Genomic DNA, 144,179 nt, shown 5'->3' on the forward strand with positions numbered 1-144,179 from the left:
CTACTTTTTAATGACATACCACAGCATACTTTAGTACATTTGTATGGTGTGTGTGTGTGTATTTTGAGTCAGGGTCTCACTGTGTAGTCTAGATTGACCTTTAAATCATTATGTAGCCCAGGCTGGACTTAAACTCACAGTGATCCTCCTTCCTCAGCCTCTCAAGCGCTGTGATTACAGGCATGTTCTTTGTGTTTTGATCAATTCTGGATACATAGGTCCTTGATCACTGCAAACATTTATTACTGCATAATGATGACCACATTTGCATCTTCTCTCTAGCTATGTTGATTTGTATGATACAAGATTGTTAACCATAATCCACATATGTGTGGTGTTACACAGCATTCTTTCCTCCCGTGGGCTGTGGATTTGCACTTGTTGAGCAATTTATTTTCTCATTCATCTCAGTCTCTCCCTCTCTGTCCTCCAGGAACCACTATTCTGCTCACTAGTTCTATGAGCTCAGCTTTGCTAGCTTCCCCATATGAGCTAAACTATATGTACCTTTCTATGTTTGGTTTATATCCTCTAGGAGGATCTCCAATTTCATCCACATTGTGGCACAGACAGAATGTAGCCTGCATAAGACTTCATAGATCCCACTGTGTGTATCTACCACATGGTCTTTATACACTCATCCAGAGATGAGTATCTTCATTGATTCCATATCTAACCCAGAATGGTGCTGAAATAAGACAAGAGTACAGACTTGCACTTGGATGTGCTGACTTAAATTCCTTTTGATAAATATGTAGTTGAGGGTAGTAGGATGATATGGTTCCTTTACTTTAATTTCCCAAGGAATCTTCACATTGTTTTCTTTTTTATTTTTTAAGGTTATTAAATTCTCTTATTGGTACATTGTAGGTATACAACAAAATTAATTTCTCATTGGGAATTGTACCTTTACATAATGCATCTTGGTTCTTATTTTTTCCCCATTCCTAACCCTCTCTTCACCCCCTCCACCCTTCCCTATTTACAAAGACTTTATTTCCATTTTTTTCATTTCTCATCTGTTTTCAATAATGGATGTACTGGTGCATATTCTTGTAGGTAGTGATAAGAGTTTTACTTTTGCTACATTTTTGCCAGGATCTGTAAGTTTTGACTTTGTATTATGGCCATTCTGGGTTAAGATTACATCTCTTTGTAATCTTTATTTGCATATTCCAGGATACACACATACTACTGAGATATAGTAGCAAAACAAGCACAGTATTGGTATAAAAACAGGCACATAGTTCAATGGATCAGAACAGAAATCCTAGAAACAAATGCACACATTTACAGTCAAGTGTTTTGACAAATTGAAAAGCACACATACAGGCAACAAAACAATCTTCAATAAATAGTCCCTGAGTAACTGGATGTCCATCTGTAAAGAATGGAAGTGGACTCAAATTGAACACATAAAAATAAAGTAAAAAATAATTGAAGACTTAATTGTAAAATAAGAATCAATAAAAATGGTAGGAGAAAACAGAGGGGAAACAAATGATATCAGTCTGTGCAAGTATATTTTAGACAAGGGTGTAAGTGCACAGGAAAAAATAAGATAAGTGGGACTACATCAAACTAAAATTCTCTGCACAGCAAAAGGAAAAGTTAGCAGAGTGAAAAGGCAAACTATAAAATGGGAGAAAATATTACTGAATCATTTATCTTACAGTGCATGATATCTGGAATATATAAGGCACTCAAAAATTAATAGCAAGATATAAAATATATTTGAAAATCAAACCATTTGCTTAAACTGTCATATTAAAAATAAAATACACAAATGGCCACATGGATATGAAAAAAATCCTCAATATTACTTTTACAAGTTCTCCCCAGCTTTTTAGAGTTACAACTGAATACAAATTATTGTATATATTTAATGTGCACAATGTGGTGTTGTAAAGCATCTCTACACTGTGAACTGATTATCATCATAAAGAATATTTAGATAGCCATCATTTCATATAGTTATCTTTTTTGTAATGAAAGCACTGATACTCTTGCTTAGCAAAATTTAAGTATGAAATAGAGTATTAATTACATTCTCCATACAGTGCATTAGATATCCAGAAGCTATTTCTCATGTATACAAAAAAATTTGTGGTGTTAAAAGCAAGCTCTTCCCATGTGGACTTCTCCATCTATGGCAGTGACCATTCTACTGTTTCTGTGATCTGATGTTTTTAGACTACAAGTATTGTGAGAGCATGCATTTTAAAAATCTTGCACTTGGGAATTATTTAACTTAATATAATGTTTACAGGTCCATCTATGTAGTCACAAAGGACACCATTTCATTCATTTTAAGCCCTTATTAATGTCTCCTTATCTGTATCTATATCTTTATATAACATTTCTCAGTTCATTTTTCCATCTTAAAGGCTCTTAAAAGGTTTCAATAGTTTGATATTTGGACTTTTACTAATATATGTTTGCAGTACATAAAGATTATAATCACTGTAGGAAATTTAAAAGTGTACATAACACATTTAAATTCTATTTCCCCCATCCCTGCACTTGTAATGATATTGCAGGGATGATGGAGTACAAGGCTATTCATGAGTTCTTCACTTATTTCATATATCCAGAAGTGGTATAGGTGGATATGACATTTCTGTGTTTACATTTTTGAGGCAACTACATTGTTTTCTCTAGTGGCTGTGCTAATTGACATCCCTACCAGCACTGGGGAGGGTTTTACTCTTCTCCACACCACTCCCAACAGTTTCTATATTTTGTCTTTTCAGTAGTAGCCATTTTAACAGGCATGATGTATGTGTCATGGAGGGTTTAGTTTGCTTTCTCTTATAAGTAATGATATTGAGTATATTTTTAAATAACTGTTTGCCATTTGAATGTCTGCCTTTGAGAACTATGAAACATCTTTGCTCTTTCTTAGTGAGGTCGTCATTTTTGGATATTAACCAATTATCAAATATACAGTATGCAAGAGTTTTCTTCTTAGAAAAAGTGTATGAGTTCATCTTAATTGTGAGCTTGACTGGATTAACAGATTTCTGGAGAAGTGGTTGAATCATTGGTGTGCTGGACTCATTGGTGAATTAGCCAAATAATTTTCAGATCTGAATGTGTTTTTAGGAGGTGTGGCTCCCTTGGGAGAAATGGGTCACTATGTTTATGCCTATGCAGAGTATATCTCTCACAAGTGCTCTTGCCCTGGGATCTGCTTTCCAGTCCCCATTAAGTGAGCAAAAGTTCTCTACCATGATCTTCTCTCATGATATTTCTGCATTGGAGGCAGCCAACCATGGACTAAAACACCTGAAACTATAACCAAATCAAATCTCTCTTGCTTTAAATTGAGAATGTCAGGTATTTGGTCCTACCAATGGGACAGCTGAATGATACAGGAAGTTAATGCCAGAGAGGTAGAGACATTGCTTTGCCTATTCCTGACCAAGTGGTTCAGAAGTCGAGTCTGTTTGTTGGAGGAAGAATTTGGAAGCATTTGGAGATGACATTACAGTGGACTTTTAATGCCTTATGCAGAATCTGATAGGAAAACTTTTTCTATTTTCGTTCTGGGGATTGAATCCAGGGGTTTCATACTGATCTTCATCATTGCCATTTAAAATTTTTTATTATAAACACAGTCTGGCTAAGCTGCTGAATTCCCCATGCTGGGCTTAAAATTGTGATCCTCCTGGCTGGTATTACAGGTGTATGTCACAAAAGTTGGCCCAATAGGCAAGACGAGTCAGAGTCCAAAGACCAGAACACTGAAAGTAATGTTGTTAGCTAAAGCCAGGCTCATGAAGTTTTAGATGCAAATGGAGAGTCTATTTGGAATTTGACTAGAGACCATTAGTGTTACATTTTGGCAAAACATTTGTAGATATTTTTTTCATGTCCTAAGACTTTGTGTCAAGACTGAGGTTAAAGGTGATGGACTAAGTGATTTGGAAGAGGAAATTTCAAGGCAGTCAAATATTCAGGCTGAGTTATGTATATAGATGGCTGCTTTGTTCATAGTCAGGAGCACAATGGAGAGCAGAAAGATTTGAAAATTTGAAAATTTACTCCCTCCCCAAAATAGTCTAGGAGCCAAAGTAGGTGTGGTTGATGAAGAACTTAGCACCATTAAAAAGAAGCCAAGTACTTTAAACTTTAAAAAGAAAAAAGTGCCTTGAAAGCATCCTAGGAATCCATTTCCATTCATCCCAGGCTTAAGTGTGCAAAAGTATAATCTTTCACTACAGTAAAGAGCCTCTGGCACCACTGCTTGAGAAGAGACTTGTAGGGAATTTTTTCCTGTGATTCATTTTAGTGTGTTTTGGTTCCATCACTCATAAACCACTGCATAAATGTTCCAATATGGCCTAGCTTTTGCTCACATTGGATCATGGCACTGTCCACATGATGCTGTAGAATGCAAAATCTGAGGAGTCATGGAGACTTCCTCCCAGATTTCAATGGGAGGTATTGGAGGCCAAACAATTCATCCTTGAGATGGCTATGTGTGAAGCTGTGGGGTGACACTTATAGACCAGAGGAGACCTTAGGAAGTTGTCAGTGTTGTCAGAGGCATCAAGCAAAGACAGCCCAAAGAGAAGTCATGTAAGCTAAAACCAGAAAAGTCATGGAATGGAGCCTCAAAAGCCCTGTGCAGTTTACATTTCACTACCATGTGCACTGAATACTGGATATGGAGCTATTGAACTTAATGTTTGCTCTGGAATTTCTTGATTTTAAATCCTTTGTGTATTCCTGCTTCTATCTTCTGGTACTCTGGGATTTTTGGTAAATTTTTTGGTGGCAGACAGCTAAGAGTTTGCCTGGAGTCTCTAAGAATACTTTGGACATTGGCATCTCTCAAACTAATCAAATTCATAAAGCAGATTAACCATCAAAGAAAAGGTGTTCCAGTTCCTCCTGTAGTTTTTTGTGATGCATCTACCTAAAGGGCCAGGGACCAATTGACAGTGACTTCCACTTTACTCCCCTTCTTCTTCCACTATCCAATAAACAACTATTTTCCCAAATAGAGTATTACTAAAAATATTTCTTTGTGGTGAAAATAAATTTCCAAAAAGGAAAAATATAAAAGGTACCAATTATAGTAGAGAGCACTGAAAGAACAAAGGGACTTTAGGTGTAGATGCTAAAGGTGGCATGGCCTGGTTCCCTCTGGAGACAAACATGCTCAGATTCAGGATGCTTTCTTCTCATCCTTCCACATCCATCAAACTGGTGCCATCACCTTCACTGTATTTCTCATATCTTTGTTTATATCAGTGTTAGGATTAAAATCCAAATGTAATGTCATAGAAAGGTATTTAAAAATATTTTGATTGGTACTCTTTTAATATACATAATGATAACATTCATCATAAAGAATTTGTGCCCATACATAATATCTTATCTTTTTCTCCTTTCAACTCCCTTCAATCTTTCTTCCCTTCATTACTTACAAGAGCTTTGTTTCCATTTTGTTGTCTATTCCCTTTTTCTTTTTTCCTTCCTCCTCTTCTCTCTCACCACTCCCATGTTCTTTTCCATTTGAACATTTCCTATTTTGAACATTTCCATTTGAAAATTTAATCTATTTTGTCACTTTTGAACATTTTCCATTTGAACATTTCATCTACTTTGTCCCTTATCTATGTTTTTGGTTTCTCACACAGGAGAAAGAATGCAATATTTAAACATGTATGTCTGATTTATTTCACTTAAGAGTATGGTCTCAAGGTGTAACCATTTACCTAAAATGCAAATATCTCAAGTTTATTTATCTTTACAGCAGAGTAGTATTCCTTTATATATAAAAATATTTTCTTTATTCATCTGTTGATGGGCATCTGGGCTGTTTTCAAGATTCAACTGTTACAAATTATTCTGCTGTAAACATGGGTATACATATATCACTGTGGTGTGATGCTTTTAACTCTTTTGGGAAGATACCTAGGAGGGAAATGGTTGGTTCAAATGGGATCTCTTGTTTTAGTCTTTTGAGGAATCTTCATACTGATTTATCTCAATCTGGCAAAAACCATCTATGACAAACCGATGACTAATATCATATGAAATGGTCAAATACTGAAAACTTCCACTCTAAAATCAGGAACAAGACAAGGATGCCAACTATCATCACTCTTGTTCAATATATTTTTGGAAACATTAGCCACAGCAAATAGACAATTAGACAAGAGAATGTAATAAAAAGAGTAAGGATGAAAAAAGAAGTTAAATTATCATTATGTGCACTTAACATGATACTCTACATGGAAGAACACAAAAACCCCACCAAAAACTCTTAGATTTAATAACTAAATTCAGTAGAATAACAGGATAAAAAGTTAGCACTTATAAATCAATAGCCTTTCAGACACAAATAACAAGCCCACTGAGAGAGAAATTAGAGGAACAACACATTTCACAACAGCGTCAAGGAATATGAAACACATAGAAAGCAATCTAATGAAGGAAAACTGAAAGAATTGTACACTAAATCTATAGTACTCTTAAAAAGGAGGTCAAAGAGGGCATCAGAAAATGGAAAGATATTCCTAGTTCTTGGATAGACAGAACCAACATAGTGAAAATGGCTATGCTTCCAAAACTGTTGTACAAATTTAATGCAATCCGGATCAAAATACCAATAGCATACCTTACAAAACTAGAGAAAATTATCTTGAAATTTATATGGAAGAAGAAGTGACCTAGAATAGAAAAAGAAAATCTGGGCAAAAAAGACCAGGCAGGAAGTATCACAGTACTCCACTTGAAATTAGAATACAAATCTACTGTGACAAAAATACCATGGTATTGGAAAAACAAACAAACAAACCAGACCAAAGGATCAATGAAACGGAATAGAAGATACAGAAACAACTCCAAATGCACTCAGCCCCCTCATCTTTGAATAAGAGGCCAAACTTTCACTGGAGGAAAGATAGCCTCTTAAATAATGGTGCTGGGAAATTAAATTTAGACCCATATCATATCTCTCACAGTGCACTAAAATAAAATCAAAATGGATCAATGACATCAATATAAAAAGAGAAGCAATTTTCTGGAAGATAAAATAAGTACAACTCTGGAAGGCATAGATGTAGACGAAGGGTTTAGGAACAAAATGCTCATTGTACAGGAAATGTTACAAAGAATCAACAACTGGGATCAAATCTAATTAAAAGGCATTTGCACAGAAATAGAAACCACCAACAGAGAGAAGAAACAACACACAGAATATGAAAAAAATTTGCAAGGTATTCCTCAAAGGACTAAAATGTAGTGTATATTAATAACAAAAAATGAGACAACCCAAATTTAAAGGAATGCATTTTAATTTAATTTTGATTTAAAAATACAGAGCTCTCTCCCATACAAAAAGTATGCTGACCAGCTTGGTTCGTTGAAAACAAGAACTGCAGTTGCTCATGCAGTTAGATCGGAGCATTTGCCCAAAATTCCATTTAACTAACCTGCATTTCCAGATTTTCATAAAAATATATTAAAACAAACACATGGCGTGGCAAGGACATTATTCACTTTTTATCATTAAGTTTACTGGTACAATTAAGATATACATAAACACATTCATTGTATTAAATTTGTAGCTGTACATGATATATCTTGATTCATATTTTTCCCATCCCTGTCCTCTCCCTTGTACCTGTTTTCCCTTTCTTATTTATAGGAGCTTTGTTTTTTTTCTTTCTTTTTCTTTTTTTTTTTGGTACCAGGGATCGAACTTGGGTCTTTGTGCTTGCGCAGCAGATGACAAGAGCTTTGTTTTAATTTTATCATTCTTTTCTCCTTTTTTCTTTTCCCTTCATTTTCTTCTCTCTCCCCTCTCCCTGTGCTCCTTCCTATTTGAATATTTTCTTCCTATATTGCAATATCTATTATATAGTGTCCCCTATCTACACCTTCAGTTTCTTACAATAGATAAACAATGTGACATTTACATATGCGTCAGATTTATTTCATTTAAGAGTATGGTCTGTAGGTGTGGACCAGAGCTTCGTGGCTGAAGACAGATCTCACCCAGAGCTCTTTCTTGACCCACCCAAAAAAGAGCTCCAAAGATGCACAAGCTTCAGCCAGAGGCCCACCTCATATAATTGGTAAATACACACAGATCTCAGGGACCAGTGGTGTGGACCAGAGCAGTGTGGCTGCAGGCAGATTCCAGCCAGGGGCCTGGTCTGTGCCCTGAGGCTTGGGGACAAATGCCAAAGCCAAGGGCCTGCCTGGAAAACAGCTGCAAAAGCACACCAGCAACTGACAGAGACTGGCCCAATACCCTTGAGAAGTGCTCAAGACCCTAGCCAGAAGCATGCTCACACAACAGGAATTACGATTCACAGCCCCCAACCAAAGGTCCTCCCAGACAATAGGTACATAGGAGCCCTAGCCATAGGTACACCTAGATACCATCCCAAGTGCACACAGACCTCAGCCAGAAGCCTGCCCAGACAACTGCTCAGCTCAGGGATCCAGGAGGCCAAGATTCTGAAGCCTGGAATTAGTGTATTGGTGAGAAGCTTGGTGGTTTGCTGAGAAATGAAGACTACTGGGTGAGTAAAAAGTTGCCTCAACAAAGGCTCAAGAGGCTGCATCTGTTGAAATGAGAAGCCACGTAAAAAAAGACTCAAAACCAGACTTCCAGTTCACCTAAGGCAGCCCCAAAAGGAAACAAGATGGAACAATCTGATACTCAACCTCCTGGACTCCCTGAATTGCTAACAAAAGAGGATCTGGAAAAAATGAAATCAGAAATAATTTCTCAGATAACAGTAGAGATTGTGCCCATAGTGCGAGACATGATTAACAAATCTAGAGAGGGAACACAGGAAAAGAAAATAGAGGAGCTGAGAAACATGATGGAGTCCCAACATAGAAAACAAATAGAATCCATAAAACAGATGTAAAAAGATTTCCCAGAGGTAAAAAACTCCACTGAAAGTTTGCACAGCCAAATGGAGCCAATGTGAGTACAGAATTTCAGATATAGAAAACAGGATCACAATTAGTGACCAGGAAAAAGAAAATTTCTTTAAAATAGTAAGGGATCATGAGAAATCAATCCAGCAGCTGCCAAACAATGCAAAGAAGAATAACATAAGACTGATGGGAGTCAATGAAGAAACTGGAGAGATTGCAGATGACATAAAAAAAAAAAACTGTTCATAGAAGTGATGGCAGAAAACATCCCAAACAGGGGGAAAGAACTTGACATACAGATAAATGAGGCATATAGGACTCCAACTAGCCATGATCAATAAATACACATAGGCATATAATAATTAAGATTCCAGAAACCCAACAGAAGAAAAACATGCTACAAGCATTTAGAGAAAAGAAACAAATCACATACAAAGGAAAGCCCATCAGAATCACAGCACACTTCTCAACACAAATCGTAAAGGCAAGAAGAGCTTGGAGTGACACATTTCAAGCCCTAAAGGAAAACTGCCTCCAACCAATTGATGTACCCTGCAAAACTGTCTTTCTAAATTGATGGAGAAATAAGATACTTTAATGACAAAGATTACCTTAGAAACTTCATGAATACCAAACGAGCACTCCAAGAATTTTTTAACAATATTCTAGGAAAAGACAAAGAAGGCCACAACCCCATGAAGCCCAGCAGAATGAATCCATCAGGCATTACAAGAAATTAAATGCCAAGTGGGAGAATCCAACAGAAATAAAAAGTCATGATAATGATAAATCAAAACATATCAGTTATTACCATCAATGTTAATAGTATCAATTCAACAATCAAAAGAAGTAGACTGGCAGAATGGGTCAAGAAGCAATATCCAACAATATGCTGCATACAAGAAACACACTTAATTCAAAAAGAAACTCACCATCTGAAAGTTAAAGGGTGGAAAACAATACTCCATGTGAGAAGAACACAAAAAATACAGGACTGGTTATCCTCTTTGCAGATCAAGTGGATTTCAAACCAATGCTGATTAAGAGAGGCAAAGAAGGACACTATATCCTGGTAAAGAGAAAAATCCAAGAGGAAGACAAGACAATCACAAATATATATATGCATGAAACACTAGTGTGCCAAACTATATAAAACAAATACTAACAGACATGCAAAATGAAATAAGCACTAATACAATAGTAGTGTGGGGGAGGTGCTGAGCTTTGTGAGGGACATCTAGTAGTGTCACCTCTTCATTGCAGAGGAGCAGAGGTGCTGAGCCATGTGGGTGGCAATGCAGCCCCCCCCCAGCCACTGGGCCATGCCAGCACCTGGATCCATACCAGAAAGGGGAAGTCAATCAGAAAACCCATTGAGGTGAGCTCCAGAAGAGAGACCAGAAGAGAACAAGAGAAAGTAGGCTGCTCTGAGGCTCCTGGCTGAAAATTGAAGCCTACTGGAAAAGTGAAGAGAATCTCTCAATAAAGGCACACCAGACTACCATAGCTGGTAAGTTGAAGGGATCACTACCTCTGATCAGAACCTGGACTATCTTTAGGGGAAGAGCAGTTGGAGTCTGCAGTAGAACCTTTCAGAACTCAGCAGAAGGCCAGAGATTTCAAATTGTGCCTTGCGGCCAGAAATCAGCCTGAACCTCAGCAGACAGCTGCTGGCTTGCTGAGACTAATAGGCAGATCTGGACACTCATGCCCACGCAGTCTATTGTGACAGAAGTGACATACCCTGAAAGAGGCTCTTTATTTTTATTTTTTATTTTCTTTTTTTCGTACAAAGTTTTTAGGTACATTTTAGGTATAAAATACAGTTACATTTATCACTGGGATCTTGTACCATTACATGAGCATCTTGGTTCTTATTTTTCCCCTTCCCCTGCCCTCGCTTCATGCCCTCTACCCTTCCCTATTTGCAAGGACTTAGTTTCCATATTTTTCCTTTTCTCATATTTTTATTTTCCCTTCTTTTCTTTCCCCTACCCCTCCCATGTCCCCTGCTCCTTTTGACCTTTTCTTCCTATTATACAATATCAATTATACATTTTTAAAATTACAATATCAAGATCTAGGAGACATTGCCATGAGATTTTACAGAATTTAAAAGGATATAGAAAGCATATTACAAAAATCTTTTTTGAAATAAATTTGACAACTTTTAAGAAGTACCTTGGAATAAAAATTAATGAAAATAACTCTGGAGGAAATATAAAATTTGAATAGCATCTATTAAAGAAAGTATATTCCTAGCTTGAAAATCTACCTATATGACAAAAACAAACTCATATACATTTGAACTGATAAATTATATCAAACATTTAAAGGAGAAAAACGAAGGAACACTTCTCCCCTCATTTTAAGAAATCAACATTTTCCTAATACTAAAACTGGAGAAAGATAATAGAAGAAAAAAGTATGAAGATAGATAGAAATTTGCTTAACTAAGCAAACTATTAGAAGTCAGATCTGGCACTATATAGAAAGTGGTTTTATTATAGGAATGGCAGTGTTGATTTAGCATTGGAAGATCCACCCCCAAAAGTCATCATTTTATCAGGGGAAAGGAAAAAGTCATATGATCCTGTCACTAGTTGGAGAAAAAGTCTTGGACTAAATTCTACAGCTGTTCACGGTAAAAGCTATCAGGAGACTAGAAGTAGAACAGAACCCTCTCAGCAGATCCCAGACATGTACTCCATAATTCCAGCAGAAATGCCTTATATGAATGGAGAAGATACAATGTTTTTTCCCTAAGTGGGGAAACAAAGGCAGATATGCCTAATATTCATCAGTCCATTAAACTTTGAAACATAGGCCTAAACCAAAATAGTCTGGCAATAAATTGACACAATTAGGATAGGATTGGCAAGGTAGAAGTAAAATCTTTATATGTAGACGAAATGATCATCTACAGAGAAAATACTAAGAAATCTCTAGGAGCCCCTAGAACTTGTATTTGAATTTAGCACGATTAGAAAACACAAGGTATATACAAAAAATTCAGGTCTATGTATACTTCCTATAAAAGAAGAATTGGATATTGAAATTTAAAAGTTATGTAGGAGCACAAAGAACCTAGAAAAGGAAAAAAAAAGGAAAAATAACAATGTTGGAATATGTTTAGTACCTAATTTTAAGACTTTCTCTAAAGCTACAGAAATCAAGCCAGTGTTGATGTAAGGAAAAACATATAGATCATTGGAATAAAACAGAGAATCTACAAATAGAACCACAGATATATGGTCCACTTAGTTTTGAAAGATTATTTAATATTAACATTTTATAGAATATAAACTCAATTCAAGAGCTGAGGAAAAGATAGTGTTTTCAGCAAATGACACTACAACACCTGGTATCCATATATAAAAAAATCAACCTCAACCCTTTATTTCCATACATAAAAATAACTTGAAAGGATCTATGAACCTAAATATGAAAGACTAAAACTGTAAAACTGTAAGAAGAAATTATAAGGGAAAATGTTTATGAATTTATGGTAGCAAGAACTTGTTAGGTTACAAAAACATGATGTATAAAGGTAAAATTGATAAATGAGATTCCATCAAAATTTAGAACTTTAAATGACATTGTTAAAATGAAAAATTGTCCTTAAACAGACCATATTTACAATACATATAACCTATGACCAGAATATTTTAAAAAAATCTTACAGCTCATTAATAGACAACCCCATTACAAAGTAGATACAAGAAGATGATAAATAGCCAGTAGAGCACAAGCAAAGGTGTGCAACACTAGAATCAGAAAAATAATAGTACAATAACAAGATGGATTTACACACTCATTAGGGAGATGAAGTCAAAAGTTTTAAAAGCCTTGTCATGACATTTTCTTTTTGTTGGATTCTCTCCCTTTACATTTAATTTGTCAGGCCCAACAGATTCACTCTGCTGCACTTCCTGGGTGCATGATCCTCATTGTCTTTTCCTAGGATATTGTCAAAAAACTTTTGGAGTGCTGGTTTGGTATTCATGAAGTGTCTACGGTGCTTTTTATAATGAAAATATCTTATTTCTCCATCAACTTTGAAAGATAGTTTTGCATGGTACATCAATCTAGGTTGGAGGCTGTTTTCCTTTAGGGCTTGAAATATGTCACTCCAAGCTCTTCTTGCCTTGAGGGTTTGCATTGAGAAGTCTGCTGTGATTCTGATGAGCTTTCCTTAGTGTATGATTTGTTTCTTTTCTCTCATTCTTGTAGAATTTTGGGCTTCTGTTGGGTTTCTGGAATCCTAACTATTATATGCCTATGTGTAGATTTTTTTTATCAAGGCTACTTGGAGTCCTATAAGCCTCATTTATCTGTATGTCAAGTTCTTTTCCCCTGCTTGGGAAGTTTTCTGCCATCACTTCTGTGAAGAGTTTTTTTTATGTCATCTGCAATCTCCCCTGTTTCTTCATTTACTACAATCAGTCTTATGCTATTCTTTGCATCATTGAGCAGCTGCTGGATTGATTTCTCATGGTGCTTTAAAATTTTGAAGCAATTTTTCTTTTCCTATTCACTAATTGCAATCTTATCTTCTATATCTGAAATTCTGTCCTCACACTGGCTCATTCTGCTGTGTAGACTTTCAATGGCATTTTTAATCTCCTGGAAATCTGTTTGTATTTGTTTTATAGATTCCATTTGTTTCCTATGTTGGGATTCCATCATGTTCTTCAACTCCTCTATTTTTTTATCTGTGTCCTCTGTAGATTTATTAATCATGTCTTGCACTATGGGCACAATCTCTGTTGTCATATGAGAAATGATTTCTGATTCCATTTTTTCCAGATCCTCTTTTGTTGCCAGTTCTTCAGGGAGTCCAGGTGGTTCAGTATCACATTGTTCCTTCTCATTTCCCTTTGGGGTTGTTTTAGCGGATCTAGAAGTCTGGTTTTGAAATTTGTTTACATGTCTTCTCATTTCAACGTGGGGGGTGCTGCTGTTGCCCATGTCGCTCACCTCCTCTGTGCTGGTGGAGGGGTACAGCACCCTGGAAGCCTCTGTGCACTGGGAGTGGCTCACCTTCTCTGAGTTGGTGAGGGGGTAGACTGGCCCAGAAGCCTCCTCTTAGGTGCTGGGAGCAGCTCACCTCCTCTGTGCTGGAGGGATATGGTGGCCCAGAAGCTTCTTATGTGCTGGGAGTGGATCAACTCCTCCTTGTATTTTATTTTCAAAGTAATTTTTCTCTTATTGTTAATAATTTTCACAATTTTTGTCTATTTTTTCTTTTCTCTTTTCAAATTTTTTCCTTTTTCCTGTTCTCTCTCTCTCTCTCTCTCTCTCTCTCTCTCTCTCTCTCTCTCTCTCTCTCTGGATCCCACCTTGTTCTTTATTTCTCTCCCTTTTGATTTCTGTTCCTGTCCAAATTTGAATTTAATTTTTAATTTCTTTTCTTTTTCTTCACTTTTTCTTTCTCTTGATTGTAATTAGTTTTGAAGGAAAGTGAATAGTTTCTAGCCTCCCTATTGCTGTTAGGTTGTTCTGTTCTTGTGTTTGTTCTTTCATTCTGTCTTTTCCTCTTCTCTTCAACAGCTTCCCAGAGTTTGCATGATCTTCCTGTGCCCTCAGGCCTCACTTCTCACATTTTCCTCTCCTATGTATCTATCCCTCCCTCCTTAACTCTTTCTAAGTCCCCATCCTGAAGGTTAAATTTGGTATATTGGAGCATTTATTCATTATAAACATATTTTGGGCTGGTCCTCAATTTTTATTTAATTCACACTTTTAAAAGTGATAAACTAATAACTACCACAAATTGTCATTTTCTAAACTGTGCTTGATGCTACTGTTGTTGTTGATTGTATCTTGGCCAAAGGTGTTGTGATTGATCTAATCAGTTGTCCTTCCACATATATTGAAAACAAGATTGGCTAAGAGTCATTAAAGACTTAAAACCTAAAGACCAGATATATCTGGAAACACTTCTGAGAAACAATCATTCCATAAAAGTTCTAAATACAAGCAACAAAGATACTTTTACAATAAGTGATATTGAAGTATCAATCCAGGAATTGAACCAATAACAGTTCCAACAACAAAAATAGAAATGAAAGGACACCTAAGCATGGAAAAAAATCAGGCTACCACCTCACCATAGGCAAATTCTGGGTGAAATTAGATAGAAAGTCTGATAATCAATCACTTGGACATCCTGGACTGATGGCACATGAAGTAACAAAACAGATGAATGAGGTTCTAGAAAATTTCAAAACAGAAATAATTTCCCAGATAACCACAAAGATGGTGAGCAGAATGAAAGACATGATTATAGACTCTAGAAAAGAAACAGACAAAACAAATAGATGAGTTCAGGAAAATGATGAAAACCATGAATGCCCAACATAGGAAAATAATTTAATCCATGAAGACACAACACAGGAAAGAAATGGAATCCATGAAACAGATTCAAACATATCTGCAGGAGATTAAAAACTCTACTGAAAGAATTCACAGCACAGTAAGTAAATGTAAAGACAGAATATCAGATATGGAAGACAGGATTGTGGTCAGTCACTATGAAAAGGGAGATCTCTTAAAAATAGTAAGATACAGTGAGAAATCTATCCAGCAGCTCATAGATGATGCAAAGAAGAATAATACAAGTCTGATAGGAATCCATTAAAAATGAGGAGAAAGTACAAATGACATAGAAATAATGACAGAAAACTTCTCAAACAGAGCAAAAGAATTTGACATACAGATAAGTGAGGCATATAGGACTCCGACTAGCCACAATCAGAAAAATCTACACCTAGGCTTATAATAATCAAGATTCTGGAAACTCAACAGAAGAACAAAATACTATAAGCAGCTAGAGAAAAGAAACAAATCGCATACAAAGGGAAACCCATCAGAATCACAGCAGACTTTTCAACCCAATTCCTCAAGTCAAGGAGATCCTGGAGTGAGGTATTTCAAGCCCTAAAAGAAAACAAACTCCAACCTAGACTGTTGTATCTTGCAAAACTATCTTTCAAAATTGATGGAGAAATGAGATACTTCCATGACAAAGAACACCCAAGAAATTTCATGAATACCAAGCCAGCACTCTAAACAATTCTAAATAATATCCTGGAAAAAGACAATGAAGGTCATAATTCCATAAAGCCCAACAGAGCAAATCCATTAGGCAAGGCAAGGAATTAAATGGAGAGGGTAGAAAAAAATAAGAGCCAACAAAAGGAAAATAACATGACACAGCTAAGACAATAGATATCAGTTATAGCCATCAATGTTAATGTCCTCAATTCACCAATAAAAAAATATGATAGCAAAATGGATTAAATAGCAAAATCCAACAATATGCTGTATACAAGAAACGCACCTAGTTCAAAAAGAAATTCATAGACTGAAATTAAAATGATGAAAAACAGTTCCCCATGTGACAGGAACCCAGAAAAAAAGTGGGGGTAGGTATCTTATTTGCAAACAAGTTTGATTTCACACCAAAACTAATTAAGAGAGACAAAGAAGGCCACTACATTCTTGTAAAGGGAACAATCCAAGAGGAAGTGATGACAATCATAAATATATATACACCAAATACTAATGCCCCCAACTATACAAAAAAAAATTATTAATGAACGTGAAAAACCAAATAAGCACTAATACAATTGCAGTGGGGTACCTCAATACCCCACTGTTACAATTAGACCATCTAGACAAAAAAAATCAACAATGAAATACTTGAACTGCACAAAGCTTTTCCAGAAATGGACCTAGTAGATGTCTACAGAGTGTTCCACCCCACAAAATAGAAAATACACATTCTTTTTGGCTGCACATGGGTTATTCTCCAAAATGTATCATATGCTAACTCATAGAACATGTTTAAGCAAAGGTAAAGGAATTGAAGTTATCCCATGTATATTATCAAACCACAGTGCAATTAAACTGGAGATCAATAGCAAAAGAAACTGTAAGAACTTCACAAACACATTAAATTGAATATCACCCCCCTGAACAACCAATGGGTCACAGAGGAAATTAAAGAAGAAATTAGACAGTTTTTATAATTTAATGATAATGCCAATACAACATGCAAGAATCTATGGGACACCATGAAAACACTTCTTCGAGGAAAATTCATAGCAGCGAATATTCCTACCAGGAAAACAGAGCAAGCTCAAATAAATAGCCTATTACTAAACCTTCAGCTCCTAGGAAAAGAAGAGCAAGACAAACCCAAAGCTCATACAAGGGAGAAATCATAAAGATCAGAGCAGAAATCAGAACAATGGAGAGTAAGACAACGATACAAAAAATCAACAAATTGAAGAGTTGGTTTTTTGAAAGAATAAATAAAATTGATTAATCCTTAGCCAATCTTATCAAAAAAGGAAAGAAAATGCTCAAATTCATGCAATTAAGAGTGAAAAAGTTTAGCTGCCTGCTGCGAAAGCTCAAGGACCCAAGTTCAATCCCCGGTACAAAAAAAAAAAAAAAGAACGAAAAAGTTGAAGTCACAATAGATCCAGAAGAAAGCCCTAGGATCATCAACACCTACTTCAAGAACCTGTGGTCTAATCAAATAGAAAACACAGAAAAAATGGACAGATTCCTAGATACATATGAATTATCAAAGTTGAATGAAAAAGATATAAAAAGTCTAAACACAACAATTACAATAAGTGAAATTGAAAATATAATTAAAAGTGTATAAACAAAGAAAAACCCAGATCCTCATGGCATCACTGCTCAATTCTACAAGAAATTTAGAGAAGATCTATTCCTGTTACTCTTTACACACATCAATAGAATTGAAAGGGAAACAATACTTACAAATTCATTCCTGGAAGCAAGTGTTATTTTGATTCCAAAACCAGGGAAAGACCCCACCCAAAAAGAGAACTACAGGTCAATCTCCCTAATGAATGTAGATGCAAAAATCCTCAACAAGATACTGGAAAGCAGAATAGAGAGGGTCATCAAGGGGAAAGGGAAGAAAAGAAAGGAAAAAGTATGAGAAAGAAAAAAATGGAAACAAAGTTTATGTAAATAGGGAAAGGTGGTGGGGGTGAAGGGCACATAGGTAACCGGGAAAAATAAGAACTAAGATACATGATGTTCAGGTACAAACACCCAATGATAAATGTAAATGTATTGTATACCTAAAAGGTACCAATTAATATATAAATAAAAAAGATTGTACACTCTGAAAAAGTCAAATTCATCCCAGGGATGCAGGGATGCTTCAATATATGCAAATCAATCAATGTAATACACTCTATTAATAGAGTCAATGAAAAAACCCATATGATCATCACAATAGATGCAGAAAAAGCACTTTACAAACTCCAACAAGATTTATGATAAAAACCCTGAAAAAATTGGAATTGACAGTCTCTACCTCAATGTGATAAAAGCCATCTATGAAAAACCAACAGCCAATATCATACTAAATGGTCCAAACCTGAAATTCTTCATGCTAAAATCAGGAACAAGACAAGGATGTCTACTATTATACACTCCTGTTCAATGTAGCTTTGGAAACAATAGGCACAGTAACTAGACAAGAGAAAGAAATAAAAGAAATAAGGGTAGGAAATGAAGAAGACAAATTGTCATTATTTGTAGATGGCATGATGCTCTATATACAAGACCCCAAGAACTGCACCAAAAGTCTTCTAGACATAAAAACCAAATTTAATAAAGTAGCTGGATATAAAGTCAACACACAAAAATCAATACCTTTTCTGTACACGAACAAGACTCCCTGAGAGAGAAATAAGGCAAACAATTCCTTTCATGATAGCATAAAAGAAATTATATACCTTGGAATCAACCTAACAAAAGAAATTAAAGACCTATACTCTAAAAGCTAAAACACTCTGAAAAAAGAGATTGAAGATAATATCAGAAAATGGAAAGACATCCCTTGCTCCTGGGTAGGAATAATCAACATAGTGAAAATGGACATACTTCCAAAACTGCTATATAGAATCAATGCAATCCCAACTGAAATTCCAGCAGCATACTTCAGACCATGAGAAAACAATCCAAAAATTCATTTGGAGCAACAAGAGACATAGAATAGCAAAAGGAATTCTAGACAAAAACACAAAGCAGGAGCTATCACAATCCCCAACTTGAAACTATACTAAATAGCTTCTGTGATAAAAAAAAAACAAAACATGGTAATGGCCAAGAAACAGAACTAAGAACCAGTGGAACAGATTAGAAGATGCAGAAACAACTCCAGACACACTCAGCCACCTCATCTTCGATAAAGGAGCCAAACACCCTCACTGGAGGAAAGGTAGCCTCTTTAATAAACGGTGCTGGCAAACTGGGTTTCAACTCACCAACAATTAAAACTAGACCCATATCTCTCAGCATGTACTAAACTAAAATCAAAAGGGATTAAAAAGATCTAAATATTAAAACAGAAACCTAAACCAGCTAGAAGAGGGGTTAGGTAGAACTCTTGAGGACACTGGTGTAGGAAAAGATTTTATGAACAAAACATCAGTTGCATGTGAATCAACAAGTGGGATCTCTTATTAAAAAGTTTTTGCACAGGAAGAGAAATACCAACAGTGTGAAGAGGCAACCCACAATGCAGGAAAAAATTTTCACCTGCTGTTCCTCAGACAAAGGTCTACTATCTAGAATATATAAAGGACTTTTAAAAATCAGACCTCTCAAATTTAAGGACCCAATCAAAAAATGGGTACCTTAAATGAGCAGACATTTCCCAGACAAAGAACTAGAAATAGAAAATAAACATATGAAAAAATGTTCAAGATCACTGGTCATTTCAGAGTTGCAAATGAAACAGTGCTAAGATTCCACCTCAACTCAGAAAGAATGGCTGCTTTCACGAAATCAACCAATAACAAATGCTGGGGGGCTGTGGGGAAAGAGGAACCCTTCTCCACTGCTCATGGGTGTGTAGACTGGTGCAACCACTGTGAAAATCAGTATGGAGATACCTCAAAGAACTAGGACTGGAAGTCCCATTTGACCCAGCTATTCCACTGCTGGGTATCTTCCCCAAAGAATTAAAAGAATCATACCACATCAGCATATGTTCTCCCATGGTCATGGCAGTACAATTTGTAATAGCTAAAACTTGGAAGCAGCCAAATTGCCCATCGACTGGAGATTGGAGAAAGAAAATGTGTGGGGTTTTTTTAGATAAAATGGAGTGCTACTCAGCCATAACAAATGAGAAATTAGAGACATTTGTAGCTAAATGGATGCACATTGAGGCAATACTCATAGTGAAATAAATAGGACATACATGTGTAAATACTGAATAGTTTCTCTAGTGTGAGAAACTGAAAGTGCAAAAAAGGACTAAAAGGTATAATAAATAATGTGAAATAGGAATAAATGGGGCAGATGGGAAGGGGAAGTGGGATGGGTAGAAGAAAGAAGAGAATGGAATTAATATGAGAAAATGAAAAAGTAGCAAAGTCTTTGTAGAAAGGGGTGGAGGGATTGAAGGGAGGGCAGAACAATGAGGAAAAAATAAGAACAAATAGTGATTATGTAAAGGTGAAAATTTCCAATGTTAAATGTCATTATATTTTATACCTAAAATATACCAATAAAATTAATTAAAACTAAAATAATGAGTATCATCTGTAGTTGCATACATTTAGCTACAAATGTCTCAAGTTTTTCTATGGCTGAGTAGTACTCCATTTTATAAAAAACACAATACACATTTTTTTTATCCAGTCTCCAGTTGATGGGCATTTGGGTTGTTTCCAAGTTTTAACTGTTACAAACTCTGCTGCTATGAACATGGCTTTGCATATGTCACTGTGGTGTGATGGTTTTAATTCTTTGGGGAAGATACTGAGAAGGGGGATAGCTGGGTCAAATGGAACATCTAATTTTAGTTTTTTGAGGAATCTCCACTCTGATGTCCAGAGCAGTTACACCAGTCTACAGTCTCAACAACAGTGAAGAAGAGTTTCTTTTTCACCACATCCCCTCCAGCATGTGATGTTGGATGATTTCTTGATAATAGACCTTCTTTAAGGAGTGAAATGAAATTTCAGCATTTTAAAAATTTGCATCTTTCAAATGACCGGTGATGTTAAACAGTTTTTCATATTTATTTGCTGTTTCTACTTCCTCACCTGAGAAGTCTGTATTCATCTTAGATCCCCATTTTTGTTTTGGGACTTTAAATTTGGGGTTATAATATTTTGTAGAATTCAGAATTGTACCCATCAGGTCCTGGGCTTTTTTTTGCTGGTAAGATATTAATTACCTCTTCAATTCTATTGACTGTTATTGCATTATTTAGAATTTTTATATCTTCTTGATTCAGCTTTGGTAATTCATAAGTATCTAGGAATGTGTCCATTTCTTTTGTGTTTTCCATCCTATTAGAATAAAGGTTCTGAACATAGGTGTTGTTGATCTTCTGGGTTTCTTCAGGATCTGTTGTGATTTCATTGTTTTCATTCCTGATTGCACTGATTTGAGTGTATCCTTTTTTAATGAAAGGTATGTCATCCTGGCTTAAGTAATACAATCAGCAATAACAGTACCATCAGGCACAGCTTAGAAACTGAAAAACTGTGGTAATTGCTTATCTGGTTACTTTAGCCATAGGAGTGAGATCTATAGTTATATAACAACACTCAACAGAGGCCAGGAACTTCTATGCAGTGAGTTTCACCTCGGTGGAGTGGTTTTACCCTGTGTGTGTTTGGTGGGTGGATAGGGGACAAAACAAAGTGATAACTGAAGAGAACTATAGTAGAAGGAAGGCTAAAGGCAAAGGGAAACAGAAGAGGACAGGAAAGAAAAAGTGAAGGAGAAAGCAAAAGAATATTGAAGTGAGCCAGAAAGACTAGTGACAATGTTCATTTACATGAAAGTATCAAAACATCAAGAGAGTTGAGGAAAGAGAGAAACAAGATCTGCAAAACAAAATAAACAATAAAAGTAAAAACCAAAGAACAAATCCATGAAGAAAACAGACAGAGAAAGGAAAGCAAAACAAATTTTGAAACAGAGAGAAAGAAGAAAAATATATTCCTCTGGAGCCCACAGTTCTGTGGTAGGGTCCAAGTCAGAGCCACAGTCTGTGCTGGGAAATCCTTCAAGTTTCCAGGAGGATTAGTGCTGGATGCTGCCTGGTCTTGGCCTGTGGATGTGGGGCTGGGCCAGTTTTCACCCAGCTCTCTAGATACCCCACTCACTTCTCCTTACCCTGCTTCTGTGTGGCTCTCCCAGTTGCTGTGGCCCGTCAGACAGAGACACCTGCAGGCTTCTCCCAGTCCCAGCTACAGTTGGCCCCTCCTGGACCTTGCACAGCCTCCTCTGTCCCACAGAGCTGCCCTCCTTGTCCAGCTGCTGCACTTGGAGGGAGTGTTTACTTCCTGTTCCAAGGCTGCTTGTGCTGCTGGTCACACCCAATTCTGTGTTCCAAGTCCTTCTCTTGCATTAGTCTTATGGCAAGAGGGTCATTCTGTTCCATGACCAATCCTCAACCCCACTGCTGGTCCCTGTCCTTGTTGTTGCTAGAGGTCTAGTTAGCTGCTATGGTCAGCAACAGAGAAAAAAATACCTGGCAGCCACTCTGGGAGCAAGCAGCTTCCTGATCACTTACCCCTGTGTGTAGCAGCAAAATTTGTTGCCAGGCTACAATTTTCTGTTTGCAGGAAAGCAAAAGATCCCAGTGGCCTTATATTTCAGATCTATCCTGTGTGGACTGAGTTTGCCACACATTTGCAGTCTCTGATTTTTTGGGGAACTCCCAGGAATGGTGGTTTTTGCTCCTCCCACAGGCAGTACACCCATGAACAGCCCTGTGGGGTAGATAATCATGTTATAAAGTCCTGTGTTTACATTTTGTTTGATCTGAAAGTCTCTTATTTCAGATTGATTTTGGTTTCAGGATATGTGTCCCTCCCTTCTTCTTTTAACCTGTGCTTTTAGTTGATTTTCTCTGGGTAACTCTAAGGTGGCTCCTCCTCCACTCAGCCCTCTTGACTCTTTCCCACATTACTCTAATGATCATCACTTCATCTTCCAAATCAGCAACTTCTGGTTACAAGACTCATTTTAAAGAGTTAATTGGTCATATTCTACATAGAAATGACAATATTTAATCTTCATAGTTCTGTACCTTATTTCAGTACCTTATTTATATTTATATTTATTTATTATACAGTACCTTATTTCAGGTACTGTAATTATAATGTTATCCTATATGGAAGAATTTGTTTTTGTAAGGTGAAATCATATTCCTTTGTGTATATACACAACACATTATTTACCCACTCACTCATTAATGCTTACTTATTTTTGGTCCACACCTTAGATATTGTGAATTCTGCAACAAACATGATGTGTAAGAGTCTCTTCCTATTGATGTGTGGACATACTGTGCATCGTGTCTGTGGAGAGAAAATATTTGGAAAGGATAAAAATAAAGCACAATAGCTCAATTTGATAATTCAGAAGACAGAATTTTCCACCCAAATTTTTCTTAATTTATCAGATTAATTAATATTCAGAGAAGGGAACTCCTTCATTGAAGACAAGGACTCTCATTTGGAAAAGCAGACAGCATGTGGCTGTTTCAGGAAAATGCAAGGTCATCTAGCATTTAAAGAACTCACCTCACTCTGGGATTGCAGGATCCTCTTCCATGCTATCTTCACATCCTTGTTTCTTAGGGTATAGATAAGTGGGTTGAGCAGTGGGGTGATACTGCAGTAGAATAAGGACATCAATTTAGCCTGAAACCTGTTGGTGGGAGGCTAGAGGTACATGTAGATGGCAGGACCAAAGTACATGGTGACCACCAGCAAGTGGGAACTGCAGGTGCTGAGTGCCTTGTGCCTGCCTTCAGCTGAAGGTAGCTTCAGTACATTCCTGGCAATGAAGCTATAGGAGATGACCACCACAAGGTGAGCAACCAGTGCAAATGTGATAGATCCTACTGATATCACCAGGTCATTAGCAGAGGTGTCACCACAGGCCAGCTTGATGAGAACAAGAACCTCACAGAAGTGGTCCAGGGTGTGGTGCCCACAGAGGGGGAGCTGGGGAGGGTGATTGTGGCTTTGAACAGAGAACTGGCCAGACCACTCAACCAGGAGGCAGCTCCCATCTGCACACACACCCAGGGATGCATGATGAGAATGTACTGGAGGGGTTGGCATGTGGCTGCATAGTGATCAGTGGTCATCATGGCCAACAGGATGAATTCGGTGCAGCCTGTCCAGCTGAAAAGATAGATCTATGTGATACAGCCCCAGGCAGCAATTGCCTTGTCTGGTCCCCACAGGTTGACCAGCAGCTGCGGCACAATGGTGCAGATCAGACTGAGGTCCAGCAGAGAGAGGTTGTCCAGGAAGAAGTACATGGGAATCTGGAGTCTGGGGTCCACCAGGGAGAGGATACAGAGACCAGGACCACTGCAAAGAGGGGTCTCTCCAGCCAGAGAAGCCCAGCAGGACAAAAGTGTTATGAAAACTCATGTTTTCCCTTTCCATGGCATCTGTTTTTAATGTATGGCTAGAAAGAAAGGAACAAGTATTGAGGATAAATATTATTGTTACAGCTCAATAACAATGGTAGCATCCTCAAATCTCCAACTCTATTTGTTGAATAATCCTCATAAGTGTTAGGAGAAGTTCTAGAATAAGTACATTGTTCTTACTCATCCCATTTCTTTCTAGTAAGGGTAAAGGAGGATAAGAACATGATAATAAATTCTACCTTGTACTGAGTACACTGGATCTTCAATCTGCTTATTGGAAGACATCTACCTGTAACTTTCTTCCTGTGTCCTACAAAGTCTCTCTTTTTCATCTGCTTTTTTTATGCTTTCTGTCTTCCAATGCATTCATTAGCTGTGTTCTGTGGTCATGGAGCAAGGGTCATGTGATAGTGTGCATTTAGGATACTACTTCAGGAATGTTGTGTACAAAACACTGCCTCCTACCTCCTCTAGTCCAGTAGAGTGATGCACACTGGGCTCAGTTTGACAGGCTGGAGGTTCAGAGAGCTAATGCAGTCAACTATGCTATGACCTTCTCTGGAGTGCAGACAGCCTGAAATGGAGATATCTGGGCAATTATTTACCTTCACACTCATGCTGAAATTCACCTAACATCCCTATTTTAACCACTCTTAAACACACAATGCAGTCACATTGTGTGTCATTGCACTTTAGTCCTATGAACACCACTTTACCTGTTACAAGACAAAAATCAGGCCTGAGAAACAATACCTCCTTCTTTAACTCTGGCATTCACCATTCCACCTACCATCTCTATAGCTTTGGCTTCTGTAAATACTTCAAAGAAACAAAATAGTATATAATTTGGCTTATTTAATGTATATCAGCAGTGTCCAATCTTTTTAGTACCAGGGCTTGGTTTCCTTGAGGACAGTTGTTCCAAGTAACACGGGTGGAGTTGTTTGGGACATATCAAGTATGTTATATTCATTGTACACTTTATATCTATTGTTTTATTTTAACAAAACAATTATGTAACTTACCAAAATGCAAAATCAGTGCAAGCCCTGATCTTGTTTGCCTGCAAGTGGATGATCCCATCTAGGCTAATTGAAGACAGTGAACCTGAAGCATGTTGGTTAAATATTATCACTCCAAATCTTGATTTGGTGGCTGTAATTGCAGAAAATGCTGCTTCACAAAGACAGGATGCTATAAATGGAAGCAGGAATTTCAGTGCTTTTGTAACAACCTCAGGATATTCCACCATAATTTTCATTCAAAATGTGTTAAGATTTGAAGTTGTTTCAGAAATAATTTTAAGGGCATTATCATTTGTGTAGTGAAGTAGTTACTCCTCTTCTGACACAGATAAAGTTGTATCACCTAGCTCCTTCACTAATGGGTAATATACCTGTTTATTGCCAGTTTAGGAGTCTTGTGGTTGAGAAGTAATGCCTAAACTCATTTGAAAGCTGAGATAGGTGTTCGTACATCAGCTTGGAGAAAGAAGGCACTGGCTCAATCTCTTCTTCTAAATCTTTGCTACTGTGTGAAACATATAGAAAAATCCATTTATTCATTGTTCCCATAATTCAAGTTTGGCTTTTAATGCAACCATATTTTCTGCTGACTTGAAAACAATTGTCATTCTTCCCTGAAGTGACAGATTCAGTTTATCAAGCAGGTTGAGTATATCACACAAGTAAGCAAGTTTTGGACCTCAATCATTGTCATGAAATGCACTGCCAGTGGTGACTGTTTTCTCAAAGAAATCTCTAGAGAAGTTTTTAATAATTCATAACCCCTGGCCAGTGATGTAACTATAGAAATTATGTCCCTCTGTGTATAAGAAAAGGCATGTGTATTCTGAGTCTATGTTCTCAGAAGGCTGTGAGCACAGGCATGAGGAAAGAGTATGAACTTTTTTTACTGGGTATTGAACTCAGGACCTTGCACCTGCAAGGTGTCATCACTGAGCTACATCCCCAGCCCAATATGGTTGTTGATTTCATCACATTGTTTAGTTCAGCTGACACTGTCAGGCTATCCAGCATTTCTCTGAGAATGACAAGAGGCACAGACTCACATGGAGAAGTGACTTCCTTGATACATATAGTGAACTAGAAATCTATCCAATCACAGTGGCCACTCTGTCCATGAATATACCAATACAGAACAGCCTCTTCAGTTTTCCTTATATGTATTCCCTGAAAGACTTGAATAGTTTTGGAGCTGTGGTATTGGTTGGCAACAAACGTACACATAACATATCCTCATGAACATCATCCTGAAAAGCCTTGTTCCTGTGTTAGCAACCTCAGTAGACCAGGGAAACTGGATTGGGTACCAAGTGACTCCCTAAGTATTGCACCTCAATATCCTCTGCTATTGCATCAATGTCCTCTGTTATTTCATCAATATCCTCTGATATTTCATCAATTTGTCCATGAATCAAGCTAACCAAATGAGGAATACATGCCACCTTTTGAGCTGCAGTCTGACCTAAAATTTCCTGACAAATGTCCTTAGCAGCAAAGGATCAATTTTTTTCCAATAGTGCAAGGCTTCTCAACTTTAGCAGTGTGGTCAGCCACTAAGAATGCTGCCCTCAGCACAGACACATTTTGTGAAGTGGTGCCTTCTGCCATTTCTCCTTTCTTCATGTTCACATTTTTTTCTTTTGCCGAAATCCAACACCTTGCTTTTTAATTCATGGGTTTGGTCTTCAGGGAGCAAAGCAGTTTTGAAGATTTTATAGCTTAGCTAGGTAGCTTGGCACCACATATTGTACAAAGTAGGTTTGGAGAATGCAAATCATTTGTTTCAGTGAATTTATAATTTAATTAAGACTCTTGCTACTCTCTTTTAAATGCATCTTAGTCTTTTTTGGTAGTCTTGAAATCTCCTGCTGTCTCATCAATAGATCTTTCCCTCTTTACAAAAACCTTTCTCATGACTTTACTTTTTATTTCTTTTTGCTAGGGTTAGTTTGTGAACTCACCAAAACTGTGACTGATACAAGGGCACAGATTGGGAAAGAAGCATAGATGAAGCAGTAAATAAGTGGGGGCCACACATAGACTGAAATAAGTGTCAGATTCAACTTAAAGCCTTCCTCAAATTGCAGTTGTACAACTGAAGGACATCAGCCACTTTAAAACCTGACACCACCTTCAGCTTAACTGTTACTTGCCAGTCATTGGTGGGTTTTGATAAGAGTCTGAAAGCAATTGATTTATCATGGTCCCTGTGCAGTCAAATGTCTCTGCTAATGTTCATCTGTATTTGCAGCTACTTCCCAGTGCTAGCTTCACCACCTCTGCTCTACCTCAGAGGTGTTAGATTCTCATAGGGAGCAGGCCACCCACACCCCTGGAATGCACAGTTCACAGTACTGTTCACTGTCCCAAAAAATCTAATGCCTCATTGATTTGACAGGAAGTAGAGTTCAGATAATCATTGCAGGGGTGGGGAGCACTGTAAATGTAGATAAATGTTCAATTTCTCACCTGCTGCTCATCTCTTTTTGTTCTAAGAAGGCCAAGAACTGGTACTGATCCATAACTTGCAGTGTGGGAACACTGACTTATATAATGTTTGGAAGATTCACCCATGTTGTCAGAATTTCCTATGTTTTAGAGGTACAATAAGTTTGCACTGTATCCAATTGCTACATTTTTATTAAACATTCATCTGTCTATGCAGCTTTTAATGCTTCTGTATGTTGGCTATTGTGAATAATGTTTATATGGGTGTACATGTACTTCTTCAGGACTCTGCTCTCAATACTTTTGAGTGCATAAGTGAAATCAGAGTTTCTGGATCATATGTTGTTTTATTTGTATATGTTTATCCTGTGTTCCAAAGCAGCTGCATCATTTTACCCTCCCACTGCAGTGTCTGAGAGCTCTTATTTTTGCCATCCTCATCAATGCTTGTTATTTCATGAAAACAAAGTTGATGATGAGAAATCTCCCCATGGTCATTAGTGAAGATTGCTTGCCTGTGAGGAGTCCCTTCATTCCTGCTGTGCTCACACTTCACTCTGTGTTTGTCTTCTCTAGAATGAATGTAATGTGTTTGTTATGAATCCCTTTGAGCTCATCCTTCTAGCAGGTTGCTGAATCTTTTGCATGTCTACATTCTCACCTTTCATCATCTTAGAAAGTTGAGTGCTATTATTTCCTCCAATGTTCCTCCTGTCTTTTTTCACATCTCCTATGCTATATTGGTCTGATAGTTGTGCCCTACATGTCCTGTAACTGTGTCTTTTTCTAAATCTTTATTTCACTGTTCTTCAGATTTGGCTGTTTCCATTGTTCTGTACTCAACTTTGCTGATTCTTTCCACTGTGTGCTCTGCCTTTCAATTTTTTGGAACAATATTATTTTTTTATGTAAGAAATTAAAATTAAATAGGTTTAATACCTGTAATCCCAGCATTGAGTAGGCTAAGGCATGATTTTGAGGCTAGCCTGGGCTACATGGCAAGTTAAAGTCCAGCCTAGCCTACATGGAAAGATCCTGTCTCAAAATCAAAACAAAAACAAACAGAACAAAGAAAAAAATAGACAATGAAATAATTATTGCAAAATCCAGTCTATCTTATTTAGGGACATGAAATCTAGAAGAACATTTTGGCTCCACATTTTTAAAGAGCTAAAAATAGGCACTGTAAATTGTGACGTGTTTAATTCTTTATACTCATAGATATTACAGCACAACATTTATGTTAAATTACAAATGTTTATAGTCATAAGAAATTATCAATAATTTCAAAAACTACCAATATAGATGATGGTTATGATATATCTCAGATAACCCTAAGAAGATGATTAAACACAGAGTTTGTAAGCATTCTGTGAAGTTGTGGGCACTGGTACAGAGGTCCTCAGAGAATACCATGAAGAGGAAGGCCAGGTGTACTCTTGGAACTTGAACCTGCTACCCATTAAAAGCATGGTTTATGTTTAGTTCTGAGGCAGTTGAAACTTAAAATTCTGATTTTAATAAAAAAACAGTAATTCTTCACTTGGGCCTATAGAGGCTTGATTGATAACTAAGATCTGAACAAAGCTTGACCTTCACTTTGTTTCTCTCTGCTTTATTCCCTTAAAACTTTGGGTCAGATCTCTTCTTACCACCCCAATGGGCATGTTTTTCATATAGGGAGTGCCTGTCCAAGAATCAGCAAGGAAATTGTAATTATCTCTAAATTTACATAACCCATCTCATCTTCCAACCCAGAACACCAAGATAAGAGATTTACCGGGACACTCAACTCCAAGGCATGCCCTGAAGTTTTCTGTCATTGTTCTAAGTCTTACTGTGGGTTCCAGAAAGGCCCCCCAAAAGCTGAGACTGTGCTGTGGGGAAACAATTATCACAGGTATCAAAGCTTCCTGGAGATGGAGCTGGAACTGCAAGTAGATTCTGTTCCACTGCCATTGCCCCGTACAGGAGAGGGGGACTTGGTTGGAGAATTAAACCTGTGAAAAAATTCTGAAGGTTTTCTTTGATCACACAGATAGGAACAATAGATGAGTGGGTAAGTGAGAAAACCTGAGGAATTTGCTCCATTACTGGAAGTACAGTAGAGACCATACACTTAAAGAAAACATCCACTCTGTATCTGGAAGCTGCACTAGATTTTTATTTATTTGTTCAGGTGACATTCAACATTGCTGTGCTGGAGTGTTTGGGAGGGGACAGAGTCAGGGTCCAGGGTGCACCACAAGAGGGTGGCTTTGAAGCCCTGATGCAACTGTCAGCATGACTGCCACACAGAGGTAGAACCCTTCTTGAAATGCACTCACATTAGGAAGGGAGGGATATGTAACTTGAAATGTTTTCACCAGGCAAAGTACATACAAAACCATGAAAGGGTCAATTTTGTGTAAAGATATACTTTTTTTCAAATTTTGTTATAACTTTACATGTAAAATTGTATGTATTTAATATGTGCCGAAAAATATATTGGAGCATATTTACACTGTAGAATGGTAAGTGTAATTAAATTATGTATTATCTCACATAGATGTTTTTCAGATGGGAACATTTAACATCCAATTTCTTAAACTGTCCAGTGTTATAATATGTCACCACCAACCGCACTCCCCATGCCATATCACAGATCTTCTCCACTCCTACTTCCTGGATGGCTGTGACTCTGCCTGTGTCCACTGTCAGCCCTACCACAAGGAAGCCACTGTGGGAGCCTTTGGCAACCCCCACCCTGCACTCTGCTTCTACAAGATTAACTATTTAGCTCCCATGAGTGACAGCATGGTGTGTGTATCAGTCTCAACTCCCTTCTGTTGGAGGGGCTGTTAGGAGCAAGGCAAAGTTTAAAAATATCAGGAAGAATGTAGAGAGCAGAGAATGCTGTTGGTGGGAAGGAAAGGAAGATCTTATGGAAACAGGATGAGAACTGCTCAAAAGATCAAACACAGAACTCTCATATGGCACAGCATCCCTCTCCTGGGGAATTATTCACAGGAGTGGAACCAGGATACCGTGGAGACAGCTCCACTCCCAAGGTCAGTGAAGCATCATGCACAACAGCCAAAGTGTGGACTACTTGGTTTCTATCTTTGGAAGAGTTGAAAGAAAATGTGGTGAATGAAACACAACACCATCCCTCTTAAAGAAGAAGTAAATTGGGCACTAATGGCAGCACAACTGAAGCTGAAGCTCATGCTGTTTGGTGAAATAAGCCAGGCTGAGGAAAGCAGAAGTTTTTTCAAGGGTTTTCACTGTGCAACATCACCATAACAACTGACTTGGTTCTACCTGGCTCCTCAACATTTGAGAATTAAACAAAAGGCATCTTCAGGAGGTTCATGACCAAGTTACAGGGCCAATGATCCCTCCCCAGGGGAATATTTGCTTAAAATTTTCACAGTTACTTATAGGTAAAAGATCAAGTTTTAAGGAGAAATATGTCATCTCTGTAGAAAAGGGTTTTTTAAGGTCAGAGATTTAGTTTCTTGTTGTGGGCCATTTTATGTTGGTGTGGTGGAATAATGTATGCCATGTTCCTCTTTTCTTCAAGTGTGCTTTGTTCCCCATGGAAAATTTCCCACACAGGGGCTGTCAATCTCACCAGATACATCGAGGCTTCCTGTTTCTAAAACAAGAAAATGACCAGGAGAAAGGAAAGTAGAAAGAATGGCAGAGATTTATTAAAGAAAGGTTCACTCTTTGGGTTGGTAATGACTGGTGAGAAAGTTGGAGAATAGGTTTGACTCAAAGTGGCCTCCTCTGCTCTTATGCTTTGTGGCATTTATTGAGATCTTTCATTGGTTCTTGAGTGGGAAAAGGTGCTCGTCCAATTGATTTAAAGTCTTCACCCACATATGCAGAGGGAGCATTTTTGACTTTGTATGGCCAGGGGAAAGCAGCATGGCTTCCATAGCCCATGGTGTGTATGTGACATGTGTGTGATAAGCAATGCTAATGAAGTTGTGATGATGCTGATTTAACCTCAATTACTTTGAAGCAGAGCTTTGCTACTTGGGTTCAAAACAGAGGTGAAAAAATGTGGTAGTGGCTGGGAATACTTCCCTGGCTCATGTGGAAGCTAAGGAGATGCAGTGAGAAGATGAGTCAACCATCTCCCAGAATCAAAAAGCATCCTGGTGTTGGGAGTATAAGACTTGGATGTCTCCCACACTATGTTCTCCTGCCTCAAACCCATTGCTTTGACCCATTCTTCCACTGTTGGTGTTTACTACCCTCTGAGAACTTGGAGAACGTAAAACTCCCATGCTTGGCACAGAATTTCTTGCTGACCTCAGTGACTTTGAACATCCCAGGCCTGGTGGTGAGCTTGTGCAAGCCTGGCATGGAAAGAGCCCTCACAAGGTGTCTGCAGCATAGGCTCAGCCCATGCCTACACTTTCTCACCTACCTCCTTCTGTGCCACACAGTTTCATGGGTGACAACGCAGGTGTGACCCATGGAAGAGGCCTTTCTGCCTCTGTGGTCTTAGGTCCCCTTCACCTGTCCAGCATCCAATGGACCAGGTCCAGCTGGTTGGCTATGGAGATGAAGATATTTCACTTGTACATGGAAAGGGGCCTGGGTCCCCAGGGACCATCAGCTGTGACAACTGTGGGGAAGGAAGAGTGGAGCAAGAGCAGAGGCCACAGGAAGGTTAGCTGAGGCCAGAGAAGGAGCAAGGGAGTGCTTGTTGTCTGTGAAAGGCATCCTCTCTGCTGGAGCCAGAATGCTTGCAACAACAAAATAATTCAATGATTTGCATTGTTCCCAGCAGTCTCCTGGACTTGATAATCATTTCTGTCTGTGGAGTTCCTTAGGTTTAGTATTAACTTTCTATACGATCATAACTCCTTTTTATCTTTAAACTGTGAATGTCCCTTGAGGGTCATATTACTGTGTTTCAGAAGGTGAATGTAGGCTTGCTTGGAGAGCTATCACAAATGCAGTAGAATCTTCTGCACAACAAAGAGAGGAGTCAACAGAGCAAAGACAACCTATAAAATGAGGGAAAATGTTAGTGCACTATTTATCTAGCTAGGCTGTAATACCCAGAATACACAGGGAACTGAAAATATTAATAGTAATTATAAATAACATTTAAAAATAAAATAATTTTATTGAATTAAGGGCAAGTAGTATGAACAGGAATTTTGCAAAATGAGGTAGACAAATGGCCAAAATGGATTTGAAAATAACTCAACATCACTTTTTCTTTTTAAATATTCCCCAAATTTTTAGAGATAAAATTAAATTAGTATTTTGGTACATATTTAAAATATACAAGGAAATGTTTTCATATATCTATGTATTTTATTTTTGGTACAGAGGAGGGAACTCTGGTCCTTGTGCTTTTGCAGCAGGTGGTGAAACCACTGAGCTAAATCCGCAGCCCTATCCATGTATTTTGAAATGATTGTTTCATAACTGTTATTAACATATCATTTCACACAGTTACGATTTTTGTAGTGAAAATATTGAACATCTTACCTATGACATTTCATGTATATGATAGAGTATATTAATTGTAGTAATTGTACAGTACATTAGATGTTCAGAACTTATTTTTATGTATAACTAAAACTATGAACTTTGATTTACCTTTGCCCATTGTCCACATTTTTTCTTCATGGCAGTGACTATTCTGCTCTGTACTTCTATGACCTGACTTGATTAGTGTCCAAATATAGGAGATCATGCAGATTTAATCTTTGTGCGTGTGAGTTAAGTAGGAGAATGTCTCCAGGTTCATCCAGATTGTCACAAAGTGCATTGTTTCCCTCATGTTTAAGAATTAGTTTTGTGTCCTTATGTGTACCTATATTTTTATATGACATTTCTGTATTCATTTGTCCATTTATACACATTTTAGTTGCTTCCATATTTTATTATTGCAAGTACTAGGCAGTACAGATTTCTCCTCAGGGTCCTGAAATAATGCATATATATAAATATATATATACAGAAGTGTTACAACTGTGACTGAAGACATTTCTAAATTTATGCTTTTGAGACAACTTTATTATATTTTCAATAGTGGCTGTACTAATTGACATTTCTAACAACATAGTGCAAGACCCTGTGTCATAAAAATAAATTTTAAAAGGGATGTGAATAAAGTTCAATGTGAAGGCCCTGGGTTCAATCCTTAACAACAGAAAAAATAATTTGCTCCCAGGCTGGGCCTACAACATTCAAGGTCCACTTGTGTCATCTCTGAAGTTTTCCAAACTCCTCCTCCATGGTTCATCAGCTTCCAAGCAGAAACATCATGCCCAAAAGGTATAGCAAAGCAATGCAAAGCTCATTGCTGCATAGTGGGGAGGAAGCAGAGCACAGAGGAAGAGTATTCACAAGAGTTATACCCTCCAAAGACAGAACTCTAGTGACCTTTATCTAGATGAGCCTGCCTTCTAACAACACATTCAGCTGTGAACACTGACTAAGTTGCTGAGTTTCCCAGGCTGGGGTTGAATTTGTAATGTTCTTGTCTCATAATTCCAGAGTCCTGGGAATACAGGTTTGTGCCAACATATCCAGTGTGACACCCAATTCTAGTCAAAGCCCAGAAGACTAAAATACATAAAGGAATGCAGACAGCAAAGGCCAGGCTCATGAAGTTTCAGATGAGAATGTAGACTTATTTTGGAATTTGACTAGATACCATTCATGTTACATTCTAACAAATCATTTGTTAACATCTTCTTCTCATCCTATGGCTTTGTGTGAAGGCAGAGATTAAAGGTAGTAACAAACTGATTTGCAGAATAAGTTACAAGGTACCCCAACCCTTAGTCATAGATAAGTGTTCCACTGATGTGCATACAGAGATGCAGGAGCTAAAAACAGAGCAGAAAAAATAGAAAAAAATCAAATTTTTCCCACCTCCACAACCACCTAGGAATGAAAGGGGATGCAGTTCATAGAAAGACAAACACCATTAAAAAGAGGCCAAGAATTTTGAATTGTATCAGAAGAAAGAAACCCTTGAGGGCATCTCAAAAATGAGACATGTCCTACCTATCACAGGTTCAAGGGTGCAAAAGGGTAACAGTTCACTTGAGTAAAGAGCCCCTGGCACTTGCTCCAGAAAGCTGACTCAGGTATTTTTTCCTGGGATTCATTTCACAGTCCTCAGGAACAATCAATCTGAAGCCACTGTACTTTTGTTCCCAGAGGCCCTGGCTACTGCTGGTATCTGAAATTGGCATTTTTTTCAGACATGCAGAAAGTAAGAGTTGTGGAGTCATGGAAACTTCCTCTGCAATTTAAAAAGGAGATGTTGGAGGTCAAATAAAGTGTCCTTGAGAGTCCAGTGTGTGAAGCTGTGGAAATGAACCTACTGATACATGGAGATGCCAGGAAGTTAGAAATGTCATGAATATGGAATTTATAGTTAGGAAAGCAACAGGAAGCAAGCAGAGCAGGCCAAATGTGACACCATGTGGGCTGCAAGAGAAAAGGCTACTGGATGAGGCTGCAAAAGTCTTCTGAAATTCACATCTCATTACCATGTGCATTGGATGCCACAAGTGGAACCACATAACTTAGTGCTTATTCTGCTGGGTTCTGGAATTTCTTTGGTTTAAATCCTTTTTATTTACCTGTCCCTGCCTTTTACAATTAGAGTGATTACACTGTGGAAAATTTCTTGTGACTTTGCAACTTCCTGTTTGAATTTTACAGATCATGGGTAAGAGATTGCCTTGAGTCTTTGGACCTGGGCATCTGTCAAGTCAATCAAGTTCACAGTCAATATTAAGCATCACAGAAAGTATGCCTCAGTTTTCATCTGTGCTTTTTTGTCATGCAACTACCTGAATTCCCAGGGGTAAAATGAAAGCCAGTTTTCTGCCCCAGGCCCTTTTCACAATATCTTATTTTACTTCAAAGTAAATAACTACTTTCCCAATCTAAGTATTACTAAAAAGCATTGCTGTGTGATGAAAAATCTCCTCCAATGGAAAGGAAACATTTTTGGAGAGCACTGAACAAGAGAGCACTGAGGTACATGATACTGAAGGCAACATGATCGTGTCCATCTAGAGACAAGAAACCTTCTGAGACTCAGGATGCCTCCCTGTCATCCTTCACATTCACCACCATGCAGCCCTCAACTCCCATTTATTTCTCATCCCTTTGTTAATATCAGTATTTTGGTTCCAATCAAAAATGAGAAAGATGTCACAGTTATTCACTGTTAAGACACACTTCATTAAAAAATACAGAGCTTTTTTCAGATGAAAGGTATGTTTGATTAACTTTGTTCCTTTGAATATGAGAACTAGAGTTGTTCATGTCATGAGCTGGCTGATGTTTTTCAAAGTTATTGAACTTTGCCTAACTTTTCAGTCCAGATTTTCTTAAAAATGTATTAAAGCAAAGCCATGGCAGCATAGATATTCTTTAATGGTCATCTCTTCACTATCTCAAAGAGTGACTTTTGCTATAATTCTTGTTTTAAGGAGTTAATTGTCCATATTGCACATAGAGTGAGGATAGGACATGTTTGTCTTTTTGCATTTAGTTTAGTTCAATTATTATTATAATGTTCTCCAATTTGATCCATAGTATCACCACTGTAAAAACTTCTTTTTGTAGGTTGAAATAATATTCCTTAGCATATACACACTACATTTTGTTTGCATTGATTTATTGATGATTACTTAGTTTTATTACACACTCTGACTATTGTGAATAATGACTATAGTGATCATGGATGAGCAGGTATCTCTTCCCATAGATGAATGTACTAGGAAGCCCATTGTGTCTATGGTGACCAAATATTTGAGAAGGATCAAGAAAAAGGAAAAGTGTTCTATATTAGATTTCAGTAGGAAGAATTTTCTAGCTTAACCTTTTTGTGGTTATTAGATTTGTTAATATTTGGAGAGGGGAAGTCTTTTCTTAGAAGTTATAGATGGTCATTTAGAAAAGCACACATGATATATCCGTGTTTATTGATGTGTTCATTTTGTTTCTCCAGGTGACAAGCCAAGATCATCTGGATTTTAAACACTTCATCCCACTTGGGGACTGTAGGATCCTCTTCAGTGCTGTCTTCACATCCTGGTTCTTCAGGGTGTAGATTATTGGGTTGAGCACTGTGGTGATAACAGAGTAAAATAATGACATGAGCTAGGCCTGAGAACTCTTGGCTGGAGCCTGGAGGTACATGTAGAGGCCTGGCCTAAAGTTCATGGTGACTACCAGCAAGTGGGAACTGTAGATGCTGAGTACTTTGTGTCTGCTTTCAGCTGAAGTTAGCTTCAGTATACCCCTGGCAATGAAGGTGTAGAAGATGACCACCCACATGGGAGTCACCATTCTAAATGGGATGGGTCCAATAGACAGGGCCATGTCATTAGCACTGGTGTCCCCACAGGCCAGCTTGATGAGCACAGGAACTTCACAAAGGAAGTGGTGCAGGGTGTGGTGCCACAGAGGGGGAGATGGAGGGTGAGACTGTCTTGGAGCAGAGCATTGCCAAGGCTGCTGGTCAAAGAGGAAGCTGCCATTTGTGCACACACCCATGTACACATGATGAAAATGTACTGGAGGGGCTGGCAGATGGCCACATAGCAATCAATGGCCATCATGGCCAGTAGGACGCATTCAGCAGAGGCAGTTCAGTTAAAAATATAGGCCTATGTGATGCAGCCCCAGGAAGCAATGGTCTTGTCTGGTCCCCAGAGATTGGTCAGCAGCTGGAGCACAATGGTGCAGGTCACACTGAGTTCCAGCAGAGATAGTCCAGGAAGAAGGACTTGTTTGTCTGGAGCCTGGTGTCCACCAAGGAGAGGAGGATGATGGAGCTGTTCCCCACCAAGGCGAGTATGAAGGAGAGCAAGACCACTGCAAAGAGGGGCCTCTACAGCCATGGAAACTATGAGAAGCCCAGCAACACAAAATCATTGGGAAATCTCATGTTTGCTCTTTCCATAGTATCAGTGTCTAATATATGGCTAGAAGGAAAAGGACAGATTTTGACAATTATGACTTTTGATTATAACTTTTACATTTCTTGTTTCCTTTTTTCATTAGTGTATATTTACAATACATAAAGTTCATTTGCAGCCACATGATGGAGACAACCCTGAGTGAGGGGTAATAAATTCATAAATTATCTTTTCATAGTAAAAGTCTGAGTCTGCCTATTATCTCACAATACTTTGCCTGAATAAGAATAAGATAACCCCTACACCACTGATTACAGCATAAATGTCAATATTCCTTGATTCTGTGATGTCTTGGATGGCAAGACAATAGCACAGCTAAGAGCAGCACGACTAGTGCATAAAACTCCTATGCAGGCAAAAATTAATCCATGGGAGAATCAAATTTCCCATTTGTCAATGGTCTGTTCATAGTAGAATATATAGTTTCCTTGTTGCTATGATCCAACTCATGTCAGTGCTCTCCATCTCACTCTTCCCTGCATTGCCCATTACCTCTTCTGAAAGCTGCATGATTGATAAATAGTGGCAACCTCCAGGAGATGTTGTGTTAGATAAGATCTCTGACTGTCCTGGGCCCCCAGTTGTGCTTTAAGATCTTGTCTTGTGTCTTTAAGTCTGTCTAACATATACTAGGTCAGGTGTTTGGCTCTCTGATCAGCCTTCAATAACTGGTGCTGGTACAGGGACTGATTGTCTTACCAAATGAAGACCACCCTCAGTGCATGACTAGAGAATAGATACAGTACAGTGTGAGGACTTCACAGTGCTAAACAGAGAGAGAGAGAGAGAGAGTGAGAGAGAGAGAGTCTGGACAACTGGAGCTACTCAAGGTTGGTGCTCACTGCCATGAAAAGGTGTTAGCCTGGCACTAAGACATGGAACAGAGCATGTTGGCCAACAAATAAGCATACACTCAATTCCTCTGAGGTCTCTTAAAGAAAGCAGGAGCTCCTTTTCTGGCCAGGAGCCTGTCAAGAATGTAATATAATTTTAACACCTTGTTTCCATAGACTGGAACATTAGACTGAAAACACTGGGAATGGGTAGGAAATAATTTTGAGACAGCTCAGAGTTGTGAAGAGAAAATATGGCCAGGAGAACCTCTCTACATGGGGGTTAGTGAGATCAGTTCATCTCCCCTTACATCAGTGTCTACATCAGAGAAACCAACAGTAACAGAAGTTGCAGAGCCTCTGGTCATGATTGCTGCACTTTTCTCTCAAAATAAGTTCAACAAAGAGGAGAGTTCCCTTCATGGGGAAAGACTTCCCCCCACCTGCTACAGACTTCACCAGATTTACGACCAAGTTCAGTCAGGAGCACTATGACTAAGTATCAACTTGTATGGTGAAGATTTCCTATTGTTCAAAATAAGAACCCTCCAATGCTTAGGGAGCTTCTAGCTGAGCCTCCCTCTCCTCATCTCTAGACCAAGTGTAGTCATGTCTCACATACAATTTGCACTTGATCAGTGTGGCAGCAACTGCACAGCAGTCTACTGAATGTAGAGGACAGTGGAGCAGAGACCCTAGGCCATACACCAGAGAGACCAGAGCATCAGCAGGACAGAGCTAGAGTTCCCTGAGGCCAGGACCTGGTCCTTCCTCACTGCCTCCCTAGGGTGCACCAATCATCAGGGAGGCAGAGCTGCAGAGACAGCTCTTCTAGGCTGTGTGGTGTCAGAGAGGACACTGCAGGAGGATTCTGCTTTACATGCAACTGCTCCCCAGAGGAGAGGGGCTTTGTTCTGGAATAAAGCCTGTGAAGAAATTCTGAAGATTTTCTTTTATCACACTCTTAAACAAATAGAACAAAGGGGTTAACATGTGAACATACATGCATTGATCTGCATAATGAAAATACTGTCCAAATTATGAAAATCTGAAGGAATCATTCATTTAATGCTGTCAAATTATGTCTGACTTTTGCATGCTTTTCTTTGTGCTTGTTTGTTTAGACAGAATTTGAGAGTCGGATTTTAAATAGATGCACTTGGGTGTGCAGAGCAGGTTGAGTTGGAGCCTGGGATTGGGACCCAGCAGTGCCTTGAAGGACCTGGAGCTATTGTAGAGATGCCGCTACACTGGCCTCATTTCCTTACATGGGCTCACATTGGGAGAAGAGGGAAATATGCTCTATACTAGTTTGTTAGTAGGAAAGTACATAAAAATGTACAGAGGTTCAGTTTGCATAAATAAAAATTGTATATTTAAAAATTATTGATTTTATGTTGACAGATATATTTGCTTACCATGAACTTTTCTGGTATATGCACATCATGGAGTGGCCAAATGTAGCTAATTATATATGTATTGCCCAACCATAATCATTCTGGTTGTGATAACATTTGACATCCAGTCACTTATTATTTTCAAGAATCTGGAATGGATCCCTTGACTTTTCCTCCTCTCTGCCTGTACAGGAGTGCCCTCTGTCCATCACCTCTCAACTCCACCCCTGCAGCACAGCTGATCACTACCACTCTGCTCTCCACTTCAAGCAGATCAACATTTTCAGACTCCAAATTTGAATGAGACCATTTGTAGTTCTCTCTCCTCTCCCCATTGTTAGAATGACTGAGGAAGAAAAGACAATGATAACAAATGTGAGCAGGGGCATGAGGAGGAAAGCCAGGCACATTCAGGTGGGGTGTGCTTGTGCTTCAGTGCAGCCACTGCAGAAAATAATATGTGGGCTCCTGCATAAACTCTCTGCGCAAAATACTGTTGGAAGAATTGGGTTTGTTCAGGTCACCTACTTTTGAGAATATTCTTAAAAGTTAGAAATGAATGAAACATTTCTCTGGCTTCCCTTGTTGACATCCTCTCAGAATTGTAATCCCTGGATGATCCAGTTGCAGAGATGCCCACCTCAAGCCATTCCTCGCCAGATATGCTTGAGTGATGGTGAGAAACTATGACCTTCATCCTCAAGCCCACAGTAGGCCTGACACTGCCATGTCACACCCAGGCCCATCCCTCATGTAAGCCTACCTGTCCCAGCTTCCTCTCCCTCAACCTCACCCTCTACACTCCTTGCTCTCAACTCCAGCCTGGTCCTCTGTACCTCTGCTTCTCCCCCTGGCTCCCACCTGACCTGTGGAGGATGCCTGCAATGTGACCCCTGCACCAGCCTGGGCTCCTCTGTGAATCCTCCCATGGCCTCAGCATCTCTATCTCTGTGTGTTACTCTGAATTATTACTCCACTGAAGTCATCTCTTCCCTGCCTTTCTGCTGAAAGCACTTTGGGAGTTTGATTGAGCTTTGGTTTCCTGCCTTCCCAGCACCAAGGTTTGGCCTGCAGCAGCTACTTAATAATTATGCAAATTAATGTCTAGAATCACGGGTGACATTTTTCCACTGGTCTCACAAACCTATTCTATTTCTCTTCTCCAATTTGACCTTACCCTCTAAACTTGGGTAAACATTTTACTTCTCTAGCAATTTTTCTCTACCATTAATTAAGACACTGGTGATCATTTTATATTTCTGTTTTGTTGTGTTTTGTCTAGCTTCAATTGAAATGTTTCACACACGCTCAGCCTCAGTGTGTGCTGGGATGATTATATTATTTATGTGATGACCTGACTGGGGTAGATGAGGTCAGAGAAGACCATCTCCCTAATGATATCATGTGGTTCACATAACTAACTCAGATGACCAGTAGTAGCCACCCTCACTAGGTAAATGAGAGGGTCTCCCAAATGCAACTCACTGGAAGACAGAACAGAGTTCACAACGTTTCCAACACCCTGGGCTGATCTTTAGGTGAAGAAGGAGGAGACACCCTAGTGAGAAGCCAGCAGGGGCAGTTGTAGTGATGCACGTTCTCTTCAGAATCTGGTTTCATGGAGAGCAAGATGAGAGTGAACAGAATCCAGGCAGGAGAGAGTGATGAGGAAGGGGCTCCTGAGGGCACCTGGCTTGGGTCCTCTGAGGCCTGAGGTCATGCAGGAAGATCATTAACTCAGGGGTCTCCTGTGTATAGACCAACACTGTACAGGAAATTTCCTTCCTGATTTACTTGAGTTTAGAATAATCTTTGCTCCAAGAAGTAGGCCTGAGTTAAATTCAGAAAAGATCCTGAAACAATAAAATAATGACACAAAAGAATTGAAATAGGGCCTATGGAATACGTAAGGATCCTAAAATTTCAACAGAGAAATATAAATCACATTTTAAAAATGAAATTTCTAGCCTAAATTGGGGAAATGTTGCCAATAGGCATTTCTCAAAATAAAATATATAAATGGCCAATATAGATAGTAAAAAAATGCTCAATACACTTTTTATTTCCAAGTTCCCCATCTTCTTAGAAGTATAATTGATTGAAAAGTCTTATACATATTTAAATTAAACAATGAGAAGTTTGACATACCTACTCATTGTGATATGATTACTATCACAAAGAATATTAAGACATTTTTCTTCTCTCATAGTTACCTTTTTGTAGTGAAATCACACACATGTTCTTGCAAGGCAAAATTTAAGTATATAGCTGAGCATACTAAGTACAGTTACCATACTGTCCATTGGGCATCCAGAAGCTATGCATATTGTATCATTAAAACTCTGTACCTTTGATCACCCTCTCTGCATCCCCCACCCCTGTCTATGGCAATTACCTTTCCACTCTGTTTCCATAAGCTGAATTTTTTGCACTACAAATAATAAGATTATGCATTTTTTAATCTTTTTGATCTGTCTTAGCATAAAGTCTCTAGATTCACACATGTAGCCATAAGACATAATTTTCTTCATTTTAATCCCCAGTAATTTCTCATTATTTGTATCTTCCATAATATTTACTACAATCATGCATACATCTATAGATGCTTAATTGCTTCCATATTTTGATTATAATTTTTATTATGAGACATGGACTTGCTATGTTCCTTAGTTGCTCAGGAAGTTCTTGAATTTACAATCCCTCTGCATCAGCCTGCCAGAGTGCTGAGATTACAGGAGTGTACCACCAGTCCTGGCCTGATAAGAAATCCTGGTGAGAGTCCAGAAAAACAGAATGCTCAAAGAAATGTGGAGAGTAATGCCAGGCTCAGGAATTTTCAGATGGGAATGAAGACTCTTGGACTAGAGGCCACATGTGTTAAACTCTGGCAAAATATTTGCCCAAATGTTGTGCAAGACTTGTGTGAAAGCTGAGATTATATTTGCTGGCCTAACTGATTTGGCAGGACAAATTTGAAACCCACTCAACATTTATGCTGTGGGATGCTTACTAGTGGCTGCTTTCCTCAGAGAGCCAGAAGCAAAATAAGAAAGAATTTTAAAAATTAAATTTTCCCTTCCCCCAAAAAAAACACCTATAAAAGTGATGGAGAAAAAGAGGTGTATTGATGAAGACATTTGCACCTAAAATGAAGCCAAGTATTCTGAGACAAGTAAAGAAGAAACACACATTGAGGGCATTGCTGGAATCAGAAAGTTCCCAATCATCCCAGACTACAAGGTTCAAAAGGCTAACATTTTACACAGGACCTGGTCCCTGGGATTCACTTCGCTGTGCTTAGGCCTTACCAACAGAAGCCACAGCACATGGTCTATGGGTTCTGGCTACTGCTAAACAGATCTTTGTACTGTACACATAATGCTAGTTGTTACGTCAAGCAAAATCCATGACTGTGGGTTTATGGAGGCTTCCAGAAAGATTTCAGAGCAGGGTGTGAGATGCCAAAGTGTGTATCCTTGAAAGTGCAGTGTGTGAAGCTGTGGGAAAGAATCTGTAGGTGCAGCAGAGACCTAGGTAAGGCAGAAGTACAGAAACATGGAATATTTGCCAAGAAAGCCACATGTAGTAAATGGAAGCCCATAAGAAACAACATATGTACTGAAACCAGAAAGCTTTTGAGGTGGAACCACACCAGCTCTCTAGAATTCAACTCACCATGGTGTCCCTTGTATCCCAGGCATGGTGTTATGGGATTTCATGATTATCTTACTTTGTTCTGGAGTGTCTATAGTCATATTTTATATAATTTCCCAATTTCTCTTTTTTGAAATGGGAATACATTCCATGTACCATTACATCTTGGGATTCTGTACTTTGTTTTATAAATTTCATAGTGGCTTTTCAATGAATATTTGCCTAGAGCTTTGGAGGAGACTTTGGACTTGGGTATCTCTGAAGCCAATCCACTTAACAGTAAGATTAGCCGTAATCTTCAGCTTTCACCTGTAGTCTTTTTATAGTGCATTTGCCTCAGGGTCCATGGACCAAATTCCAGTCAGCTCCCCTTTCACTCCCTTTTCCCAGCCCTTCTGCTCCTCCACAATAAACAAGTACTTTCACATCAGGAATATTAGTAAAAAACATTCTGTGCTGTAAAACGTGTTCACCAGAGTAAAGGAAACTATGAAACAGGGCTTGTGTATGGCAGAGAGCACTCCAAGAGAAAAGAGAGGTGATGGCAGCATGGCCACTTTCCCTCAAGAGATTAAATCTGTGGCTCAGGATACCTCCCTGTCACCCCACCTTTCACCAATTGTTAGCCATTACCTATCCTTTATTTCTCATCTTTTTGTTAATACCATTTATATGATTATCACACACATGTGAGAAAGATGCATTTTTAACACACATTTGATTAAAAATACAGCACCATTTTCTGATGAAAAGTATGTTCATTTAGCCTGGTTCCTTTGAAGATGAGGCCTGGAGTTGCTCATGTAGTTAGATAGGAGAATTTTTCCAAAGTTGAATTTACCTAACCTTCAGATACAGAATTTGATAAAAATATATTAAAGCAAACAAATGATATATTATGGAATTTATTTTTAAATGATTTTCCCTTCATTGGCTCAAATAACAAGCTCTGGTGATAATTCTTGATGGAAAGTGTTATTTGCTTTCCATGTATGAGAGAACAATGTAGTATTTGTCTTCTGTGCTTATCTTATTTCACTTACTGTAATTTTGCACATTTCCATTCATGTTTTCATAAATGGAAGATTTTGATTTTGTATTCTCTGATTAATATCCTTTCTGTACACATGCTATGCTGTATATACTCATTTGACTGTTGTAAATAATGGAGCAATGAATGCTGATGTAGAGTTCTCTCTTCCTATAATGATAAGGACCAGGCTGCACATTGTCTCTTGGAAAACAAGACATTTGGAAAAGATGAAGCAAAATTATAGTGTTTCTATTTGAAATTTCAGGATCAGAGCTTTCTAGCCAAAAAAGTTACTGTAGGTTTCAGATTTATTATCATGTAGAAAAGGAAATTAATTTCTTTCAAATCATAGGCATTCATTTGGAAAAGTGACCATGCCAGTATTCACTGATGTGTGTCCCTTTGGTTGCTCCAGGAGACAGGCAGAGATCATCTGGCATCTAAGTGCTTCACCCCATGCTGGGATTCCAGGATCCTCTTCCATCCTCTCTTCACATCCTTGTTTCTCAGGGTGAAGATGAGTGGCTTGAGCACAGGAGTGATAAGGCAGTAGAAGAAGCACATGAACTTTGCCTGAGTGTGATTTGCTGGAGCCTGGAGGTACATTTAGATGGCAGGACCAAAGTACAGGGTGACAACCACCAAGTTGTAACTGCAGGTGCTAAGTGCCTTGTGTCTTCCTTCAGCTGAAGGTAGCTTCAGTGCAGCCCTGACAATGAAGGTGGAAAAATGACCACCAGTAAAAGAACCACCCCTCTTCAGCTCATTAGCAGAGGTATCCCTACAGACCAGCTTGTTGACCACAGGCACCTTATAGATGTTGTCCAGGATGTGCTGCCCACAGAGGAGGAGCTGGAGGGTGAGTGTTGTTGGGAGCACAGAATTGGCCAGGCCACTCGACCAGGAGGCAGCTGCCATCTGCACACACACCCAGGGATGCATGATGAGAGTGTACTGGAGTGGCTGGCAGATGGCCAAATAGCGATCAATGGCCATCATGGCCAGTAGGATGCATTCAGTGCAGGCTGCCAAGCTGAAAATATAGACTTGTAGGATGCATCCCCAGGCTTCAGTGGTCTTGTCTGGGCCCCACAGGTTGGCCAGCAGGTGGGGCATAATGGCACAGGTTACACTGAGGTCCAGCAGAGCAAGGTTGTCCAGGAAGAAGTACATGGGTGTCTGGAGTCTGGAGTGTACCAGGGAGAAGAGGATGATGGAGATGTTCCCCACCAGAGTGAGTAGGTAGGAGAGCAGAGCCATTCCAAAGAGGGGCCTTTCCAGCCACTGAAACTCCAAGAAGCCCAACAACACAAAACCACTGGGAAAACATGTTTGCTCTTTCCATGGCATCTGCTTTATAGGTAATTAGAAGGAATGGGACAGATTTTGTTGAAATATCCCTCATAACTGTTAGGAAAAATTTTGTATATCTCTATAATAGTTTCCTACCCCTTCACTTTCTAGTCAGTAAAGAAGTACATAAAGACATGTCAAAAGTTTTTATATAGGGCCAGAATGCATACATGTGTGCCAGGGCACAGCAACTGCCTTGGAAGCATGAGGCCCTGAGTTCAATTCCTGGTACTCTCCCATCCCCCAAGTTTTTTTTCAAATAGAGATGAATCCAGTAGACTGGTAATCTCTTTATTTGAAAATATCAATCAGTCATGTTTTTATCATTCTTCTCAATTCTCCCATTTTTCATCTTCCCCTTTTATCCTTTGTGGATTTCCATAACTCACTGAATGTTATGTTCTCTAGTGGTGTGAAATGGGCTGTGTGGCCCATTCCATTTAGGACACTGCCTCCTGTTCCTTGTGAGTCCACATAGGTGAGGGATTTGGGGCTCAGTTGGACAGAGTAGAGCTTGATATAGCTCAAGTGGCTACATACTGCTTTGGAATTCTCAGATGTGAAGAGGCTATTAAGTAGAGTTATTCTGGATGCTCATCTATGCCCCTATTATTTTTTTTTTGGTACCAGGGATTGAACTTGGGACCTTGTGCTTGCAAGGCAGGCGGTGGAACCACTGAGCTAAATCCCCAGCCCTATGCCCCTATTTTTGTAACAGTAAAATGCACATGGTTTTCTCTTCTATGTTAAACACTTTCAAGCTCACGGTGGAGTGGTGTTGTGTGCATTCATATTTTTCTCCTCCCACTGTCACCTTCCTTCTGCGAAGACTCAGATCAGACCTGGGAATCAAACCTCTGTTTCCGCCCTGACTCTGGGAGTCACCACTCTACTACCTCTCTCTGGAGTTTTGGGTTCTTTGAATGTCTCAAAGAAATAAAATCTTATTTTGTTTGCAATACTGTGGTTGGTTTAGTTCACTTATTTCAGGGGTTTCCAACCATTTTCAGTTCAAGGACCAGTTTCATGAAAGATGATTTTTCCAAAGAAAGTGGGTGGGGATAGTTTTAGGATGATTCAAGCACATGTATTTATTGTGCCCTTTATATTTATGATTATTTCCTTGTACTATATAATGAACTACTTATGCAGCTCACCATAATGCAGGATCGGGGGGCTCTGACCTTGTTTTCCTGGCAATAGACTGTCCTGTGGGAGTGATGGGAGGGAGAGATATCTGAAGAGTTTTGCTGATGTCCAGTCTCCTCCAAAACATTTTTGTTTTGTTTTGTTTTCTGTCATTGCAGAAACTTTGTTTCACAAACACAGAACACTAGAAATAGAAGCAGGCTGTTCAATGCTTTTCTGGCCACTTCAGTATATTCTGCCTCAACTGCAGTTCAGAAATATAGGGATGTTTGAAGAGGTTTCCACCACTTTACACAGCACTATCATTTGAGGTCTCAAGCAGTTTAGCTGATCCTCTTCTAGCGTAGACAAAGTGAATTCTCTCACCTCATTCAAAAATAGTTGATAGCTAATGAAGACCAATTATACAAAGTGGGCACAGAGAGTGTGAATCTACTTTCCAAATGAATCCGGAGCTTAAGGAAGGCTCATATGTTCTTCTGAATGCAGCTTTCCTTTTGTCAGCAGTCTTAGAGACTTCCAATGTCAAATCTTTCAGTTGTTAACCATTTTCAAAGAAGCTCTTCAATTTCAATTTTAAAAATTATTTTAGCTAGGGTTAGCTCGTGGGCTTATCAAAACTGTGACTGATTCAAGCACACAGTGCAGGCAAGGGTCCCAGATGGATATGTTAAATAAAAATAGGTCAGCCATCCACAGGCTAAACTTATGTTGGATTCACCTTAAACCCCACCACCAAATGCAGCTGTACAATAGAAGGACATCAACTAACTTGGCATTATAAAGCTTCCAGTAGCTGCAAAAGGTAGACATTTGATTTAATTCTGCAAGCAATAAGTTTATCATGGTCTCTGTGCCGTCAAACCTCTCTGCTAATGTTCATCTGTGTTTGAAGCTATTCCCCAGTGCAAGCCTTTTTGTCTCAGCTCCACTTCAGATCATCAGGATTCATATCTTATAAAGAGTGTGCAATGTAGATTTCTCACACATGCATATGGTTCATGCTCCTATGAGAATCCAATGTTTTCTCTGATCCTACAGAATGCAGAGCTAAGGTGGTGATGGGAGAGGAGATTGAATGTGAGTACAGGTGGAGCTTTGCTTGGGCAGCCTCAACTCACCTCATTTTGTGAGACCTGGTTCCAATGATTTTAGGACACTTGACTTATACAATGTTGTTGAGATCAACCCATGCTCTGGTCAGCATTTCTTATGGTTTTGTAGGTAGAATAAGATTGGATTCTATGTGATTTCTACATTTTGCTTATATATTCACCTGCCAATGTACCCCTGGATGCTTGGATATTTTGGGTATTGTAAATAGTGCTTGCATGCACTTAGGTGCACAAATACCTATGTGGGATTTTGTTCCCAGTTCTTTGAGTACATACCTGGAAAACAGTTGCTTCATCATGTGTTGTTCTATTTGTATTTATTCACACAGGGTTTTGTAGCAGCTGTAGCATTCTACATATCCATCTAGTGCCCCAGGGCTCAAATTTTTATCATTCTCACCAGTGATTGCTGGTGATACAAAAATTTGTCATGTGAAACCCCCTAGCAGTTTTCACTGAAGCTTGCTTACATGTGAGAAGTCACCTCACTCTTGGTGCTTGCAAATTTCACTCTTTGTGTTCGGTCTGCTCTAGAGTGATTATGTCTGGTGAGGATCTCTTTGAGTGCATTCTCACTGTGCTTGACTTTCTGTATATTCTCATTCTTCATCATCTAGAAAGCTATATGACACTATTGTTTTCAAATTTCTCTGCCCCCTTTCTCTCTTTTTCAGTTCTCCCACAATGTCATGTTATTCCTGTTCATTGTGTTTCACATGCCCGTGAATCTTTCCTCTTTTTCTGTAGTTTTGTATCTCTCTGAACTCCAGATATATCAGTGTAAATTGTCCTGTCCTCTAGATTGCTGACTCTTTCCACTGTGGACTCTGCTCCTCTCCATCAGATCTGTGCCCCCTTTAGCTCCTCAATTTGAAGGCTTTTTTGAATGTTCTCTTATTTTCTAACTCTCCCTACTCACCCAGCCCAGGACCTTAGTGACACCTCTGAAATGTTTTTCTGCAATGAGACATCAATAACCTGCCCAGGATGGGAGTTTCCATCTCCTCTTTGATAAAACTAGGGAGGCCCTTGGTCTTTGTTCAGTGACAGTAAAATTTCAAGTTATATATAAACAAATATGCATGTAGGATGATTTGGAGAGTGAGGTTTGGCTGTCATAAATGGGCACTGTGTATGTGGTGGCACAGGTGGTATAGACAGTGGGCATAGTGATGATACCTGGAGTAAGCCTTTCTGAGTCTGTGGTCTGCCAGCAGGACACATGAGGAGTGACAGCTGAGGACTTAGTCCAAAGGATGTCACCATGTTCATCCTCAGCCTTATTACACTAAAATATCCACCTCTCTGGAGTCTAGAGAAGATTCAGTGGACAACAACATGCATGAGTATAGCAGCTATAGGGAAACTGAAGATTTTATTATTCTGGAAAGAATTGTCCTTGTGAATAAGAACTGAACAAACAAAATCAGTACAACCAGATACTGTGCCAGAAGAGAGCAGTTCTGTGGGTAGTATTTGAATATTATTGTCTTATCATAAGGTAAGAACCCTCTGCACTGCTGAGCCTCCAAATGAGCCTCCATCATCCTCATCTCTAGGCCAACATTTGGCACAGCTCCCAAATGATACATGCTTAATGAGGGGGTGATAAAAATGGCATACATGTGTATTAAATACAGAGATTTGCATTGGGTTGACAGTGGGACATCCGCAAGAGAGGGCAGAACATTGCCATGACAGAGGCAGGGTCTCCTGGTTCTTTTCCACGCTGCCCTTGAAGGACACACAAATCTGCCAGGACAAAGAGCTAACACTCCAGTAGGATGTTGCTTACATGTAATTGTCCCCTTACAGGATATGGGAACCTTGGCTGGAAAATTCTGAACATTTTCTTTGATCCCACAGGTAAGACCAATAGATCACTGGGGAAATGAGAAAATATTGGGAATTTGCCTGACTAGTGGAAATATGGTCTATGACAAGATATTCAAAGAAAATCAACACATTTCCAAGCTATATCTTGTTTTTGTTTCTTTGTTTAGGGAACATTCTAAGTTGCTCTACTGGAGTGTTTGCAAGCAGAATTGAGTAGGAGTATGGAGGTGTGCCTTAGAGAGACAGTTTTGAAAGTCTGAGCACTATGGCAACACCACTGTTACACAGAAATAGTATTACTTTAACAATGAGTTTGGACTTGGAAGAGAGTGAAATGTAATTAGTGATGTATTCACTAGGAAAAATTCATTAAAAATCTATGAAGCAATCAACTTTGCATAATGAAAATATATTTTTCCAAATGCTTTGTAAATAGAGATATAAAATTATATGCATTTTTATATGCAGGACAACATTTTGGAGAATATTTAAATTGTGAAAAGGTTAAATGTTAATTAAATTGTGTGTTTTCACCAGTAGTTCTTTTGTTGTGAGAACACTTAACATCCACTTTCCTAAACTGTCCAAGAGTACAATATATCACCACTAACCAAAGTCCCCATGCCACATCATAGACCTTCTCCATTCCTCCTTCCTGTGTGGCTGTGACTCTGCACCTGTGACCTCTGTCACCCCAACCCTGAGGAAGTCACTGCCTGAGACTGTGGCAATCATCACCCTGCACTCTGATTCTAGATTAATGATTTCACCTCCACAGTAGAGTGAAAGCAGGGAGTGTTTATCTTTCTCAACTGGTCCTGGAGGGGATGCTCTAGAAAGGCAAAGATAACAGAAGTTGAAAAGAATATGGAGTAAGGGGAATGCTGTTGATGGGAAGGTAATTTTAGTCTTTATGGGGAGAGATTTAGAACTTATCAAGAGATTAAGAATAGAACTACTCTATGAGATAGCAGTCTTACTCCTGGAAATGTTTGCAGAGGAAACTAGCCAGGCTGCTGTGGAAACATTTCCCTCCTAAGGTCACTGAGGCACTATTCACAACAGCCAAAATACAGAATCAACACTTTTTCAGCAGTGTATGAGTACAAGACAAAGTGTGGTAAATTATAAACACAGAATACCATTCTACCTTAAAGAAGTAAATACTATCATTAATGGCAGTATAGTTGAAGTTCATTGTCTTATGTGAAATAAACCTGGGGCCAAAAAGCAGAAGTTAACTTTTTTCAAGTGTTCTCATGGTGCATCAGCACCATGATAACTGATTGATTTTTATGTGGGTCACCATCATTTGAGAATTAAAGACACTAACTCCTAAATTCAGGAATGAGTTCCAGGCCAACTTGGGACCTCCTCATTGCCACATCTGACTCACTGCCAGCCACAGGGATTGTCCTGTTTTGAGATGCACCCAGCCTCACCCATTCTTCAGGGTTCCACAGTAGAGAATCACCAGGAATCACAGCCCTCATTTTGTCATTCATTGTTTTCTAGGCCACAGGGACCCATTAAATAGCCCCACTTTAGAGCAGGTTGTGCAACATCTGCAGGCCTGAGGGACAAGGGAGTCCAAAGTACAATATTATGCCTGCTACAAATAAAGGAGGAAACACAGACCTCAGGGAGTGACCCATTTCAATCACTTATTAGGTATCAAACCCAAGGACACAGGGTCTCCATGTTGAGAACCAGGCACACAGTGTCCTGCTGCGTAGCCTATGCCAAGTGACACCAGAAAGTAGACATTCTTTACACACCCTCCAGCCTGCCTGAGACCTCATTTAGGTTAGATTTTATACTTTGTTAATTTGTTCCTCTCTTTCTTCCATGCTTAATGCTACAGAAGGAACACAACCATCTGAAATGAGCAGGAGTACATCTGGCAGTTCCAGAGTCAACTCAAATACAATTGGTCAACAAGAAACTCTTCTGTGACTGAAACATACCAGCTTCACACCAGGTGGCACTGCCCACCTTTTTGTTTGAAGGCTGAAATCTCTGTATGTTAATTCTATGATAAATTCCACCTGTACTTCTGCAGGGATGCCTATGTGACTGGAATTCTTTCATCAAAGCAGAAAGAATAGAGGGGCAAGTGGTGGTCCCCACAGGTCATCAGTTCCTGCTTCTTGGTGACATACACGTGGCACCAGTCCCATCTCTGATGTAACCCCTGCACTTCCCCCGCTTCCTCCCCATCAGCCTCCTCCTCTGCACTGCTTGCCCCCACCCCCTATAGAAAGCCTTCAGCCAGACCCCCTGCACAGCTGGCTTCTGCCTCTCCTTCTGACCCTGCCTCCTGCTGGAGACAGCAACTTCTGCAACTCCTTCATCAGTGCCCTTTCCTCTGCACTGTTTCACCATCCCCTCTGCCTCCAAGTATTATTATCACTGCTGACACCACTATGTCACTCTCCCTGCCCTCCTGTGTGCCTGTGCTTTGGGAGTTGGACTCAAATTGAAGTTTTCTGCTTTCCCAGTACCTTGGTTAATTTTGTAGCAACTGTTTAATAAATGCCTAATCAGTATCTGGACTCACATGTGGTTAATATCTATAGTCACTGGGAAGTGACATTTCTTTCACTTGTCATACAAACTTCAATTTTTCTCCCCAAATTTTGCCAACATTCTAAACTTGTATAAAATTTAACTTTTCTCAAACTGTTTGTCTCTGTCATTATTCAGAACACAGAGTTACACATTTTGTTTTCCATTTTGTTGTTTTTTACCTAATGTCCAGTGCATTGCTTCATGCATGCTACATGCAGAGTGTATTCTGGTTGTCTATTAGTTTCTCTCTTCTTTGCTTATTGTGTTATTGGTTATTTTTTGCCACTAAAATTTACAGTCTGTAGTTTTTCAATCTTCATCTTTTATTGGACCTGAAAACTTGTGTGATGATAGGGGGTTGGCAGGAATAAGTAGGCTTGAGAAGATTTGTCCTTAATGATTCCATTTTGGTTCCTATTATCTTATCCTTCCATTACCAAGAACAACTCATGCTCATTAGGTGGGATTATGTCTACTATAATCCATGGTGTGATTAACTGAAAGAGAAAGAAATTATCACCCTGCTCAAGGACAAACTGGCCTCCACTCACCTTGAGGTGAAGAAAGAAGAGGCCTATGAGCTACAGTCCAGTCGTGGAGAGTCAGGCAGTTTCTGCCAAGTTAGGTTCTCTTCAGATACTGAGTTTCATGGAGAGTGAGGTGGCAGTGATCAGAATTCAGGCAGGAGAGAGAGTGATGAGTAGGGGGCACCTGAGGCTACCTGGCTCGGCTCCTCTGAGACCTGAGCCAGTGGAGGAAGACTATTAACTCAGGGCCTCATGTGTGGAGATGAACACTCTACAGAGAATTCCTTTCCTAATTTATATTCCTGTAGAATCATCTGGCTCTGAGTGATATGGTCCAGTGAGGTGCAAATAAGACCAAAAACAATAAAATTACCACACCAAACTCAAAATTATCTGTGGCAACACTGTCCTGTCCTCATGGCGCCCTATTAAATACTGCACAGGTGCAGACTGATGCCACCCCAGGGGAATATTTGTTTAAAAAAGTCACACTTAAGTACATGTGAAAAAACATGTTTTAAGGAGAAATACATCATTTTTCTAGAAAATTAAAATGTCCTTTTTGCTTTAAGGTCATTAGAGATTTAATTTCTTGTCAGGGCCTACTTTATGTCAGTGTGCTAGAACACTGTATGCCATGTTGTGTCTTTATTGATGTGTGCTTTCTTCCCCATTCAAAATTTCCTACACAGCGGGTGTCACTGTCACCTAATATATTCAGGCTTCCTGTTTCTCAAACAAGGAAATTATCAGGACACAGGATACTAGAAAGAATGGCAGAGATTTATTAAAGAAATGTTCACTCTTCAGGTAGGTAATGACTAGAGAGAGAACTAAAGAGCAGGTTTGACACAAAATGGCCCAATCTGCTTTTATGTTTTGTTGTGTTTATTGGGGTTTTTTTGTTGGATCTTTGGTGGGAAAATTCCCTCTGTGGAGGTGGGATCATCTGGAGGAGAACAGTCACTAGCTTTGTGTCTTTGGAGTGTATAACTCTCACTGGCACTCTTCCTCTGTTCTTTGTTTCCTCCACACCATGCAACAAGGAGCTTTGTTTTTGTTTTCTATAGATTTGGGGCATGATGCTTCTTCTCAGAAGCTGATCAATGATGGATTGAAACCACTGAAAATATGGTCAAAGTAAAACTGTTTTCCATTAATTTGAGAGTGTCAGATATTTGATCCAAAAAATGGAAAAGCTGAGCAATTTAGAAAATTAATACCAGAGAAGTTGTATCATTGTTATGACTATCCTTATCCATGTGGTTCAAAAGCTTTGTGACTGGTTTGTGGGGGGAGGAGTTTGGAAAATTTCAGAGATGACAAGAGTGGGCATTGAATATTGTAGGCCCAGTCTGGTAGTAAATAGTTTTCTCTGTTACTGAGGATTGAACCCAGGGCCTTCACATTGAGCTTTATTCACAACCCTTTTAAAATTTATTTTTATCAGCCAGGATCTTGCAATAAATTGCTCAGTTTCCCAGGCTGGGGTTGAATTTGTAATATCCTGTCTCATACTGCCAGAGTCCTGGGAATACAGGTTTGTGCCAACATATCCAGTATGACATGTGATTCTGATCAAAGCCCAGAAGACTAGAATACTTAAAGTAGTGTGGACAGCAAAAGCCAGGCTCATGAAATTTCAGATGGGAATGAAGAATTACTTTGGAATTTAACAAGAAGCCATTCATGTTACATTCTAACAAATCATTTGTTGGCATATTGTGCAAACCCTGGGGCTTTGTGTGAAGGCTGACATTAAAGTTGGTTACTAACTGATTTCCAGAATAAATTACAAAGCAGCTCAACACTTACTATGTGATAAGTGCTCCACTGACTTGTATACAGAGATTCAGAAGCTAAAAAAAGAGTAGAAAGTTTTAGGAAAAGTGAAATTTTGGCCACCAGCACAACCACCTAGGAAGCAAAGAGGGTGAAGTTGATGGAGAGACAACCACCATTAAAAAGAGGCCAAGAATTTTGAATAGTATCAGAAAAAAGAACCCTTGAGTGCATCTCAAGAATAAGAAATGTCCTACCCATCACAGGTTTAAGGTTGCAAAAGGGTAGCAATACACTTGAGTGAAAAGCCCCGGGCACTTGCTCCAGAAGGCTGACTCAGGTATTTTTTCCTGGGATTCATTTCACAATCCTCAGGAACAATCAATCTGAAATCACTGTAGCTTTGTTCCCGAGGCCCTGGTTACTGCTGGTATCTGAAATTGGCATTTTTTTCAGATATGCAGAAAATAAGAGTTGTGGAGTCATGGAATCTTTCTCTGATATTTAAAAAGGAGATGGTGGAGCTCAAACAAAGTACCCTTAAGAATGCAGTGTGTGAAACTGTGGAAATGAACCTACTGGTACATGGGGACTCTAGGAATTTAGAAATGTCAAGAACATCGAATTTCTAGTGAAGAAAGCTACATGCAGCAAGCAGATCAGACCAAATGTGACACCATGTGGGCTACAAGATGAAAAGCTACTGGATAGGGCCGCAAACACCTTATAAAACTCACATCTTCATCACCACATGTGTTGGATGCCACAAGTGGAACCACATGACTTATTACTTGATCTACTGGGTTCTGGAGTTTCTTTGGTTCCAATCCTTTTTATTTACCTATCCCAGCCTTTTACAATCGGAATGGTTACATGATAGAAATGTATCTTGTGACTCTGCAACTTCCTGTTTGAATTTTACAGATCATGGCTAAGAGTTTGCCTTGAGTCTGAGAGGATACTTTGGACCTGGGCATCTCTCAAGTCAACCAAGTCAATCACAGTCAAGACTAAGCATCATAGAAAATATGCTTCAACTTTGTTTTTTCCATTAAATTATTTTATTGATACACTTTAGGTATCCAATACATTTACATTTCTCATTAGGAACTTATAAATTTAAATGCTGTATGTTGGCTCTTATTTTTTGCTCATACCCAGCCCTCACTTAACCCCCTCCATGCGTCCCTGTTTACAAAAACTTTGTTTCCATTTTTTATTTTTCTCATGATTTTTGTTTTCCTTTCTTTCCTTTACCCTACCACTTCCACTTCACCTACATCTTTGGACTTTTTCTTCCTATTTTGCATTATCAATTATTCATTTTAATCATTGGTACATTTTAGGTATACAATATAATGACATTGATCATTGGAAATTTGCACCTTTACATAATGTCTCTAGGTTCTTATTTTTCCCCCTTCCCCTGCCCTCCCTTCAACCCCTCCATTCTTCCCTATTTACAAAGACTTTGTTTCCATTTTTCCATTTTCTCATATTAATTCCATTCCTTTATTTCCTTTCCCCTAACTCTCCCACTTCCCCTTCCCCTTTGTCCACTTTCTTCCTATTTCACATTATCTATTATAATTTTTAGTCCTTATTTACACTTTCAGCTTCTCACACTAGAAAAACTATTTGGTATTTACACATGTGTGTCTTATTTATTTCACTTAAGAGTATCACCTCAATGTGCATTCATTTAGCTATAAATGTCTCTAATTTCTCATTGGTTATGGCTGAGAAGTACTCCAATTTATAAAAAAACCCCACATTTTCTTTATCCATTCTCCATTTGACAGGCATTTGGGCTGCTTCCAAGTTTTAGCTATTATGAATTGTGCTGCTATGAACATGTGTGCACATATATCACTGTGGTTTCTTTTAATTCTTTGGGGAAGATACCTAGCAGGGAAATAGCTGGGTCAAAAGGAACTTCCATTCCTGGTTCTTTGAGGTATCTCCATAATGATTTCCATAGTACTTGCACCAGTCTACACTCCCAACATCAGTGGAGGAGGGTTCCTCTTTCCCCCACAGCCCTGCTAGCATTGGTTTTTGGTTGATTTCATGATAGCAGCCATTCTTTCTGAAGTAAGGTGGAATCGCAGGGTTGTTTTCATTTGCATCTCTCGAATAACCAGGGATGTTAAATATTTTTTCATATGTTTATTTGCTATTTCTACTTCTTTGTCTGAGAAATATATGTTCATTTCAAATGCCCATTTTCAGATTGGGTCTTTAAATTTGGGAGGTCTGATCTTTTTAAGTTCTTTATAGATACTAGATAGTAGTCCTTTCTCTGAGGAATGGCAGGTGACTATATTTTCCCACATTGTGGGTTGTCTCTTCACACTGCTGGTGGTTTCTCTTGCTGGGCAGAAGCTTTTTAATCAGAAGAGATCCCACTTGTTGATTGTTTGTGCTAGTTCATGGGCAACTTATGTTATGTTCATAAAATCTTTTCCTGCACCAATGTCTTCAAGAGTTTTACTGAAACTCTGTTCTAGGCGGTTCAGTGTTTCTATTTTAATATTTAGATCTTTAATCCATTTCAATTTTAGTTTAGTGCATGGTGAGAGATACAGGCTTAGTTTTAATTTTTGGCAAGTTGAAACTCAATTTTTCCAGCACCATTTATTAAAGAGTCTATCTTTCCTCCAGTGAGGATGTTTGGCTCCTTTATCAAAGATGAGATGGCTGAGTCTGTCTGTAGTTCTGTCTGCATCTTCTAATTTGCTCCAATGGTTCTCAGGCCTGTTTGTTTTTTTTTTTTTTGCCAGTACCATGCTGTTTATATCACAGTAGTTTTGTAGTATAATTTCAAGTTGGGGACTGTGATACCCCCTTCCATGTCTCTGTTACCTAGAATTGCTTTTGCTACTCTGGGTTTATTTTTCTTCCAAATGAATTTTTGTATTTTTCTCAAGGACCATGAAGTATGCTGCTGGGATTTCAATTGGGATTGTGTTGAATGTATACAGCAGTTTTGTCTCTATGGCCGTTTTCACCAGGATGATCCTTCCTACCCAGGAGCAGGGGATGTCTATCGATTTTCTGATATCATCTTCAATCTCTCTTTTCAGAATCCTATAGTTTTCAGAGCAGAGATCTTTGATATCTTTCATTAGGTTGATTCCTATGTATTTCAGTTTTTTGGATGCCACTGTGAAAGGAATTGTTTGCCCTATGTCTCTCTCAGTGAGTCTGTTGTTCATATAGAGGACAGCTATTGATTTTTTTGTGCTGACCTTGTATCTAGTAACTCTACTTCATTAAGTTATTAAGTCTAGAAGACTTTTGTTGGCGTGTTCTTGGGTTCTTCTATATAGAGTATCGTGTCATTTGCAAATAATGACAACTTGACTTCTTCATTTCCTATCTTTATTGCATTTATTTATTTCCTTTTGTCAAATTACCATGGCTAATGTTTCCAAAACTTTTTGAACAAGAGTAGTGATAGTGGACATTCTTGTTTTGTTCCTGATTTTAGTGTAAAGGATTTTGGTTTTTGACCATTCAGTATGATATTGACCATTGGTTTTTCATAGATGACTTTTATCAGATTGAAGTAGAGACCAACTATTCCACTTTTTTGTAGGGCTTTTATCATAAATGAATGTTGGATTTTGTTAAATACTTTTGCTGCATCTATGGAGATAAGCATGGTTTTTGCCCTTGGCTCTATTGATATAGTGTATTACATTGATTGATTTGATTTTGTCTAACCATCCCTGTATTCTTGGGATGAATCCCACTTGGTCAGGTTGTCTGATCTTCTTGATGATCTTCTGCATTCTATTTCCCAGTATCTTAGTAAGGATTTTTGGATCTAAGTTCATTTGTGAGGTTGACCTATAGTTCTCTTTTTCGATTGGCTCTTCCACTGCTTTGGGGATCAAGGTGATGCTTGCTTCCAGGTATGAATTTGGGAGTACTGCTTCCCTTTCAATTTTAATAAAGAGTTTAAACAATAGTGGCAGTAGTTCCTCTCTAAATGTCTTGTAGAATTCAGCAGTGAATTCAGGACCTGGGCTTTTCTTAGTTGGTAAGTTTTTAATTACATTTTCAATTTCATTGGTTGATATTGGGTTGTTTAGAAATTTTAGGTCTTCTTCATTCAACCTTGGTAATTCATATGTACCTAGGAATCTGTCCATTTCTTCTGTGTTTTCCATCTTATTGGCATATAGGTTCTTGAAGTAGGTATTGATGATCCTCTGGATTTCTGCTGGGTCTGTTGTAATTTCAACCTTTCCATTCCTAATTACATGAATTAGGGCCTTTTCTTTCCTTCTTCTGATAAGGTTGGCTAAAGGTTTGCCAATTTTGTTTATTCATTTGAAGAACAAACTCTTCTGTTCATTAATTTTTTGTATCTCTCTCTTAGTCTCCATTGCATTGATTTCTCCTCTGATCTTTATAATTCACTCTCTTGTATGAGCTTTAGGTTTGTCCTGCTCTTCTTTTTCCTAGAAGCTTGAAGTTTAGCATCAGGTTGTTTAATTGATCTCACTCTGTTTTCCTAATATGTGTATTTCCTGCTGTGAATTTCCCTCATAAGACTGCTTTCATTGTGTCCCATAGATTCCGATATGTTGTATTATCATTGTCATTTAATTGAAGGAACTGTCTGATTTCTTCTTCAATTTCCTCTGTGACCCATTGGTTTTTCAGAAGTGTGTCATTCATTTTGCAGGTGTTTATGAAATTTTTGCAGTTTCCTTTGCTATGGGTCTCCCATTTCATCACACTCTGGTCTGATAATATACAGGGGCTATCTTCTATTCCTTTGCAATTAGTTAAACATGTTCTATGAGCCAGTACATAACCTATTTTGGAATATGATCCGTTTGCAGCTGCAAAGAATGTGTATTCTGGTTTTGTGGTTTGGTACACTCTGTAAACATCTGTTAAGTTCATTTATTCAAGAGTTCAATTGAGTTCTAGTATTTAATTACTTATTTTTTGTCTGGTTGATCTATCTACTTGTGACAGTGAGGTATTGAGGTCCCCCACTACTATTGCATTAGTGTATATATTACTTTTCATGTCCATTATTACTTGGTGTATATAATTGGGTGCACTAGTGTTTGGTGCACAGATATTTATGATTGTTCTATCTTCCTGTTGGATTGTTCCATTTACAAGCAGGTAATGTCCTTCTTTGTGTATCTTAATCATTGTTGGTTTGAAATCTACTTGATCTGCCAAGAGGATAGCTACTCCTGCTTTTCTTCTTGACCCATTCTGCAGGTCTATGTCTTTTTATAACTGACACATATTGAGTTATCATTTTCATGACTTTTTTTGTTGTTGGATTCTCCCCCTTTGCATTTAATTTCTTATCGCACCTTTAGGGTTCATTCTGCTGTGCTTCCTGTGGTTGTGATCCTCATTGTCTGCTCCTAGGATATTGTCTAAATGTTTTTGAGTGCTGATTTGGTATTCATGAAGTTCCTAAGGTGCTCTTTGTCATGAAAGTATCTTATTTCTCCATCAAATTTGAAAGATAGTTCTGGAGGATACATCAATCTTGGTTGGAAGCCATTTTCCTGTAGGGCTTGGGATATGTCACTCCAAGCTCTTCTTGCCTTGAGGGTTTACACTGAGAAGTCTGCTATGATACTGATGGGCTTACCTTTGAATGTGATTTGTTCCTTTTCTCTAACTGCTTGTAGAACTTTGTTCTTCTGTTGATTTTCTGGAATCATAATAATTATATGCCTATGTGTATATTTTTTCGATCGAGGCTATTTGGAGTCCTATATGCCTCATTTATCTGTATATCAAGTTCTTTTCCCCTACTTGGGACATTTTCTGCCATTACTTCTGTGAATGATATTTTTATGTCATCTGCACTCTCTCCTATTTCTTTGTTGACTCCAGACCTTTTATGTTATTCTTCTTTGCATTGTCTAGCTGATGCTGGATTGATTTCTCATGGTCCCTTACAATTTTGAATCAATTTTTCTTTTCCTGGTCACTAATTGCAATCTTATCATGTATATCTGAAATTCTTTCCTCACATTGACTCATTCTGATGTGTACACTTTCAATGGAGTTTTTGACCTACTGGAAATCTGTTTGCATCTGTTTTATGGATTCCATGTGTTTTCTATGTTGGGATTCCATCATGTTCCTCAGCTCCTCTCTAGATTCATTAATCATGTTTTCAACTAATAGCACAATCTCTGCTGTTATCTGAGAAATTATTTCTGATTTCATTTTTTCCAGATCCTCTTTTGTTGCCAGTTCACGGAGTCCAGGTGGTTGAGTATCACAGTGTTCCATTTCTTTTCCCTTTGGGTTTGCTCTTGGTTATCAAGAAGTTTGGTTTTGAGACTTATTTATGTGTCTTCTCATTTGACTGGTGGAGGGGCACCTCACCTCCTCTGATCTGGCAGCGGTGGAATGGCCACCCAGAAGCCCCTACCTCTGGGCTGGGAGTTGTGGAATGGTGGCCTGTAAGCCCCTTCCTCTGGGCTGGGAGTACTGGAACAGCAGCCCAGAATCACCTTCCTCTAGGCTGGGAGTGGTGGAATAGAGGCCCTGAAGCCACTTCCTCTGTGCTGGGAGTGGTGGAAGTTTGGCCTGGAAGGGCCTGCCTCTGGGCTACTGCTTCAGTTTTCATCTGCAGTCTTTTGTCATTCACTTACGTGAAAGTCCAGGTGCCAATTGCCCCCCACTTTTCTGCCCCACTCCCATTTCTGAATCTCTAATTATACTTCAAATTAAACAACTACTTTTCCCATCTGAGTGTTACTCAAAATCATTGTTGTGTGGTGAAAAATGCCCTCAAAGACAATGAAACCTTTTGGTAGAGAGCATTTAACAAGCAGAGAGCAGTGATACTGAAGGCAACCTTGTGGAGTCCTTCTGGAGACAAGTAATCTGCTGAGACTCAGAATGCCTTCCTGTCATCTTTAACATTCATCAACCTGAAGCATTAACTCCCATTTATTTCTCATCCTTTTGTTAATGTCAGTATTTTAGTTCCAATAAGAAATGAGGAAAATGTCACAGTAATTCACTTTGAAGAGGACTAGAGTTGTTCATGTTGTTAGGTGGCTGAATTTTTTCAAAATTCAATTTGTCTAACTTTCTGGTCCAGATTTTCTTTAACATGTATTAAAGAAAAAGGCATGGAAGCCTAGATATTCTTTAATGGTTATCTCTTCACTATTTCAAAGAGTAACTTCTGCTATAATTCTTGTTTTAAGGAGTTAATTGTTCATATTGCACATAGAGTGAGCATAGGATATGTTTGTCTTTTTGCATTTAGTTTAGTCCAATTATTATTATAATGTTCTCCAATTTGATCCATGTTATCACAAATGGAAAAACTTAGTTTTGAACGTCCAAATCATATTCATTTGTGTACACACACTACATTTTATCTACATTTTTATTAATTTTGTTGGTACATTTTGGGTATACAATATAATGACATTTATCATTTGAAATTTGTAACTTTATGTAATCTATCTTGGTTCTTATATTTCCACATTCCCTTGCCCTCCTTTAAGTACTTAGTTTTGTTACACATCCTGGCTACTCTGAATAATTACTATAATGAACATGGATCTGCAGTTGTCTCTTCCCATAGATGAATGAACCATGAAGCCCATTGTGTCTATTGGGAGCAAATATTTGAGAAGGTTCAACAAAAAATAAAATGGCTCTCTATTAGATTTCAGAAGGAAGAATTTTTTGCCTAATCTTTTTTCTGGTTATTAGAGTACTTAATATTGGAGAGGGGAACTCTTTTCTTTGATGTTATAGATGCTCATTTGGAAAAGCAGAAATGATATATCAGTCTTCATTGATGTGTGCATTTGTTTCTCCAGGTGACAGACCAAGATCATTTGGCTTTTAAACACTCCATCCCACTCGGGAATTGCAGGATCCTCTTCAGTGCTGTTTTCACATCCTGGTTTCTCAGGGTATAGATGAGTGGGTTGAGCACTGGGGTAATAACACAGTAGAAGAAGGACATGAATTTAGTCTGAGAACTTTTTGCAGGAGGCTGGAAGTACACATATATGGCAGGGCCATAGTACATGGTGACCACCAGCAAGTGGGAACTGCAGGTGCTGAGTGCCTTGTGCCTGCCTTCAGCTGAAGGTAACTTCAGTATAGCTCTAGCAATGAAGATGTAGGAGACAACTACCAACAAGGGAGCCAGCATTCCAAATGGGATGGCTCCAATGGACAGGGCCAACTCATTAGCAGTGGTGTCCCCACAGGCCAGCTTGATGAGAACAGGAACCTCACAGAAGAAGTGGTCCAAGGTGTGAGGTCCACAGAGGGGGAGCTGGAGGGTGGATATGGTTTGTAGCAGGGAATTGGCCAGGCCGCTGGACCAGGAGGCAGCTGCCATCTGCACACACACCCGGGGATGCATGATGAGAGTGTACTGGAGGGGCTGGCAGATGGCCACATAGCGATCAATGGCCATCATGGCCAGTAGGATGCATTCAGCACAGGCAGTCCAGTTGAAAAAGTAGACCTGTGTGATACAGCCCCAGGAAGCAATGGTCTTATCTTGTCCCCAGAGATTGGTCAGAAGCTGGGGCACAATGGTGCAGGTGACACCAATGTCCAGCAGAGAAAGATTGTCCAGGAAGAAGTACATGGGCATCTGAAGTCTGGGGTCCAACAGGGAGAGGAGGATGATGGAGCTGTTCCCCACCAGGGTGAGTACATAGGAGAGCAGAACCATCCCAAAAAGAGGCCTCTCCAGCCATGGAAACTGTGAGAAGCCCAGCAGCAAAAAGGCATTGGGAAAGCTCAGGTTTACTCTTTCCATGGTATCAGTCTCTAATATATGGCTAGAAGGAAAAGGACAGATTTTGACAAATCTAGCTTTTGAATACAACTTTTACATTTTTCCTCTCTTGTTTCATTAGTTTATATTTGCAATACATAAGGTTCATTTGAAGCCACATGATGAAGACAGCCTTGAGCAAGGTACGCCTTCATAAATTGGCTTTTCATAGTAAAAGTCTGAGTCTGCCCATTAGCTCATAATGCCTTGCCTGAAGAACCAGCAGTTGGTGTGTGGGAATAAAGCAACCCCCTACACCACTGATTACAGCAGAAGCGTAAATAATCCTTCATGCTGTGACATCTTGGATGGCAAGATAATACCACAGTTAAGGGCAGTGTGACTTGTGCAGAAAACTCCTATAGAGGCAAAAATTTATACATGGGTAGAAACAAATTTCCCATTAATAAATGATCTGTTCATAGTAGAATATACAGTTTCCTTGTTGCTATGACCCTGCTCAAGTCAGTGCTCTCCATCTCACTGTTTCCTGTTTGGCCCCTTACTTCTTCTGGAAGCTGTATGATTAATAAATATTTACAACCTCCAGGAGATGATGACTTACCCAGATAAGAGCTCTGACTGTCCTGGGCCCCCCAGTTATGCATTAAGATCTTGTCTTGTTTCTTCATTTAAGTCTGCCCACTATACCCTTGTTCAGATGATTATATGTTGAATTAGCCTCCAATAACTGGTGCTGATACAAGGACTGACTGTCTTACCAAGTGAAGACCATCCTCAGTGCATGAGTAGAGAATAGACACATAAAGGTTTGAGGACTTCACAGTACTAAAAGGGGAAAAAATCTGGACAACAGCAGCTTCTCAAGGTTGAGCTCACTGCCATGAAAAGGTGTTACCCTAGGACTAAAACACTGGGCAGAACTAGTTTGTGATGAACAAAGTTACATCAAACTGCTCAGAGATCTCTTAAAGAAAGCAAGAGCTTATGTTCTGGCCAGGAGGCTGTCAAGAATGTTATATAAGTTTAACCCCTTGTTCCTACAGACAGGCATGTTAGACCAAAATCATTGGTAATGAGTAGGGAATAATCTTGGGACAGCTCAAAGCTGTGGAGAAAAAATATGGCGAGGAGACCCTCTCTACATGGGGGATAGTGAGATCAGTTCTTATTGCCTTAGAATCAGTATCTACACCAGAGAAGCCAAAAGTAACAGAAGTTGCGGAGCCTCTGGTCATGACTGATGCACTTTCCTCACAAAATAAGTTCAACAAAGAAGAGAGTACTCCTCAGGAGGAACAACATCCCCCCACCTGCTGCAACCTTCACCAGAACATCCATGACCAAGTTCAGTCAGGAGCACTATGACTAAATATCAATATGCATGGTGGCAGTGGTATCCTGGGGAAAGGCCTTTGCTACAATTACGTGCTTTCCAGTTGGTACAAAGCCAGATCCACTTGATAAGAATAGTGAAATGAATGTTCATACCTCTCTTAATTTTAAAATCCTAAAATATCTTAGACAGAATGTTTCTTATAATAAGATAACATTCCAAGCACAAGGACAACAATTGTGTTATTGCCCTAATGCCACTGGCTATAGACTGCATGCTTCAGGGAGAAAACCAAAGAAATATGGGCTGGCTCCAGACCAAAACAACTCCAGCCTGGTGTTAAATGCCAAAATCAAAAAAGCTACAACCAAATCTTGCCAGGCATAAGACAACTACAAGAAAAAAATTAAATTACAAATTTTAGCTAATTAATAAATATACTTTTGTTTTCCAATTTGAATTGATGTTTAATTGGTGTGCTTAAAACATTTTTATATATTGCAAGTTCTTAAACTGTAATTAGAGTGTTAAATTATTCTGTTAATTTAAATCAGAAGAATGAAAAGACTTTTACATCTTTAGACAAAAAAAATTTTTTAAATGTGACCTAAGGTAATGGCCTTTAGTTTTGTCTCACTATAAATCTTCTATAACAAATTAAGCTTTTAATTGTTACATTTCAAATTTGACTATCTGCCAATTGATCTCCAAACAACCCAATAACAAAGAATTAAATAAAAGATCTCTAATTGATCTAAAAAATGTTTTTTTTCTTTGTATTAAATTCTTTTATTGGTACATTGTAGGTATTCTTAAGTTCTTTTATTGGTATATTTTAGGTATACAATTGACTTACATTTTTCATTGGGCATTTGTACCTGCACTTGATGTATCTTGGTTCTTCTTTTTTCCCAATTACCTGTGTGCCCTTCACCTCATCAACCCTTCCCTATTTACATAGACATCATTTCCATTTTTTTCTTTTCTCATAATGTTTCCTTTCCCTCCTTTTCTTTCCCCTACTCCTCTCTTCACCCCTTCATCTTTGGACTTTTTTCCTATTTCATGCAACCACTGTGGAAATCAGTATGGAGAGACCTCAAAGAAGTAGGACTAGAGGTCCCATTTGACTCAGCTATTCCCCTGCTGGGTATCTTCACCAAAGAATTAAAAGAATCATACCATAGTGACATATGTGCACCCATGTTCATAGCAACACAGTTTGTAATAGCCAAAGCTTCGAAGCAGCCCAAGGGCCCATCAATTGGAAACTGGATATAAAATGTTTTGATTAATCTTCTTTACAGTTACTAATCTAAAAACTATAAAAGGGTTTTTATAATTTCACTTTGCCAAATACATTTGAGCACACTAGTTTTATAAGTAAATTGTCTTATATATCTGTCCAATCTTACACTGTTTTGTTTGAACTCAAAAAACTTTTTTACTTTTTGCCCTTCAAAAATTTTTTTGAAAAGATATCTGTCTACAATTTACATTGGCTTATAGATAACTATGACTCTCTTCAATTTTCTCCTCAAAGGTAAAGAAAAATAATAATGTCCATAACATTTTATAAAACTTCAAATCATGCTTTTGTTAGTCTTCATACAATTATGTTTCCAAGCTTTTGGCATCTGATTTTGAAGGGAGTTCATACACATTCCTCCTTTTTGTAAGAAAAGTGTCCTTCACGCTGTGGTATACCTTATACCATTTGCTTTGTAGGCATTTTTGTGTTTCATAATGAAAGATTTAGTAAACATCAAATGAAAATGACAAAAGTACAAGGAAGGGAGAGGCAGCATGGTGAAACAGAGGTCTCAAACAGCTTCGCTTCTACAATCAATCCTGTTCAGTAAAGTGAGCTTTAAGACAGCTTTCAGGGTCATACTAACAAGCACTCATGAAGGAGAACCCTGCCTTTTGAAATCTGGTAAATTCTTCAGATTCACAGATAGTACAGAACCATAGTTTGCATCTGCTTGTAGATGTGTGGTCAGAAAACATTATGGATACTGAAAAACTATCACCAGATACAAGGGATGAATATTACCCAAAGTTTCAGAAAGGGAGAAAGCAGAATCTTGGGATAAAATACTCATTAAGTGGGAAAGTAAACAATGGTACTGAATAAAGTCTTTGTAAGTATTTTAAGATAGTGTGGTCAGTAGTATCAAATGCAGGCTAAATCTAACCAAACAGGAAAACTACCTTATTTGAAGAATGAATTTTATATGTGAGGTGTGGACCATGTGCCTGGGTTGCCCTGTGGTATAGTACGATGGGCAGTGTTTGCATGTTCATTAAACCTCTATGAATCTGGGTCCTTCTGGCCAGAAACAGTGGCCCTGAGGATTGTGGGTAGGGGATGTCACCACCTTAATGCTCTTCATTAATGCACTGAAATGTAGAAATCATATTCATTGTTGAGCTTTGGAAGAGATGCAGTGGACTGAAACGAGTAATGTAATAGAAAGCTAGTGACCTCTTTTTATAAAAAATATTTTTCTAGTAAATAATAAACATTAAGAAACAAAAACCATGAAAACCCACAATAGCACATAAGAATCAATGTGACAGCAGAAAATGTGGCCAATGTGGCCCAAATATTGATTCCTATAGTTCAAAATAAGGAACCTGTGCCATGCTTAGGGAGCTTCATGCTGAGCTTCCCTCTCCTCATCTCTAGACCAAGGACAGTCACATCTCACACACAATTTGCACTTGATCAGTGGGAGTGAAGAATGGACACCTGTGTAGTGAATGCAGAGGATGGTGAAGGAGAGATCCTGGACCATGCAACAGAGAGAGTAGAGCATCAGCAGAACAGAGCTAGAGTCCCTTGAGGCCAGGACCTCCTCACTGTCTCCCCAAGGGCTTACCAATCTGTGTGGAGACAGAGCTGCAGGGACAATGCCTCCAGGTTGTGTGGAGTCAAAGAGAAAACTGCAGGAGAATTCTACTTCACATGAGATCTCTTGCAGAAGAGGGGAACTTAGTTCTAGAATTGGACTCATGAAAAAATTATGAAATCTTTCTTTGATCTCACACTTGAATCAAATAAAGTAAAAGGCAAGTTATGAGAAAAGCTATACATCATCTTTCTTAAAAGAGATACTGCCCTGATGATTTAAATCCAAAGAAACTATTTATTACATATTGTCAAGTCTTTTTTGGTGTGTATATTTCTTTGTGTTTGTTTGCTTAGACAGCTTTTTAACAAGTGCATTTGACATGAATGCTCTGGGGTGCACAGATGGACAAGGGAAGAGCCAGCATCCCCTGAGGCCAGGACCTGGCCCTTCCCCTGCTGCCTCTCCAGGGTCCACCAATCTGCAAGGAGCTGAAGGGAGATGCAGGGACAGTGTCACCAGGCTGTGGAGTGTCAGAGAGGACACTGCAGGAGGACTCTGCTTCACATGCATCTCTCCTCAGAGGACAGGGACTTAGCTCTGGAATGAAGCCAGGGAAGAAGTTCTGAAGGCTTTCTTTTATCACACTCTTAAACAAATAGAAGAAAGGGGTAACATGAGAAAATCCATGCATTGACTTGCTTAATGGAAATACTGCCCACATTATGAAAATCTGAAGAAATCATTCAATTAGTGCTGTCCAATTATGTCTGGCTTTTGCATGCTTTGATTTGTGCTTGTTTAGACAGCATATGAGTGTCGGATTTTAAATAGATGCACATGAGTGTGCAGAGCAGGTTGAGTTGGAGCCTGGAGATTGGGACCTAGCAGCACCTTCGAGTACCTGAAGCTGTTGTAGGGATGCTGCTACACTGGCCTCATTTCCTTACATGGGTTCACATTGGGGGAAGATGGAAATATGCTCTATACTATTTTATTAGAAGAAAAGTCCATAAAAATGTATGGAGGTTCAGTTTGCATAAATAAAAGTTGTATATTTTAAAAATAGTGATTTTATGTTGACAGATATATTTGGTTACCATGTGCAACACATTCTTTTCCAGTATATGCACATCATGGAGTGGCCAAATGTAGCTAATCATATAGGGATTACTCACACCATAATCATTCTGGTGATGATAACATTTGACATCCACTCATTTATTATTTTCAAGAATATAGAATGGATCCCTTGATTTTTCCTCCTCTCTGGATGTACATTATTGTGCTTTGTCCACCACCTCTCATCCCCACATCTGCACCACTGCTGGTCACCACCACTCTACTCTCCACTTCAATCAGATCAATGTTTCAGGCTCCAAATTTGAGTGAGGCCATGCTTAGTAGTCTCTCTCCTTCACATTGTTAAAATTACTGAGGAAGAAAAGACAAAGATAACATATGTGGGCAGGGGCATGGGGAGGAAACCCAAGTATATGCTGGTGGGGTGTGCTTCAGTGCAGCCACTGCAGAAAATAATATGTGGGCTCCTGCATAAACTCTCTGTGTGAAATATTGTCAGAATAATTTGGTTTGTTCAGGTCACCTACTTTTGAGAATAGTGAAAATTCTTCTTCTTAGAAATTAGATATAAATGAAATATTTCCCTGGCTTCCCTTGTTGTCATCATGTCAGACTTGTTATACCTGGATGACCCTGATTCCAGAGGTGCCCATTCCAACTCATTCCTCAAGTAGATCTGGTTGAGTGATGGTGAGAAACTGTGACCCTCATCCTCAAGCCCACAGTAGCCCTGACACCACCATGTCACACCCAGGCCCATCCCTCATGTGAGCCTACCTGTCCCAGCTTCCTCTCCCTCAACCTCACCCTCTCCACTGCTTCTTATCAACTCCCTCCTGGTCTTCTGTTCCTCTGCTTTTCCCTCTGGCTCCCACTTGACCCATGGAGGATGCCTGTATTGTGACTCCTGCACCAGCCTGGGCTCCTCTGTGAATCCTCCCATGGCCTCAGCATCTCTTTCTCTGTGTGTTACTCTGAATTATTACTCCACTGAAGTCATCTCTTCCCTGCCTTTCTGCTGAGAGTACTTGGGGAGTTTGATTGAGCTTTGGTTTCCTGCCTTCCCAGCACCAAGGTTTGGCCTGCAGCAGCTACTTAATAATTAAGCAAATTAATGTCTAGAATCACAGGTGACATTTTTTCCACTGGTCTCACAAACTTGTTATTTTTCTCTTCAATTTGTTCTAACCCTCTAAACCTGGGTAAACATTTTACTTCTCTAGCTATTTTTCTCTACCATTATTTAAGACATTGGTGACCATTTTATATTCTGTTTTGTTGTACTTTGTCTAGCTTCAATTCCAATGTTTCACACACACTCAGCCTCAGTGTGTGCTGGGATGATTATATTATTTATGTGGTGACCAGACTGGGGTAGATGAGGTCTGAGAAGCCTATCTCCCTAATGAAATCATGTAGTTGACATAACTAACTCAGATGACCAGGAGCAGTCACCCTCACTAGGTAAGTGAAAAGGTCCCCCCTATACAGCTTCCTGGAGGACAAAAGAGAGTTGGCAACCTGTCCAACATCCTGGGATGGCCCACCTTAGGTGAAGAAGAAGGAGACACCTTATTGAGAAGCCAGCAGAGGCAGCTGTAGTGATGCAGGTTCTCTTCAGAGTCTGGTTTCATGAAGAGTGAGGTAGGAGTGATCAGAATCCAGGAAGCAAAGAGAGTAATGAGTAGGGGGCTCCTGAGGGCAACTGGCTTAGCTCCTCTGAGATCTGAGCTAGTGCAGGGAGATGATTAATTCAGAGGCCTCCTGTGTAGAGACCAATGCTCTACAGGGAATTTCCCTCTTGATTTACTTGACTTTAGAATAATCTTTGCTCTAAGAAATAGGCCTGAGTTAAATTCAGAAAAGACCCTGAAACAATAAAATAATGACACAAAAGGATTAAAATGGGGACTATGGAATATATAAGGAACCTAAAATCTCAACAGCCAAATATAAATAATATTTTTAAAATGAAAGTACTAGGTGTAAAATGGGGAAATATTGTGAACAGGTATTTCTCATAATAAAATATACAAATGCCCAATAAAAATACTAAAAAAAATGCTCAATGCATTTTTTTATTTCCAACTTCCCACGATTCTTAAAAGTATAAATGAATGAAAATGATTGTACATATTTAAATAGTGCAATGTGATATTTGACATATCTAGGCATTGTGAAATGATTATTATCACAAAGAATATTAAGATATTTGTCTTTTCACACAGCTAGCTTTTTTTAATGAAGTCACAAACATGTTCTTGCAAGACAAATTTTATGTTTATAATGGAGCATACTAAGTACAATTAACATACTGCCCATTGGGCATCCAGAAGGTATGCATCCTTCATCATTAAAACTCTGTGTTCTTTAATCACCCTCGCCTCATCTCCCACCCCATCTATGGTAATGACCCTTCTACTCTCTGTTTCTGTGAGCTGAATTTTTTGTACTACAAATATGTGAGATTATGCATTTTAAAATCTTTTTCAATTTGACTTAGCATAATGTCTCTATATTCACACATGTAGTCACAAAAGACATGATTTTCTTCATTTTCAAGCCTTAGCAATAAATTATTATGTGTATCTTCCATAATATTTCCTGTATTCATTCATACATCTACAGATGCTTAATTGCTTCCATATTTTGGGCATTGCCATTGATACAGCAAGTATAAGGGAGTATAGAAATTTGTTCAAGACCCTGATTTATTTCTTTTGCACATATATCCAGATGTGGCATGGCTGGGAAAGAAGGCATGTCTTTATTTTTTAGGCATTTCTGTGCTGTTACCCACATATATCAGAGTCCTCTCCAGTGGGTTCTGATCTCCTGGTCAGTGCTATGATGCATGGTGAGGAGAAAGACAGAGAGACAGAGTTAAAGAAACAGAGACACTGTCAGCCAGGATGACCAATGCTCATGGAAGCAAAGCTGAGCAAGTAAAGTCCCTGAACACCCAGAGCTGTTGGTATTTATTAGTGACATCATAGTTAGATTGAGGTAAAGGAGCTGCACGAGATGATGTGTACTTGGTATGGATACATTGCTCATGCAGGCAAGCCTTGTAAAGGAAGACACAAAACATTCTCTAATTAGTGATAGAACAGACCAAAAAATAGGTTGTGGATAATAATTAACCTCATCGTTTTAGTAAAGAAGGATTTACCTCTGGGAACAGAGTTTGGGTAAGAGTCACTGACCTCAGCACATAAGCTTTGCTGACTTGCTTCTATAATCAAGCCAATTATGGGGTTAACTCTACACAGCCTGCACTGGTCATGGCCTGCTTTGGGCACAACTAACAGGGCTGTCCCCCCACACATAGGCTACAGAAACTGACTTTCCCTTCTACAGTACTCTAGGTTCTCTCTTCTCCCAGACATTTCCAACACTTCATAGCTTTTGTCTTTGTAGTAGCAACCACTCAAACAGGGCTGAGATATGTCTTTGTTCCTTTGGTTTGCTTTCCCTTATGATTAGTGATATAGAGTACCTTTATATACCTGTTGGCCATTTGAATGTCTGCTTTTGAAAAATATCCAGGTACTTTGCCATTTGCTTACTGAGGTTGCCAATTTGCTATAGATTTTCATATACTTTGGATATAAATCTGGTTTAAGATATTAATATATAAGTATTTTAAGTTTGCATATAGTATGATTCCATCTTAATTGTCAAATTGACTGGAATAACAGATTCTTGACAAGACGATTAGATCCCCAGATCCTATGCTTACTGGTGAGTTAGGTCCTGATGTTCAGAGCTGGATGTGTTGCTGAGGGGGGGGGCTCTTTTGGAAGCACTGGGATTGTGCCTTTGGAGGGTTACCTCTGGCTGGTGTGCTTTCTCCATGCTGTATCCTGGGATCTATCAAGTGGGAGGCTCTGCTCTATCCTTCACTTCTGTCCTGTAGTTTCTGTTCTGGAGCCAGCCAGAACAGAAAATGAGTCTCACTTCCTTTAACTTGAGGATGGCAGGTATTTGGTCCCAGAAAGGGAAGGCGCATAGTACAGAAAATTGAAACCACAGAACAGGGCTCCATTCTTGACTATACTGACAATGTGGTTCACAAGTCTTCACCCTGGTTTGTGAGAGGAAACATTTGGAGATGGAGACTAGTGAATAACTTCATGACATAAGCAGAAATGGGTTGGAGTTTTGGGAGGTGCTGGTGATTGAAAATGGGCTTCACATAGAATTTTACACCCAGCCATTTTAACATTTTTATTGTGAGACATGGACTTGCTAAGTTCCTGAGCTGCCCAGGAAGTTCTTGAATTTATAATCCCACTGGATCAGACTGCCAGAGTGCCGGGATTACAGGTGTATGCCACCCGTCCTGGCCTGATAAGCAACCCTGGTCAGAGCCCAGAAAATAAGAATTCTCAAAGGAATGTGGAGAGTTAGGCCAGGCTCAGGAATTTTCAGATTGGAATAAGGACTGTTGACCTACAGGCCACATGTATTATCTCGGACCAAACAAGTTCCTATATTGTGTTTAACATTTGTGTGATAGCTGAGTTTACAGGTGGTGGCCTAACTGATTTGGCAGAACAAATTTGAAACCCACTCAACATTTATGCTGTGGAATGCTTACTAGTGGCTGCTTTCCTCAGAGAGCCAGAAGCAAAATAAGAAAGAATTTTAAAAATTGAATTTTCCCCTCCCTGCAAAAAACCACCTATAAAAGTGATGGAGAAAAAGAGGTGTATTGATGAAGAAAATTGCACCTAAAATGAAGCCAAGTATTCTGATCCAGGTAAAGAAGGAACACACATTGAGGACTTTGCAGGAATGGGAAAGTTCCCAATCATCCCAGACTCCAAGGTTCAAGAGGCTAATATTTTACTTTCATAGAGAGCCCCACCTAAGGACGTGGTCCCTGGGATTCACTTCACTGTGCTTAAGCCTTACCAGCAGAAGTCACTGCACATGCTCTAAGGATCCTGGCTACTGCTAAACACAGATCTGAGTACTGTACACATGATGCTAGGTGTTAAGTCAAGCAGAATCCAAGACTGTGCAGATATGGAGGCTTCCAGAAAGTTCCCTTACAAATACAGAGCCAGGGCCAGGGATTTAGCTCAGTGACACCGTAACTGCCTCACAAGCACAAAGTCCTGAGTTCAATCACTGGTACAAACAAGAAACAAAAAATATATAAATACAGAGCCATTTTCAGATGTAAAGTATGTTTAATTAGCCTGGTTCCTTTGAAAATGAGATTTAGAGTTGGAAATATATTTTCCAAAATTGAATTTACCTAACATTCAGACACACAATGTGATAAAAATGTATTAAAGCAAACACATAATGTGCTATAGAATTTATACTTAAATGATTTTCCCTTTATCCTCTCAACCAATAACCTATGGTGATAATTCTTATTGCAAACTGTTAATTCTTTGCTTTCCATGTATGAGAGACCAATGTAGTATTTGTCTTCAATTTTATTTCAATTACTATAATGGTGCACATTTCTATCTATCTTTTCATAAATTAAAGAATTTAATGTTGTATTGGCTAGTTAATATCCTTTCTGTAAACACGCCATGGTTTATTTACTCACTTGACTACTACAGTGTGGTGATGGATCTGGAAGTTCAGTTCTCAAAAGAACATTGTATATTGTGTCTAGGGACAAAATATATTTGGAAAAGATCAAGAAAAATCATAGTGATTCTATTTGAGATTTCAGGAGCAGAACTTTCTAGACAAAAAAGTTTCTCTGGGTTTCAGATTGATTAACATATAGACAAGGAAACTCATTTCTTTCCAACCATAGGCATTCATTTGGAAAACCAGCCATGCTAGTATTCATGGATGTGTGCCTGCAGTTGTGCAGGAGACAGGCAGAAGTCATCTCACTTCCAAAGACTTCACCCCACCCTGGTATTGCAGGATCCTCTTCCATGCTGGCATCCCATCCTTGTTTCTCAGGGTATAGATGAGTGTGTTGAGGACTGGGGTAATAACAGTAGAAGGGCATGAACTTTGCCTGAGTGTGATTTTTCTGGAGGCTGGAGTTGCACATACATGGCAGAAGCAAAGTACATGGTGACCACAAGCAAGCGGGAACTACAGGTGCTGAGTGCCTTGTGCCTGCTTTCAGCTGAAGGTAGTTTCAGTAGAGCCCTGGCAATGAAGGTGTCAGAGGTGACCACCAGCATGGGAGCCATCCTTGCAAAAGGAATGGGTCCAATAACCAGGGCCAGCTCATTAGCAGTGGATTCCCCAAAGGCTGGCTTGATGAGCACAGGCAGTTCACAGAAGTGGTCCAGAGTATGCTGTCTACAGAGGGGGAGCTGGAGGGTGAGAGTGGTTTGGAGCAGGGAATTCAGGAGCCTGCTGGAACAGGAGGGAGCTGCCATATGCACACATGCCCAGGGACAAATGATGACAGTGTACTGGAGGGGCCAGCAGATGGCCACATAGTGATCAATGGACATCATGGCCAATAGGATGCATTCAGCAGAGGCAGTCCAGTTAAGAATATAGCCCTGTGTGATGCAAGCCCAGGCAGCAATTGTCTTGTGTGGTCCCCAGAGCTTGGCCAGCATCTGGGGCACAGTGCCACAGGTCACACTGAGGTCCAGCAGAGAGGGGTTGTCCAGGAAGTACATAGGTGTCTGAAGTCTGGGGTCCTCCAGGGAGAGGAGGATGATGGAGCTATTCCCCACCAGATTGAGGAAGTAGGAGATGAGGACCACTGCAAAGAGTGGCCTTTTGAGCCATGGGAACTCTGAGAAGCCCAGCAGGACAAAAGTATTGGAAACCTCATGTTTCTCCTTCCCATGGCATCTGCTTTATATGTACCTAGAAGGAATGGGACAGATTTTGATTATATGCATGACTTTTCAATTTCAACAACTTTACAGCAGCATCCTCAAAAATTTCCCTTGGAAATTATGAAGCCTCATAACTGTTAGGAAAATTTTTGTATAGCTCTATAACAGTTTCCTATACCTTCACTTTATAGTCAATATAAAAGTACATAAAGACATGTCAAAAATTTTACATAGGTCCAGGATTCATACATATGTGCCAGGGCAAAGCACCTGCCTGGCCACCTGGATGCCCTGAGTTCAATTCCCAGTATCACCCTCAAATTTTTAAATAGAGATGAATCCAGTAAACTGGTAATCTCTTTATTTGAAAATATCAACCAGTCTCTTTTTTATTTCTTCCCAATTCTCCCATTTTTCATCTTCCCCTTTTATCTTTGGTGGATTTCCATAACTCATTGAATGTTATGTTCTCTAGTGATGTGAAATGGGGTGTGTGGCCCATTCCATTTAGGGCACTGCCTCCTGTTCCCTGTGAGTCCATATAGGTGAGGGATTTGGGGCTCAGTTGGATGGGTAGAGCTTGATATAGCTCAAGTGGATACATACTGCTCTGGAATTCTCAGATGTGAAGAGGCTATTAAATAGAGTTATGCTGGATGCTCATCTATGCCCCTATTTTTGTAACAGTAAAATGCACATGACTTCCTCTTCTATGTTAAACACTTTCAAGCTCACAGTAGAGGGGTGTTGTGTGCATTCATATTTTTGTCCTGCCACTGTCACCTTCCTTCTGACAAGACTAAGATCAGACCTGGGAATCAAACCTCTGTCTCCTCCCTGACTCTGGCAGTCACCGTTCTACTACCTCTCTCTGCAGTTTTGGGTTCTTTGAACGTCTCAAAGAAATATAATCTTATGTTGTTTGACATACTGTGATTGGTTTAGTTCACTTATTTCAGTAGTTTCCAACCATTTTGGTTCAAGGACTAGTTTCCTGGAAGATTATTTTTCCATAGACAGTGGGTTGAGTTAGTTTTAGGATTATTCAAGCACACATATTTCTTGTGCCCTTCATATTTATGAATATTTCTTGTACTATATAATGAACTAATTATGCAGCTCACCATAATGCAGGATCCGTGGGGCTCTGAGATTCTTTTCCTAGCAATAGATTCTTCCATGGGAGTGATGGGAGAGAGGAGTATCTGAAGAGTTTTGCTCATGTCCAGTCTCCTCCAAGATATTTTTGGGGGTTTTCTGTCAGTGCAGAAACCCTGCTTCACAAACACAGAGCACTAGAAATAGAAGCAGTCTGTTCAATGCTTTTGTGGCAACCTCAGTATATTCTGCCTTAACTGTAATTGAGAACATAGGAAGATTTTAAATGGTTTTCAACACTTTACACACCACTATCATTTGAGGTCTTAAGCAGTATAGTTTAACATCTTTAGCATAGACAAAGTGGATTCTCTTGCCTCATTCACAAATGGGTGACAGCTAATGAAGACAAATTATAGAAAGTGGGCATGGAGAATGTGAATCTCCTTTTACAATGAATCCAGAGCTTAAGGAGGACTCATATTTTCTTTTAAATACAGCTTTTCTTTTGTTGGCAGTCTTAGAGATTTCTGGTGACAAATGATTCAGTGGTTCTCCATTTTCAAAGAACCTCTTCAATGACATTTTTCCTACTTATTTTGGGTAGGGTAAGCTTGTGGGCTTGTCAAAATTGTGACTGAGCTGGTTTTGTGAAAGAAAAAACAAAATTGATAAACCCTTCACCAACCTTATCAAAAAAAGGAAAGAAAAGTCTCAAATCCATGCAATTAGGAATGAAAAAGGTGAAGTCACAACTGCATCAGCAGAAATACAGAAGATCATCAATACCTGCTTCAAGAATCTGTACTCTAATAAAATGGAAAACACAGAAGAAATGGACAGATTTCCAGATACATATGAATTACCGAAGTTGAAAGAAGATAAAAAATTCTAAACAACACAATTACATTCAATGAAATTGAAGATGTAATTAAAAAATTACCGACAAAGAAAAGGCCAGGTCCTGATAACTTCACTGCTGAATTCTCTAAGACATTTACAGGAGAACCGTTGCGACTGCTCTTTAACATTTTCAATGAAATTGAAAGGGAAGCAATACTTCCAAATTCATTCCTAGAAACAAGTGTTACTTTGATTCCAAAAAGAAGACAAAGAACAAACCAAAAAAGAGAGAACTACAAGCCAATCTCCCTAATGAAAATAGTTGCAAATATCCTCAATAAGATACTGGCAAAGAAAATACAGGGGGTCATCAAGAAAATCATACACCATGACCAAGTCAGATTTATCCCAGGGATCAAAGGATGGTTCAACATATGTAAATCAATAAATGTAATACACTACATTAATAGAGTCAAAGACAAAAACCATATGATCATCTCAATGGATGCAGAAAAAGCATTCAAGAAATTCAACACCCATTCATAAAAGCCCTGCAGAAAATTGGAATAGATGGTCCTTATCTTAATTTGATAAAGGTTATCAATGAAAAACCAAAAGCCAACATCATACTAAATGGTCAAAAACTGAAAACCTTCATGCTAAAATTAGGAACAAGACAAGGATGTCCACTATCACCACTTCTGTTCAGTATAGTCTTGGAAACATTAGCCACAGCAATTAGACAAATGAAAGAAATAAAAGGAATAAAGATACTAAAGGAAGAAGGTAAACTGTCATTATTTGCTGATGATATGATACTCTACATAGAAGAACCAAAAAAGTCTGCTGAAAGTCTTTCAGACTTAATTGACAGTAGAATAGCTGGATACAAGATCAACACTCAAAAATCAATAGCCTTCTTGTACACAATTAATAGACTCACTGAGAGAGAAATTGGTGCAGCATTGCCTTTCATAATAGCATCCCAAAATGGAAATATCTAGGAATCAATCTAATGAAGGAAGGAAAAGAACTCTACTTTGAAAACTACACCACTCTGAAAAAAGTGATTGAAGAGGACATAAGAAAATGAAAGAAACATCCCTTGTTCCTGGGTAGGCAAACCAATATAGTGAAAATGGACATACTTCCAAAGCTGCTGTACAGATTCAATGCAATGCTGATTGAAATTCCAGCATCATACTTCACAGACCTTGAGAAAACAATCCAAAAATTCAGTTTGACATGAAGAGGCCTAGAATAGCAAAAGTCATTCTAGGCAATAAAGACAAGGTAGGGGGTATCAGAATCCCCAATTTGAAACTGTACTGCAGAGCTACTATGATAAAAACAGCATGATATCAGCAAATAAACAGAAACAAGGACCAGTGCAACAGATTACAAGGTGCATAAACAACTCCAGACACACTCAGTCCCTTCATTTTCAAAAAATGAGCCAAACACCCTCACTGGAGGAAAGATAGCCTCTTTAATAAATGCTGTTGGAAAAACTGGATTTCAACTTGCCAAAGATTAAAACTAGACCCCTGCCTTTCACCATGCACTAAATGAAAATTGAAGTGGATTAAAGATCCAAATATTAAAACAGAAACACTAAACTTGCTGGAAGATAAGTTAGGTAGAACACTCAAAGACATAGGCATAGGAAAAGACTTTATGAACAAAACCTCAGTAGCATGGGATCTAGCACAAAGAATCAATAACTGTTATCTCATCTTATTAAAAAGCTTCCATAGTGCAAGAGAAACCACCAAGAGAGTGAAGAGACAACCTACAATGCAGGAAAATATTTTTACTAGCTATTCCTTAGTCAAAAGTCTACTACCCAAAATATATAAAGAACTAAAAAAATTAGACCACCCAAATATAAAGACCCAATTAAAAATGGGCATCTGAAATGAACAGACATTTCTCAGAAGAAGAAGTAAAAGCAGCAAATAAACATATGAAAAATGTTCAACATCACTTGTCATTGTTCAAGATGCAAATAAAAACAACACTGAGATTGCACCTTACCCCCAGAAAGAATGGCTGCTATCAAGAAATCAACCAATAGCAAGTGCTGTCAGGGATGTGAGGACAAAGGAGCCATTCTTCCTTGTTGGTAGGAGTGCAGATTGTTGTAACCTCTGTGGAAATGATTATAGAGATACCTCAAAAAGCTATGATTATAAGTCCCACTTGACCCATCTATTCCTCTGCCGGGTATCTTCCCAAAAGAATTAAAAGAATCATTCCACAGTGATATATGTTCACCCATGTTTATAGTGGCAGAGCTTGCAATAGCTAAAATTTGGAAACAGCCCAATTGCCCATCACATGCAGGCTGGTTAAAGATTTGGTTTTTCTATAAAATGGAGTACTACTCAGCCATAAAGAATGAGAACCTAGAGCCATTTATAGCTAAGTGGATGCACATTGAGGTCATGATCTTAAGTGCAATAAATAGGACACACATGTGTAAATACTGACGTTTCTCTGGTGTGTAAAACTAAAAGTGTAAATAAGGATCAAAATGTAAAATTGATAGTGTGAAATAGGAAGAAAGGTTCTAAAGGAGTAGGAGAAGTAGGACGGGTAGGGGAAAGGAAAGAAGGAAAAATATGAGAAAAGAAAAAATGCAAAAAAATATTTGTAAATAGGGAGGGGTGGAGGGGGTGAAGAGATGACAGGGGAATGGGAAAAAAGTAAGAACCAAGATACATCATGTAAAGGTTCAAGGTCCCAATGATGAATGTAACTATATTGTATACTTAAAATGTACTAATAAACTTAATGGAAAAATCTTTGACTGATACAAGTGCACAGTGCAGGTAAGAGTCACAGATGTCATGGCAAATAAAAATTGGTGAGCCATCCACAGGATAAACTAACCCTTGATTCTTACTTAAATTCTACCATCAGATGCAGCTGTACAATTGAAGGACGTCACCTAACTTGCTTCTATAGAACTTGCCAGCGGCTGCAGCTGGTAGAGTTTTTATTTGATGTTGTAAGCAATCAGTTTATCATGGTCTCTGGAGTCAAACCTCTCTGCTGATGTTCATCTGTGTTTGCAGCTGCTTCCCAGTGCTATCATCTTAGCCTCAGCTCCACTACAAATAATTGGGATTTTAATGTTATAAAGAATGTACAACTTAGATTTCTCACATTTGCATAAGGTTCATGCTCCTATGAGAATCTAATGTTCTCCCTGATCCTACAGAATGCAGAGCTCAGGTGGTGATGGGAGAGAAGAGTATTGACTGTGAGTACAGGTGGAGCTTTGCTTGGGCAACCTCAGCTCACCTCCTTTTGTGAGGCCTGGTTCCAATATTTTGGGGATACCAGAATTATACAATGCTGTTGAGATCAATTCATGCTGTGGTCAACATTTCTTATGGTTTTGAAGGTAGAGTAAGTTTGCATTCTATGTGATTTCTACATTTTTCTTATACATACACCAGCCAATGCACCCCTCGATGTTACTATATTTTCGGTATTGGGAATAGTGCTTGCATGGATTTTGGTGCACAAATACCTCTCCAGGACTCTGCTTCCAATTCTTTGTGTATGTTTCTGTAATACAATTTCTCCATCATGTGTTTTTCTATTTGTATCTATTTATGCTGTATTCTGTAGCAGCTGTAGCATTCTACATATCCATTCAGTGCCCCAGGTTTCTGATTTTTAACATTCTCAGCAATGCTTGTTAGTTGCTGATAAAAAACTTTATGGTGTGAAACCTCCCAGCAGTTCTCACTGAAGGTTGTTTGCACACGAGAAGTCACCTCACTCTTGTTGGTTGCAAATTTCACTCTGTGTTTGGTCTTCGCTGGAGCAATTACATCTGATGAGAATCTTTTTGAGTTCATTCTTATTGTTGACTTTCTGTATATTCACATCCTTCATCATCTAGAAAGTGGTGTGCCACCATTTTTTCAAATTTCTCTGTCCCTTTTCTCTCTTTTTCAGTTCTCCCTCAATGCCACATTATTCTGGTTCATTGTGTTTCACATATCCATGAATCTTTCCTCTTTTTCTGTAGTTTTGTATCACTCTGAACCCGAGACATAACAGTGTCCATTGTCCTATCATCTAATTTGCTGGTTCTTTCCACTGTGGGCTCTGCTCCTCTCCATCAGATCTGAGCCCAATTCAGCTCTTCAACTTGAAGTCTCTTTTAAATGTTTTCTTACTTTCTATCTCTGCCTACTAACCCAGCCCAGGTCTCTTAGTGACAAATCTGAAATGTTTTTCTGTAACGAGACATCAAGAAACTGCCCAGGCTGGGACTTCTCCATCTCCTCTCTGGCCAAAGTAGGGAGGGCCCTGGTCTTTGTTCTGTGGCAGTGACATTTGGAGAGTGAGGTTCATCTGTCATAAGTGGGCACTGTGTATATGGTGGCACTAGTGATGTAGACAATGGGCACAGTGATTATACCTGGAGTAACTATACCTGAGTCCCTGGTCTGCCAGCAGGACACATGAGGTGTGACAGCTGAGGACTTAGTCCAGAGGATGTCACCATGTTCATTGCCATCCATATTGCACAAAAATATCCACCTCTCTGGAGTCTAGAGAAGATGCAGTGGGAAAAAAACATGCATCAGTATAGCATACATAGGGAAACTGATGATTTTGTTATTCTAGAAAGAATTGTCCTTATGAATATGAACTGAAGAGACAAAATCAGTAACACAAGATACAGTGTCAGAAGACAGCAGTTCTTTGGATAGTATTTGAATATTATTGTCTTATCATAAGATAAGAACCCTCTGCAGTGCTGAGCCTCCAAATGATCCTCTGTCATCCTCATCTCTAGGTCAAGGTTTGGCACAGCTCCCACATGATATGTGCTTAATGAGGGGGTGATAAAAATGGCATACATGTGTATTAAATACAGAGAAACCTGCATTGGGTTGACAGTGGGACATCCACAGGAGAGGGAAGAACATTGCCATGACAGAGGCAGGGTCGCCTGGTTCTTTTCCACACTGCCCTTGAAGTACACACAAATCTGCCAGGACAAAGAGCTAACACTCCAGTAGGATGCTGCTTACATGCAATTGTCCCCTTACAGGAGATGGGAACCTTGGCTGGGAATTTCTGAACATTTTCTTTGATCCCACAGGTAAGACCAATAGATCACTGGGAGAATGAGAAAATCTTAGGAATTTGCCTGACTAGTGGAAATATAGTCTATGACAAGACATTCAAAGAAAATCAACACATTTCCAAGGTATATCTGGTTCTTGTTTCTTTTTTTAAGGAACATTTTAAGTTGCTGTACTGGAGTGATTGCAAGCAGAATTGAGTAGGAGTATGGAGGTGTGCCCTAGAAAGAAGGTTTTGAAAGACTGGGTACTATGGCAACACCACTGTTACACATAAATAGTATTACTTTAGAAATGATTTTGCACTTGGAAGAGAGATGTAATTATACATGTATTCACTAGGAAAAATTAATTAAAAAATCTATGAAGCAGTCAACTTTGCATAAAGGAAAGATTTTTTCAGAATGATTTTGTAAAGACAGATATAAAATTATATGCCTTTTTAAATAGAGAACAACATTTTGGAGATTATTTAAATTGTGAAAAGGTTAAAAGTTGTTAATTAAATTGTGTATTATCACCCATAGTTCTTTTTTTCCTTCTTTTTAAAAATTAATTTTATTGGTACATTTAAGGTATACAATATAATGATGCTCATCATTGTAAATATTCTCCTTTACATAATTCATCTTGGTTCTTATATTTTTCCCCATTCCCCTGCCCTCCCTTCAACTGCTCCACCCCTCCCTATCTACAAAGACTTTGTTTTCATTTATTCTTTTTCTCCTATTAATTCTGTTCCTTTCTTTCTTTTCTCCTACCACTCCCAATTCCCCTTCCCCTTTGGACCTTTTCTTCCTATTACACATTATCTATTATACCATTTAGTCCTTATTTACACTTTCTCACACTAGAGAAACTATTTAGTATTTGCATATGTGTGTCCTATTTACTTTGCTTAAGAGTATCGCCACAATGTGCACCATTTAGCTATAAATATCTCTAGTTTCTCTTTATTTATGGCTGAGTAATACTCCATTTTATAAAAAAAAAAAAAAACACATTTTCTTTATCCAGCCTCCAGTTGATGGGCAATTGGGTTGCTTCCAAGTTTTAGCTATCATGAATTGTGCTGCTATGGACATGGGTGCACACATATCACTATGGTATGATCCTTCCAATACTTTGGGGAAGACACCCAACAGGGGAATAGCTGAGTCAAATAGGACTTCCAGTCCTAGTTCTTTGAGATATCTCCATACTGATTTCCACAGTGGTTGCAACAGTCCACACTCCCACCAGCAGTGGAGTAGGGTTCCTCCTTCCCAACAGCCCTGCCAGCATTTGTCATTAGTTGACCACATGACAGCAGCCAATCCCTCTGGGGTGATGTGGAATCTCAGTGTTGTTTTCATTTACATCTCTCCAATGACCAGTGATGTTGAACATTTTTTCATATGTTTATTTGCTACTGGTATTATTTCGTCAAAGAACCCATAGTTCTTTTGTTGTGAGAACACTTAAGAACCACTCTCCTAAACTGTCTGAGAGTGCAATATATCACCACTAACTAAAGTCCCTCTGCCACATAATAGATCTTTTCTACTCCTCCTTCCTGTGTGGCTGTGACTCTGCACCTGTGACCTCTGTCACCCCAACCCTGAGGAATCCACTGCCTGAGACTGTGGCAATCACCACCCTGCACTCTGCTCCTAGGAGATTAACGATTTCACCTCCATAGCAGAGTGAGAGCAGGGAGTGTTTATCTTTCTCAACTCACTGCTGCTGGAGGGGCTGTTATTAGAAAAGCAAAAATAACAGAAGTTGGCAAGAATATGGAGAAAGGGGAATGCTGTTGTTGGGAAGGTAATTTTAGTCTTTATGGGGACAGCTTCAGAGCTTATCAAGAGATTAAGAATAGAACTCTTCTATGAGACAGCAATCTCAGTCCCGGGGATGTGTGCAGAGGAAACTAGCCAGGCTGCTGTTTAGATATTTCCCTCCTGAGGTCACTGAGGCATTATTCAAAAGAGCCAAAATACAGAATAAACAGTTTCCTAGCCACGTATGAGTACAAGACAAAGCGTACTAAATTATAAGCACTGAATATCAATCTAACATAAAGAAATAAATACTGTCATTAATGGCAGTGCAGTTGAAGTTCATTGTGTTATGTAAAATAAACCTAGGACCAAAAAGCAGAAGTTACTTTTTTCAAGTGTCTTCTTGTGTATCAGCACAATGACATCTGATTTGTTTCTATTTGGGTCCCCATGATATGAGAATTAAAGACACTAACTCCTCCTGAAGTCAGGAATGAATTCCAGGCCAACCTCGGATCTCCTCATTGCCACATCTGACTCACTGCCAGCCACAGCGATGGTCCTGTATCCAGACACACCCAACCTCACCCATTCTTCAGGGTCCTCCAGCAGAGGATCCCCAGGAATCATAGCCCTCACTTTATCATTCATTGCTTTGAAGCCTACAGGGACCCACTAAACACCCCCACACTTGGGCAGGTTGTGAGACATCTGCAGGCCTGAGGGAAAAGGGAGTCCAAAGTATCACATTGTGGCTGCTACAGATAAAGGAGGAAATACAGACCTCAGTGTGTGACCCATTTCAATCACTTATTAGGTCTCAAACCCAAGGACTCAGGGCCACCATTTGGAGAAACAGGCACACAGCATCCTGCTGCATAGCCTTGCCAAGCGATACCAGAAAGTGGACATTCTTTACACACCTTCCAGCCTGCCTGAGACCTGAGTTAGGTTAGAGTTTATACTTTGTAAATTTGTTCCTCTCTTTCTTCCATGCCTAAGGCTCTGGAGGGAATACTGACCATGTGAAATGAGGAGGTATACATCAGGAAGTTCCAGAGTCAGCTTGAATTCAATTGATCAACAAGCACCGCAGATACCAAAAGAAACTTTTCTGTGACTGAAACATACCCAGCCTCACACCGGGTGGCACTGCCCATCTTCTTGCTTGAAGGCTGAAATCTCTGTATGTTAATTCTATGATAAATTCCACCTGTACTTCTGCAGGGATGCCTATGTGACTGGAATGAATTCTTTCAGCAAAGCAAAAAGAATAGAGGGGCAAGTGGTGTTTTCCACAGGACATTAGTGCCTGCTTCTGGGTGACATTCATGTGGCACCAGCCCCACCTCTGATATGACCCCTGAACTTCCCCCACTTCATCCCCATCAGCCTCCTCCTCTGGATCGCTTCCCTCCACACTCTATATAAAGCCTTCATCCTGGCCCCCTGCACAGCTGGCATCTGCCTCTCCCTCTGAACCAGTCTCCTGCTGGAGACAGTGTCTTGTGCAACCCCTGCATCAACGTCCTTTCCTCTGCACTGTTCCACCACCCCCTCTGCCTACAAGTATTACTGTCAGTTCCCACACTGCTGTGTCACTCTCCCTGCCCTCCTGTGTGACCATGCTTTGGGAGTTCGACTCAAGTTGAAGTTTTCTGCCTTCCCAGTGCCTTGGATTTATTTGTAGCAACTATTTAATAAATGCATAATCAGTATCTGGACTCACATATGGTTAATATCTTTAGTCACTGGGAAGTGACATTTCTTTCACTTGTCATACAAACTGAGTCCAATTTTTCCCCCAAATTTTGCCCAACACTCTAAACTTGCAGAAATTTAACTTTTCTCAAATTGTCTCTATCATTATTCAGATCACAGAGTGACACATTATGTGTTGCATTGTGTTGTGTTTTAACTGTTGTCCAGTGCAATGCTTCATGCATGCTACATGTGTGATATATGCTGTTTTTTATTAGTTTCTTTCTTCTCTGGAGTATTTTGCTGTTGTTGGTTTTTTTTGTCTTTAACTTTTACAATATGTGGCTTTTCAGTCTTCACCTTTTCTTGGACCTGAAAACTTATGTGGTGATAGGGAGTTGGTGGTAATAAGTAGGATTGAGAAGGTTTTGTCCTTAAAGAATTAATTTTGGTTCCTATGATTTTATCCATCCATTACCAAGAACCCCTCATGCTCATTAGGTGAGATAATCTCCACTCTGATCCATGGTGTGATTCACTGGAAGAGAAGGAGGTTAACACCCTGCTCAAGGACAACCCTGCCTCCACTCACCTTGAGGTGAAGAAAGAAGTGGCCCACTAATGAGAGGCCTCTGGTGGATGTTTGGTCTGGCTCTTGTGAGGCAGGTTCTCTTCAGAGGCTGGGTTTCATGGAGAGTGAGGTGGGAGTAATCAGAATCCAGGCAGGAGAGAGAGTGATAAGTAGGGGGCTTCTGTGGGTGCCTGGCTCAGTCCTGTGGGGCCTGAGCTAGTGTAGGGAGACCATTAACTCAGGGCCTTATGTGTAGAGATGAACACTCGACAGGGAATTTCCCTCTTCTGATTTATTTGTCTGTAGAATCACCTTGCCTGTGTGAGATGATGACAAGACCTGAAACAATAAACTTACCACACAGATGAATGGATATGGAGTCTGTGGCCACATTGTCCTGATCCCATGGTTCTCTATGAGAAATTGTGCACAGGGCAGACTGATGTCACCCCAGGATAATTTTTACCTAAAACTTTCACAGTTAATTATGTTTGAAGTAGTACACTTTATGTGGATTCACAACACTATTGTAGAAAATAAAGAAGCTCTGAAACTGGTTAGATGTTTATTTTCCTTACAGGAGACAACTTTATGGGATGTTATGAAATACTGCATGTGTCAATGACATTTTTCTTTTAGATTCCTTCCTTCACCATGTGAACCTGTTACTCATAGCTTATGTCAGTCTTAACCCATAAATCTGGCTCTTTTTATCCTGCACAAGGAATTGAGCAGAACACAGCTATAGTAAGGATGGAGGAATTTTTCATAGGAATGTACAGTGCTCAGGTGGGGAGTAGGCTGATGAGAAAACTCAAGAGTGGGTTTGACTGGAGTGGCCCAGTCTGCTTTAGGTTTTGAAGATTTCATTGGGAACTTTCCTGTGTCTTCAGTTGGGATTAAGGGGATTATGTCCTGTTGGGACTCTCCATCCTCACTTCAGGAGGAGCATTTTGGCCTTTATACGTGGCTTGTCAGAACAAGTGTTGTGTTTGAGCTAAGGCTGTGGAGAAGTGTGGAATCCACAGGGTTAATGATGCAATAATGGCCACGTGGTCACCCTTGAGTTCCCCAAACCAGATAGGGCAGGTATTTGGGGGCTCAGGGCAGAGGTCAAGAAGTGTGATAAGGGGCCCAAGGGGATTGCTCAGGCTCATGTCAGGATGTGAAGGAAATATGCTCTTTAAGATTCAGGAGGCAACATGTTTATCATGAACTAACTCTAGGATGTGTTCCACACTGTCTATCTCCTGTCTCAATACCATCACTTTGATCTAGTCTTGCACTCTTGATATTTGTTACCCCTCAGAAAATTTTGGAGGAAATTGAAATGCCTGGCTTGTTTTTGAACACCTTATTAAACATAATGTCTTTTCCCCACCATGGGGACTGGTGAAGAGCTGGTGCAACCTGAGTTCAGAGAGCAAGTTTTCACCAAATGTCTACAGCTGAGGCTTAGCACAGGTCTGTGATAGCTCCACCAACCTCCTGTTTTCTGTTTCCTGGTGAAATACTCTGGGTATTTTTAAAGGCTGTCCTCTCAGATACCCACTTGTAATTAATTAGTTTCATTATTGCCACTTCTAAATAATTATTTTGAAATTGTCAAATGTGGAGAATTGACCTTCCCTTCAATAGGAAGATTCCATGTAGCACTTGAAAGTAAAATTTTGCAGGATTTAATCTGAAATTTGTCATTGTTTGAACTGGTGGATTGACTTTGCCCTCCTGTTGGTGACTCCTGGCCAGATTTAGGTTGACACTAGTCACCTACAGCAGCGTGGGTTGGAGCCACCAGCCCTGTTCATGTGCTAGGATGTTCACTAGGATGTTGCAGTGAAATCATAAAATGTGCTTTGTCACCATAGGTGGACACATGCAGGTTGAATGGGGGAATTGTGGGCCAGGCTTTCTCACTTGGATTTAACTGGGTGCTTGACCGTCTGTACCTCTTTAGTTCTAAGGTACTGGTTCTGTGGGGTGCTTTGGTGTGTTCTTCAAGATGTGGGACTTTATTCATTTGCTGGTTCTGGGAAGCAATGGATCCTTCGTGTTGAAAATGGCTTTTCTGTATGGAGGATCTGAGCACTTCCCATTTCCTTGTGATTGACTTAATCTACTGCCTGCTCTGAATTAATCTTGCATCCATGCAGGTGATTTGTCACTTCCTTTGGAATGTATTTATGTGGGAAAATGTTGATTCTGATATTTTCATTGTGCTCTCTCTGTAATCTCATCTACTGTTATTGCCTTTCTTGTGTTTCTGTGTGCTGCTGCTTTTTTGTGTGTGGATGTATTGAGGGTTTGTAGCATGAAACAGCTTTTGCATGTGGAATTTGGTGCTGTAGCTTTCTTCTCCCAGGTATTGGCTAAAATGGTAATGAGTCCAAGATTTTTTTATGCTCAATCTAGTAAAGTTCCTAGAGAATATGGAAGCCACAGAGAGTATTCCAACATCTCACTGCTAAGATGTCTGTTAGTTAACTATGACAAATTTAAGGAAGATGGTTAAAAAAAAGAGGCTGATAATTTGTAAATTTGGTCTTGGTGTAATTTTGAGTTGCTGGCTGAAGAACAGTTCTCTGAATTAAAATTCCCCAGGTGGTTCTAGCTTGTAAAAAGGAAGTGGGGAGATATTCCTACATACAGATTTTATAAAATTATTTGCATGGCTCCAGTTTCTAAATACCCTAGGCCCTAGAACCCAACATAGAAAGACTCCTGCTACCCACAGGCATTTTTTTCACTTATCTGTGCTTGACTGGTGTCCAGTATGGGGCCTTACTACATCGATGGGGGGCTACCTTCTCTATCTCCTGAGCTGATATTTTCCTCTTCTCTTCCAACTGCTTTTCATTCCCAGCCAAGGCAGACGACTCTTTGCCTCTGTCCTTAACACTATCTGTCCCATCAATTTCATCAGGATTGAGATCAGGAAACAATCTAACACTTCACTTTATTCAGTGGAGTCTGAATCTGTTCCCTTTATGGGGTGTGTCATATGGAGATGGAGGAGTTCTCAGAGTACCTGTTCTTTGCTCAGTGATAGCCATGCCTCAGTGTAAACAAAGGTTTCATAGTGTTACTCATCAATTTAGGAGTTAATTTAACAAGTTGAGTATAACTTCTGTCTGACTTTGAGGGATGAGACTGCAATGTTTCCTCATGTTGCACTCCTGATGAAAAAGAACATATTCTTTAAAATACTGTGGAAGTAAATCAGTAACTCCAGCTGTAACACTCCAGACCACCATGTTTGGAGGCTGTGAGAAGACATAGCCCCTCATACAGACCCTAAATGTATTCTGAATATTCTATCTATAAAGGGAGAACCCAGTATTTGGCAATATGTATTTCAAAAGGCACAGGAATGTGTCAGTTAGGACAGGTTCATGGAGATAACAGAAGAAATAAGGAGAATCCTGCTATATTTTTAAATATCTTCTCAGAGACCTTCTAAAAGTACAGTGGGTCCTTCACTTATGAATTCAATTAATTTGCAAGGGCTGCTTGTAACTCAAGCTGGTCAATTGATGGCTCAGGCTCCTCTACACAGCCTTCAGCATCTCTCTTCTGTATCTATGCAGATATCAGTGTCCTTGGAGAGACACTAGCCCAGCTTTTCTCTGTGGGAGACCAGATGGGAAGAATGATGCCTCCTTCTGAGCACTGAGAAGAAAGAGGACACACAGGCACATGAACGTGTTATAGGGAAAAGTAAAAACACCTGAGGTTAAGTTGTTTACCCAGAGAAGTACCGTGGAGAGTGGGAGACAGATGAACCCTTTGGAACCCTAATTGAATCTGAGTGAATAAAGCTAATGTCCAGCAGTCACTTGGGGCTGTATGTTGAAGGAAGATATGAGCCCACCAGCCCTTCATATTTTAACCTATTTCTGTGCCTCTTTATTTTTCATCCTTGTCACCCCTTGGTCAGGTTTGTGCTTGTAGACTGGTTTCTACATTTCTCAATTAATGCCACACAGGAAAGGATGTTAAAATGTTCCTTCCAGAACTCCTTAAGGGTTAAATCTGTATCTGAGACCATCCAGAAGCACAAAGTGGCTGTCATTGGGATCTAACTCAAAACTTTGTTCATAAGTTAAAACTAAAATTCCAGCTGTAACCCAAGTTGTTCATATGTTAGCTCTTACCATGCCAAGACACTGTCTTCTGGAGCTTGCCACTATTTATTAAGCACACAGCTTCTTGAAGGGGTAAGAGGTGGTGCAGGGTACAACAGAGTGGAGAGCACTGATTTGGGCAGGGTCCTAGCAACAAAGGAAGGAGACATTCTAGCAGGAACAGCTCATTGGTTAATGGGAAATTTGTTTTTCCAGATTAATTTCTGCATCTATAGAAGTTTTCCGTACAAGTCATGCTGCCCTTAGCTGCAATATTGTCTTCCCATTCAAGACATCACAGCATCATGGATCATAGAGACCTCCACTGTAACCAGTGGTGTGGGGAGTTGTTCCTTTCCCACACCAACTGCTGACCCTCTAGGCAAAGCACTGTGGGCTAAAAAGCAGACTCAGACTTTTAATATGAGAAGCCAATTCATAAATTTTCAGCTTGCACAAGGTTGTCTAAATCATGAACCCAAATTAACATTTCTTCCTTTAACTTTAGGTATCTAGTATTTTGACTCAACAAGGAGAAAAGCACTAAGACAACATGACCATATAACTAGAAAAATCTAGAGTCTACTATGATCTCTTAAAATATTAAATCCAGCAGAGTAGCAGGAAGCAATGTCAATATACAAAAATGAGTAGGTTTATATGATATATAAAATGATACGATTATATATATAAAATCAGGAAAAAAACTTCATTCAAAATAGACACACACACTACTTTGAAATAAACCTATGTAATGAGATATAAGTTCTCCACAATAACAATTATGCATTAATAAAGAAAGAATTTTAAGAAGTCATTATAAGACAGAAAGACCTCCCATGTGCTTTAAGAGACTTAATATTGTTAGAATGGCCATACTACCAAAAGTGATACTAATGACATTCTTCAAAGAGCAATAAAAAAATTTTAAAATCCACATTGAAGAACTCATATGAAGACCAAGAAGCAAAAGCAATCTTGAGGAAGAGGAACAATGCTTGAGGCACCACAACATCTTATTTCAATATATCCTACCATCATTTTATTTATTATTTCCATTTCTATTTTTTATTAGTACATGATTTCATAATGAGTACATCCTGTGTGGGGAGTTGGTACCTGAACATAATACATCATATTTAATTTTTTATCTATTTCCCTTTCTGTTCCCCAAACAGGGTAGTATTGTTTAATGGATAAGAATAGTTGAACTGAAAATGAGCCCATGCATTCACAGCCATCTGGTCCTCAACAAAGTAGCTAAAACATATTTTATAAAAGAGCCTCTCTAAACAAATGATACTGAGAAACTGTACACAACCTCTAGAAGATTCAAACTACATCCCCATGTCTCAATCTGTTCAAAACATAACTATAAATAGACCAAAAACTTTAATGTAAGACTTGAAACTCTGAGAGTAATATAGCAAACACTTCATGACATTGGTACAGGCATTGATTTCCTGAACAGGATCTAATATCTCAGGAAATAATAGCAAGAACTGACAAATGGGATTTCATGATATTAAAAAGCTTCCCAGAAAGGAAACAATAAGCAGAGTGAAATTATTACCTATGGAACGAGAGAAAATCTTAGCTAGCTGTTCATTTGACTGATTATTAATATGCCAAATATATAAAACGCCCTCTAGAAGTTTAACTCTAAAACTACACATAATCCAAGCAATAAATGAAGCAAATATCTGAAAAAGCACTTCTGAAAAGAAATACAATTACCATATTTATATGACAAAAGCTCAACACTTGTAGCCACTTGGGAAATGCAAATTTAAACTATATTGAGATTCCATTTCATCTCAGTCAAAGTGGCTATCATGTAGAACACAAAATACATGAATCTATTCCCTAAGGTGAATGAATGCAAAGATGTGCTGCAAACATGTACTAATAAAATATAAAAAACAAAGAGAGACTTTTTGAAAAAGTAAGATGTGAAAAAGTAAGATGTGCCTTAACTCCCATGAGGAATGTGGTCATATACACTGCTATCATGTACTATTAAAAATTAAAATTAAAAAAGCATACAAAATACAACAAATGCTGGTGAGGACTCATGGCAAATGGAACACATACATTGTTGGTAGGAATGTAAATTTATACACCCACTGTGAAATCAATGTGGAGATTCCCTTAAAAATACCAAATAAATCTAAAAATAGAGCTGCCATATGATCCAGCTATACCACTATGTGATATAATGCTCAGTTAAAGTCAGCATATGGTAGAGATACTTGCATACCAATACTTATTATGGCTCTTGTCATAAACATTAAGTAGTGGAATCACCCCAGATGCCCATCAGTGGATGAATGGATAAACAAAAAGTGACATATATTATCTTAGTTATTTTCTCATATCTGAGACAGAATACCCAACACTCAATAGTTAAAGGAGGAAAGGTTTTTTTCAGCTCACAGTTTTTAGAGGATTCATTCCATAGTTAGCTGGTTCCAAGGCAGGGCAGCATAGCATAGTGGCACAGAGGAGAAGAAGCAGCTCATGGTGTGGCAGGGAGAAGCCAGCAAGAAGCAGCAGCAGGAGGATTGAGTCTTTCTTCCCTCTCTCCCTTTACATTTCACCCAGACTACAAGTCTATTGGTTGATACAACCCACACCCAGGTTGGGCCTTTCATTATCCACACCCAGAACTATGATAATTCCAATCAGTGGGCTAAATTAGTACCATAAACCCTTAATCCCTTTAGTATCACACACCTTGTATCTAGCCAGTTCTGAAAAGCTCCACCTATAAGCTCGCAAGACTTTAGGAGGACTTTATATAATTACAATTATAGAAGCCACTATGTAAACTGTAGAATATTATTCAATAATAAAAGAAAACAAAATCATGTTATTTTCAGGAAAATGGATAGAATTGAAAATCATAAATCTAAGCAAAGCCAGCCAGACACCAACCCCACCACACACATTTCTTGTCCTATTTGGAATCATTTTAGGAGAAGAAGGACTATTAAGGGAGGCAAAGTTGCTAATGGAAGAGCTGGGAGTGGAAAAGATATGGAAGTAGGGAGGATGAATGTGATCAGTGCACTTAAGTGGCATCAGTGAAATCTGTCTTTTTTATTTTATGAAAAAATAAAATTTCATAACAAAATAGAGAATAACAGAAGTTAATATACTATCATTGTCTTCAAAGTAGTTACTCAGAGACCCAAAAGATTCTCTCTTACAAAGAAACAGACAGATAATAGCAAAAAACTTCCTTTTAATGAAGAGAAACTAGCAGTATGAATGAAATTAATATATATATATATATCTAAAATATTTTTGATACAGTGGAATTTAGGGAATTACATTTTCTCCCTAATTTCTATTTATCTATCATCTATTTTGCTCTTCATTTGTCCATATATATGTATGTATATATATATGTATGTGTGTGTGTATATATATATATTTATAAATCCATGTGGTATTTAAGCTTGAGAGTCTGAATTATTTCACTTAACATTATGTTCTCAAGTTGCATCCATTTACCTACAAATGACTCAAATTTATCTTTTTATGGCAGAGTAGTACTCCACTGTGTGCACCATATTCTCCTTATTCATTCATCTGTCAATGGACATACATGCTATTTCAAGATCTAGCTGTTATAAATTGTGCTGCTATAAAAATGGGTATGCGTGTATCTCTGTAATGTGATGATTTGAAGTCTTTTGAGAAAATACCTAGGAGTGGGATAGCTTGGTCATATGGAATCCTCACATTTAGTTTGTAAAGATATCCCCACACTGAATTCCATAGGAGTTGTACTAGTTTATATTTACACAAAAATGTACTAGTGTTTCTTTTTCCCTACATCCTCATCAGCTGTTGTTATCATTCAATTTTTGATGGTAGCTATTGTTTCAGGGGTGTCTCAATGTAGTTTTAATTTTCATTTCTGTAATGGCCAACAATGTTGTACAAATTTTCATGTATTTATTCGCCATCTTTACATCTGAGGAATGTGTATTCATTCTGGTTTCACATATTTTGAGTTTTATTTTGGACAGTCCAATTTTTTTTTAGTTCTTTCTATATGCTAGATGTTAATTTTCTGTCTGAGGAATAGTTGGTAAATTTTTCCTATTCTGTAGGTTGTCTCTTCATTTTGTTGGTTGTTTTCTTTGCGGTGCACAAGCTTTTTAATTTGATATGATCCAACTTGTATTATTTCTTCTGACGTTGGAATTCTGTTCAGAAACTCCTTGCCTATGCCTATGTCTTCTAGAGCTGTACCTATTTTATCTCCAACAGATTGTTTCTTTTTAAATATTTAGATCTTTGATCCATTTTGATTATGGTTTAGGGCATGAAAATCATTATTGTGTACAATCAATAGATCATAATGATTATGTTAAAATGGAAGGATAGAAAGAAAGAAAATAGGAAAGTAACATAATTAAATATCATGTTTCTCACCAGTCTAAAGATGTATGAGCCATGCTGTTTATTTTGTCTTTAGAGAACAGACACATATGAAGGGTTAAGTGAAGGACAATGGCTGTCTGTGAGACTAGAGAGGCAAGAACTGTGCAGTCCAAAGAGTCTTCACAGTCACCTAAGAGTTGCTCTTGAAAAGTGGAAACTCTTTCTCAGAACCCATAAATAATAATTTGGAAAAGCAGACACAATATGCCAATATTCTTCAGTGTATGCATGTGGTTGATCAAGAGACAGGCAGAGCTCTTCTGGCTTTTAAAGTCTTCACCCTGCCCTGGGATTGCAGGATCCTCTTCCATGCTGTCTGCATATCCTTGTTTCTCAGGTGTAGATGAGTGGATTGAGCAGTGGAGTGATAACACAGTAGAAGAAAGACATGAACTTGGCCTCAGAACTCTTGGATGAAGGCTGGAGGTACAAGTACATGCCTGGCCCAAAGTACATGGTGACCACCAGCAAGTGGGAACTGCAGGTGCTGAGGGCCTTATGCCTACCTTCATTTGAAGGCAGTTTCAGTACAGCCCTACCAATAAAGGTGTAGGAGATGACCAACAGCAGAAGAGGCACCATTCCAAATGGGATTGACAACAGTGTGAGGGCCAGCTCAGTAGCTGTGGTGTCCCCACAGGCCAGCTTGATGAGCACAGGTATCTTGCAAGCAATTTCTCTCCATAATCATCAGAAAATCCTGAGAGAAAATATTCTAAGCACGAAAAATAAAAAGAGAAGATGTCCAGACATAGAGAAAAACCTTACTGTTTATGTGGTGCACCCTTCAATGATGGATGTCATGACAGACAAATGTAGGGGGTGTTCCTCTGTGGGTGGAACCACTCAGTCAGTTGACTGGCCTTGGCCCTCTTGGGCACTTTAAGGATGAATCCATGGAATCACACTGCAACCTCAGTCAAGTCCCATAACTCCAAGGGAGAATCCCCCACTTTGACATGGGACACAGATGGAACAGTCTATTGTTTGCACTGCGCATTTCATTCATTCATACAGCAATCATTCAGAGGTTACATACATTCCAACCCTATCCCTGGTGATTTACCATATTGGCTGGCTTATCACCAGACCAGACCAGACCAGCCCAGGGGGCCACATCAGTCAGCATCCTGAACTTATGGAGGGTCCTGGGGAATGCCTTTGTCAAGGACTATTGTTCCCCACCAGAACCAGAAGGATCCTTACCAGACCATATGGGCTCCAGAAAATTTGGAGGGCATCTCAGGTGTCTCTGCAGTCCCCTCAGTGTCAGCAGTGAGACTAAGGGGCCCTGGAACATCTCAGGGGGCACCTCCCCTATAGTTTGCTGCTGCAGATGGGAGGGATCACAGTGAGGCCAGTTCACAGTGTGGCCATCTCACTGGGCCTCCAGCTGTTGCGGACCAGTGAGTTCAGAAAATAGAGCTGGACCACACTCTGCCGGATTCAAGTCAGGTTATTAGAGCCAGTGGCCAAGGGAGCCTAGCACCCAGAAAGGTTCCTTGGCAGTAGGAAGTGGTTTGATTTCTCCTTTTAAATCATGCTTTCATTTGGGGAGGGCTCAGGGGAGAGCAAGTGGAATCTTACAGAAGCAGAAACATGCCAGGTTTGTGGGGGGCACAAGGAAGTTTCGCACACACTAGGTGAGCTATAACACACCTTGTAACTGCAGCAAGTTTACTGCCAGGCAGGATGTGTGGTTCTGAGTGTTTTGTTCATGTGCAGGGACTTTGTTCAAGCACAAGTACAAAATGGCATTGAGGTACAAGATGGAGTCTGGTTGACTATCACATTATCACTGTGGCTATGCTCCCATCTCTTCTCTGCTGTAACTTGGCTCCTGTTTAGTAATCTGTCCTCACTCTGACCACTGTCTCAGGCCAATCTCTGCTGCACACTGTTCTCATCTCTACTCCTAAGAGCTCCTTTTGTAAAATCATTACATGCATGAAGTCATGTGGTATCCCCTTTTCTCTGTCTGGTTTATATCACTTATCATTATGATTTCCAATTTCATGGAAAAAGCCCCAAATGATAAATGGTTGTCTTTTATGTGGCTGTATACTATTTCATTGGGTATTTATCCTGTATTTCTTCATCTGTTCATCAAGGAGTGGAAACTTTATGTGGTTTCATAGCCCCTTTCTTGTGTATAGTCTCCATAAATACTCAAGTGCTGGGGTCTTTATAACGTGCTGAGACCACTAGGTTTTCATCGTGGTGTGAGTGGTGCCTGTGGTGCTAATGGAAGGTGTTGGTGCACTCAGGAGGTTGGGCCCTGGGAAGGAAGCTAGGTCACTGGAGGAGATCCCACGAACACTTTTCTCTTCTGTGCATCTCATTCACCATGATTCAATTGCTCAATTTTCCCCAGAGTGATGATGTTCTAGGACACTAAGGTGCTGGCAGACTATGGACTGAAACTGCTGAAAAAATGAGCCAAAATGAACATTTCCATCCTTTTAAGTTGTTTTTATCAAGAACTATGTCACAGTCATGAAAAACTGACAAGCACACCTTGGACAAATATCCAGTACTGGTGTTTCTGGACCTTCAGTTTTGTGAGCAGCCCTCATACCGTTCTGCACAGTCACTGTACTAACTCATACTCCTAAATATAACAATGGTAACTGTTATGTGTGTACACACTTTGGCATTTTTTCCACATCCTTCTAGAATTTTCTATCTTTTGTGTTCTTGCAAAAAACCATTCTGACTGGGTTGAGAGGATATCAAGTTGTGGTGTTTGTTTCCACTTCCTATTTGGAGGTACCAGGCTACACGAGTATGACATACATTACAAGACTCTAGTAACCAGTAGAGCACTATCCTGTCATAAAGGTAGACACACAAATCCATGGGACAGAGTGGGAACCCAGGAGTAAGTGGATGCACCTGCATCCAAATGCTTTTCACAAAGGGGCTGAGAATGTGTGTGTGGGTAAGAGCATACTCTTCAACAAATCATTCTGGGAAAATTGGACTGCACCTCTGTTCTTCACCAATGCAAAATTTTCTAAATCCACTAAAGGCTTAATTGTAAAGTGCACAACTAAAAAACTATGAGAAGAAATCACTAAGAAGACACCCTGTGACAAAAACTGAGTGGAACATGATGCAGGGGCAGAGTGGATGTGTGAGGTCACATCACATTCATAAGCTTGCACAGAGCAAAGGTAAAGTTCACCAGAGAGGAGAGACACCTGACAGACTGAGAAAAACCAGTTGTGTGCTCTCCAGTAAGACTAACATTCAGAAAACATAAAAATCCAAAAGGGATCAACAGAAACAAAACCAAAATTCCCTGGTCAAAAAATAATGGCCAAATGATCAGAACAGCACTCACAAATGAAAATAGAAAAAATGGCAACATGTACATGAAGAAGTTTCCATTTTACTTTATATTTTGTAGCTTTATACAGAATAATTGAATAAGAAATTATGTCCATATTCAAAATGTACAATGTGGTGTGTGACATTACAACAACTGGTAAGATGATTACCATAATAAAGATAATTAGAATATCTGACATCTCATGGATTATTTTGTGGTGAGAATACCAAAGATACACTTTCTTAGTGAACTTCAGGTATAGAGCACAGCATTGCTTATAATCCTTACAATCCTCCACTTTAGGTCTCCAGTACTTATTCGCCATGCATGTGTGTCCTTTGACCTCCCCATTTCCACCATTTCTGCCTCACAGTGATCATTCTGTCTTCCTCTGTGAATATGATGTTTAAGATTCCTTCTGGAAGTAACATCATGCAGTATTTGTCACTCTGTACTCCAGATGTTTCCTATGGCACAGTGTCTCCAGGTGCTTCAACACCATTGCCAAGGTATCTGCAACTGTGCATCAGATCTCTTTCTCCACCTGTCCACAGACTTATGCTGTTTTATCTTAATTATTACAGAAAATATAAGAAAGATATAATGTCTGTTTCTTTTCTAAATCCTTATTTTATTTTCTTTTAAAATATGACCAACTTTTTTGTATTTCCCAATATCTTGGCTCCATTTTATTGCTTATTTACTCTTGGATTTCTCATACAAGTGAAATAATGAAATATTTAAACTTGTGTGTCTGATTTATTTCACTTAAGATTATGGTCTTGAGAGGCATCCATTTACCTAAAAATGACTCAAATTTATCCTTTTATGGCACAGTAGTACTCCATTGCACATAACATCATATTTTCTTTATCTATTCATGGGCATATAGGCTGTTCTTAGGATTTAACTATTATAAATTGTGCTGCTAATCCAAAATGGAAAGAGGAACAAAGGAAGAGAGAAGAAGAAGGGAAGGAAGGAAGGGAAAAAGGATTTTTAAAGAGTGAGAATGGAAGGACAAAATGGAAACAGAACTTTTGTAAATGGGGAGGAGAGGAAGGTTTGAAGGGAGTGGAGAGAAATGCGAAAAAAAAAAAGAATTAGGATATATTATGTACAGGTAAAAATCTCCCATATTGTATGTGGTCATTATGTATGGAAAATATGTAATCCTAAAAAAAATGTCCAGTGGTAGGTCCGGAGTGTCTTTGGGGAGTTCTATTTTTAAGTTTTGAGGGATCTCTAGTGTTTTCATAATGGTTCCACAAATGTGCTTTCTCGTCAACAGTTTTTAATTCACTTTTCTCCACATGGCAACAATTACTGCTTTTCTCTCTTTTTTTGGTAATAATCATTCTAACAATTATAAGATGGTGTTTCATCATGTCCTTGAATTGCTTTTGCCTGATAATTAGTAATATTGAGCATATTATGCCTGGCCATTCAAATGTTTACTTTTGAAAACATCCAGGTTTTTACATCACTATTTAATCAGAGTTTTCTCTTGCTATTGGTTTTTCAGTGTCTCTTTTATGATCTGTGTATTAAACTGTTATCAGAGAGTGGGATGTGAGAATGTCCTCTTAACATGAAAGTCACCTCTTCTCTGGTGATCACTTCCCTTCCTGATTAGAAACCATTAAGTTTAATGTAATCTTCTGTGCATTTTTACGAATTCTTTCATCTTAAATGAAACAATTTTGGAAAGTGCCAATGTCTGATGACACTTATCACATAGAAATCAAGAGACCATGATGAAGGGAGACTGTGGAACGTGTCCTTCAGCCTCCACCCACAGTCTTTCCTCACATAACTGTCTGAGAGCCAGAGACTACTGCCAGTTTCCTTCCCCACCCCCTTCCCACTATCTTTCACCTTTCACTTATAATAAATTTACATTCCTTTCATCCATGCCAAATATGGCCAGGAGGATTTCCTCTCTGGAACAAAAATCCCCATCAATACAGGATTCTTAACTGCACCATTTATCCCAGAGTGCTATGAAAGAGTAGAGAAGGCATGGGGAAGATATGTTGAAGGTGGTACCACCTGCTTCCCTCGGAGACAAACATGGTGAGGCTTGGATGCCTCCCTCCAACCCTACCCTGTCTATGGATCTGCTTGGTTAACTTCACTCTATTTCTTTTCTCTTTGTTAATATCTATTTTAGAATTATATTCCATAATTGAGAAAGATGTTGAAGGGAGCATTTTTTCACAGATTTATTTAATAAAAATATAGATGATTTTAGATCAAAGGTAAGTCTTTTCAACCTGATTAACTTGGAAATTGATTCTGAATATACCCATGCAGTTAATTCAGAGAGAATTCCAGAAACTGAACATACCAAACATTCAGCTCCAGACTTCTATGAAAATATACTTAAACACAGGATGTGGAGTAGATACTTTAAAAAACTCTAAACTAATTTTTCCAGCTAAGTGAATCTCTTTACTCTTTTAATTTTGTCTTCTCATTTCACTCAATCTCCGGTCTCTGGCAACCGAAACTGTAATCCTGTCAGTGGAATGGCTTTAGTCCACACAGGAGGGACAATACTCAGTGTTTCTCCCTCTATGTTTAATTTATTTCACTTGGTACAGTGTTCTCCAAATCCATCCCATTTGTGGCAAATGAAAAAAAGAATCTTGTTTAAAGGATCAATAGCATTCTATTGTGTATATAAACTGCATTTTCTTAACCATTGACTCATTATGGACAATTAGTTTTACTCCATACCTTGGCTGTTGTGAATGGTGTCACAGTGACTGTGTGTGCAGAGCTCTCTCCAACACAGTGAGCTTAAGTTTTTCTGCAGAGACACACAGCTCACAATTGCTGGGAGGGTGGGTCTTGAAAATTCTCCTTATGAAGACGTCATGTGTTTGGGATGCTAGATGAGTTCATTGACTTGATTTGTATTTAAAAATTACAACTTCACTTTGCACCCCATCAACATGTACTACTATAGTTTGAAACATTCATTAAATGTTAAAGAATTATATGAAAATGTCTACTCGAACATATTCCTTTTAAACTGTCCTATTTTAAAAATATTTGTTGAAGCTAATCTAAAAATGATCAAGAAAGTACAATAAAATCTTGGATTGTGAATAAATTGTTTTGAGTATTCTGAAAGATGAGTAATTATTTCTAATAAATTATACTTGATAAATGAGCGTAGTCTTGCAATACAAGTAGTACATGACACTGAATGTCATATGACCACAACTGAGCCATTATGTTCCATTAGGTTTCTCTCTCTCTCTCTCTCTCTCTCTCCCTCTTCACTGGGATTGTGGGTCATCATCTCTTAACAGTAACAACTTAGGGAGGAGATCTCATCTACAGAGGAGGAGAAGAAAAAGAAAGGCAGAGGAATTGCTCACTTCTAATGAGATTAGGGAGAGGTTTAAAATGTGGTAAACAGTATAAAATTGTGTAGAAAAGTACCACCCAAATAAGGCTGTAGTAGTGTGAGAAATGAATCTGTTTAATGACAATGCAACATCACATTTCTGCAAAATCCTCAAAAGGAGGCAAAAGTGTCATTGAATAGATTTCTTGTTAAAGTTGCATGAAAAGAAAAAGATTCCATTGAGTCAATAGCAGTGATTCTCTTAGTGATAGTGAAAGTCATCCTACACAATAAACCTCCTCTCTCTTGTCCCCCTCACACCAGCTATGAAGGTTTTCAGAGTTAAGTGCAGGTTAATTTATTTATTTTTATTTTCTTTATTATTTTTGTTATATGACAGTATTATAATCATTTTATATGAATATTTTTGGATTGTGGAATGAATTACCTGCATTTACATTATTTCTTATGGGGAAGTTTGCTTTGATATACAAATACTTTGTTTTACAAGCATGTTTCTGGAATAAATTATGCTCCCAAACCAAGATTTTACTGTATGTACTTTTGTGAATTCTTTTAGCAGAAGTTTTTTAAAAAGCACTCAGGAAACCTGTCCTTTTACTCTTTTCTGGGATCCTTTATTCCCATAAAATAATTATCTTTATAAGGAATTATCTGGCCTTATGTTTCCTAGATGGTATTTCTATCTAGGTTACAACTTTTTCTACTATTCAAAAATGCTAGGTCTATATTTAGATATGGTCATTTATTTACATTGAATAGAAAGGCATTCCACCGTCCACCCTGCATATACTTAGATCTTATATCTTCCACTGTTTCTGAAAATTCATGGATTAGGTTTCTCACAAGTTTTTAGACAATCTGGATTTTTTGTTTTCTTTCCATTCTAGGTCCATGTACATGTTCTTTATTCTCCTAAAATATTTTATCTACTTCTTTAGTCACTGATTTCTGGAGAGCTCCACTCTCATTACTCTTATTTAGTGTAATACTGGAAACTTTAGCCTGAGCAATTATATGAGAGAGGGAAGTAAAAGGGACACAAGCAGGAAATGACAAGGTCAAATTATCCCAGATTGCAGATAACATGATTCTATAGTTAAAAACTGTGGAGTCCACTGAATGTCTTTTAGATGTATAAATTTGGCAGAGTAATAGGAAACAGTGTCGATATACAAAATGTATCAGTTTCTGATATATTAATTACAAAATTACTGAGAAAGAAAATAGTCAAAAATTTCACTCACAATAGACACACACATACATGCACACACACGTGGGCACACATACACTAAAATATTAAGAATAAATTTACCAAATGATGTTAAATGTCTCTCTAGTGACAATTATAAATCACTGAAGAAAGAAGTTGAAGAAGATATAGGAGTGGAAATAACTCTCAAGTGCTTGGATTAGGACATTTATTATTTTTTGTCTTTTCCCCTTCTCAACTCCCAAATCTTGATCCTCTTGCCTATTTGTGCATGTTTGCAGTACATAATGTTTACTTTCCTTGTTTGGAGTTGTTACACGTTTATAATTCACCGCAATTCTGCTTTGCATCCCCTGTGACTCCCCTACCTCTCTTCTCCCTCCATTTCTAATCCATGTCCCCTCTTGGAAAGATCTATCTCTCTACTTCCATATTATCTCTATTTTTACTCTGGATATCTCATATAAGAGAAACAATGTGATATTTGAACTTGTGTGTCTGATTTATTTAAATTGACATTATGCACTTAAGGTACATCCATTTTCTTACAAATGAGCCAGTTTCTTTCTTTATAGCAGAGCAGTACTACATTGTGTACAAATATTATACTTTCTAAATCCATTCATCTGTCAGTGGACATATAGGCTGCTTCCAATATTTAGCTATCATGAATTGTGCTCCTATAAACATGGATATTTCTGTATTACTGTAGAATAATGAATATAATTCTTTTAAGAAGATATCTAGCAGTGGAATACCTTGGCCAAATGAATTTTCTGCAGTGATTTCCATAGTGGTTGTACCAGTATACATATACTAGTAACAATATTCCTATTTAATATGATTTTGGCAGTATATTTGTCATCAATAGCTTTGATCAGGTTGAGATAATGTCCTTTTATACTTGTACGAAGTACTGCTTACTAGGGAAATGGATTTTGTGCAAGATATAAAGGTATATAAGAATTTACAAGCTTGGCTTACAATGGCTGCTCACAGAGTTGGGTGTGGAAGAGCACTAAAGGGCCTTCTGCATGCTGGAGACTTGAAGGATCCCTTCAAAGGCTGGAGCTCATTGGAATGTCCCATGGGAATCCATATCAGGGAAGAAAAGTGTCTGTGCTGGAGGCTGAAAAGGCTGCACTGGAAGCCGGGAGATGTCATCCAAGGTAAAGGCAAAGACTAGAGGCTATTTCCCTTTTATCTGGTGATAATCCTTCCTCGGGTGAGTCTTCCACACCCAGAAGTATGCTGAGACAATGTAGTTGGGTGTTTCTTACTCAAGTGAACACACTCAGTTAACTATCACCTTAGCTATTTTCTTCAATATTTTTAATCATAAAAAGCTGTATTTCATTAAAGGCTTTTTAATGTGTGTATTGAAATGATCATGTGATTTTTATCCTTGTCTCTGTTTATGAGGTGAATCACATTTATTGGTCAACATGTATATGTTGAACCATCCTTGTATCTCCGGGATGAAGCCTACTCTTCTTGATGATTCATTGCATTTAGTTTCCCAGTATCTTGTTGAGGATTTTTGCAATTCTACTCACTAATGATATGGGAATATAGTTCTCTTTTTAGTTGAATCCCTGTCTGGTTTTGGAATCAGGGTAATGATACCTCCCAGGAATGACTTTGTGGTACACTTACCTTACAATTTCATTAAAAATCTTGAGGAATATTGGTGTTAGAACTTCCCTGAAGTTTTTGTCAATTCAGTAGTAAACCTATCTGGATGTGGTATTTTCTTGGTGGACGATTTATTACTGCTCTAATTTTATTTTTAAATTTTGTTTAATTTTATTGCTTTAATTTTACTGGGTTATTCAGGGTTTCTAAAACTTATTGGTTTAATTTTGGAAATTTGTATGTATCTTGGTAACTATCCATTACTTCTGAATTCTCCAGTTTGTTGGTGTATACGTTTGTGAAGTAGATGTTGATAATGTTTTTTTGTTGTTGTTTTTGTTGTTGTTTTGCAGTGTCCATTGTGATTTCACCCATTTCATTTATGATTGTATTAATTTCGGTCTTTTCTCTTTTTTTAGTTAGATTGCCTAAGGGTTTGTCTATTGTTGCTTTTGTTTTTGAAGAACCAGTTCTTTAATGCATTAATTCTTTTTTTTTTTCAGCCCAATTTCACTGATCTCTTTCTGGTCTTTATAATTTCATTCCTTGTATTAGCATTAGGTTTGGATTGTTCTTGCTTTTCTAGAATCTTGAGGTGCATAATTAGTTTATTTTGGGGGGCTCACTCCGTTTTTGTGATGCAGACATTCACAGCTATAAACTTCCCGCTTGGGACTGCTTTTGTTGTGTCTCATAAGTTCTGGACTGTTATACATGCATTATCATTTAGTTCTGGGAAATATCTTTTTCTTCTTTAATTTCTCTTGTGACTCATTGTTTAGTTCAGAGTATATTGTTTAGTTTCCTTACATTTGCATAATTTTTGTATTTTCTTTTGTTGTTTATTTCTAACTTCACTCTGCTATGGTCTGATAATATGCAGGGTATAATTTCAATTCATTTACATTTACTTGAGGTTGATTTATTTTAACCCTTACACATTGCTGGTGGGAATGTAAACTACACAGCCACTATGAAATCAGTATGGAGATTCCTTTAAAAACATAAGACTAAAAACAGAGGATACATAAGATGTAGTATATCATTCCATGTTAAATTATCCAAAGTGATTAAAGTCAGAATACAATACAAATACTTAAATACCAATATTTATTGTGCTGTTAGTCACAGTAGCAAAGTTATGAAATCAACATAGAAGCACATCACTGGATGAAGGATAAAGAAAAAGTTATATATATATATATATATATATACATATATATATATATACATATACAATGAAATATTATTCAATAATAAAGGAAAGCAAACTCATGTCATTTTCAGGAAAATTCATGGACTTGAAGATCATTATTCTAAGAAAATCAAGACAGACACTGAAAGCCAAACATGACATTTCTTGTCATACATAGAATCAAGGTGGGGGAGATAACATGATAGAAGAGGGACTATTAGGGAAGGCAAAGGTGCCAATATGAAGTCTAAGCAGGGGGAATATGGAGGATGGATGTGACATGCAATAACATGCATCAAGAAAGAGTCACAATGAAAACTATAATTGTGTGCAACTAGTACATGGAAATAATTATGATAAAGGAAGGATTTTTGTTGTTGTTGTTGTTGTTGTTTTTGTTGCTGGGGATCAAATTCAGGTCCTTGTGCTTGGGCAGCAGACAAAGAAACCACTGAGCTAAATCCTCAGCCCAAAAGAAATTACCAAGAGAGCTAACAACCTACAATATTGGAAAAAAATTTTAGCAGCTGTACCTCAGACAAAGAACTACTATTTAGAATATATAAAGAAATGAAAAAAATCAGACCCCCCAAATTCAAAGACCCAATTCAAAAATGGGCATCTGAAATGAGCAGACATTTCTCAGACAAAGAAGTAAAAGCTGCAAATAAATATATGAAAAAATGTTCAACGTCACTGGTCATTTGAGACATGCAGATGAAAACAACACTGAGATTCCACCTCACCCCACAAAGAATGGCTGCTATCAAGAAATCAACCAATAACAAACGCTGGTGGGGTGTGGGGAGAAAGGAACCCTTCTCCATTGCTGGTGGGAGTGCAGACTGGTTCAACCACTGTGGAAATCAGTATGGAGATACCTCAAAGAACCAGGAGTAGAGGTCCCATTTGACCCAGCTATTCCCCCACTGGGTATCTTCCCAAAAGATCTAAAAGAATCATAACACAGTGATATATGTGCACCCATGTTCATAGTAGCACAGTTTGTAATAGCTAAAGCTTGGAAGCAGCTCAAGTGCCCATCAACTGGAAACTGGATAAAGAAAATGTGGGTTTTTAATAAAACGGAGTACTACTCAGCCATAAAGAATGAAAAACTAGAGACATTTATAGCTAAATGGATGCATATTGAGGCCATACTCTTAAGTGAAATAAATAGGACACACATGTAAATACCGAGTAGTTTCTCTAGTGTGAGAAACTGATAGTGTAAACAAGGGTTAAAATGATTAAAATGAATAATTGATCATTTGAAATAGGAAAAAGGTCCAAAGGTGAAGGGGTGAAGGGAGGGGAAGGGGAAAGGAAAGGTGGGAAAGGAAAGACTATGAGAAAAGAAAAAAATGGAAATGATCTCTATGTAAATAGGGAAGGTTGGAGGGGGTGAAGGGTGCACAGGTAAATGGGGAAAAAACAAGAACCAAGATATATCATGTACAGGTATAAACACCCAATGATAAATGTAAATGAATTGTGTACCTAAAATGTACCAATAAAATAACAAAACAAAAAAAGAAAGGAAGGATGGAAAGAAAGAAACAGAGAAATAAAGAGAGAAATGTAGAAAGAAAGAAAGAAAGTAGAATGAAAGAAAAGAAAGAAAGAAAGAAAGAAAGAAAGAAAGAAAGAAAGAACTTTTTACTAACCAGCCAAAGATGTATGGACTATGTTGCACATTCTCTCTTTAGAGACCAGACACATATGAAGGGTTTAGTAAAGGACCATGGTTGTCTATGAGATGAAATATGATAAAATATACTGATCCCAGGAGTTTTTCCAGTCATTGAGGTGACTAACATTGAAAACTGGGAACTCTTTCTTGAAGCTCATGAATGTTCTTTTGGAAAAGCAGGTGTAATAATTCTGCTTACTTATATGTGCCTGTGATTGCTCAGGAGACATACAGGGATCATCTGGCTTTTAGAGACTTCACTCTGCCCTGGGATTTCAGGATCCTTTTCCACGCTGTCTGCACATCCTTGTTTCTCAGGGTGTAGATGAGTGGATTGAGCAGTGGTGTGATAATGCAGCAGAAAAAGGACATGAACTTGGCTTGGGAAGTCTTGGATGAAGGCTGGAGGTACATGTACATGCCAGGTGCAAAGTACAGAGTTACCACCAACAAGTGGGAACTGCAGGTGCTGAGTGCCTTTTGCCTTCCTTCAGCTGAAGGTAGCTTAAGTACAGCCCTAGCAATAAAGATGTAGGAGATGACCATCATCAGTGGAGCCACCATTCCAAATGGAATGGTTGCAAATGTGATGGCCTGCTCATTAGCAGAGGTGTCCCCACAGGCTAGCTTGATGAGCACAGGCACTTCACAGAAGAAGTGGTCCAGGGTGTGGTGCCCACAGAAGGGGAGCTGGAGCATGAGTGTGGCTTGGAGCAGAGCATTGGTGAGGCCACTGGACCAGGAGGTAGCTGCCATCTGCACACATACCCAGGGACGCATGATGAGAGTGTACTGGAGGGGCCAGCAGATGGCCACATAGCGGTCAATGGCCATCATGGCCAACAAGACACATTCAGTGCTGGCTGCCAAGCCAAATAGATAGCTCTGTGTGATGCAGCCCCAGGAAGTAATGGTCTTTCCTGATCTCCACAGGTTGGCCAGCAGCTGCGGCACAGTGGTGCAGGTGATACATAGGTCCAGCAGAGAGAGGTTATCCAAGAAGAAGTACATGGGTGTCTGGAGTCTGGGGTCCACTAGGGAGAGGAGGATGATGGAGCTGTTACCCACCAGGCTGAGGAGGTAGGAGACCAGGACCACTGCAAAGAGGGGCCTCTCTAGCCATGGAAACTCTGAGAAGCCCAGCAGGACAAAAGTGTTGGGAAAGCTCATGTTTCCCCTTTCCATGGCATCTGTCTCTATTATATGGCTGGAAGGAAATGGACATGTTTTGAGAATAAATATGAGGTTTTTTTCTTTTCTTTCCTCACTGGTATTATTTTTGTATGCTTTTATACATAATAGGTTCACTTGACTCTATGAACTATTTTTTTGTCCAGAAGAAGGCCTCTAATAGAGATTATTTAAGACAGACCTCTCTTTTTTTATTTTGTTCTATTTTACTTATGGTAATATCCACAATACATAAAATTTATTACGTTACCTATGCAGTTACCTTATTACTTGCCAATTTAGTTCAGTGCAATTAAGTACAGTGATAATTTTGTAACACCATCACCACCACCCATTTTCTGAATCTTTTCACCTTGTTAACCTATCTCATACCTATTAAATATCTCCTTTCCCTCTCCACCATGGAGAGCCCATTCTGCTCTCTCTCAGTGTGATTTTCATTACACTAAAGTAGAATCACATGACATTTGTAATGTGGCGAACAACTTTTTTTCCCCTTACATCATACCCCAAATTTCCTCAACACTGATGAATACACTAAAAATGTTTTTAAGGCTCATAGTGTACATATATAAAAAGTATGTTTATGTGTTCATCTACCAGGTGACGCACGCATTGTCTTTTTGCTTTTGGTATTGTGATTAATCCTTCTGTATACACTGGTTGCAGTACCTCTGAGACCCTGCTTTCCACTTCTTTGTGTGTACACTCAAAAATGACCTCTTTGCCTCCTAAGGTAAATGTAGGCTAATCCTTTGATGAAAGTTGTGCTTGCCCAGCAGCTGCCTTGTTTTCCTTCCTCCCCTAATGCATGAGGGCTGCAGCTGTCCACATGCTGAGCAGCTCTGCTCTTCCTGCTGTGGTGCTTTGACATCCACCAGCCCATTGCTATGAAGTTGCATCTGTGTTTCCTGAGTTTCCCACACTGTACCTTTTGTAAGGGTTATTATGTAGCCATAGCAGACCAAGGCACCTTCACTGTGCTGTCTCTTCCTGACACATATTTCCATCATTTTCATCTTCATCTTTACAAAGCTCTTCATTATAAAAACGTTCCATACAGTACAAATATTGTCACGTATGCCACATTTTAAAGAACAATTTTTATCTCATAAGTGGGTGCAATATGCTGAATTAGTTTCAAAAACAAATACCAGAATTTGAAACATAAAGACTGAAAAAAATGAACTGATGTGTTATAAAATACTATGAACAATATTGTTTTTCTTTACTTTTGAAAAAATCATTGAAAATAGAATCACAGTGACATAACTAAATTTAGTCAATTGTATGGAGGAAAGTTATCTCTACTACAGCTCCCAAAGGCCACACACTGGGAACAGCCCATGTTATCACATGCAATAAATTGTGAAGAGTCAGATGCTACAGGTCCAGATTTGGAATCCACCTGCAGATGTGCAGGCATCAGCATTCTGGAAAATCAGAAAGAGATCACCACCTATGCAGGCCAAATATTATCCAAAGTTTCAGAAAGAGAGAGAAGAATCTCAGGATAAAATGCTCAATTTGATGATAAGTGAGGAGTAAATGAGAGAAAAGTACTGAATAAAGTGTGAGCATCTTACAATAGAAACTGTGGTCCTCAGTGTCAAATGCAGGTGAATTCTAACCAACAGGAACAGTAACCCCATGTGGAGAGAGAGGCCTGGATGTCTGGTGTGGGCACCTTGTGTATTGGGGGCCTTCCACTGTGGGGTGCTGGGCACAGCCTTTGCATCTAGAATTATCATCTCTGAATCTGTATCTGCTGGCCTGGCCCTGTGACCACTGAGTTGGGGCAGAGCATGTCACCACCTTGATTTCTAGCCTTCTTGCTCTAAAATGCAGGAAGTGATGTTCACTGTTTATCTTTTAAAAGATTCAGTGGACTGCCAGCACGTTCAAGAGCAGAAGTCACTTGGAAACTGGTGATTTCTGCATTCTAAAAATTATTTTTTAAAAACTAATAAAATAACAAACAACAACTCCCTCAATGATCTGCAGTAGCACATAAGATTCTATGTGGGTGGAGAGAAGCTGTGTTTCTGGGCATCCACTGCCACTTCCACAGCCCCAGTCTAAGGAGTCTGCACCTCAGTGAGGTCCCAGTGGAAAGGAACAGCCTTTTCATCATCTCCAGAGCAAGGGCAGTCAATTTGCACTTGATCATGGCAGCTAAACCTGCGTAGTGAATGCAGAGCATGGTGGAGCAGAGACACTGGGCCATGCACCAGAAATAGCAGAGTCTCAGCAGGACAGAGCCAGAGTCCCCTGAGGCCAGAGCCTGGACCTTTCCCTGTCCCTGATGGAGAATGTGCCAATCTGCAGGAGACAGAGCTGTAGAGACAGAGAAAGACTCCAAGCTGTGCAGTGTCAGAGAGGACATTGTGGTAGGATTCTGCTTCACATGCAACTCTCCTCACAGAAGAGGGCACTTCCTTCTGGAAACAAACCCATGAAAGATTCTGAGGGCTTTCTTTGATTACACTCTTGAAACAAACAGAATACAAGGGAAATTATGAGAAAACCTAAGCATTGGCTTTCTTAATGGAAACACTGTCTAGTTTATGAAAATCTAAGAAAACAGGTGGGTTGCAAAGGCAGGCACTACTTTCACTGAAGAGGCTGCCTTGGAGTCTGGGGACTGGGCCCAGCATGAGTGGGAGGCTAGAGCCCCTGCAATGATGCTGTGATGGTATTATGCTTGTGTCTTGATCCTTCTGTGAGCTCATGCTGGAGGAGAGGGAAGCACTCTGTATTTCCAGTATGAAAGCACATCAAAAATGTATGGAGGGTCAGTTTTGAATAAATAAATGTTATGGTTTTTAATTCATTTATTTCTTTTAAAAGCACAGATACATTTGTGTATCATGGGCAACACAATGTTCTGAAGTATATGCATATTATGGTATGGCTGCATTTAGATAATTGGAATGTATGTTATCCAAACCATAATCTTTTTGGGGATGAAAGCATTAACATTCACTCTTATAGTTTACTAAGAATTCAAAATGAAACTCCTGACTTTTCCTCCCCTCTTTCTCTATGTTAGCGTCCATTGCTCAACACCATCCCTTCCACAGCTGCCCACTCTATTCACCACTGCTCTAATATCTGCTTCAGTAAGATCAATTTTTTTAGACTCTAAATCCCAGTGAGACCCTGTGCAGTTGTCCTTCCCATCCCCACTGTTGGAACAACTGATGTAGAAAAGAGAAAGAGAAAAAATGTGGGGAGGGGCCTAGGAAGGGAACCCAGGACTGCAGGTGGGGTGTGCATCAGGGCAGCCATTGTGGAAAACAATGTGAATCAAACTGGGACACCCACCATGGGACCAGTCATGCCCACTGTTGAGAATGTAACCATGGAAATGCGGCAGGGTGTCGATGAACTATCTGTGCTCTATTGCAGCATTATTCAAAATAGTCAAGATGGAGAACTGACCTGAGTGTTTGTCAGTAGAAGAAGGATGAGGAGAACATGGTGTGTACATCCAGTACAACAGCATTCAGCCTGGAAAAGACAGGAAACCCTGTCATTTGGGACAGGTGGTTAAGCCTGGGGGCCTTGATAGTCAATAAAATGTTCCAGGCACTTTCTCTGTGCAAAAACACAGCAGGAAGTTCTCGGTTTAGCTGGGCCACCAGCTTTTGGGGGTACCAGAAAATTCTCAGGAATGAGTGAAATATTCCACTGGCTTCTCATATTGCCATCAAGTCAGACATGATACCACAGGGATGATTGGTTTTCCAGAGATGCCCACCAGTCCTCCCTCATACTGCCCTGCAGAAACTACAGTCCCATTTTGTCATCACCATCCACACACCCACATGACCCCTGAGGCCACCCTGGCCTGGCCCTACACTGTCCCAGCTCCCCAGCCCATGCTCTACCTGGCTGGCCCTCCACCCCTCTGAGAGTCCCCAAGTCTGGTCTGACACAGCCGAGCTTCTCTGGCTCCACCTGCCCCACGGGAGGACATGTGTCATGTGACACTGAAACCAGCATCAGGATCTCTGCGAATCCCAGGCCTCCCTTCTCTGTCTCCATGTGTTACCAGGAGTTCTTCTTTTTCAGTTTTCATTAGTAAATGTCTGCTGTGTGTGATGTTTGCATTTTTCACTGGCAGCTGGTGCATGAACAAAACACATCTTATTCTTTCTTCATCCCCTCCTCTACCCCCAACTCCCTTTCCTGCTGACCCCCATTTCCTGTTACCTAACTGACACTGCTGCTGTCACCTCTCCCATGCCTTCTGCTTGTGTGCTCACTGGGAGTGTGACACATGTTTAAGTTTTTTAAAAAATTATTTAGTGTTGAGGATATAGTTCAGTGGATGAGATTTTCTCTAGCCTTTCATTTCTCTAGCACAGTGGTGGTGAACCTATGGCAGCCAGCTGTTGGTTATCACTGAAAGCTCAAAAAGGCTCCCATCACTGCCCTAGGGTATACCAGGCCTTGGGGTAAATCCTCAGCACCACAATAACAAATAGACAACATATGAATAAAATACATAAAAACTTGTTTTTACATTTTTATTCATTTAATAATTTTCACATATTTATGTTGTCTTGTGTTCCTATTGTACACATATATGCAGCGTGAAATGGTCACCTCAATTGCCAGCTTTTCTGTTTACAACCCTTAAATTTGTCTTCCCTGTGCATGCTGGCCTCTAGCAACTACTTCACACTTGCATAAAATAAATAAATAAGTAGATTCCAGGTTACTCATTTCCTTCCACACCAGAGGGAGCTCCCTCTCCACTGTGCCCCTAAGAAGTGCCCATGCTCGTCATTCTGGTCCACTTCCTCACAGCTCCCTTACACTCAGCCACCCCAACTCACCTGAAAATGGGGTTTCTCTCTATGTCAGGCAGACTTCTTACTCTTTGTCCTAGACTCTGCCCAATGCTCTAGACTTCTTTGAAATTTTATTTTATCTTAAGCCATTTGTTTCTAACATCATGTGAGATATTGAATGACAGAGATTTTCTGTTTTCCTGCTGATTTTGCCTAACACCTGGCTTAGCCCCAGTCCTCACTGGAGGCTCAGTGTGTGCTGGGTGATATGATTCCCATTCCTGCACTTCGGCTTCCTTTGGCTACTACTTCCATTGTTTGCAACTTCCAGAATTACATACATCTTTTTAATCTCAGTCCTTTCTTGGACTTGAAAAGTACTGTGAGGAGGGTAAAAGGAGCTCAGCATCAGGTTGAAGAAGATTCTCTCCTCAGTGCTCATTTTGCTTTCCATGGTTTTCCTTCTGCTGCCTAGAATAACCACCCCTACCTTGACTAAGTCAGAGAATCTCCCTCATAGTCCTTTGCGGAACTCCCTGCAGGAGAAAGGAGGGTCAGCACACATGCTCACAAATAACTGGGTCTCCCCTCATTTACCTTGACAGTGAAGAGGCAAAGGTATAGAGAGTGAGGAGCCAGCAGTGGGAAAGTTGGGTCCTGGGTCAGGGATGTAGCTTCCTTCCAGGGTCTCAGGTTCCAGCCACAGAGAGGTACAGTGTCCTGAATCCAGCCAGGAGAGGGATTTGTTGAGTGGAGGCCTCCTGAGATTCCTGGCTGGATGCTCTGAGACCTGAGCTGCTCCAGTACATAATTAGCTCCAGGGCTGAGATTGTAGAAAGGAGTTGTCCAGAGGGATTTGCACTTCTTCTACTTTATTGTCTTTGGAATCATCTTTTCCCAGGGTGTCTGCTTGAGTAGTTGAAGGCCAGACCCTGAAAAAATAAAGTTGTCATTTATAGGACTGAATTGAATTTTGTGTCCACAGTGCATTTTCTTCATGGCTCCCTAGGAAAGGTGGTGCCCAGAGTCAGCCTGATGCCACACATGGGAATTCTCTTCAGATCTTTAATGGTTTCCCATCCAAGTTCTATCCAGTCCATCCTTTCTGAGCTTCTGAGCCAAGATGAATCCCAGTGTACTGAGTAATATGAGTGGAGAGAGATTTCATGGCTAATTACACCTGAAGCCATGTACTTCAAAAATAGGCAAATAACTTCAGCAGAACAGTGAGACTCTTTAGTTGCATAGACCTTTACATTGTAGTCCATGGCATCTTTATGCTGTGTAGTGTTTTCCATACTGTTTTTCTTGGAATGTATTTTTACCACATTGAAAAACCCTCATGTTGTTCCAGATTCCATTATTGATGTCAACTCTACTCCTCAGAGTGAGCTGGAGATGACACTGCCTGGCATGGATTTGGACATGTTATTGGCCACAGTTACTCTTCCTCGGAGGGGAGTGGAGATGAGCTGGTCAAGCCAAGCACAGAAAGATGCATCACAAGACATGGATGGTTAAGGCTCAACCCTGGTGGATGTTGTCTCCACCAGCCTCCTGCTGTGCCCACCCCTTTTCAGGAAAGGTAACACAGATGTAACCCACAGGAGAGGCCACAGGTCCCCATAACCTGCCCAGCATCCTCTGGACCGGGACCAGGTAGTTGGATGTGGAGAAGCTGAGTCTCCAGTTTCACATGGAGTGAAGTCTGGGTCCCCAGGGAGATCGTTGTGACAGTGGGACACCCATGGGGAAGGAGGAGCAGGAACAAGAATGAGGAGGACACAAGGAGGTGAGCAGAGGGAGAGGAGGGTCAGGGATCCTTCAGTGATTAGTGCATCTCCACTGCAGACAGAATCCTTGCAGCAGCAACAAGAAGAAAAGCAACTTCATTTTCCTCTGTTATTTTCAATGCCCTGTTGTTTTGCTAATTAACCTTGGTTTTAGGCTGGCTAAGGGCTAATATTTAGATTTTGTAGAATCACCAGTATTCTGTATCCTTAAGTCAAAATGACCATGAAAGGGAAAAGTTTTAAATTAATTTAGAATATCAAGCCTGACACTATAGCCCCACTAATGACTCTCAGGAAAGAGGACTCCAGAGTTGCTTCCCGGAGTGGCAAGGATGATGGGATGAGTGTGTTTGAAGTGAGGGGAGGGATTGCAGGGCCATTCATGGCAATGTGTCTTTCTTTTTTAAGACAAAGTCTTGCTATGTGTCCCAGGCTGGCCTTGAACTCATTGTGATCCTCCTGCTTCAGAATGCAGCGTGCTGGGATTTCAGGTGTGTGCCACTCTACCTGGATATGTATTTTCCTGCAATAGTCTATAAAAATCATTTAAACATCCATGGTCATTTTTAATCACACCATATATGCTGAACCTTTTCCTGAGCAATTTTATTTGTGACTGGTTAAATTGGTATTCTGGTGCTTGTGGTGTGGGGTCTCTGGCTAGAACCTGCTGCTCTGTGACCTTGCTGAAGCTGCACACATTCTCCTAGCTCCTCTCCTTTGAGGGCATCAGTCACATGGATAATTTGGAACTTGGAGCCCTCCACAGGGACCTTGTTTTGGCCTAAACACATCATTCATCTTTCCCTAGCTCTGCACGGTTACTTTCTCTGGTCCCTGGCAGTAAAGCTGTCAGCAAATGATTCCGGGGAGGCAGGGTCATCAAATAACGGGTGTGTCAGTCCATGTTGATGTGCAAGAATGCTCGCCTTTTGGGAATCTTGCTGCCTTCCTTACTGTTTGAAGGACACATATTATTCCTGGGGTGACACTGTGGATGTAGTTTTCTCCTTTAAAGGTTTGAACTTTTTTTATTATTGCCAGTTTGGGCTGCACGATGCTTACTTTCCTCTCAGGCAGGGGGTACTGCTCTAAGGGCATCTGGGCTCTCTTGATCCCCTTCCCTCCACACCTGCCCCCCATCTTCAGGTCGCCTTTCCCCATTATCACTATTACTACTACTATTTTAGTGGATGTTTATGACATACAAAGATTACATTCACTGTAACTAATTGGTAATAAACATGACACATCTTAAACACTTCCAAGTCCCCTTCTCCTCTTCTCCTTCCCTTACCATCAGTCTCTTAGTCACCTTCACATTTGCAAAAGATCCATCTCCTTGTTTCATTTTTATCAAACTTTTATTTCCCTTTTATTTGTACTTTGGATTACTCAAATGAGGGAACCAGTACAGTATTTAGGTTTGTATGTCTATTTATTTCACTCAACATTACATTTTCAAGGTACATTCATTTTCCTACCAATGTCTCAAGTTTATCCTTCTTTATAGCTGAGGAGTATTCCATTATGTATAGATACCACATTTTCTTTATCCACTCTTCTGTTGTTGGACATACAGGCTGCTTCCAAGATCTAGCTATTGGGAGATCTGCTGCTATAGATCATGGGTACATGAGTTTCTTTGTAATGCGATGTCCTCCAGTCTTTTGGGAAGATACCTAGAAGAGAAATAGCAGAGCCAAGAAGAATTTCTAACTTCAGTTTTCTGAGAAATCTCCATACTTATTTCCATAGTGGTTGTACCAGTTTACATTCCCACCAACAGTGTAGAAGGGTTCCTTTTTATGGCAGTCTTGCCAGCATTTATTATGATTTGAATTTTTTTTTAAATTAACTTTATTGGTACATTTATGGTATATAATGTAATGACCTTCATCATTGGAAATTTGCACCTTTGCATAACCTATTTTGGTTCTTAATTCAGCCCCCATTCCCCTGCCCTCCCTTCAACCCCTCTAATCCTCCATATCTACAAAGACTTTGTTTCCATTTTTTTCTTTTTCTCATATTAATTCCATTTCCTTTTTTCCTTTTGCCTACCCCTCCCACTTCCCCTTCCTTTTTGGACATTTTCTTCCTATTTCACATTATCTATTATACCTTTCAGTCCTTATTTACACTTTCAGTTTCTCACACTAGAAAAACTATTTGGTATTAACACATGTGTCCTATTTATTTGATTTTTTGATGGTGGCCATTCTGCCTGGTGTAAGAGGAAATCTTACTGTAGTTTCAATTTGCTTTCCTCTAATGCCCAAGATGATGAACATTCTTTCATATGTTTATTGAACATTTGTACTTCTGAGAAGTGTCTATTAATTTCACTCGCCCATTTTTGACTGGGTTTTTATTTTGGAGGGTCTAATGTTTATGTTCTTTATATTTTCTAGATATTAGTCCTCTGAGGAATAACTTGCAATTTTTTTCCGATTCTGTAGGTTGTCTCATCACTCTGTTGGTTATTTCCTCTGTTGTGCAGAAGCTGCTTAACTTGGTATAATCCCATTTGTTTATTCTTGCTGTTACATCTTATTCAATTCAAGTTCTGTTTAGAAAGTCCTTGCCTACACCTATGACTTCAAGAGGTTTACCCATTTTATTTTCAACAGGTTTGTATTTCTGTTTTAATACTTAGATCTTTCATCTATTTTCATTTTAGTTTAGTACATGGTGAGGTATATGGGCCTAGGTTCAATCTTCTGCACTCATTTAAAAATTATTGTTAAGGTATGAGATGATAGGTTGGCGTTGTTTTTCCAAATGACACACTGTTTATAAAGCATCATTGCTTTATTATTTCTTGGTGCCTTTCCTTGCTCTGAAGCCTGCTTTACCTTATATTAATATAGCTACTCATCTTTATGTTTGTATTATATACTGTATAACATGCTTGAATCATATAAACTTTTGACTACATTTGGATACATATTATGCATTACACACACACACACACACACACACACACACACATATATATATATATGTCAGGTGCTATAGTTATATTTGAAGTGAGCTTCTTTGAGGCAGAATACAGCTGAGTGAGACTGCTTCTTAAACTGCTTATTTTGAGATAATTTTACAAAAACATGGCCAGAGTAGTAAAAAACTTCCATTTAACTTTCACCCTGATCCTCTAATTTAAATTTTAACATTATACTGCATTTCAATTATTCTCTATTTCTCCCTCACACATACACAAAATTGTGAAAAACAATTTGTAATCAGGACAGAGAATGTTGCCTCACTAATCCTTAACACTTTGGTGTGTTTTCCCTAAATAAGAATAACCTATATTAATATAACTAAATCATAGCCTTATGATTTTAAGAAGACTGAAGCACACATCTGTCAAGCAGGGTGAAATTAATATTGAATCAATTCTATCATGTGACCTGCAGACCACATTCCAGTTTTGTCCTCAAAAAGCCTTTTAGACTTGCAGGATTCTATTCAGCACTGTATGCTGTGCTCTATTGCCCACTAGCTTTAATCTCCTTCACTCTTGAACAGTTCCTCAATTTCTCTTTTCTCATGACCTTGCTTCATTGTACAGAATGCAGGCAGTTAATGGGAAGCATCCTGAGGTGTCTCTGTGTTTGTGAGTCCTAATGGTCAGCAGTCAATCCAGAGGGCATGAAGCCCATGTGTTCTAATCCTGGTGATGTTAATGTGTAGATCTGGAATTGCAGACTTCTTCATTATAAAGTTAGCAAGGTTTCTGAGCTCATAAAATATAACTAGTAAATAACTTGTGAAGAGGCACACTGAAAGTGTATAAATAGTTTGTTCACCAGACCTTCACTCACTAGTCTCAGCATCCATTGGTGATTCATTATTCAAATTATATATTAGTTTGACGTTTACCATATAATTTTTTAGTGCTACCTTTTCTTCTGTATTTATTTTTGGCATCCTATTGTAAGATAGAAATTTCCATTTTCTATGTACTCATTTTTATTTTTATTACTATGTTCCACTATTGTTCCCTTTATTTGATGAGTTATAATCTATTACTCTACTTTATACTCAAACTTTCCAACCTTTTACCAGCAGAGCTAATCGGATCTGATCTCTCTGTAGATGGACCCATTATTGTTTCCTCATCTCCCTGTTGGCTCCAGGCTTAAAGCTGCAGCCCTTTTCCTCAACAACTTCTTTTTAACTGGGGATGGGTTTGTGAACCAAATTAAGAGTACTGGGTATTTTCCTTGTTCTGGGGCTGTTGCTTCTTCTAGGGGCCCTCAGCAAAGAGCTAGGACACACACGCACACTCCTATCTATATTGTCTCTGTATTTATTTTAAAGCCATGAATATATTCTGATATTTCCAATAAAAATCCCTTTCCTTATATGAAATTCTCTTTCCTATAGTGAAAATTGAGGCCCCCAGTATCATCAACATTCTTTCCTATTTGCTCAATCCCTCAATATCTGGCTGATCTCTGGCAATATTAGCTTTGTCTGCAGCCCTGGCCAAGCTGGCTGTGACCCTACATCTGCTCCCTCATGCTCTGTTCTGGACCATGCTGCTTTGTGCCTACAACCCCAGCCCCAACACAGGAGGACCCCAGGGAGCCAGCACCAACTTCTTGGGAGACTACAGGGCTAGAAAAAAACATAGGAAAAGTGTTCTTAAACAGAACACCAAAAGCATCTTCCACAAAGGAAGCCATCAATAAAGCGGGCCATGCTAAAAATTAAATACTACTCTGAAAGACAGCATTATGAGCCCGGGGAGGAACAAAATTAGAAAAAGTGCTCTTGATTGCACAAACTGATAGAGGGCTGAGAGCCACTATCTATGAAACATTCCTAAGAATAGATCAGAAAAAATGTAACAATCCAAAAGAAAAATTAAGGTGGCTGTATTATATGATTTGTCAAAATGATAAAACTAATAAGATGCAAAGTTGGGATGGAAGCCCAGGTTTGTCTGCTCACTGAGCCACAGCACCTAAGTGAGCTGAGATCACTGGGGGGTTTAGCTATGTCCTCACCTCTCTCCCCACAGGCCTCATGTACTGTGGCTCCCTGGGTTTCTGGTCGCCATCCTTCTCCACAGAGCAGGTTCCCTGGGTGCTTGTTTCATGATGCAGGTCCTTCCTGGTGAGATAGAATTTTGACTGCATGATTGATAAAAAAAAGTTCATTCTATACCCAAGAACAATGACACAGAAACCCCTCCTGGAGAAAGAAATCTTGCATTACAGCCTGAGCCAACTTAGACATTTGTTTCCTAGAACCATGAAAGTGTTACCAACATTGTGAGTCCATTTAAAGGGAGCTCTAGGTGTGAAGACATGTGAGCCTAGGCCAGTGGTCTTTCATCTTGACGTGCCTGAGCGTTAGCAGGTGGCTGACTCAAACAGCAACTGCTGGACACAACATCCCTCACAGGCTCCTCTGTCAGCAGCTCTAGGGTAGGGCAGGCCCTAAGAATTTGTAGTCCTAACCCAGGAAGGTTATCCCCAGCTGCTGGCCCCAGGACCACTCTATGACCTGATGTCCTGAATGTTGGAAGAGACCAGGATTCAGGGACTTTTTATATGTAAGAGGAGACTCTGTCCCTGCCCTCTGGCAGGTATAGGCTTTCAGGAGTTCTGTGCCCAAACTGGGACCAAGTATGTGTTTCCTACTACAGCCCAGGGGGTTGGGTAAAAATGTACCCACATCAACAGACAGATGTGGACTTAAATCTCAGTCCAGGGCTAACTGCTCCTGCAGTTACCTGATCTCTACAGAGTTGTGAATGTGAATCTCATGGACTCATTGTGCACATTGGAGAAATATAAAATGCTTTCCACAGCTCAGGCATACTGCATGGCCGAGATTATTATGAACAACTAAGAAAGTCATATGAAATTAATATATATATATATATATATCCCACAGATATGACAGTATTAAGAAGATGACAATAACCTATATGTGACATGTACAACAATAAAAATAATTTAGCAAGATTTACATAATTAATGAGAAGTGAAAACAAAGCATGTTCTCTGCAACTTGGCCTGACATGGTGCATGCACACCAGTGCCAGCTCCCCCTGGACTCCACCGTGGCCCGGCTGGGGTCCTGCCATCCAGAGTCACTGTTGGTGTCCAGCCTTGCTCATCCCTTCAACAGTGGCCAGCATCTCTGCTATTCTCTAGCCCCGCATCCTGAAGTGCTGCAAGGCCCTAGCAACAGGTGGCCCAGTGCCACCTGCAAGTCCTTGTTCCTCAGGCTGTAGATGAGCAGGTTCAGTGTGGGCATAAACACCGTGTAGAAGAGCACCATGAACTTGACCTGCTCATGGGAGCAGCTCTTGGCTGTCTGCAGGTACATGAAGATGATGCTCCCATAGAAAAGGGACCAGGGACACCACAGTCATGTGGGACAAGCAAGTGTTGAAGGCCTTTCTCCTCCCCTCTGCCAACCTCATGCTCAACACTGCCCTGGAGATGTGGCTGTAAGACAGGAGGATCAGCCTCAGGAGGAGCACCATGAAGATGAAACTGGCCAGGTACATCTCCAGCTCATTCAGTCTGGTATCCATGCAGGCCAGCTGCATGATGAGGGGTATCTCACAGAAGAAGTGGTCAATGGAGTTGTTCCCACACAGGGGCAGCAGCATGGTGAGTGTGGAGCCCACCAGGCTGGTGGTGAGACTGCAGAGCCAGGAAGCATAGGCTAGGCCCATGCAGTCTAGGGTGCATGAGGACCAGATAGTGCAGCAGTCTACAGACCACATCATAGTGGTCATAGGACATGAGGGCCAGGAAGATGCACTCGGTGGTGCCCAGCCAGTGCAAGATGTAGAACTGGGCCATGCACCTCCATAGCTGCTGGTTTTCCAAAGTCCACAGAGTTTGGCAGGGAGCTGGGGGATGATGCTTGTGGTGAAACCCACCTCCAGAAAGGAGAGGTTGGGTTAGGAAGAAGTAGATCAGTGTGTGCAGATGCAAGTCCATACAGGAGACCAGAGCAATGATCACATTACCCATGAGGAACACCCCATAGAACCCTGCCAGACCACAAAGAGGACAGGTTCCAGTGCTGGCCTGGTGGAGAAGCCCAGGAGCACAAACATGTCCAAAGAGCTTCTGTTGGCAATGTCCATCTTGACCCCAGCCAGGCAGGAAGCATGGGTCCACCAGTGGGCACAGGGCATGGAGTTGAGGTGTCACATCACCCAGTGACTGAGAAACATGTTCACAGCAGTGATGTCCATGAGTACACTGCCTTCCCAAGGGCCAGCTGGAGACATGGCTGAGGCCGTGGGGACAGCCCCGCCTGGGTGAAGAGGGAGAAGCATACTGCATGACTCAGCACAGGGCTAGAATTGCCATCTTACTCCTAACAGCAACATCTGGCTTCACCTAAACACTTAGTGATGGCCAGACAGAGAAGGGCTTATGGAATCAACCACTGCATGGGCAGTGAATGTGTCCCCTTGAGTCCCATGGTAACCAGGGAATTTCTGCTTCCTAGTTAAATGCATCCTGAATACAGAGCTTCCCACTTTGCCTGTGTGACCATGGGCTGTCTGCAGTCCACCAGGGCTGCCATCTGGATTTTGATGCACTGGGCTCATCCTCTCCAGGTGGTCCTTCCTGGCCCCTGCATATTCTAATCAGGCAGTTGAGTGTCCAGTGTCTCAGAATATGACCTTTTGGCTCTGCTGACCCACACCCCACCATGTAGTGCTAAGCCACGGTGATGGTGTCCCCTGTCTGCAGACAGCTACACACACATTTCTCCTCCTTCAGGTCATTTTCCAGCCACCTTCTAATTCAGCACTTCCTCCCTGAGTTATATGACATCACACCCAGCTTCCTTACCTCCCTCTCCTGGGTCATTTTTAATAACCACCACCTTCCAGTCCATTATTATGTGGTCCTGTCTCCCTTTGCTAGACTCAAGTCCAGGCCATAGTTTCCTCTTTGTTTTGTTTACTTTTCAGTCTGCAGTGCTGAGCCCAGGTCCTGGCAGGGGGAACTCACACTGCCCAGGGTCAGGATGTGCAGTCCTGGAGGTGTTGGTGCAATGCTCTGCTGTAACAGGGCCTGGGGCTGGAGCAGCAGATGCCTGGGGACAGCACTCAGCACCTCAAACACACAACCAGGGAAGACTCATGGGACCTCAGATACATCCAGAGGCCCAGGATGTCTTCTGCTCTTCTGCAGATGGAGGGGATCAAACACTCTGAGGGCTGAGCAGGGCAAGATATGAAGTCAGAGGCTGACAGGAAAGTGGGAAAGCTCAGCTTCACATGTCCCTGAAGACTACCAGGGCCCATGTTTGAAAAAACATTATTTATCCAGTCCTGTATCTCAGAAATAAGGATGAGTTCATGATATTTAAGCTTTACCCCATTTGGGGAACTGAGCAGCCATACACTTAATCCTAAAGCATTTCAATAACTTAGCTGCCCCTGTAACACAAAACAAGCATAACCCTCATGTACACACACTGTGTTTAAGATGCATTTAACTGTGTGTCTCACACATAAGTGGAATCCAGAAGGCCTCATGTCACAGAAGCTGGACAGCTGGAATGGGGGCTGCTCTAGACAGGGCTGGGCAAGCAGGTGGCCTGGCTTCAGAGCTGCTGTGTGATTGGGGGTCCATTTTGGAACAGGCACAGCAGGGGTGGACAATGACAACAGTGCAGTGCAGGAAGGAGGATTTCCTCATGAGAAGAACTGGTAATGTCTGGGGACATGCTGATTACCCCAAGTGGATCCTTGCTCAGTGGGCAGAAGAATCAACCATCACACAGCACCTGATCTATGTGTGTAAATATTCTGTGTCAATAGAAATTAAAAGTAAAATACTCCCTGATGCCTTCCATTGCACCTATGTAGGAAAGCATGAAGCGCTCCAGGCATAGCAGCCCTCTGACTGATCCTCCAGATCAGGGTGCTGCTGAGACCCACAGAACACAGTGGCATCGGGAGGAGCGGGGGCCAGGAGGTGAGTGAAGGTTGCTGGCTGGGATTAAGTTGCCACATGAGTTGGGTCACAAAGAGGAAGGGACAGAGGAGGCTGATCTGACACCTGTGAGTAAGTCCCTTGTGGAGATGGGAAGTGTGCTGATGCCATGTTTGTAAGACACATGGGTGTCACAGCAGGTGAGCATGGGACACAGTTCAATGGGTGGCAGAGCAGTGCTGAGCTGCACCCCACATCCAGATTCTGAGACCGGAACCAACACCTGACTAGTGGATGTAGGCTGTTCCATCTCAGAGACTCACCTGAAGCATCGCTTTTCAGCCTGTGACCCATGATGATGGGAAAGATGGCACATGCCAGTCAGGGAAATGTCCATCAAGTTAACTGAGGTCACAAACATGTGCCAGCATGGAGGTGGCTGCTAAAAACCAAAGGCTGAGGAAGAGAAATGGGTGAGTTAAGGAAGTAGCAGAGTCTGTGGCTGTAGAACTCACAGAGAACCACCCAGAGCCAGGGTGTCACTCACTGTGCACTTCCCGGGACCCTGGGGGAGTGCAGAGACTTGGGCAGTGCTTTGCTTCAGGACCCTCAGCACTAGCTAATTCAGTACAGAGGGCACAGAAGACAGGAGAGCACAAAGGCCTTACGACCCAGACCCAATCTCATCTTCAGATCAGAGTGGCAGGGGCTGCATTCTACTTGCTGTGTGTCTGGAAGTCCTGCTCTCACATCCTTAAGTAGGATGCACTGGATGAGGAAAAGTATGTGATTTTTCTGAGAAGACTCATGGTCCACAGAGTGAGACTGCTGCATGTGTCTCCAGGAAGAGAAAAGGAGGGTTCTCCTCCAAGGGTGAAGGGGACCCAGGGCCTCCCTGCAGGAGCAGCCTCTCTTCTCCCTGGGGTGTGGTGGACAGGAGGCTGGCAGGGGTAGAACTGGGGGAAGAAGCTTGGGGATGTTCTCCCTGTGGGATAATTATAGTTTCATTGTAATGTACATAGTCTATTTTGTTTATTCTCTTGAATACTGGCCTCGGATCTGTTAATTCTTTATATTGTCTTTTTAGCTTCAATTTTACTATTTTCTGCTCTGATCTTTATGTTTTCCCTCTTTGTATGAGGTTTGGGTTTGGACGTTCTCATTATTCTTGAGTTACACTCACCACCACCTAGTTCCAGAACTTTTTCATGAGCCCACATGGAAAAATCTATATTCATGGGACAGCCACTCCCATTGGCCAGCTCTCCTCAGCCCCCAAAACCCCTCTCTGCTTTCTCCGTCTGTGGATCTCTCCACTTTGGATATTCCACATAAATGCAACCACATCACATGTGGCTTTGGTGTCTGATTTCATTCTCTCCACATAATGTTTTCCAGGTTCTGCATGGTGTGGTCCATGTCAGGGGTTCGCTCTGACTTACAGCTGAGCATTTCACACTGAACAACTCTTCTTCCTTCTGTTTGTTCCCTTGTTTGTGGGTATCATGCTGTTCTCACATTTCTGCCTCTGTACATGCAACTACTCTGAATGGTCCCCTGCCCAACATGGCTTGAGTGCTTCTGTTTAGTGGTTTGGTGCACACCCTGGGCAGAGCAGCTGGGCTGTGCTGTCCTGAGCCCTGTTACCGGGTGCCTTCCACATTTTCCTCTGCAGCGGCACCATTTACCCTCCACAGGCCATGTGTGATCCCCTTCTCCACATCACCATGAGCACTTGGGAATTCCTGTTTTAATTTTCTCTCATGGCCATTGCAGCGGGTGTGAAGTGAGTTCTTGGGTAGTTTTGATTATCATTTCCTAAGGACTACTAAGGCTGTGTGTTGGTCACATGCTGATCTTCAAAGAAATGTGTACTTAGTCCTTTGCCCATTTTTAATTTTTTATCTCTTTGTTGTTGAGATGTAAGAACTATTTATATATTCTGAACACTAGACCTTCATGAGATATGTGATTCAGAGAGATTTTCTTTCACACTTTCTAAATAGTGTCTTTTTACTCTTGGTAGACAAAAAGTTTCAAATTTTTATTAACACCATTATTTGGAGTACATATGGATCACATTCATCATTCATCATGGGGAGTTTGTCCAGGTACATAACGCATCTTAATTCTATTTTCCCCTCCCTCCCCCTAAACCCTTCTTTCCCTCTCCTTTTCAGAGTTCTTCCATTTGACCCAGCTATTCCCCTGCTAGGCATCTTCCTGAAAGGGTTAAAGTCCTCATACCACAAAGTTTCAATTTCAATGAAGTTCAGCTCATTGATTTCGTTTCTTTTGTTGCTTTCTTTTTACTGCCATGTTTAAGAATCCATCGACTAATCCAAATAATGAATATCTGCTACTATGTTTTATGTATGAGTTTTGTATAAATTTAGGTCTCTAACATATTTAAATTAAGTTTTGTATGTGGGTTAATAAAGGGAATCAGTCTTTATTCTCTAGAAGATATACTTCCAGTTGTGACTTTTCCAACTGATACTTTGTCAAAACTCAATCTATATAGACATATAGATTTACCTATGTGCCCCAATTCTCTTACATTGATCTAGTTTTATATGTCTAGCTTTAGAGTATGCTTTGAAATTTGGAAGTGTAAGCAGTTAAACTTTGTTGTTGTAGTTCGTTTTTAAAATTATTTTGGCTAGTCAGGTTCAAATGAATTTGAGAATTTAATTTTACTTTTAAAAATAGCCATTGGGAAATCATATACATGCTATACATAATGGAGCACTACTCACTCATAAAGAGGATAGAGATATTTGTGGGAAAAAGGATAGACTTTAAGACCATAAAGCTAATGAAATACATCCTACACAGGAGGTTAAATATCATACGGTCTCTCTAATATAAGAAATTTAAAATGTAAACAATTTTAAGAGTCAAATAAAAGAGAGGTAGCAGGAAACAGGGAAGTAGACTCGGTGGAGATAGGAAGGGATCTGGGGAGGAAGAAGAGGGGAGGGGAAGGGGGAGTAAAATATTCAATATGTGGCATAGATATATATACCCATTATTTGATGGCTTTGCTGAAAAGACTAAGTTCTCCTTGACTAACTGAGGTTTAAACAAAGCAAGCTGATCTGTACTCAAGGAAGTGGGGTTCTGCGTCTCATATCCAGTGCTCCTTCTTTCCCTGAGAACCTTTCCTTTGAGTTCATCCATATAGATCATCATCTCATGGTCAACACCACAGACACACTGAGAAGCACCCTGTCTCAGCCACTTTCCCAACAGTGGGACAAAATACCTGCTGCCTGCAACCTAAAGGAAGAGGCTTTTTTGTGGCTCATGGTTTCAGTGGGGTCAATCCATGTTTAGTAGGCTTCTAGGCAGAAATGCCCTGGTGGGATAAGCCTGCTCCCATCACAGTTGGCAGAAGCGAAGGGAGAAGGAAGGTGCCAGTGTCAGCCCTAGTGACCACTGCAACAGGGCCCCCCACATGGCTTATTCAGCCAGGAACTCAACAAGGGATCCCTCCAGGGTGGGTACACCGCCCATGAGGATCTTTGATGGAAATCATGAGAGACCTCCGCATCAGAACAATCACTATGCTGGATGGGCTGCCAGGAGTGACTCTGAATAGTGAATTGTGTCTGTGGGACTCAGCTCAGGGATTGAGTCTCCTGCCCCAGGGTGAGGAGGTGCTGAGTGCCCCACTGGCTGAGCTCTCTGTCTGTGACTTACTGTCCTTTGCCCTGGACACCATCACTGTGTTTAATGCTTCCCTAAGGGCAGCATGAGAGGCACAGGGCATGGGCTTCCCCAGGGGAGATTGTACTTGCCAGTGGATAAAGCAGGATGGAAAACTGTTAAAGCAGGCATGTTCAAACAGTTCAAGGACATGGTCAAAGTCAGGAGCAAGCCCACCATATTCTCCACCTGTCTGTGGTGAAAGACTCCACCTCCTCTTCTGTCAGGAGCAATGCTACATAATTTTAGGATAAAATCATTTGATTAGCCTAATTCTTCTGCTTACAGCCCAGCTATGGAATTCTGAGACAGAATTCCATTTTGGGCTCCAGTCACAACTGAGACCTCAATGATTCGGTGATGCTGTGATTCTCCAGGACAAGGTTACACCAGCTGAAGACATCCTCAGAGGAACAAACATCTACTCAGTTCCTCATTGTACTTGGATTGTTACATCGTGTTTACAGGGATTTACTGAACTCTCTGCAAGTCATTTGTTACACTTGTTTCTCCTGATGTACCGAATAAAAGGTATGGTAAGCTGGTGGCTTTCGTTTTTGCCACCCAGAGCAGCACTGATCAAACCCAAAGTTCAGCTTCTTCTCAGTCTCATTTTTCTACCTTTCCTGTAATTTGCCTTGTGCTGCCATGTCTCGCAGGAGACTAGGACTTACTGCAGAGGTTCTAGTAATGTCCCCTTGCCCTGTTCCCTACATTTGGCACCCAACTTGGATGTGAATTGGATCCAGGGGTGAACTTGCCTGTGAGACAAACTTGGAGAAAAGGCAGCACAGGGATCTCCCAGGATGATTTCCCTCAGATGAGGGACACTGGTGGTGTGTCCAGCTGGGGGTAATTTTCTATCTTTGCTGAGTTACAACTATGGGTCAATCTCTGTCATCTGAGTGTTGTGCCCAGATCGCAAAGTCCCCAAAGACCATCAAGGAGCCGATTCTGATGTAAACACAGGAGGGTCGTTTATTCAAGCTCAAGCAAGGGCACTCAACCTTCACCGATGCAGCGGATCAGGATTGAGAGCCCCGAATTCCAAATCAGCAGGGTTTTTATTGTGGCTACCGAAAGGTTTGGGGATGTTCCATTTAGCAGTAACATGATTGGTTGATATTTAGCAAGTATGGGGGGTTGAGGGGTGGCTACATGTAGAGTTTATGGGAAAAAGGAACAATCAGCACATTGACAGAATGTTCTATAGATAATGGGCCTGGGGGCATCTGTTTTCTGGGCAGACAGAGGATTGAGTTAGGAGCTGTGTCTTTTTTTTTTTTTATCTGTTGTCCCACAGCAAGGACATTTTATCATTATTTTATGGGCACAAAGGAGACTAGGGGAATAGTTGACTTCAGTGAAGTGGAATTTATGTCAAGGCCACTTCACTGTCTTATTTTAAGATGGAGTCAAACTTTAAAATGGAGTTAGGTCTCGCAGGAGCAGTGTAACTTTGTCAAATTACTTAAGTCGCTGTTAAAGCAAGCTATGTACCCAGTACCTAAGGATGGTGTGATAGATTTCTTAAAAGACATACAAATGTACTTCCCCTTTTTCCCCAGGAAGGGACAACTAACATGGGGATGTGTAGGTACTGTTCTCCATGAGGTCTGGCAAAGGGGTGATCATCTGTCCCCCCGAACACTACCCACTTGGGCCTTAGTCCACTTTGCTCTCAAATTCTCTCAGTCAGTTCAAGAAACCTCAGCTACCCCTCCCTTCACCAACCCTTCTGTGTAGGCTTCCCCTTGTTCAGCTTCTCCCATTAGCTTTCATCTCACTGTGGCTTCTGCTCCACCATCACAGCACACTGAGGAAGACCCTAACTCTCTAGCCCCTCAGCCATCTCTCAAAGGTCTAGTTTCCCCTCTTGTGAAGCCCACTTCTGGGGCCACTCCCTATCACCATGCCGTGCAAAAGGCTGTGACATCAAGCAAGGCAGTGGGAGACCCTTTGGGTTTTCCTATCTCAGTTTTGCCTGATCCTGAAAACTCAGAGGCGGACATGTATGTTCATACCTCATTTGATTTTAACATCCTAAAGGACCTCACGCAGAGCATGCTAACTAATGGCGTCCAAAGCCCCTTTACAATGGGTTTGTTGGACAATGTACTTCAGACTTATTCTCTGGTTCCTCATGATTTTTTTCACCTTGTGAAAATGTCCCTATTGCCTGCTCAGTATCTCCACTTTGAGGTGGAACTGCATTCTTTAACCAGGGAACAGTCTCATAAGAATGCTCAGGGAGATGCTCAGTTGGGAGAAGTTACTATTGACATGTTATCAGGCACAGGTAACTTTTTGGATTTAAGCAGGCAGACCTGTTGCTCAGTGTTACTCTTTCACCAGCTAGAGGACGTCCTGTGGAGGGCTTTGGCTTCTGTGCCAGTTGATGGTGTGGTCTGATGAAATCTTTTACCCAAATCATGCAAGGGCCATTGGAAACTTACACAGAATTTGTAGCAAGATTACAACAAACTATTAGGAGACAGATTTCTAATTCCCAGGCAGCAGACATCCTGATCTTACAGCTAGCCTATGAAAATGCTAATATGGATTGCAAACAGGCAATAAATCCTGTTCGCTCCTCTAAAGATCTTGGAGCATATATTAAGGCATGCCAGAATATTGGCTCTCCTTTATACAATTCGGCTCTGATGGCTCAAGCCATCTCCCAACATTTACACTGTACACACAGTGATTTAAAATGTTTTGATTGTGGGAAAATGGGGCATCTCAGAAAAAGCTGCAAAATGAAAGTAGCTTTACAAGCTGACCCAGAGCCACTGATTCAAGGATCCAGAGACAATAAGTTACTGCCTGGCCTTTGTTCTCAATGCCGAAAAGGCATTCACTGGGCTAAAGATTGCCACCCCAAATATGATAGGGATGGTGCACTGCTGCCAAAAAATGAAAATTAAGCCCTTCCTCAGGCTCAGGAAACAATAGGGGATCAGGGCCAGGGGCCTCCAGTCCCCCTGGGTCAGTGGTACCCAGTTCAGACCTGTGCACAAGTACAAAATCAGACAGCATTGGTGTCTGGAGGAACATTTCCCTCGTCAGGGAAACACTGAGGAGCTCAGGAATAGATCTTCCTGCTGCTCACAGAGTTCACCTGCTGGGAGGTGAGACACCAGTATCTGTCCCCACAAGAATTCATGGAACCCCACCCCCCAGAACCATTGGTTTGATACTTGGAAAATACTCTCTACCTTTGAAAGGCATTACTGTTATTCCTGCTATTGTTAATTCTAATTGTACCTCTGAATTGTGTTTTCCTGTTAGCTCCACAGGACTCTGGGTAATAGAACAAGGAGATTATATTGCACAATTGTTGCTTTTCCCTAAACCAAAATTAAGTAATGTTAGCTTTAAAAATTCCTGAGAGGATCCTGAGCCAGAAATTCCTCAAGAAGAGATTTATTTCATCCAAGAGATTTCCAAAAACTGGTCCATGTGCAAAATTAAATTGAATGGCAAATTCTTTACAGGATTGGTAGACACAGGCACAGATGTGTCTGTGATTGGCACATGTTTTTGGCCATCATCTTGGGGGGAAAAGCCAACTAAAACATCTCTGGTAGGCCTTGGTGCCCCCCAGCAAATTTTGCAAAGCTCCATTCCTCTGCCTTATGAAGGGCCTGATGGTCAACTGGGACATATTTGTCCTTACATAGCTCCCATACCTGTAAATTTATGGGGCAGAGATTTATTGAAAGAATGGAGAGTCATAGTGACTACTTTGCCCCCTGAAACTTCACTGGGGCAACAGATGATGTCTGAAATGGAATGTGAACTGGGAAAAGGATTAGACAAGCAACTTCAGAGAACAACACAGCCTATAGAACAGAAACAAAAAAAAATCACTTTGGAATTGGATATGATCAAAATTTTTTGTTGGGGCTATTGAAGTTTCTCCACCCTAGGCAGCCTTGCCATTACAATGGAAATCTAATGATCCAATTTGGATTAATCAATGGCCTCTACCACAGGAGAAACCAACCATTCTACAACAACTCATATTAGAACAACTTAACAAGGGGCACTTAGAACCCTCTGTGAGCCCTTGGAACACACCTATCTTTGTTATTCCTAAAAGAGGCAAATGGCATTTGCTTCAGGACTTACATGCAGTTAATGCAAGCCTCATCCCAATGGGGCCACTGCAACCTGGCTTACCAAATGCAGAGGCAATCCCCCAGAAGTGGCCACTTATAATTATAGGTTTAAAAGACTGCTTTTTTAACATTCCTTTGTGGCCAACTGACCAACCTCGATTTGCCTTTTTGGTACCTAGTACGAATTTTAAAGAACCAATGAAGCACTTTCAGTGGACTGTGTTGCCTCAAGGAATGGCTAACAGCCCCACATTGTGTCAGGTTTTTGTAGCATAGGCTTTTCAAGCTACTTGCAAATTATTTCCTACTGCATATTTAATGCATTAGATGGATGACATATTAATCTCTGCGAATACACAACAACTACTTTTACAGGCCTTTGCTGTTGCAAAGAAGGATTTAGTGCATTTTGGATTATGCATAGCACCCAAAAAGGTTCAACTATCTGAGCCTTATATTTACCTAGGTACCTTGTGAGCAGAGAAATCCGTTAAGCCACACAAGATGCAATTTAGGACAGACAAATTAAAAATGTTAAATGATTTTCAAAAATTATTAGATGACATTAATTGGATAAGGCCTAAAATAGGGATAGCAACTTTTCAATTGCAGAATTTGTATGAAATATTACAGGGAGATTCTGATCTTATTTCCCCTTGAAAATTAACTCGAGAGGCACAAAAGGAGTTACAATTAATAGAACAAACATACATAACAGTCAGGTTTTTTGTATAAACTCTAATTATCTGGTTCATTTGTTTGTGCTTAACACCCCCACTCACCTACAGGTTTAATAGGGCAATGGTATGAGAAACAGGTCTTTCCCATGGAATGGTTGTTTTTATCTAAACAGTGAAATCTCTACAATTATATCTAGAGCAAGTTGCAAAAGTAGTTTCCTTGAGACTTAATCATACCCGACAATTATTTGGTGCTGACCCTCATTTCATCATTATCCCAATTGATAAGGATCAAATGCAGATGCTGCTACAAACTGCTTTATATTGGCAAGCAGCCTTTGCAGATTTCATTGGACAGATAGATGATCATTAAACTAGTGATTCTCTGTTTCAGCTTTTTTCGCTGCAAGAGTTTATTCTCCCCAAGATTACTCAATTTCAGCCATTGCAAGGTGCCTCAAACTATTTCACCAATGGCTCCTCTAAGGGCCAAGCAGCAATTTGGAGCTCTTCCTTTAGTTATGTGTTGCCTACACCTGGTCTCTCTGCTCAGAGGCCAGAGTTGCTAACCATTTTATTTGTGACCGAAATCTTTCCCTCCCAACCTCTTAATATTTTCAGTGATTCCTTTTATACAGTTTGTTTGACTCAAAGACTGGAAGGAGCTATGGTCCACTCTACCTTAGAACCTAAATCATTGAACTTGTTTTTAAGGTTACAAAAGGCTATATGTCAAAGAACTGCTCCCTTTTATATTGGACATATTCAATCACATACCAGTCTTCCTGGACCACTTTCTTATGGCAATGCACAAGCAGATAAGCTTATAGAAAACCTTGTTGCTTTTGACCAGGCTAAGGAATTACATAGTTATTTCCATCAGAACTCCAAGGCACTACAACATGATTTTCAGCTATCTCGAGCTTAGGCATGACAAATTATGGGCTGTCCTATTTGCCAGCAGATTCCATGGCCCATTCCCCCTGAGGGAACTAACTCTCAAGGCCTAGCCACTAATATGATTTGGCAGATGGATGTGACGCATGTCCCTTCTTTTGGGAAGTCTCAATTTGTACATGTCTCTATAGATACATTTTTACACATGATACATGCTATGTGTCACTCTGGTGAGAAAGAGAACCATGTTCAACAAAACTGCTTGTCCGCCTTTGCTGCCATGGGAGTGCCCAGAAATATTAAAACTGACAATGGTCCATCATCTGTTAATAAATTTATCCAAAAATTCTTTCTTATTTGGCACGTTAAGCATAGTACTGGTATCCCATATAATCCACAAGGGCAAGCCATAGTAGAAAGGGCCCTTGCCACCCTCAAACATCAATTGCTTAAACAATCACAAGGAAATCAGCTGCCTCCACAAGCCCATTTAGATCTACCTGTTTTTGTACTTAATTTTTTGAATCCTGCAGCAGGCTTCACACAACCACCTGCTATGCTCCATTGACATACAGATGCCATGGCTAAGACTCAGAAACCACAAGTCCTTTGGAAAGATGTCCAAATAGGTAAGTGGAATGGCCCTGCTGCCTTAATAACTTGGGAGAGAGGTTTTGCCTGTTTTCTAACAGATAATGATGAAATCTTGTGGCTGTCCTCCAGGAATGTGAGAATGTGGGCCACACTGGTGGAACCAACAACATCTTGGAGAATGGATGATAGCACCCCAGCTGAGAGCAATGAGCCAGCTGCACCTGAGAGACCCACATCACCAGCAACAACTAATATATCCACAGCGAGGTCCAGGATTGCCATGATGTCCCCAGAGGAAGAATAAATATAGATTTTTTAAAAGGGGGGGAACAACTTGAAAATGTTCTTTTTACATTCATAGGTATAAAAGCATTTGCATTCCTCCTGATTCTACTCTCAAGAGATCTCTGTTAATTGACTACAAAAGTTTTTGACCAGTCTTATAAACAATTATAAAAGTAAAAATCATAAAAGGGATATTACAATTCGATTTGGCCAAATATATTTGAGGGCACTCTAGTTTTATAAATTGTCTTTTATGTTTGTCTGTTGTCTGTCAGTTTGCACAGTTGAGCTCAAAATTTTTCCCCCTCTTTTTCTTTTGACCTTTTGAAAAAACAACTTTTTCCTTAAAAGATATTCACCTATTATTGAATTGGCTTACAGATAAATGTTATTAAATTAAAGGCATGCCCTTCTTCCCCCAGCTTGCTAACTGATCAAAATGCCATAAAGATTTATTTATCAAAGCACATAGAGACCGTGGGTACTCCCTTTGGTGAATAAAGAAGCGGCCGCCCAGAAAATAATTATCATGGTCTTAATTCACTAAAGGGACCCTTCGTAATCTTATGGGAGACAAAATACAATAAATATTATCTCACTATGTTATTATAAATTGATTACATTGGTTATCATTGAAGTTTAAGTTCTAAATATGTTATTATAAAATGTTCATTTTGGTTAAGTTCTAACAATGTTATTGTGATATGTCTACATTGGTCATCTTCAAAAGATTAATTTCTGTGGCATAAATAAGAGAGTGTTATTAGAAAGATGCTTTTGGTACCAAACTACATTGAAGAACATAAGGTTTTATGTAAATGTGATATTTACTACTGCTCCTTTTCTGGTGTACAAAATGTATTCATGCTCTCTAATTGTATGGATCTTTCAAAATATTGTTTATGGTAATAACATTTTGATTCAGATATTTACCTTTCTCTTAAGCTCCAGACACCTATGATAATAAGCACGCTTATAGGCTGATTTATTTTCCTTAGATTACATCCTATAAAAAGATAGCTATTTAGGAATCCAACCACAAAACAACCATAATTGGCAATAATAACAGTTTAACTATTTTTTTATAACAAAATGCTTAATATTCAGGTAAAATTATAATAGTTGAGTTCACTACTCTTCTTACAATGCTAATATTATTGATCTTCTCTTCTGGGTGTTCAACAACCAAAGTTTAGAGAACAAAACTGAAGAGGTATCTGGGCTAAGAAGGCAGCCAATATTTGGGCCATGGCCCTCCAAGGTCAACAACAATAGCAAAAAAGATCCAGGTCATGAGGGAACCTTCTCCAAGATCCTGCATTTTTGGTGAGTCACCCAACCTCCTGAGCAGGGAGGTTGCTTAACACCAAAACAGTAAAGATACAACAAAAAGTGTGCCAAAGGAATGTCACCTGGAGGAAAAAAATCTCCCATGCTTTCACAGAAGGCAACATGGTCAAGCAAGGCCATGACATGTCCTGATGGCTGACACTGACAGAGGGTGGAATGGTTCCAAGACAGTGCCTGAGGAGACTCAATTGACCTTGTTAGATAGTAAGAGGTTGATTTTGTTTAATATAGGTCTCACCATAACTTCATCTTAAACACCCAATATACAAATATAACTAAAGACGATAGTTATTTGAGTTCAACAAAGTTTTAAGATTTTTAGCCAACAATGTTTAAAAAAATTAGATATTTAATCATTTTACAGCCCCAATTAAGAGAAATTATGCTTATTATAGACAGCTAAGCCAGTCAAACACACTATAGATCCTCACAATATATAGGGACAAGCCATTGTTGGGTGTGCTTGCTTTTCCTAAAAATACCTTCACATAAAACAAAAAGAAAGGGAGATATGTCAGGAGCAGTGCTACATCATTTTAGGGTAAAATCATTTGGTTAGCCTAATTCTTCTGCCTACAGTCCAGCTATGGAATTCTGAGACAGAATTCCATTTTGGCCTCCGGTCACAACTGAGACCTCAATGATGCAGTGATGCTGTGATTCTCCAGGACAAGATTACACCAGTTGAAGACCTCCTGGGAGGAACAAACATCTACTCAGTTCCTCATTGTTCTTGGATTGTTACATCTTGTTTACAGGGATGTACTGAACTCTCTGCAAGTCATTTGTTACATTTGTTTCTCCTGATATACTAAATAAAAGGTGTGGTAAGCTGGCGGCTTTCATCTTTGCCGACCAGAGCAGCACTGATCAGACCTAAAGCTCAGCTTCTTCTCAGTCTCATTTTTCTAGCCTTCTTGTAATTCACCTTGTGCTGCCATGTCTTGCAGGAGACTAGGACTTAGTGCAGAGGTTCTAGTAATGTCCCCTTTCCCTGTTCCCTACACTCACACCTTGATTCTCGACATAGCCATCATGTTGTTGTCCACCATGATGTCCAATCTGACAGTGCAGACCCTGGGACTCCCTTCTGTGTCTAAGGGCAGCACTGTTCCCCTGCCTCATGCTCTTTCCCCATCTCATGCATCCTCCCTAGCTGCTGGTGACCATTTTATCTCAGTTTCTATAAGGTCAAATTTCTCTATGACATGTCAATCAAATACAATATTAAATTTTTTTAAAAAAAGGAGTTTTGCACACTTGCAAAATAAGTTTTGCATACTTCTTTTGTAAAGAACATGGAAAGGCCAGGGATTCAGCTCAGTGGCATGGTGCCTGCCTTGGAAGTGCTAGGTCCTGAATTCGATCCCCAGTACTGGAAAAAAAAGAAAAGAGAACATGGAGACATTACTGCATGTGAAGTGGGTGGTACTAATGAGGCTGGGTATTTACAGCACTTCAATTCTGTGTCAAAATTGCCTACTCTTGAAACCGAGCCAAATTAATGACTGAGCTTGATCCAATAAGAGGTGAAGGCACCCCCAGGCCTTTCTTACAATGTCATGTCCACTTAGTAGATTTGTCATTTTTTACATGATTTGATTTTTATGTAATACAAGTAGATATTAAGAAAGAAAATATACAAATCACTATTTTTACTTCTATGAAAAATAAAATTTCATAGAAACATAATTAAAGAGTAAGTAGTTAATACAGGGCTTGCTGATGAGAAGTGAACACATCCTGGTCTCACAGTAGTGGAGTACATCCTATTGATGTTTACATGTGTGAAAAACTAAAAACCAAATACAATTTAACTCGATTCACATATTTACTACAAGCGCTTCCTAAGCAGTGTATATTGAGTACAAAACTATTTCCAAGGTGCAGCCCTGCTGATAGGAGGGCATCCTGTGAGCTCCAGGGAAGGGTGGGTCCTGAGGTGCTAGGGTGGCCCAGGCAGGCTCACAGCTGGCGCCAGTGACCGGGAAACAGGACAGAGGGAAGGGTGACCTCAGGCCTACCCAGACCCTGTCTTCAGCTGGAAGTGTCCATGTGCACAGAGTGGGCCAGGTCTCTTGCTTGGGGCAGTGCAGGGTGTCAAACCCTGGGCTGGCCAAGCATCCAGCACCAGCTACAGGCCAGGCTTCAGTGTCACAGGGAGCTGGTTGGAAAGGTCACTGATTTATCAGCACTGCATTAATTACTGAGAAAAATGTAAGAGAAAAGAACAGGTTTTGACAATATTCGAATGATAGGAACTTCCATAGTCACTTCAGAGAAGAACACCAAATTAAGATTACTAAACTCTATAGGAATTAATTTTTCTACTAACGGTTGAATTGAAACCACCAGCTTCTCTACCACTATAAGTTGTAATAACTTGTCAATTTCAGCCTGTCAACCTTCTATCTTACTAGCTTGTTGTTATGATTTATGTCCAATTAAATTGAATTAATCTTTAACAGACACAATAAACCCTACATATTTGTAGAGTACAGTGTAATACTGCAATGGATGTAATGGACTGATCCTCGTCACTGATAGCACTTATCATTTCTGTAACAACATCTGGTAACAACATTCAGAATCCTGTCTTCTGGCTCTTTTGAAACATAAAACATCACCATTCTAGGCAAACTCTGTGTGCAGCAGGATACCACACTCAGCCCCCTGACCCCAGTGAGCATGGTGCCCACTTGTCAGCTCCCTGCCCTGTCCCCAGCTGTTGGGACCCCCACTGTCTCCCGAGTGTATGACATTGACTTCTTGGTTCCACACACAAGTGACACTATGTGGATCTGGATCTGTCCTTCCATGTCTTGCATGTCCCAATTCATGCAATGCCCTCCGGTGTGGATATCCCTGGTGACCAGTGACATCCAGCATCTTTCTCTGCACTGTTGGGGTTTTGATGAGTTCCTGTAGCAGCATCCTTTCAAGTCCTTTCTCATTTCAAAAACTGAGATTTATTTATGTATTGAGATATTGGGTTATATGTTTCTGTTTTGTTTTGTTTTGTTTTTGCATATTTTTGAAATTAGCCCCTTGTCTGAAGCATGGCTCCCAAACATTTTCTCCTGTCCTGTAAGTTGCCTTTTTGCTGCATGCTGTCTGCAGTTCATAAAGTATGATGCACTTACCATTTGTAAAGAGCGCAGATCTCTTCTTAAATTTATTGCAGAAAGCAAATGCAAAAAGACAGAGAGGTGGAAGAAGGCAGTTGGAAGTGATGGGTGTGTGTACTACGCGGATGTGGGGACATCAGTAAGAGTGTGTGCATATGTGCACACTCACAGGACTGCACACATTAACTGCAGCATCTTCAAAGCACCAATTATACCTCACTGAGTCCCAGGAAAAAAGAAAGTGGTCCTTGAAAACATCTTTAACATGTGGAAGGACATGTGTGCAAGGGGCAAACTCCCTTTGGCACTTTTGTAAACCAAAGGACACGTGTAGGATTCTGGTGTTTAAAATATTTTTATTTTTCTTATTTTCATTCTCTAGATTTTTCTCCTCCAAGCACAGAATAGTCTTAACAAGCCAAAGTGCATGCTGTCAGACATTGGGTACTGGGGGGAGGGGGAGCCAAGTGGGCTTGATTATCAGGGTAAATGCAAAGTGCTCTGCTTCCCAATCTGACCAGGCTGAACTTGCCCAGGCAGGAGGAGGAAGAGAAGGGGCAGAGCAGGCCCCGCGGGAGACAGGACCTAGGCCGCCCAGGTCTGCATGGGCCCGGCAGCCCCCTCTTCTGTGGTCTGGGCCAGTATCAATGTCCCTCGGGGAGGAGCAGGTTTTCAGCTCAGCTCTGTGGGCAGCGTGGGCCAGAACTTGCCCCTGGGGACCAGGAGGAAGCCTGGTCCTCCTCCAGCTTGGTTCCCCTACCGCAGAGACAACATCAGAAACAGGAGTCATGATCTCTGCAGGACCTGCCTGGGTCTGAGGAGCCCTGGGGCCTGAGGGGCTTGTTCCTGAGACACTGCCCAAGGGGACCCAGTGGGCTCTCTGATGCGACCTGCAGTGTGCACATGTCCCCCCAGGGTGGGATCGTGCACAGAATGACATGTCCGAGCTGCTCCCAGGACAGCCAAGCCATGCAGACCCAGACGCTGCAGGGAGGCATGGGTTCTGGCTCATCTGGTCCCTGCCGCCCATGGGCCAAGGCGCCTTATCAGGGCACCCAGCTTGACTGCCACCAGGCCGGAGGCAGGAGGCGCCGGGCCCTGGGCTTCCTCCCCACAGCTGCCTGGGTGGACTCAGAACAGTGCTGCCGCCCCACTGGAGGCCCCGACCTCCAGCAGCCTCTTCCTTTCCCTCCCATGCCAGGAAGCCCGACCTCCTGGAGGAGTACACTGCGAGATTTGATTGCATGGCCAGAGCTGAGGAAACAGTTATTGTTGGTTCTGTCTTTTCCTGAGAAGAAGCTCTGTGTGCATCTGAAAAGGAACAGTGTGCCAGGAAGATCGGCCCTCCGAATCCTGAGGAGCAGGGTGCCACACTGGCCAGCCTTGCAGTCCCAGGAGTGCCTGAGCATCCTCCTGTCTAGGCCTGCTTTTCCCCACTTTGTGTGGGCTCCAGCGCCCATCCATCCCCTCAGCACCGCCCACCCCTGCCTCTGGTCAGGGAAGGCTTGGGGCTGCGGGCCACAGCCGCGCTCAAATGCAGGACCTGAGCAGAGTCGGGAGAACACGGGCAAAGCACTGCTGTGGGCACTCAGGAGAGCCCGAGCGGGGCGCAGCGGGGTGGGCCCCATGGGTACCGAGGTGAGGCTTTGGGTGCTGCCTTCCCCTCTGGACATCTACCAGGCCACTGGCTGTGAGGGTGCCCCTGGCTGCATCCCAGCGCTCGGTCTGAGATGGCCTGCAAAGGGGAGCAGTGCTCCTGAGATCCCCAGACCCCGGGAGCATCTGCAGAACGGGGCTCTGAACATGCCTGTCTGGTGGTGGGGAGAAGCCGGGAGCTCAGGACAAAATGGTTGGTCTGGAGCACTGGAATTCAAGGACCTCCATCTTCCCTTTTCTCCCTCTCTGTGTATTAGAACTGCTCCTGTTTACACCAGTGACCACCTTCTGCCCGTATTGACATAGAACAGCTACAGACTTCTCTTTTCTGTAGATTTTTAAAATTGTTATTAGAATGTTTGCAGTACATAAGGAGTGTGCTCACTATGGGGAGTAGGTACCTGTACGTGAGATTGTTAATTTATTAGAATGAATAATCGATAATGCAAAATAGGAATAAAAGGTCCAAAGGGGTAGGAGTAGTGGGAGGGGCAGGGGAAAGGAAAGAAGGGAAAGGAAAAATGCTGAGAAATGGAAAAAATGGAAATAAAGTCTTTGTAAAAAGGGAAGGGTGGAGGGTGGGAAGGGAGGGCTAGGAATGGGGAAAAAATAAGAACCAAGATGCATTATGTAAAGGTACAATTTCCAATGAGAAATGTAATTGTGTTGTATACCTACAATGTACCAATAAAAGAATTTAATAAAAAAAGATATGTTATATAAAGGTACAAATTTCCAATGATTAATGTCATTATATTGTATAGCTAAATTGTACCAATAAAATTAATTTTAAAAATAAAAAACATTAGGGAAGCAAGAAGACATAGTCAGCCCATCCTCCTGGGGAGTGGAGACCTGTGGCCAGGGAGTCTGGCATCATGTCACGTGGTCGGCCTCCATGGCTGCAGACTCCTTCTCCTGCGTTTGGCTGCACCTTGTGTTCATGCTTCCAGGCCGAGCTCTTTCGAGCACACAGGAAGCCTGCAGGGGCTGGCGGCCTCTCTCTTTACTTTTTATTTTTCATTCATCCATGTGTGCAGTACATCACTGCTACGTTCTGGGTCTGGATGTCCCCCAAAGCCTCCTGTGATTATGGGCTGGATCTGGAGTGTGTGAACCTGGAATTAATTCCTAAAGCAATTCTGGGCTCAAGGCACGGGGATCAAGGGTGTGAGTGCTGCTGCCGTAAGTAATCTGAATAAGATAAAAGGGGCAATTTCCTTAAAGCTGGAAGAAAGTAAAGCCACTTTGTCTTCTAATCCAAGCACCCCAGCTCCAGACTGGTACAAAGATTTTGTTACAGATGCTGATGCTGAAGTTGTAGAGCACTCTGGAAAAATGGTACTTCTCTTGGAATGACAGAAGAAATTGAGGATAAAGTTCTTGTTTTTAGCCAGTCTCTCATACCTCTGGACTTGATTGAAGATTTTTTTGAATTGACCAGTAGGGAGAAAACAGAAGATAAAGATAAACCTCTCATTTATAAAGATGAAGGGAAGTGGCTCTGAATCATTGACTACTACCATTTAGATGGTTCTACTGATGCACAGTCAAGGAAGAAGTGAGCTGAAGAATTTAATGATGAAACTAATGTGAGGGGAGATTTTTTATCATTTCTACCAAAGCAGGATCTCTTGGAATTAATCTGGTAGCTGCTAACTGAGTAATCATATTTAATGCTTCTTGGAATCCATCTTATGATATTCAGAGTATATTCAGAATTTATTGCTTTGGACAAACTAAGTCTGTGTGTATGTACAGGTTCTTAGCTCAGGGAACCATGGAAGATAAAATTTTTGATCGTAAAGTAGCTAGGCAATCATTATCTTTTTGAGTTGTTGATCAACAGCAGGTTGAGCATCATTTACTATGAATGAGCTTACTGAACTTTATACTTTGGAGCCAGACTTACTAGAGGACCCCAACTCAGGAAAAAAGAAATGGGATACTCCCATGCTGTCAAAGTATACTGTACTTGCAGAACTTCTTCAAATACATAAAAAACACATTGTAGGATATCATGAACATGATTCTCTTTTGGATTACAAAGAGGAAGAAAAGTTAACTGAAGAAGAAAGAAAAGCAGCTTGGGTAGAATTGAAGCAGGAAAGAAGGGACTGACCGTGCATTTCAACATACCAACTGGGGCCAATTTAGCCCCTGTCACTTTCAGCTCTCAAACTCCTTATATTCCTTTCAATTTGGGAGACCTCTCAGCAATGAGTAATCAATAACTGGAGGATCTCATTAATCAAAGAAGAGACAAAGTTGCAGAAGCAATAAATAGTGTGACAGCAGTGAGGATTCAGCCTCTTGAAGATATGATTTCAGCTTTATGGAAGAAAAACATGAATCTCTCAGAGGCCCAAGTTCAGGCATTAGCATTAATTAGACAAGCCAGCCAGGAGCTTGATGTTAAACAAAGAGAAGCAATCTACAATGATGTACTGACAAAACAACAGATGATAATCAGCTGTGTTCAGTGAATACTTATGAGCAGAAGGCTCCAGCAGCAGTACAATAAGCAGCAACAGCAACGAATGACTTACCAACAAATGACACTGGGTCACGTCATGATGCCAAAGCCTCAGAATTTAATTATGAGACCTTCTAACTACCAGCAGATTGATATGAAAGGAATGTATCAGTCAGTGGCTGGCAGTATGCAGCCACCACTATTACAGTGTGCACCATCCCCAATGAGAAGTAAAAATCCAGGACCTTCCCAAGGGAAATCAATGTGATTTTGCACTGAAAGCTGAAAGGATTGTTAAAATCATAGAAAGATCTTTTATTTCTTTAGGAATCAATGACTTAACAAAACTCAACTGGGTAAATAGTTTGGTCCCTTAAATGCTAATCTTCCATATTAGTTTTAAATTTATTTTAAATAAGGCATAGCTTTTCTACCTGACATTTGTCAGTGATGTTGCCTAGAATATTGTTACA

At 39.9% G+C, this 144,179-nt stretch overlaps 4 protein-coding genes and 2 pseudogenes across 4 annotated transcripts; all 6 read right to left on the reverse strand.

The window, feature by feature from the left end:
- Nucleotides 1-23,507: 23,507 nt before the first annotated feature.
- LOC147822130 (olfactory receptor 2C1-like) lies at nt 23,508-27,944 on the reverse strand (annotated as a pseudogene).
- A 17,420-nt stretch (nt 27,945-45,364) lies between these two features.
- On the reverse strand, nt 45,365-46,018 carry LOC101724972 (olfactory receptor 2C1-like). Its single transcript, XM_013070798.2, has one exon. The coding sequence runs from the start codon at nt 46,016-46,018 to the stop codon at nt 45,365-45,367; it is 654 nt and encodes a 217-aa protein (XP_012926252.1).
- A 10,306-nt stretch (nt 46,019-56,324) lies between these two features.
- Nucleotides 56,325-63,903, reverse strand: LOC101724613 (olfactory receptor 2G3-like). The gene is made up of 2 exons (XM_087197818.1): nt 62,996-63,903; nt 56,325-56,650 (listed from the first exon to the last, which is right to left on the reverse strand). Exons 1-2 carry the CDS (start codon nt 63,901-63,903, stop codon nt 56,590-56,592), a joined length of 969 nt encoding a protein of 322 aa, XP_087053944.1. The 3' UTR covers nt 56,325-56,589.
- An 11,195-nt stretch (nt 63,904-75,098) lies between these two features.
- On the reverse strand, nt 75,099-75,785 carry LOC101724259 (olfactory receptor 2G3-like). The gene has a single exon (XM_013070797.2). The coding sequence runs from the start codon at nt 75,783-75,785 to the stop codon at nt 75,099-75,101; it is 687 nt and encodes a 228-aa protein (XP_012926251.2).
- A 32,529-nt stretch (nt 75,786-108,314) lies between these two features.
- On the reverse strand, nt 108,315-109,262 carry LOC101723899 (olfactory receptor 2G3). Its single transcript, XM_004841190.2, has one exon. The coding sequence runs from the start codon at nt 109,260-109,262 to the stop codon at nt 108,315-108,317; it is 948 nt and encodes a 315-aa protein (XP_004841247.2).
- Nucleotides 109,263-122,031: 12,769 nt separating this feature from the next.
- On the reverse strand, nt 122,032-122,992 carry LOC101709304 (olfactory receptor 2C3-like; annotated as a pseudogene).
- Nucleotides 122,993-144,179: the final 21,187 nt, after the last annotated feature.

Source organism: Heterocephalus glaber, unplaced genomic scaffold (genome assembly GCF_053883595.1).
Source record: "Heterocephalus glaber isolate CG9 unplaced genomic scaffold, H.glaber_assembly_v1.0 deba00001673, whole genome shotgun sequence".
Taxonomy (NCBI): domain Eukaryota; kingdom Metazoa; phylum Chordata; class Mammalia; order Rodentia; family Bathyergidae; genus Heterocephalus; species Heterocephalus glaber.

Bases quoted from the DNA above. Each gene is read 5' to 3' on its own strand.
- LOC101724972 (XM_013070798.2), bottom strand. From the start codon at position 46,018: ATGGCTCTGCTCTCCTACCTACTCACTCTGGTGGGGAACATCTCCATC.
- LOC101724613 (XM_087197818.1), bottom strand. From the start codon at position 63,903: ATGGAAAGAGTAAACCTGAGCTTTCCCAATGCCTTTTTGCTGCTGGGC. The intron at 56,651-62,995 runs GCAATTCCCGAG...ATAGGAAGAAAG, and splicing joins ACAGCACTGAAGAGGATCCT to TGGACAAAGGGGAAGGGGAA.
- LOC101724259 (XM_013070797.2), bottom strand. From the start codon at position 75,785: ATGTACTTCCTGGACAACCCCTCTCTGCTGGACCTCAGTGTGACCTGT.
- LOC101723899 (XM_004841190.2), bottom strand. From the start codon at position 109,262: ATGGAAAGGGGAAACATGAGCTTTCCCAACACTTTTGTCCTGCTGGGC.